This window comes from Orcinus orca, chromosome 20 (genome assembly GCF_937001465.1).
Source record: "Orcinus orca chromosome 20, mOrcOrc1.1, whole genome shotgun sequence".
NCBI lineage: Eukaryota > Metazoa > Chordata > Mammalia > Artiodactyla > Delphinidae > Orcinus > Orcinus orca.
This window is the reverse complement of record NC_064578.1, coordinates 35,166,241-35,288,133: the sequence shown is the minus strand read 5'-3', so window position 1 is coordinate 35,288,133 and position 121,893 is coordinate 35,166,241. Positions and strand designations below refer to the sequence as shown.

The 121,893-nt window shown below is 43.4% G+C and overlaps 1 protein-coding gene and 1 long non-coding RNA gene across 10 annotated transcripts; one reads left to right on the top strand and one right to left on the bottom strand.

Annotated features, from left to right (window-relative positions):
* Nucleotides 1-25,662: 25,662 nt before the first annotated feature.
* Nucleotides 25,663-73,764, bottom strand: N4BP1 (NEDD4 binding protein 1). 8 transcript variants are annotated; one of them, XR_004480659.2, is made up of 8 exons: nucleotides 73,304-73,764; nucleotides 45,373-47,066; nucleotides 37,985-38,115; nucleotides 36,320-36,416; nucleotides 34,085-34,192; nucleotides 32,308-32,415; nucleotides 31,161-31,290; nucleotides 30,352-30,484 (listed from the first exon to the last, which is right to left on the bottom strand). XR_004480659.2 is itself a non-coding variant. In XM_033418888.2 (7 exons), the coding sequence occupies exons 1-7, from the start codon at nucleotides 73,499-73,501 to the stop codon at nucleotides 30,127-30,129; spliced, it is 2,721 nt and encodes a 906-aa protein (XP_033274779.1). In that variant the 5' UTR covers nucleotides 73,502-73,763; the 3' UTR covers nucleotides 25,663-30,126. The 8 variants fall into 8 exon arrangements, 7 of the variants coding, with proteins under 7 accessions (XP_033274779.1, XP_004264926.1, XP_049559640.1 ...); XM_033418888.2 differs by lacking the exon at nucleotides 31,161-31,290 and having other exon boundaries at nucleotides 25,663-30,511; nucleotides 73,304-73,763; XM_004264878.4 differs by lacking the exon at nucleotides 31,161-31,290 and having other exon boundaries at nucleotides 25,663-30,484; nucleotides 73,304-73,763.
* Nucleotides 73,765-77,844: 4,080 nt separating this feature from the next.
* On the top strand, nucleotides 77,845-116,891 carry LOC117199432 (uncharacterized). 2 transcript variants are annotated; one of them, XR_004480660.2, is made up of 6 exons: nucleotides 77,845-83,054; nucleotides 86,124-86,262; nucleotides 86,994-87,134; nucleotides 92,795-94,383; nucleotides 111,902-111,962; nucleotides 116,384-116,891. It is a non-coding gene; the product is annotated as an uncharacterized LOC117199432 (long non-coding RNA). The 2 variants fall into 2 exon arrangements; XR_007474401.1 differs by having other exon boundaries at nucleotides 77,854-83,054; nucleotides 92,795-92,941.
* The last annotated feature ends 5,002 nt before the right edge of the window (nucleotides 116,892-121,893 follow it).

Genomic DNA, 121,893 nt, shown 5'->3' with positions numbered 1-121,893 from the left:
GATTGTCACCAGAATGGTAGTTATCTCAGGGAGGGTGGGAGTTCAGATATTTTTATTTTCTTCCTTATTCTTTTGGGTATTTTTTGGTATTTGTTATAATAAAATTTTAAAATTTAAAGAAAGAAAGGGAGGGAGGGAGGGAGGCAGAGAAGGAGAGAAAAAGAGAGAGAGAGGAAGGGAGGGAAGGAGGGAGGAAGGAAGGAAGGAAGGAAGGAAGGGAAGAAAGAAGGGAAGAATGAAATCTAAAGCAAATGGGGCAAGCAAACACCAGCCAGCTCAGACATCAGCTGTCTCGGGTGAGGTACAGGGAGGCCTGGGTCCCTTCCTGCCAAATGAGTCCTTCGGGTGAGGTGCAGGGAGGCCTGGGTCCCTTCCTGCCAAATGAGTCCTCAGAGGTGCAGAGTGCCTTAGCTATCCCCCGAGGCCTGGGCTCTTCTCACACCCCAGTGCAGGTTAGCTCAGGGGTCTGATGAGGCCTTGAGCTCCAGCGTCTCTATAGCAACTACAGCAGCATCTTGGACATCTCCTTCACCTTCCCTGGGAAAGCTGCAGCCCCCGTGCACGGGGGGCTGGGACCTGGCCAGCAGAGGTGGATGACTCAGGAGTGCTGAAGGAACAAAATATTCTATTGCCCTGGCCCCGGGGCTTTTCAAGTTTCCCTAAAGCCCTCTCCTGGCCACTGACTCCCCCCACCCACCACTGCCCTAGACAGGCAGCTCAGAGCTGTGTCACCGACTGTGTAGCGGAGGGGGCGTCTGGCCTCCGAGGTCCGGACAAGCTAGGCTCAAACCCACCCTGCTCTGGGGAGTCCAAAGTTCTTCCTGAGTTTTGGGCAGATTGCCAGAGGCCTCACTTTCTCGTGCTTGGTTTTGGCCTTGGCACTGTCTTCTGTGTCTGCTGTCTCTGTTCTGCACTTTGGGGACCCCGGAGAAGCCCTTTGTCAACCCCGGAGAAGTCCTTTGTGAGTTTCTATTCAAAAGGATAAAAAGCCATTCTTACCCAGGTTTCAGGAGTGAGAGCTTGTCCAAGGCACCAAGGGAGAGGGTCACACGTGAGATGCGCACCCAGCCCTTAAAGTGATCAAGGGCCTTACTGGTCCTCTCCCTGCTCCTCTCCTGCCCCACGTCCACGTTGGTCTTTTTCCTGCTCCGATGTCTTCCCCCTCACTCTGCTGGCCTGGGGGCCCTCCTGAGTCCCGGATCTCCTATTATTATCCAATCCTCTCAAAATATACTGCAGACAGCCTGGCTGCTGACGAGCAGGCACCCTGCTAGGCGCTTTACAGGTGTTGTGGTCAATATTGCTTTGAGGAGCTAGACTGCACTTGCCGTGGCTGGTGTGGTCTGACCCCTGCCTTGCCTCACACCATGCAGTCCCAGCTCTGCCCATGGCCTCCCTGGCCCTCTTCTATTGTCACGTTGTGCCACTGTCCCTCCTGCCACAAGGTGTCTCCTATACCCTGCAACCGTCTTCACTTCTCCACCTCCTGGAAAATCCTCTCAACCTTCAGATTGCTGCTTCCGTGTTGAGGAGGTCAAGGCCCTGTATTGTCCACCCTCACGACAACACATTTGTACTTTTCACTTCCGCATGTGCTTTTCTGATTGTCTCTCGCCTCCACCAGGCTGGAAGTTTCGGGAGGGAAGGGGCTGCCTGTGGTTCTGTTCTCTGTTTTATCCCCCGTGTAGAGTACAGGGCCTGGCACATGAATGGCTCTTGTGTCAACTAGGATTGGGTGTAGCAGTGAGTGACAGAAAACCAGGAATAATGGTGACTTAAAGAAATATACATTCATCTTTGTCTCATGTGAACAAAGGCCAGTGGTAAGGAGTCCCATTTCTTACCCCACAATTATGAAATGGGGACCCCATGATGATCAGGAACTCACGCACCTTCTACCTTGACTTCAGCGCCATGGTCCATGATGGCTGCTCTAGCCATCACTGCCGAATTCTAGCCAGCAAGGAGGAGGGAATACAAATCATGCTTCCTTGTCAGGCTTCTCAAAATTTCATACACCATTTCCACTGAACTTCCCAAGTCTCATCACCACACCTGCAAGGGAAATGGGGGCAATGTAATCTATTCCAGGTGGCTGTGTTCCCAGCTAACAGTGGGGGCTCTGTTTCCAAGAAGGGAAGATAACTGGCAGGGTCTGCCATAGCCCTCACTAAATATTTATTGAGTAGAGGAATGATCTCACTTAATACAACAATCCTCTAAGGTAGGTATTGTTATCCCCATTTTATAGATGAGTGCACTAAGGCTCAGAGGGGTTACAGCAACCTTCCGAAGATAGTAAGTGGGTGGCCCTGGAGCCCTGGGACATCAGCCCCAGGTTCAGATCACCTGTTACCCTCCTGTGGCGCCCTGGATATTATCTTACCCACTCTGGGCCTGTTTCTCCACCTGTGTAGTAAGCCTGTGGGTCTCTGACCTTCTGCATTGCCACAACAAATCTGAGGTCTCACACATGGGAAGAGCCAGAACCTTGCAGTTCACAGCATGAGGCTCTATCCGTGGGCTGGTGGAAGTCTAAGATTAGCTACATGAGAGCCTGGCCTCCATTCCTCCCACTGAGGGCTCTTGCCACCCAGGGAAGACCTGCTTCTGACATCAGCCTCCCTCACCAGTCCCCTTACCTTTGCCTTCCCTAAGGCCCTCATGAGCTTTCATCATCCTGTTAGTTTCCTACAGCCCACCAACTAGGATCCCAACCTCCCTGCCAGTGCAGAGCCACAGACCCTGGGTTTGGAGGGCCCATTTCTGTCCACCACCTAGAGGCTGCCCATCAGTTAGTATCTGCTGGGAACGCTGACTGGTTTCTGGGTGTCTGGTCCCAACAAACTCTCCTCCCAGACGGGCCTGCCTGCTCTCTCCCTGCCTGCCTTTGACATGAGCTGCTGACTGGGGCGAAACACTTCCTTTCCCCGCCACTCCAACACATCCACCGAAAAATGCTGTTGCAAATTCCACAAGGTATTTGGCCTCCAGGTGCAAGCTTGTCTTGCTGACAGTCTCCCCAGAACACCAGTGAGTTCATCCCAGAACAGTGCTTTCCCACCTTTGCCGCCACGTATGCGACATGGGCTCCCAAACACATTTAAAGCTCTCTGTTCAATGAGGGACTCAACTCACCTCTCATCATCCACACGTCCATCCATTCACAAAATATTTGCTGATTACCTAGTATATGCCACATTGTGTTAAAAGTAGGGAATTCCGTTATGAAAAACGAAATCCTCATGGCCTAAAGGGAAAGATGTACAGTATATATAATCATCTCAGTGAATGTTTGATTACAGCAGGAACCACGCACACTAACAGAAAGAAACACAGTGCTATGCACTCATTTCTGTCACAAAGATTTATTGAAGGCCTTCTACAAGTTAGGCTCTGTTCCATGACAGCATATCAGAAAATCCCAAACTAGATTGGAGTCAGGTTGCCTGAGTTATTCTGGAGGCTGAGTCAGAGCTAATTAGGAAAGTTAGGAGGGAGCCTGGGGTGGGTGGGTGGGGAGAGTGCTTTAGGCTGAGCATGTACAGGACCTAGAACTTAGGTGCCTCCCAGAGGAAGGTAGTGGGGCCCAAGGATGGAGAGTGGAGTGGAGTTGGGGGTGGTGCTGGTTCCCTGTACCACCTGCTGGTTCAGTTCCACTGGTCAAATGTAACCTCCCCAGCATATGCTCTTCTCTTCTGCACTTGGGGCCCCAGAGAGTCACTTGCATGGGCCTGTCCATAACTGGGGAGGAGCTGCTGGCGGGCAGGCATTAGATGGCAGAGGAAGGGACTTCCGGTTTCCAGTCTGGCATGTAGGGAGCTTGGAATTTGCCACTATGTCCTAACAACAAGTTTAAAAACTGAAAAACCAACAACTCTTCTTAAATCCATCAGAGAAGTGAGGTTGCAAAATTGGAGACACAGATAGGTTGGATACAGAGAATCACAACTTACTGGAGCAGAAACCTCTTTGAGAACCAGTGCCAGAGTAGGGAAACCAGAACTGTAAACAGTGAATTGCTGGAGACTCACTGTGAACAACTCTGAGAGTTTAAAACTCCAGGGGGACCCTGTCATGGCGGTCTCCCATGCTTTTGTGAGTTTTACCTCCAGGAGCTCTACCAGGTTCTCAAAGTGAACACTGAAGAAAAAAATCCCCTTGTGCTTCTGGCAGGGGGAAGGGAAAAGGGAAAAGGGATCATTTTGAAATATGCCACAGCCCTCTGTTCTTCTCAACAGGCCAGGAGAATCTATTTTGCCAGACCTTAAACTATTGGGATTTTATCAGAGCCTAACCAACCTGGGGGAAGGGAAATACCTAATTCCAGCCCACTCTAGTCTTCCATGTGGGGGAAGGGAAACACACAACTCCAGTCCCTTCCAGCCATCCTGCCCCACCTAAGGTGGGGAGCTGGGGACAAATGAGAAGCACTGATGAAATTCGCAGTTCAGGGGCACAGGGCCACTGAAACACTGAGACTTAATCACAGGACTATAGAATGCTTCCCCTCCTCCTACACCTCACCACTACATTACTAAAGGCCAATTTACCACAGTTCCTTTTACCCAATATATAATGTCTGCCTTTCAACAAAGAAATTACAAGACACACTAACAGGAAAGAACCACAGTTTGAAGAAACTGAACAACCATTAGAACCAGAGTCAGATATGGTACGAATGTTAGAATTACCAGACCAGGAATTTTTTTAAAAAATATGATTAATATGTAAAAAGTAGACAACATGCAAGAACAGGTGGAAAAAGTAAGCAGAAACATGTAGTTTCTAAGAAAAAACCTAAAAGAAATGGTAGAGCTTTAAAAAAAAAAAAGAAAAAAAACCCATAACAGAAATGAGGAATGCCTTTGATGGGCTCATTAGCTGAGGAAAGAATCTCTGAGCTTGAAAGTATGACAATGGAAACTTCCAAGTTAAAAAGCAAAGAGAAAAAAGACTCAAAAAACCCCTCACAGAACAAAATATCCAAGAATTGTGGAACAACTTAAAAAGTGTAATGGGAATAGCGGGAGAAGAAAGAGAGAAAGGAACAGAAGCAACATTTGAAACAATAGTGACTGAGAACTTTCCAAAATTAATGTTAGACACTGAACCACAGATCCAGAAAGCTCAGAAACAGCAAGCAGGATAAATGCCAAAACAATACAAAAAAACTACACCTAGGCATATCACATTTAATTTTCAGAAAATCAAAGATAGAGAAAAAAATCTTGAAAGATACCAGAGGAAAAAATCTTACTTATAGAGGAGCAATGAAAACAATTACATCTAACTTCTCTGCATGCAAGCAAGAAGAGAGTGGACTTAAATATTTAAAGTGTTGAGAGAAAAAAAATCACCAACCTAGAATTCTATGCCCTGCAAAGTTATCCTTCAAAAGTGAAAAAGAGATTAAGACATTCTCAGATAAATAAAAATTGAGGAAACTTGTTATCAGTAGAACTGTCTTGAAAGAAATGTTAAAAGAAGTTCTTCAGAAAGAAGGAAAGTGACATGGGTCAGAAGCTCTGACTCACATAAAGCAAAGCAACAATGCATTTGAATATATATATATATATATATATATATATATATATATATATATATATAAAACAGCAATGATATGACGGATGGGAGAGAGAAATTTAGAATATTATAAGGTACTTGCACTATAGTGAAGTGGTATAGTGTTATTTGAAAGTGGACTTGGATTAATTGTAAATATATGTTATAAACTCTAGGGCAACCATTTAAAAAAAGTGTGATATTCCAAGAAAGGAGAGAAAAAGGAATTATATAAAATGCTCACTTAAAACCAGAAAAAGATAGAAAAAGTGTAGAAGACAAAAATAGGAACAAAAAACAAGGGGAACAAATAGAAAACAAATACTATAGGTGTTAATCCAATTATATCAATAATCACCTTAAATATCAATGGTTTAAATACATCAATTAAGAGACAGAGATTATCAGAGTGGAGTAAAAAAAAAAAAACCAGCAAGACCCAACTATATGTTGTCTACAAGAAACCCACATTAAATATAAAAATACATGCAAATTATAAGTAAAGGAATGGAGAAAGTTATACCCTTCTAACACTAATCAAAAGAAAGAAAGAGTAACTCTATTAATTTCAGACAGAGCAGACTTCAGAGCAGGGAAAGTTATCATGGATAAACAGGGGCCTCACATACTGATAAAGAGGTCAGTTCTCCAAGAAGACACAACAATCTTTTTGTATATGCACCCAAAAACAGGGCATTGAAATATGTGAGGCAAAAACTGATAGAATTACAAGGAGAAATGGATCATCCACTCTTATAGTTGGAGACATTACCACCCTCTAATGGAAATGTGAAGATCCAGTAGGAAGAAAATCAGTAAGGACATAGTTGAACTCAACAGCACCATCAGTCAACTGGATACTATTGACATGTATAGACCACTTCATCCAACAACAGCAGATTTTACATTCTTTTCAAGGTCACATGGGACAATTCATCAAGATAGACCACATTCTGGGCCATAAAACACAACTTAACAAATTTAAAAGAATATAAATCATACAATGTCTGCTCTCAGACCATAATAGAATTAAACTAGAAATCAATAACAGAAAGATAGTTGGAAACTCCCAAAGTATTTGGAGATCAAACAACACATTTCTAAATAACACATGGGTGAAAAAAGAAATCTCAAGAGAAATTTCAAAATATTTTGGACTAAATGAAAATGAAAACACAACTTATCAAAATTTTTGGGATGCAGCAAAAGTGATACTTAAAGGAAAATTTATAGCATTGAATCCAGTTATTAGAAAAGACAAAAGATTTAAAATCAATAAGATAAGTTTCCTCCTTAGGAAATTAGAGAAAGAAGAGCAAATTCAATCCAAAATAAGCAGAGGAAAATAAATAATAAAAATTAGAGCAGAAATCAATGAAATTGAAGACAGGAATGAAATCAATAGAAAAAAGTCAATGAAACCAAAAGCTGTTTCTTTGAAAAGATCAATAAAATCAGTAAGCCTCTAGCCATTGATTTCTTCTAAGAAAAATAGGAGTCACAATTACTAATATCAGAAATGAAAGCAGGAACATCATTACAGATCCCCTGGATATTAAAACAATAACAAAGGAATGTTATTATGAACAACTCTATGACCACAAATTTGGTAACCTATTTGGAATGGACCAATTCTTTTAAAGAGACAATCTGCCAAAACTCACACAAGAAGAAATAGACACTCGAATAGGCCAATATCTATTAAAAGAAATTGAATCAATAATTAACAACCTTTCAAAACAGAAAACACCAGGCCCGGATGTGTTCACTGGTAAATTCTATCAAGTACTTAATGAAGAAATTATAACAATTCTCTACAATTTCTTCCAGAATATAGAAGCAGAGGGAATACTTTACAAGTCATTCTATGAGGCTAGCACTACCCTGATGTCAAAGTCAGAAAAAAATTACACACACATACACAAAACCCCCCCACTAAACAGTGTCTCTCATAACATAGATGCAAAAATCTTCAACAAAATATAGTAAACCAAATCCAACAATGTATAATAAGAAGTATACACCATGACCAAGTGAGATTTATTCCACATGTGCAAGAATGGTTCAACATTAGAATATCAATTAATGTAATCCATTACATCAATGGTCTAAAAGAAGAAAAATCAAATGATCATATCAACTGATACAGAAAAGCATTTGAAAACATCCAGCATTCATTCATGATAAAAACTCTCAGCAAATTAGGAGTAAAGGGGAGTTTCTTCTACCTGATAAAAAAAATCTACAAAAACCTACAGTTAACCTCATGCTTAATAATGAAAAACTCAAAGCTTTTTTGCTAAGATCAAGAATAAGGCCAAGATGTCCCCCACACCATTCATTTTCTTTCACTGGAAGGTCTAGCTAATGCAATAAGACAAGAAAAAAAGATATAAAAGGTATACAGATTGGGAAGGAAACTATAAAACTCTTTGCTCACAGATGACGTCAAGAACTATATAGAAAAATCTGAAAGAATTGCCAAAAACAATTCCTGAAATTAGTAAGTGATTATAACAAGCTGCAGGATACAAGGTTAATGCACAAAAGTTAATTGTTTTCCTATACGCCAGCAACGAACCAGTGAAATTTGAAAACAAATTGCCGTTTATATTAGCACCCTCCAAAGTAAAATACTTAGATATAAATCTGGCAAAATATTATATGTACAAGATCTATATGAGGAGCACTACAAAACTCTGAATAATGGAATCAAGGAAGAACTAAGTACATGGAGAGATACTCCATAGTCATGGAAAGAAAGGCTCAATATTGTCAAGATGACAATTTTGGAGAGACAAAAACTGAGAACAGCAACACCATGTTAAAGGGGAAGAAGAAAGTGGGATGATTGACACTACCCAACTTATTATTAAGCTATAGTAATCCAGACAGTGTGGTATGGTGAAAGAAAAGACAAATAGTTCAGTGAAACAGAATCAATGTCCCAGAAATGGACCCATATAAATATAGTCAACTGATCTTTGATAAAGGAGCAAAGGTTATACCATGGAGCAAATATTGTCTTTTCAACAAATGGTGCTAAAACAACTGGACATCTCCATGAAAAAAAAATTAGTAATCTAGACACAGACTTTATATCTTGCACAAAAATTAACTCAAAATGGATCAACTCCTAGAAGATAACCTATGAGAAAACCTAGATGACCTTGGGTATGGTGATGAGCTTTTAGATACAACACCAAAGGCACAATCCATGAAAGAAATAATTCATGATCTAGACTTCATTGAAATTAAAACTTCTGCTATGCAAAAGACACTGCCAAGAGAATGAGAAGACTAGCAACAGACTGGGAGAAAATATTTACAAAAGACATACCTGATTGATAAAGGATGGTTATCCAAAATATAGAAAGAACTCTTAAATTCAACAATAAAAGTGAACAATCCAATCAAAAAATGGGCTAAAGTTTGTAACAGACACCTCATCAAAAAAGATATACAGATGGCAAATAAGCATATGAAAAGGTACTGGACATCATAGTCATTAGGGAACAGCAAATTCAAACAATGAGACAAGCAATGAGATAACACTACACACCTATTAGAATGGCCAAAATCCAAAACACTGACAACACCAGATGCTTGGAGAAACAAGAATTCGCATTCATTGCTGGTGGGAATGCAAAATGGTACAGTCACTTTGGAAGACAGTTTGTCTTCCTACAAAATGAAACATGCTCTTACCATAAGATACAGGCATCACACTCCTTGTTATGTAACCAAATGAACTGAAAACTTATGTCCACACAAAAACCTGCACATGGATGTCTATAGCAGCTTTATTCTTAGGTGTCAATACTTGTAATCAACTAAGATGTCCTTCAGTAGGTGAGCGGATACATAAACTGTGGTGCATCCAGACAATGGAATATTATTCAGCTCTTAAAGAAATGAGCTATCAAGCAATGCAAAGACATGGAGGGGACTTAAAGGCCCACTACTATGTCAAAGAAGCCAAGCTGAAAATGATTCCAACTATCTGGAAAAATGGAGACAGTGAAAGGATCTGTGGTTGAGGAGAGGGAGGGATGAATAGACAGAGCACAGAGGATTTTTAGGGCAGTGAAACTATTCTGTGTGATACATGTCATTATACATTTATCCAAAGCCACAGAATGTCCAACACCAAGAAAGGACCCCAATGTAAACTGTGGACTTTGGGTGATGCTGTAGGTTCACTGATTGTAACGGAAGTGCCTCTCTGGTGGGGGTGTGGGTAGTAGGGAGATTGTATGTGTGTAGGAAAAAGGAGTATGTGGGAAATCTCTGTACTTCCTGCTCAATTTTGCTGTGAACCTAAGCTGCTCTAAGAAAGCTTATTAATAAAAGAAGAAGGAGGAAAAGAAGAAGGAGGGAGGGGGGAGAGGGAGAGGGAACAGGAGAAGAGAACAGGCAGTATTCCTCCCATCTCAGGGCACTAGCAGCAGCCACCCCGGCTCCCTGGACTACCTGGGGTCACCTCATTCATCCAACCAACCCTGAATGAGAGCGAAGTGCCCGCCCGGGGACAGAGATAAGTATGGATCAGCTCCAGTGCGGTGCAGCGGCTCTCAGTCCTACCTGTACACTCTAGTCGCATGAAGAGCTTTCAAGTTGCCGACGCCCACACTTCCGAACAATTGGGTCAGAATCTCTGGGGGTGGGACCCGAGCATCAGTATTTAAAGTTCCTCAGGTGTAATGATACAAATGAACTTATTTATAGAACAGAGACAGGATCACAGACTTGGAAAACAAACTTATGGTTACCAAATGGGAAATGTGGTGGGGAGGGATAAATTAGGTGTTTGGGATTAACATATACACACGACTATGTATAAAATAGATAATCAACAAGGACCTACTGTATAGCACAGGGAACTCTACTCAATATTCTGTAATAACCTATATAGGAAAAGAATCTGAAAAAGAATGGATACATGTATATGTATAACTGAATCGTTTTGCTGTACACCTGAAACTAACACAACATGGTAAATCAACTATATTCCAATACAAAATAAAAAATTAAATTTAAAAAAATAGAAAAAGAAGTAACGGGGGCCTGGACAGGAGACCAGTTTCCAGATCTGAGGAATGGAAGTCAGGAACAGAGCTTCATGATGTGCAGGGAATAAAGTGGGTCCTGTTTCCCCACTGCCAGCTCTCCCGAGGGGCAGGAGGGCAGGGCGCAGCATCAGAGGGAACCAGAGCACACGGTGGCTAAGTCACCGGAAAGCCAGCTGGACCTGGTGGCTGTGGATTGTCTCAGCTCTTCCCGGAGGCCTGTTCTGACCTATAGGGGGTGCTGCTTTCTCCAGAGGAGGCACCTGGCCACCACAGTAGCCCAGCTGGGGTGCAGAGGGCTATGACTCAGTTGAGGCTCAGGGGTGGGAGTGAAGTTAGGAAAGGGTGTGCAGTAGAGAGACTGCATGGCCGCTGGGGTTGGACAGGCCTGAGTTAAATCCCGACTGTGTGTTCCTGGGTGAAACACTTAATCCCCTGAGCCCGGGTTTCCTCCTTGGTGAAACGGGGATTCATAAGACATATGTGGTCATCACTTTGTTGATCATAAGACACATGGTAGGCACCTGATAAGTGGGGAGCTGTTATTTGGTCCCAGGAGAGAGTCTGAGTGTGCTGGCATTGCCCTGAAAACCAAGAGCACTTACAAGGTCCCCCAGTGGAAAGACCCCAGGGGCCCCAGGCAGCAGCAGTGGGTGGGGGGTGACTTTTGGTTGAGGGCGGAGTGGGAGTCACATAGAGGGGCAAGCAGTCCGCTAAGGAGGAGGTGACAAGGACGAATGAAAGGTCAAGAGGAGAGAGGATGCTCGGGCTCTAAATGTCGAGGCTGTTCTCAACCTCGGAGCATGCTCAGGGCCCCGGGAATCAGTCCTGGCACTTGAGGCTTGGCTAGGAGCCCAGAGCAGAGCTCCAGCTCAGGGCCTGCCGTGCTGAAGACAGACCCTGCCCTGGGAGGGAAGCCCCGGCTTCTGCCTCTAGACTGAGCTGCCCCCATCTTGGGCAGGGAAATGGGGCGGGCCCTGCTGCCAAACTTCACCCAACCTCAGTGATGCCATGTGCTGGCCAGACTCCCACCAGCTCGGAGCCCTGACAGCGACATGGAGCATCCCGCCCCAGCTCCCCACTCCAGAGCCGTCCTCGGCTCCCGGCTGGATTCAGGTCTGCTGGGATCCCTAAGGACGCCAGGGAAGGCAGCTTCATCTGGCATCCGTGCAGGTGATTCGCAGGGGCAGCCAGGCGGCTGGGAAGAGCATGTTGGGTTTTGGTTTGGATCGCATGCGGGAAGACAAGAAAAGGCAGCCTTTGTTTGGGAGGCGCGCTCTCCCTGGGCGGTGGCTATCTGCCGTTTTGGGAGCCTCTGGAGAGGCTGTCTGTCGGGTCCTGCCCAGCAGCCTGGGGAGGGGCGCCCTCTGATGCCATTGCTGATGCAACTGGCTCTCTTCACCCCAAATCTCAGACGAGCAGGGCTGGAGAGGCCGTCCAAGATCAGGTGGGCCAACCCTTCCCTCCACCGCTGGGGAAGATGAGGCCTCACCACGTGTCACCTGAGGGCAATGCAGCAGGATGATGTACTTAAACATGTAACCTGGGGTCTACCCTCCACTGCTGTCAACACTGCAGGATGTCCAAGCATCCCCAGAAGGCGGAGGTCAGGCGTGTGACTCACCTGAGGCCCAGGGGAGGAAATGAGTGGCCCGTCAGGTTTCCAAGCCTCAGAGAGGCTTTGTGGATGAACAGGGGGCTCGTTGGCAGGGCTGCGCTGGACGGCCGAGGTGGGGAGGGGATGGGCTGTGGGCTTTGAAGGAGGAAGAGGGAGGGGCCCAACCCTGGAAGCTGGACTCCCAGAAGATGGCATTTTCCCCATGGTGGAGACACAGCTCTGGGAAGCAGCTGGCCCTCGGGTGGCCGTGGTGTTGGGCCGTCCTGTCTCTGGCGGTCTCAACCACACCCCGCGGCAGACCTGGGTTTAGAGACATCTGTCTTCAGCTGGGCCTCACCATCCTAAGCCAGGGGCCCCAGCACGGGACACCTCAGCTGAGCAGTCAGACCTCGCCCCCGTGGATCCAGACGGCAACGTTCTGGAGTATTCGCACAGCTCCAGGCAGGGGAAGAAGCCCCAAGACGTGGTGGGTGTCGGGTCTCTGCAACCCTGGCCAATGGGGGCTCCAAAAGGATTTCACTTTATTTAGAAAGACCAAGAAATGTCATTGAGAATGCCTAGAAGTACAGCCTTCCTTTTACCTGGGGTGCCTCGGGCGGATCTGTACCTGTCATAGAGATTTTACAAGGTTCGTCACCAGGTCAAGGGGGTTCTCGGGGCAGCTCTTTGCTCACATTGCCTCGAGTCTCCTTCCGGGACACCTCTCCCTCTTTGCCTGGCACCTCCCTGTCAGTCCCACCCGCCTTCTCTGGGGCCTTTTTCATGCCCCTGAATGGGACGAGTCTTCGCTCCTCTGCCCCCAGGCAGGTGGTTCTCAGACCCAGGGGACACTGACGCTTCTCTCTCCATCCACTCTTACCCCATCCAACCCATCTCCACTCAGCAGAAGATGAAGTATTTAGAACATCTGTTTGGGACTTCCCTGGTGGCACAGTGGTTAAAACTCCGTGCTCCCAGTGCAGGGGGCCTGGGTTCGATCCCTGGCCAGGGAACTAGATCCCACATGTGTGCAGCAACTAAGACTTCGCATGCCACAATTAAGAGGAAACTGCCTGCCACAACTAAGACCTGGCTCAACCAAATAAATAAATATTAAAAAAAAAAAGAACATCTGTTTGATCAGGTCACTTCCAGCTTCACAGTGCCCTCAGGCTCAAAACCTAAACCCACACATGGCCCCAGAGCCCGGTGCTCTCTGGTCCCCCACCACCATTCCAGCCTCACTTTCTGTTCCCGCAAACCCTCATTCTAGGAACACAGGGCTTCTATTTAGTGCTCACACACACCCGACTCCTTCCCACCACAGAGGAGTCCCTATGATCTGCCCTCTGCCTGGAAGGCTCCTGGAGCCTGGCTAACTCCAGAACATCGTGCAAGGCTTGCTTCTGGGACCGTATTCACTATTTTCCAAAGATGGCTGCACCTATATATATTATGTATGTGTGTATATATATATATCCCTTCTCTCAGGCTCTTACAAGATGGCATTGATGCTCCTCTGCCAAGAGGGAGAGTCTCTGTTTCCTACACTTGGACCTGGCTCCATCCTTATAACTGCCTCGACCAATAGAAAACGTAGAAGTGACACCGTATGACTTCTGAAGCCCTTACAAAGCAACGTGGCTTCCTTCTGGCTCTTTCTCTCTTGGGCTGCTTACTCTTAGAACGTAGGTACCGTGTTGTGAGGAAGCCCGGGCCTCAGATGGAGGTCGCATGAGTGTCCTAACTGCCAAGACAGGCTCACATGGGAGTGAGTGAGCTTTCAGATGGTTCCAGTGCCCAGACTTCAAGTCCTCCAGCTGAGTCCCCAGGCATCATAGAGATGGGCCATCCGCACTGGGTCCTTTCTTTCTACAGTTCTGATCCACAGAAACTGTGAGAGACAGGGAAAGATTATTGTTGTTTAAGCCACTGCATTTGGGGGTAGTTTGTTATGTAGCAACAGATCCCTTGACCAGCCCCCTGCTCCTGTCCTCCCTCTTGCCTTATGCGCACAGCACCCTATACGTTTCTTCTTTGCATCTATCTCCACTGTCATTATGTCTATTTGCAAGTTTATGTGAGTACTGTTTCATTTCCCCACTGGATGTAAGCTCCATGAGGGCCAGAACTCTGTCTTGCTGTGTCTGTTTTGTCCCGGCAGTGAGCAGTGTGCCCAGTTCTGTGTTCAAAACACGAGGCTCAAACGAAGCTGGTGAGAGGCAGGGGCCAGCAACCTCCAGCAACCTCAGGGCTGAGGCTGCAGCAACCTCAGGGCAGAATTCCAATACTTCCAGGAATCCCTTGGGCACCAGCAGGTGACAGGGAGTGAGGAGGTGCACCGGGATGGCTGGGGACCTTGTGGGTGGCAGCAGATCCTGACGGCCACTGGAGCTGATGAACTTCAGACCCTGGTCCACTTGGCAGCTCCTCCCCCTGCCTGAGGATCCTTTGGTCTCTTCCCAGGCCATTGGACACAACTTGCTAATTCCTGCAGGGGCCTTGGTGGCCCCCACTACCCGGAGCGCTCTGTCCTGCTGCATGCTCCCAAGGTCCAGGGCGGTTAGAGCCTGTCAGACCCATTCCCACATGTGTCTCCTCCAGGAAGCCTCCCAGGATGGAGCCCTTTATATTTTGGATCACCCTTGTCACCTGACACAGGAAGGCTCCATTACCCAGTGGCCCTTGGTCAGCGCTAGGGGGAGGCTATGTAAAGTCCTCAGACCACCTCAAATGAATATAAGTTGACAAAGGCTCACGGGGTTCACAACAGAACAAGCAAACGCCCCCAGCATCTTCCCTTGAGACCTTTTTCCAATCTCCTCTGTTGGACCTTTCCTCTACCCATCACCATAGGTACCATGTTGGACCTTTCCTCTACCCATCACCATCAACCTGCATCTCATGACAAGCAACAGAGACATCGCAGGAGGCACGGGAGTCACAGGCCTTCGCCTCCACCCATCCTTGGAGGTTTTCGCCCTGTCTCTTACCTCTGAGGTCTTCTCCCCACATCGTGAACTGGTTGGATGCCTGCTTGGCACCTTGTTTGGGGTCAGGGAGAGCCCGCTGGGTGACCCCTTCTCCTGCATAGTCCCTGTTTTCTTTCTTCTACTTTTCTATCTTGATGAAGATGTTGGCGGCTTTACGAGCCCACAGGAAGAAACAAACCGCGATTTGTATTTTGTGATTCTTGAAACAGCTTTCGTGTCCTTGGGACACTCTAGGAGTCACGGTCCCCACCCCACCCTGCCGCCAGCCTGCCTGTCGGGAGGCCAGCTAACCCTTGTACTGTGTCCTGCCAAGACGGTGCTTATGCAGACATGACTGACCTCTACGGACCAGCCTGGGAGGGAGGACGGCGGAGAGCTCTGAGAACGCTGGGGGCTCTGGGCACGAATGAAACTACACGGCAGGGGGCTGTTGGGGGCACTGCATCAGGGACTGACTGGGGGTTAGTCAAGGCAGCGTAGAAGTCAGCCCCTCTTTCATCTGGGGCCCAGCGCCCTCCACCTAACTCTGCTTTTGTAGGACCCCTTTGCTCCTCCCTCCGCGGATGCTGACGCTTGCTTGGCTCACAAGCCACTCTGTTCAGCTACTTGAGAGTCTCCCTGTCTCCTGGTCTCTGGCACGCAGAAGTGCTGGTGAATTTGCTCTTCCTGGAGGCCCCTTGGTGCCCGTTGTTACTGGTGACTCAGGGCCGCGCTGCCTATTTCCCTGGAGGAGCATCTTCTTAGAAGGGGATGGGCGGGCACTTCCCAGGTAGCTTTCTGCACCAACCCCGCCCTGGCAACTTCTAACACCTGTCTTGGTGGAATGGCTTCCCAGCCTTCTCAGATGGGGCTTCCGGGCAGCTGCAGCTTGCCTGAGCTTGCAGCCCAGCAGCAGCGTGGGCGTGGGAGGCGCCAGAGGGCCACGGGATCCCTGACCTGCGGTGTGTCCCTCTCCAGGGAACCTCAGAACGTGGGCACAGAAGGGACTTAGCGCCTTGGTGGGCAGCAGAGGCGTCGAGGCACGGAGATGTGCCTTTCTGATGTGTCAGTCATGGCATCTGTATGATCCAGTGTCCCTCCTGTGGCCCCACTGGGAGGTGGCAGTGGCTGGCCGTGCTCAGGGGAGGAAACTGAACTAGGGTGGGCACTGAGCCAGGACTGTGCATCCATAGGTTGGTCAGCCAACGATGAAGGGGCCTGGGGCAAAGAACTCTGACCTGTTGGGGTGGCGTTAGCCAAACCAATCAGATTTGGACCAGATTAGAGAATACCGAAGGACTGGGCAGTTGAGAGCCAGAGGAGACCAGAGACGCCGCCAGGGAGATCCCAGGGTCGAAGCTGCTGCTGTTCCCATGCCACCTTGGGCAGCTCTGGACCTCGAGTCCTAATGGGTCACAACTGTGCTTTCCTCCAACACTGCCTCCGCCCTGCCCCATGGCTCCTACCTTGGCCACTGTCTGACCAAATACACCTGTGTTCAGTGTTTTTGTTTTTTTCTCTAAGTTTTATGGTTTCACACTGAGACCTATGGTCCACTTTGGGTTAACTTCTTTTGTATATGATGTGAGATATAGGTAGAGGTTTTAGTTTTTGGCGAATGGATTTTCTACGTTGCATCATAAATTATCACAACCTTAGCAGCTTAAAATGAAACACATTTATTATCTCACAGTTTCTGTGGGTCAGGAGTCTGAGCACAGCTTAGCTGGGTCATCTTAGGGTCTCACTGGGCTTCAATCAGCATGTTGGCTGGGCTCTCTTCTCATCTGGAGGCTTGACTGGAAAGAATCTGCTTCCACGCTCATCCAAATTGTTGGTGGAATTCATTTCTTTGCAGCTGGAGGACTGAGGGCCTTGGCTTCTTGCTGGTGACTTTCAGCTCCTAGAGGCCACCCAGTTCCTAGAGGTCTCCTGCAGTTCCTTGTCATGTGGGCTTTCTAAACACAGCTACTTGCTCCATCAAGCCAGCAGGGAGAGGCTGTGGAGCAAGTTGCCACAGGATGGAGTCTCATGCAACATAATGTAATCAGGGGAATGACATCCCTTGTCACTTTGCCATATTCCGTCGGTTAGAAGCAAGTCACAAGTCCCACCCACACTCAAGAGGATGGGTTTACACCAAGGTGTGAACAGCAGGAGGCAAGGGTCATGCGGGGCCACCTAAGAGTCCTTCTGTCACACGGACATACCAGTTAATGAAAAGAACATCATTTCTTCATCGACTTGTCTTTGCACTTTTGTGAAAAATCAATTGACTATATTTGTGTGATTCTATTTTTGGACACTCTTCTGTTCCATTGATCTATGTGTCTATCCTTTGCCAGAAACATAATGTCCTGATTCTGTAGCTTTCTACTAAATCTGGAAATCTGGTAGTACGATTCCTCCAACTTTGTTGCTCTTTTTCTAGATTGTTTTTGGATATTCTAGGTTCTTTAGCTTTTCAACATAGGTTTTAGAATCAGTTTGCAAATTTTTACCAAAAAATCCTGCTGGAATTTTGATTGGAACTGCTCTGAATCTATACAAGTGATTTAAAAATTTGAAGGTTTGAGGGCTTCCCTGGTGGCGCAGTGGCTGAGAGTCCGCCTGCCGATGCAGGGGACACGGGTTCGTGCCCCGGTCCAGGAAAATCCCACATGCCGCGGAGTGGCTGGGCCCGTGAGCCACAGCTACTGAGCCTGCGCGTCTGGAGCCTGTGCTCCTCAACAAGAGAGGCCGCGATAGTGAGAAGCCCACGCACCGCGATGAAGAGTGGCCCCGCTTGCCATGACTAGAGAAAGCCCTTGCACAGAAATGAAGACCCAACACAGCAAAAATAAATAAATTAATTAACTCCTACCCCCAACATCTTCTTTAAAAAAAAACAACAAAAAACAAGATATAAGACAAGTTCTATCGTCCCACATAGTTCCCTCTGGGCCTCCCCTTGCCACCACTTTCTGATTGCTGTTCCCATAGGGTAGTTTTGTCTGTGCTAGAACTTCCCATACACGATTCATGCAGCGTGTACTTTTCGTCTGGCTTTTCTCACTCCATGTAACGACTGTGGGATTCATCCATACTGTTGCGTGCATCACCTGTACAGCCAGAATAGTATTGTCTGAGTATCTGCTGAGTAATATTCCACCATATGGATGTTCCACAATTAGTTTGGACACTTGGGCTGCTTCCTGTTTCGGCGATTAGAATAAGACTGCTATAGATGTTCTTGTACAAGTCTTTGTGTGGACATATGTTTTCATTTTCTTCAGTAAATACCTAGGAAGAGAACTGCTAGGCCATAGGGTAGATACTCATCTAACTTTATAAGAAATTTCTGCTTGTTTTCTAAGGAAGCCTCAGTTTGTTCTTCCTGGTCTTGACCTCCTTTTCTCTGGATGAGAAAAAGAGATTCCAAGAATCAGCAAAGATTGGAGCTGTACAAGTCTTCAGAGGTCAGCCTCCGACCCCTCATCCTGAGATGGGGATCCAGGCCTGGGGAGGGGTGAAGTTTGTTCAAGGAACTCCTGTGAGACCTGGAAGAGCCAGAACTGGGACTGGTGGCTCCCGATAAACTTGCTCCTGGCTTCAGCCAGGTTGAGAGGGTGTCTGTTCTTGCAACCAAGTTTCTTGACAGAAACATATAAGAGAAGTGCAATCTCAGCCCCTGTGTACTACCCACATAGACTCACCCCAGAAGGAATGGGAGATGCCAGCTGGGTAAGGGACCCAGGCCACGGCTCCCTGAGGGCAGAGGCTACGCCACCTTGTTCACAGCTGTGTGCTCCCTGTGCCGCAAGTAGAAGCTGCTAAATGAATAGACGGTACAAGCTGCCAGAGGCTGATGTGCTGAGGGGCAGGGGGCCTTCCTGGGAGACTTCCTGGAGGAGTGGCCTTGGAGCTGATGCCTGGAGAACTATCCCTCCCAAATCTCTCAGTGCTCTTATGTCCATGGGTCTGTCTCACAGGGGGCCAGACCAGTAGCAGTGTGGGCACTCACTGGTTTTACATACTGGGACACTGACACCCCGACAGGGGAAGGAACGGGCCTGAGGGAGTTCACAGCAGAGCTGGGACCAGAAGTGGCGGGGGGCAGTCCTTGACCTGAGAGGAGATGGGCTTGGAGGCGGGAGAGATGGGGACTTCTGCCCTTACAGCCACCCAGATAGCAGCCTGCATGGGCCTGGAAGCGTGAGTTTCCGCTCTGGACAGCTGGTTGCAATTACCAAGTGCAGGAGGACAGGCAGGCAAGGGGGGTGCTGCCTCCAGAGAGGGGCTAGGGAAGGCAGGGCACTGAAAAAAGGCCCTGGAATGCAGGCCAGCTGGATGGCCCTTCCTTGAATGTTCCAGCTTAAAAAAAATGAAACTTCGCTACTTTTCTCTGGTCCACCAATTGGGCATGTGATTCTGAAGACCTCATACAATTTTTAAAGATAAGAAAAAAGTGTTCTTTTTCTTGGAAAGTGATGGACAAGTGCTCCTCTGTAGATTTGCTCTCCGGAGGTGTCTCCTGGGTTCCCCTGGGCAGGGCTGGCTGGTAAAGCCCCGGGGCACACAGGGTCCCACCCAGCTCCAGGGCTCAGGTGTGCACAGGAGTCCTGGAAGCCGGCCCTTCTGATCTCTTTCTCTCCCCCACCCCCTTTTTTTTTTTTGCGGTGCGCGGGCTTCTCACTGCTGTAGCCTCTTCCGTTGCGGAGCACAGGCTCCGGACGCGCAGGCTCAGCGGCCATGGCTCACTGGCCCAGCCGCTCCGCGGCATGTGGGATCTTCCCAGACTGAGGCACGACCCCGTGTCCCCTGCACCGGCAGGCGGACTGTCAACCACTGCGCCACCAGGGAAGCCCATCCCCCACCCCCTTTTTTGAAGGGTCCTGGTCTGCTCTGTACAGAAGGAGGAGGGTGAAGCCTTCTTAAAGCCCATGGGAAGTCAAGGTCGTGGTTACCTTGGTGGGTTGGGTGGGGGCACAGGGGGCTCCCGGAAGCTCACGGGCTCCGTTCCTTTGTCTGGGGGCTGGTGACATGGTATGATGGGTTTGGGAACACTCAGTGAGCCGTCTGTTTATGATGTGTGTGCTCTTCCCAAAAAGTTGAAAAAAGGACAAAGGAACTAAGCCCGCTTAATTAATAAGGGGCAGACAGCAGGCATTATCTTGCCAAACGGGGGTGACCGAGTGTATGATAGGGGAAACTGAGGCGCAGAGGAGTTAAGGAGTTCATACGCTGTCATGATTAGGAACGAATCTCTGCCCCTAGAAAAGCCACCTCACCCCTTTCCCAAAGAGGAGCCAGTGGGTCTCCCTGATACCAGGGAAAGCCCTGGAACTCTGCGGTCACAGGCGGCAGGACGGAATCACTCCTTGGTCCTGGCTCTTCAGGGAGGAGACAAATGGAGGGCCAGAGGTGTTGCCGCAGAGGAGACCCAGCTCAGTCTTGGGGAAGATCTAGTCGTGACCATTTGGTGACAGACCACCACATGCTGCTGACTGGTGGGCCTCCCAGGAGACACCCTGGGGAGCCCAGCAGGGATTCCTCAGGCAGTGCCCTCCCTCCGCCACTCCCTTTACCCACTGCAGGAATGGAGCTGGGTTAGCCAGAAACTTAGGCCACGTTCCCGTTCCAAGAGCCAGGGAGGGCTGGAGCGAGGGTTGTCTGCAAGGTGCAGGAACAGGCTTGGAAAGGGCTTTTCCAAAAAGCAGAGCGTGCACCCCGGCTGGCCCCCCGCGGGCCCCCAGTTCAGGGAAAGAAGGCAGAACACATCCCTTAGGACGCAGCAAACCCTCTTCCCTGACCTCTCCAGCCTCCGCTGTGGCCTTCCTCTCCATGTGCTGTTCCTCTGCCAGGAACGCTCTTCCATTCACAGCCCCACCCTCTCTTCGTGGCTGATCCCATTCACCCCATTCGCACTTCTGTCTCTGGTCTCCTCGCCCAAATAGGCTGTCGGTCCCCCACCGTTGCCCATCCCAGCAGAAATGCAGTACTCAGAAGGGACTAGAGGTTGACATCAATGAATGCATGCATGGACACCCAGCTGTGGCTTCCTGAGTCATTCAGTGGAGGGACGGAGTGTGGACACCTGGGTTCAAGTCTTGGCTCTGCAGGTCACAGGACGGGCCTGCCTCAGCTTCCACATCTGTAGAGTGGGGGAATCATTCTTGCCTGTCCCACTGGGCAGCTGCAGAGACTCATCCAAGGAGGAAGATGGTGGGGCGCTGTGACTGGGACTGTGACGGACGCCTGGAAAGACCAAACAGATGAGGTCTGGGTTCAGTCTGGAGGGGGCTGTGGAGAAGGGAAGGGGTCGAGGCTCGTGTTGTCAAGTCACTTCCTGTTGCGAGGGTTCTCAGGGCCAGCCCCAGGCCGCAGACTTTCCTGGGGCTCACCACGACCCTGACGGGGGCTGCAGAGCCCCAGGGGTGGTTTAGGCTGGGACGATCATTCCGCTAAGCCTCAGATGGCAGCGGCAGATGGCCCCAAGCTGGTGGCAGGGGGCGGGGGGGTCGGGACGTCTGAGGTAGGCAGCCCCTCTGCGGCCGCCGGCTCTGTGGCAGACGAGGGCCTCCTCCCACCAGCTGTGCCAGCAGTCACCCCCCAGTGTCCCCACTCAGCACGACCTCCATCTGCGCGCGATGCTCAGGCTGGTCCTCAATGCCCACGTTCCTGGTTGGGGGCGAGAAAGCTGGAGGTGTCAGACGGCTGGAAACACTCTGAGAGGAGACCCCGCATCTCCCAGGGAGGCAGTGTATGAGACCTGGACGCAAGGCTTGCCTCACCCAATGGCTGATGGTCGCCGGAGCCCAAGCCTGCCGGCCTCTGCCCTGTGAAACGGGAGGTCTCCGCGTGGCGGACTCTTCCAGTCCTCAACGGCGTGCGCCGATCCTGCTGGGCTCCCAGGGCCCACCAGTGCCATGCAGGGCAGTGACTGGGGTCTGCGGGGCAAGCGACGGGCTGCGGGAAGACCCTGGTTTGGTGGAAAGAGGCCCGTGTGCCTGGTGGGCGGCGGGCGCTCCCTTCCCTCTGTCCTTGTTCAGAAGTGTCCCAGGTAATTAGAGCCAGCTTCTGCCCGGCAGTGAGGACGCACAGCTGGGCTGGGGGTGGGGAGACCAAGCCAGTCCCAGCCGCTTGTCCCAGGAGGGAGGGGCCCTCTGGCTGCCCAGCTCTGCACTCTTCAGCCTCTGTGGGGCTTGGGATTTGGAAAACACTGAAGGTCAGATGAAGCCTGGAGGACGAGCCCTTCCTGGAGCCACCTGTGGGACTGAAGGGGGGTGTCAGGAAAGGGAGGGACTCGCAGGTGCCAGGCCCTTGTCTTAGGATTTTATCCCGGTGGCAACAACTCTTCATAGGGTGTCGGTGTGTTGAGGGCACCCCGGGATCCCCGGGGGTTCCAGACGCTGATCTCCCTAGTCTGGGGTGCGGCCTGGGCACGAGCATGTTTACAGCCCTTCCTCCAGATGACTCTGATGTGCCTCAGGATTGAAAGCCGCCAGCTGTGAGGGCAACATCCTCACTTCATTCACAGATGAGGGGACCAGCCTCATCTGAGAGGTTGCGTAACTTCCTCAAGGTCACACAGCAGGAAGTGCCAGAGAAGGGCCCACGCCCTCATTGCCAGGGCGGGAGGAGCATGGGCGCTTTGCAAAGGCCCCTTAGGGCTGTTTCTCACCTCCCCCAGCACTGTCCCAGGCACACAGCGGCGGCTTAGGGACAGGGGAGAGGGAGGCATCACAGAGGGGCTGGCAAGAGAGCACGCAGAGGATGCGGGTACTGGGGCTCCAGCTCTACCCCCGCCACTCACCACTGGGCCTCAGGTTCCTCAGCCTTAAAATGGGAAGAAGCGCCAGTGCCCTGCCCACCTTGGTGGGGAGGGGCACGTGTTGTACCCTCAGGAGGGGCTGGTAAGGGGAGAGGGACCCGCTGTCGTTGAGAGACCCTCTAGTCTGGGGAGGTCATGTGAGCAAAGCAGCTTCTGCAGCTCCTCGAGGCCAGCTGCGGGAGGCCCTCTCCTTCCTGCAGCCTTTTTTGGTGGCTGAAACCCTAGACTGATCCCGGAGCCAGACAGGCGGGCAGACAAGCGCATTCTTTTCAGGGGAGGCCCCCTCCTCCTCTCTCTGGAAGCCGGGAGCGGGGAGGGCAGGCCTGCCCAGGCCTGACCCCAGACTGGGTTTCAGACTGTGGGGCGAGTAGGGCTCCCTGGGGACTTGTGGGGCAAGCGGTGGGAGGGAAAGGCCCAAAGGCCCTAGTCTGTGGCTGGGAGTCATGTGGGAGGAGGTGGCAGGGGGCTGATTCCAGGAGCCCTGGGGCTCCTGGGCTGCAGCTCCAGCACTGGCTGTGGGCACTGATGCCCAGTTTCTGAGCAAATTCCTGCGTGCCCAGCCTCAGTTTCTCCGATGACTGTCACCAGCCCTGGAACTACAGATGTCACAAGACTGGAACCTGAGCTGTAAAAAAGGCTGCTTTCGGTTTTCAAAACCCATCAAAGGTCACTTTACTGCTGTGCGTCCCCCTAAATGAAGAGGAAGGCGGGTATGACGTGCACACAGGCATACTCTGGACGGCGCTTCTGCAGTGCTGGTCAACTTAAAAAAAATAACGTGTTCCTGGCGTCCTCCCACAGGAACAGGGCTGGACACGGGCCCCACTACTCAGGAAGGTGGGAGGTGGGAGGCAGCTTCCTTCCACAGCCTCCCTCTGCCCAGCAGGCTGACAACCTTGACCCGGGTCACGAGCCTCCATTCTGCTCCCTGGGTGGGGGAGGGGGTCCATCTCGGGCGCCATTCTGGCTGCTAAGTCGCCCTGGCACAGCCTGCCTCTCGGGGAGGTGGAATGGCTGCGGGAATTCAAACCCTGCCTCCTGGACACACGGGCTTTGAGCAGTGCGCGTCTCAGCATCGCCGGGCCTGGTCTCTTCTCCTGCAATATGGAGACCTCAAAGCAGCGGCGTAAGGAGCAGATGAGGCAAGACCCGGCCTGGCGGGTGCTGTGTCAGCCAGGGATCAGCTTTCCTGCGCATCTTGTGGCCAAGCAGCGGCTCCGCTGGTGTCCCTCTGGTTCCCTCTCTGCTGCGACACCAACGGGCTCTCCAGGGAGCCGAGCCTGTTAAGGGGAGCGATGTCCTCTCCAGGTCACAGCAGGACCTCTCTGCAGCCCTGCCGAGGCTCTGAGGAGGGTCTGGACCACACTCTGGGTGAGCCAGCAGGGACAGAGAAGAACATTCAGAATGCAGAAGACGAGATCGCTGAGCTTTTGGAGACACAAGATCTCTACCTTTGGGATGATCTGTAAGGGTGTGAACAGTTCCGTAAGTGCCCACAGCGCTGTTGGGCAGAGCCAGTCACCACAGTCACTGAGCGGGCTCTGTGTCAGGCAGTTCCTGGCCCATTTCTTCCTCACAACAGCCCTGGGCTAGGAAAGAGGATCCCATCACCGATCTCTTACCGGTGAGCACGCGGAAGGGTACGGAAGGTCTAACTCTGACGAAGCAGGCCTGGTCTCTGCCCAGCTAGGCAACGGAGCAAGGAAATTCACATCAGGGCATTTGTTAAGGCACAACCTCAAGAGGACGGAGGATGGGCTTCCCTGGTGGCGCAGTGGTTGAGAGTCCGCCTGCCGATGCAGGGGACACGGGTTTGTGCCCCGGTCCGGGAGGGTCCCACACGCAGCGGAGCTTTTGGGCCGCTGAGCCTGCGCGTCCGCAACGGGAGAGGCCCCAATAGTGAGAGGCCCGTGTACTGCAAAAAAAAAAAAAAAAAAAGAGGATGGAGGATTCCAGGGAGGAGCCACCCTGCGTGAGGGTGTGGGTGGAGCCTCCTGAGGCTACTTGGAAACTGACTGGGGGGACACTCCTGCAGTGCTGATGCTCTGGTCTTTGGGATCTTCCTAACGATACAATGAGCTTCCCTCATTTGATCTGCCAAGTGTAAGGACAGTGATATGTATTTCACTCAAGACTCTTGGTAAACCCAACTTAAGGAAAAAGTGAAGTGTGTCAGGATAACAGGCACCTCGACATCTGAGGAAAGGCATGAGAGCCCTCAGGTTTCCATGACAACAGGAACCTGGAACTCATGCCACCAGGAATCATGCTGTCATGCTTCTGCTTCTCTCCCACTATAGACCAGCTCCTCCCCTGACCCAGGGCAGGAAGCAGCCTCCAACAGACCTGGGTGTGACACTCTGTAGCCTCCCCCACCACTACCAGAGGGGACAATTCCAAGGAGTGGTCCTGAGACTGGCCTTAGCTTGGCCAGGTGTCTGTCCCGGCCACCTGTGGGCAGGACGTCAGAGCACACTGCTTGGCTCAGCCTGGGGCAGGTGCCCATCCCTGGACCAGGTGGTGTTAGAGCCTTGACGTGAAGGGAGAATGGAGAGTAGTGAGTTCCAGGAGTAACTGCTGAGAATCTGATTTCCGAAGGCCTTGCTGGCTGCTAGATGCCGCTGTCAAGAAGGCACCATCCTCCAGTTCAATTGAGCAGACTTTATTCAGCACCTATTAAGTGCAAGGCACTGTGCTAGGTACTGTGGGAAATACAGAGAGTGAACACAGACAGCCCTGCCCACGAGGAGCTCACAGTCTAGAAAAGGAGGTAAGACACGGTACACAATCAGCTGCGGTGACACCAGCCAGAGTGGCAAGTGCCGAAAGCAAGACACAAATGCTATGGGGTCACAGAACACCATGAGGCTGCTTCTGTCGGAAGCTTTAGGCGAGGGTACAGAGGACGCAGGGCTGGGCCTTTGAGCGGGGAAGCCATTTGGGAGGAAGGGCATTTCTAGCAGAGAAGAGATGCACTCAGAGGTGGGAGCTCACAGGTAACAGAGGAGATTGGGTGGCTGCAGTGAGTGGGCAGGTGGGCTATACAAAGTGGGCAGTCAGGTACAACTGGGAGGTGGACAGCCAAGGATACTAAGCTCAGGGAGGTCTGAACTTGACGCTCTGGTCAAGAGAGCCACTGATCACTGAACAAGAAGAGGGGTGTGCAGAAATGTGTTCTTAGAAGATAAATCTAGCGGTTGTGGAGTCTGGGAGGGAGAGGGGGAAAGCTGAGAGGCGGGCTGACTGGTCAGAGGCTGACGCCCACACGGAGGCCATGAGAGCGTGACTGGGGGGCAGTGGTCAAAAAGGGACAAGGGTGGGCAAGGAGATCTTGTGGCGGGGGGGCGGGAAAGGAGAGCAAGGAACAGACGCAGGCCCAGTGTCTGGGGGACAGTGGGTCTGAAGATGTCCCAGGGCTTCTAGGTAGAGCTAGAAATGAACTCGTGAAGGGCAGGGCTGGAGCTGGGACTGGAAGCCATTGCAAAGAGGGGCGGTGGGAGTCAGGGAAGTGTGCTGGCCCCTAAGGGTGAGGGCTTCTCAAAATGTGGTCCCTGGGCCACCCGCATGGGAACCATCCAGGGAGCTTGCTGAAGTTGCAGACTCCCAGGCTTTACTCCAGAGCTACTGCATAAACATCTCTGGGGGTAGTGCCCAGCAATCTGCATTTTTACTAATAGCTGCCCTCCCTGCTGTGAGTCCCATAGCTGGTCCAAGGTTTGAGAACCACCTGTTGAACTGGCCTTTAGGTAAAAGAAGGAAGAGGAATGAAGACTGTTTAGGAGTGAGGGAAATCTCAGAAAATAGGGAAATAAGGTCAACGATGTCATGCTACGGTCACTGAATGTGGACACGGAGATTAAGGATTGGGAAAAGGCCTCTGAATTTGGCAACTGGGCGGTCTCCGATGACTTTCCTAGACTATTCCCACGTGGTGGGGTGGAGGCCAAGTTTGCAGACAGGGGAGTGAAGAGTGGCAAGCGTGTGGGGGGGAAGTAGCGACAAACAGAGTTCCTTTCAGGTTATTTTAATCTCAAGGATCTGGAGGACATGGGGAATAATGGAGAGGTAGATAATGCAGAAATGGAGTCTGAGTAACTAACCTAACAAACTACCGTTGGGAGATGAGAGGAGATGGGCCCAGGGATGGATGGACGGACGGACGGAAGGAAGGAAGGACAGGTGGGGACGTGGAAGGGCTGGTGGGGAGGCAGAACTGGGGAGGGACCTCCAAAGGACGCGGTGTCTCAGAGGTGTGTGGGAGGCAGGCTGGGCCTGAGAGGGGGTGGTGCCCGGGCCCAGGGCCTGGGGGGAGAGGCACGGACCTGGCGGTGGCGGGGTGCGCTCAGAGCCTCAGGGGCTTCTATGCGTGGATCATATTCCCCACGTGCCACAATAAGCCCGGGCAATAAAGCAAAACCACCCCTCCTCTCACGGACACCAAAAGCTGCAACAGGCCCCCAGAGTCCCTGGAGACACAGCCATGGCCCGCTACGCCTGCCAGAACAATGCTGACCCTTCATCCAGGATGGCTGAGAGGCCTTCTTACTGTTCTTCCAGCTGGCAGCCTACAGGGTCTCAAACACCGGCTACTTGACAGAAAGGTCAAACCAGTCTTTCTTCTCCCAGAGGCGGCAGCCTGGGGCCTGGGGAAGAATGCAGGCCCAGGAATCACTCCGCATCACCACCTACTTATTCTTTAACCCTGGACAACCTCTCTGAGCAGCAGACACCAGTCTGCTGAATGAGGGTGGCATCCTCTGCCCTGCCACCTACTTCACTCATTCCATGGAATGCCATGGAATACGGGATGCAGAGCCACCGCACACGACAGCCCCCTGCAGCCCCAAGGAGTTACAGGAAGCACTGCTGCTGACACTCCCAAGGTGGTTTAGAACTCTTCCATGGGAGGCAGACCATCAAGAAATATTTTACAGCATCAACACTGAGCCTAGTATTAAGAGGAGCCTGGGAACAAGTAACGGACTTCTTTTAATAATCGTTTGAAAATTGAATTGTAAAATATTAAATTTAACTAAATTTGATAGATTTAAGAACGAACCATGAATTGTTTCATTTACCAAGGTAAGTAAGTAATGCTTTTCTGACACTCCTCCCACTTGGTCTTCTATGTTCTTCCTTCCTGCAGCCGAGAAAGTGGAAAGGGGCAGGTAGAGCTCTCAGAAACAATACTAAGACCACAGAGGCTTACACAATTCATAGGTCAAAGGTCAAGTCACTTCTAGAGCCCAGAAAACTCCTGACCTCTAGGCCTAGCCAGCTCTACCTGGCATCAGTGGAGGCTCAGCCCCCTTCCAGGAAGACCTGTGGCTAAGTCCTGGCAATCAAGGTATGCCCTCTAGGTCCTTCTCTGAAACAGGAGAAGTGCTGGATTGGCAAGGCTGCTGGACAAAACCCTGACCCCAAAGGTCAGAGTCACTGCAAGACCCAACCCTCACACCTCTGCTGTTATTTTTAAAAACCACCAGTTGTGAAGCTGAGGCACAGGGGCTGGGACTAATGTCGCCTTCCGGCCTGCCTCGAGTCTTCCACCTCCACGTGCATAGCTGGGTGACTCGGGCAACCTGCCCCCTGGCTGACAAGCAGCTCCACAGTAGGATGCATCTTAAAGGCATCCAAGAGAAAACATGATTGAAGTACGACTTTGGCCACCTGGAGGACTCTGGACTCACCCTTCGAGGGATGCGGGGGTCAGACACGCCTGGAGGGAGCACTGGGGGGAGACACCTAGGTGTGCTCATGGCCAGCTAAGTTCCTTCACCGTGAAGAACGAACCAGCACCGAGTCCTCGGCAGCTGTTTCTGGGGACCGGGAGAGATGTGATCTACAAGGCAGACGTGAGACTGACCACGAGCAGCCTACGGAGAGAACAGGTATAAAATACGAAGCCCTTTGAAGGTCCAGAGAACAATAAAGATGTTAGGAATTAATTAGCCAGAAAAAGTATTTCACTGACACAGAATTTAGGCAACACTGAAAACACAATACTAAGATATCAGTTCTGAGAAAGACTCACAGACAGGAAGGGCAGCTTAGGAGGACACTAGAGAGACAAACACAGGAAAAATAAATATGGGGCTCTGGGTCCCCACAGAAGCTACTAATGCTGTTTACTGGCTTGGGTCATTCTTGAGAATAGAAAACCATTTTTTTGGCAAAGCTGCACAAACTTCACATGGCGGGTGGTCTCCCAAGGCTGTGGACACAAAATTACTCTAATGATGGGGCTCTTCACTAAACTTTCTCACATCCCACTAGTATCCTCAGAAGCTAATATGTGACTTCTAGAGTCAGTCAGGGACTGGCTGGTGAGTGTGTCTGAGCCCAGGACGAGGAATCCGGTCCACGGCTGCGGACTTGGGCGCGTCCAGACAGAGGGCACTCTGAGCCTCAGTTCCCTCTTCTGCAGGGTGGGAGGGGAGGAAGGGCTAGACTAAGTGAGCTCTCAAGTTTCTTCGGCTTGGATGTTCTGTGCGTCTAACTTTGCCCTGGTCATTAACAGCGGCTAGGCACAAGGTGCCATCTAGCGGCGCCACTTTTCACTCTCACAAATGGCTCCAATGAAAGACTCCAGAGGAGCAAAATTAACTCCTCGGGACTCTTAATGCCAGGGCTGAGGGCAGAGGAGCTGGGAGGGGTGAGCACACTTCATGCTAGCGGATGTGACATAGTCATCTCAAGAAAATATAAGAGGTCTTGCCTTCCCTAAGAAAGCAACTCTTTTTTTATTTAGAAAGGCTAATCATATCCATTTGTCAATATTTTCAGTGTTAAGGAAAATAGTTTAAAAAACATAAAAATGTAAGTACACTCAAGAGTAACTGCTATTAAACAGTTCTGAACAGGCAGAAAATGTAGACTTTCCTTTTACAGAAAATGTTAAATCTGTAATAGCAGCATAATTTATATATAGAAAAAAGCTGGTTTTGAAAACCCAGATTTTTTTATACACAAAACATGTTTTTTTTCTATACACTACAACAGCATTTCCACTGGGAAATTGGTTTCTTCACATTTTGTCACTTCCTGCTGCCATGTGCAGATACTAGATTGAGTGCATCTTCAGCCCGGAGCCCCAGTTCCCGACGGCCTTCAGTCCAACACCATGGCGGAAAGCGCGTTCAGGTCTTTCATGTACGGATGAGCTGCCAAGATCTGGTCGATTTTCAGTCTTTGCTCTGAGTCAGGGAAGATCTTCAGAAGGGCTTCCCTTAGCTCGTTGGTTTCCGCAGAAGATCTCTGTGCTGGCATGGGCAGATTCTGCTGGATGTTGGGAAGGTTTGGCAAAAGTGGGAAGCGGGGCTGCTGAGGAAGCCAGTGGCTGGGTGGGGTGCCCTGAATCCGGGCTGGAGGCTGGTGGCCGGTGCTGGCTGCCTGGGTGCCAGGGACTCTGAAGTTGGGGTCAAACATGCCCACAGTTGGCAGGGCATTGAGTAGGGGCTGCATATCTCTGTGAACGGAAGCAAGTCCTGGTGAGCTGGGTTATGAGATAAACAAGAAATCTGTCTAAACATCTGCTGCTGACACCAAGGCTCAAGGAGCTGCTTGCTCTCTGGCCTCTGAAGGCAAGATAGAAGACTGCAGCCAAGGCAGGGATGGCAGCTGTCCACAGTGGGGCCCGTGAGGATGCCAATGACACCAATTCCCCATCAGTCATGACAGGGAATGCTAGCTCTTCATGAGCGACTCCACCTCCCTGGCCTGCTGCTGTGAGGACTAACCAGCTGCTTGGCTCTAAACCAGGGTGTACCAGAATCACCTGGAAGCTTTCAAAAGAACTGGAAACAGGGCCCTCCTCTCCTGCAGATTCTGATTCTCTGTGGAGCCTGGTTGACAGGGCTGAGAAAAAGGAAACCACTTTGGGCAGAGAGGCTGCCTCCCCAGCCCCCCAAGTCTGAGTGAGACATTGGTGCCCACAACTTGAATGCACGTGAGTGTGTATACAGCGTCCGTACTGTGAAAAAGCCTCCCACTTGACTCTGCCTTGCAGCTGAGAAATGGGGCTGCCTGAACACTTCTCCCAACTTCAAAAGCTCAGTCCCTCTGTGGGGGGAGCTATTACTAACTTCTTATTCAATTAGTTAACACTTTTGTGAAGAGCCATTAGGTGAGCAGGCAGGACTGACCCTGCTGCCAGGCTGCTGAGGCTGTAGAAGGAGCCGGAACTCTCCTTCCATTGTTTGACCCATGGGCCTTGATGCTTGCACACAGGCCTCAGGTCTTAAAGCCTAGCAGAGGATTTCCAAGTTCAGACTTCTGAAAGAAAATGAGACATGTGGACATTCAACAGGTGTTAAAAACGGCTGCCGTTCTCTTGGTGTCGGTAGAGAAGCAGGACCTTTGGGAACTAAGTCCTCATCTGTGTAATGAAACCCAAAGGCTCAAAAGAGAAATGATTCACAAGACCTGGGAGCTGAAATCATGCTGGTCTTGTGTGCAGAAGACAGCTCTGTGTGAACCACCCGTCCCCCCAAAGGATCCTGTTATAAATGGAAAGGATCAGCTATAGTCTCACTGCCTTAAAAAGCTGGGGGAGCTGTGCGTCTGATTCCTTTCAGTTTAGACCTCCATAGCATCCCTGTGCAAACATCTGCTGAGAAATACACAGAAATGTAGCCTGTTTTACTTTAAAAAAGGGAAAAGGTCTATCACTGGGGAATATGATCTGCCTGCCACTCAGGCACACAGGACACTTTAGTTAACAGCGTCCATTACTTGAGAATTCTGAAAACAGAAACAACCACTAGCAACGTGTCTTTAAACACAAACAAACAAAAAACCCAAATCCACAACAAAGAAAACCTAAGCTATCAAATCAATTTCGGATAAATAGAGAATACTGGCTTCTCTATTAAGTGAGGTAGAAAGTAACACTTCCCCAGGCAGTGATTCCTGAAGAGTAAATAAATTAATATAAGCATAAAATATTCAAAGCAAATGACTTGGGAAAATGAACTTAAAAAAGATATTCAGACACACACCATGAACCCAAGCAGCATTCACTAATAAGTGACCACTAGCAAAATCTGCTTTGTCTTCTTAGACCTACAGAAAATCTGGCTCCCCATCCTCTCCTGGGATTAAAACCAAAAGGACCACAAATGAAGATTTGGTCTTTGGGAGACATTCCACATATATTTCACCAGCACTAAATCTAAGGCTATTTTAAAAAATAAAACACCATTTTTAATCTTTAGAGAGAGAGTACTCACCCTGAAGCACAAAGAACTGAAACAAACTTGTAAATGCAAGACAATCTGGAAAAGGAAATACCTAAGGAAGACTTCCTTCCGAAGAAATTCTTCTAATCGAGGTCCACTTCTTCCCAGAGGATCATCAGGGACCATAAATATGTCCCCCACAAAGGTATACTGGAGCAATCTACAACATGGAGAACAATTACAGTGCTGGAGGAAAAAAATTAAAGGCTGCTTAACTGCCTAAAGCAAAAAACAAATACACCCCAGTTAAACCATTTTAATTTCTCTTTTGGATACAAATATTGGTCAATACAATAGAGTAAGAAACTTTTACCCTATTGGCTCTCACATTTCTTAGCAAGACTTTCAGATTTTTATCTGGGCCTGGGAAGCAGTTCCTTCTCCTGACTTTCAATGTAACTTTGAAAAATAAGACTGAAAGACTGTCTTAGGATACAACAGGTGCTTAGGATACAACAGGTGCTCAACCAAGGTTTAATTTTTGAATAAATGAGTCCATAAGCAAACCCACTGATGTTCTTTTAAAAAAGGGAAACAGTGTATGAAGAAAGAATATCGAAGGTCAGTTGAGCATGATTTATCAAGTCTACAAAAATGTTTAAAAAAGAAAAAGTCCAAATGGCTGGTTTGCTGCTTGGACTTTGGTTTCTGCCTTGTTTTATGAATTCTGAAGGCAATGGGTTGGTGTGTGACTGAGTCTTGACTCATTTAAACCTTCCATGCATACACAGATGAGTGTCCAATACTGACAATGAGCCCAGGGCACAGATCCAACAGAAGCACATACTGCACCCAGGTCAAAGGCCAATTCTGAGTTCAGCTATCAACAACAGTTTTTTCAGTCAAAATGCACATAGTAATTAACTTTCACCTGGGCATCATTTTCTAGAATGATGAACCAAAGAATCATTTTCTAAAATCCTCCAATGATTCAACAAAATATAAATATCAGACAAGTGGCAACTGTGAAACCCCTAAAGAGGTAAGTAGGTAGTTACACTAGTTATAGAATAGTAATACTAGATATACACAGCCTTGAGGTATGTTTTTTAGATTTGTGGCATTTATGACTCATCCCTGGCACTACCATAAGAATATTGCTTTTTGTTAAGTAACTTGTCAGACGATGCTTGCTAATGGAAAGTCCTGGAAGCTTGTGTTCACTGATCTTAATGCAGCTGAACACATTCAGAGTGTCATTACAAACAAAAAACTTACAGTAGTGACTGCAAACTCCTGACTTTGTTATTTTGGATGATATTCAACATGTTTTCAATACAGATGACTAAACTTGGTAAAATGATGGTAAAATGCTCAAGAAAAGCATCAGATAGTAAAAAGTAGAAACACTCTCTCCTCTCCCAAAAGTGAAAGCCCAATCAGTATATTGATTTTGGTCCTACCCTCTTGATGAACTCATAGTTGTCACTGAACCCCAACCTTCATATTTCATAACTGAGTAAAGTCAGGAGGCCCAATGACTTGCTCAAGTATCCCTCGGCATCAGGGCAAGGTGAAGTCAGGTGGCCATTTCTGCTCCATCACAGTTAACAGAGAGTTAACTGTGCCACAGAGATGTGCCTCTTGCCTCCTGCCAGGGAAAACTGATCTACAGAAGACACCTGTAGGCACAGAGCATGCTCACACATCACCTGCTGGAGCTACTGCTTTGTGTTGCGTCCTCCCACTTACGGAGAAGGGCCAGCCATCCTGTGGACTGGGAGCATAGTCTTATACTTTAGGCCCCCGACACTGCTTCCAAGGTGGACGCAAAACAAATAATAAACAACAAAAGACATCTCTTACCAAAGACAAAGAAGAAATATTACCTTTTTGTAATTATTTCTCTCCAAGAGGCTGACTCAGTCACAAATTCTCTGAAGTTATCATTTGTTACAATTATGCCACCAGTTTTGTCCGCTAAGTGTAGTAGAAACCTATGGTAATATAAAAGTGGTTAAAACGGGCAAGGAGGCAGGCATCCCTGGCTCAGAGAAGCTGTGTTATAAGAAAACAAAAGGATTTCCTCTTCACAGGAAAATCACCAAAGAATTTAACCAAGGCTGGGAAGCAGAAAGTTAAGCCCTTGTCAACTGAAGATCAATCTGAAATACTGAACATCTGAAAGTACTAGAATAATTATAAATGAAGATCTGGTTTTCATACAATCTAACTCTTTTTCAAAATAATCTCAACCATAATTTATACATCTTTCTAGAGAAGTTGTATTATCAATAAAGGGTGGTAATAAGATAATGCATGAGGACTAGAGCAGAGAATGAATAAGGGTTGACAAGCCTGTGAAATCACTGTTAGGGTTTTAGTTGATAAGCTACGGTACTTTGGTTCTAAGAGTAGCTGCTTGACACAGTTGGCCTCGCAATGTTTTTTTCAATGCCTAAATTCACATTTTCTGCTCTGACTTAAGAAGAGATGTCCAGAACTGCCATTCAGTTTAGTCCAAGTTATAGATCCACTCAAATGCAAATTATGAAAAGATACATGGTAATCAAAAAGTTTAAGAATTAAATATTAAGGAGAATTCTATTTCATTGTTGGAGATTATTCATGTTCAAGCCCTCTTAATGAGAGATTTGTGAGGATAATATGAGTTTTATCTCCTAATCAGGATAACCGCATTTGCCTGAGGCAATGGAGACAAAGATAATGAAACAATAAAGTAAGAGAATCACTACTAGAATTAAAGGTGCAAACAACTGCTTTTATTAATAGTAGTGAGTACTTAAAAGAAGATTAAAAAACAAGCCTCATTAGTTTCAGAAATCTTAGGAAACCTTGGTAAGTAAATATGATTTAGCATTTTGGATTTACTAATAAGTATCTTAAATTATTTCTAACTGGCATGAACTGTAAGTGGTAATATCTGCCCAGACGTATTAACAAAAATAGGTAGTAAGGGCTTCCGTGCATGTACTGTGAATCAGGACTCATATTCACATCTGCTAAAAACCCAGAGAGCCATATAAATTAAGCAAAGGCCTAGCCTACACACTTGCGTATGCATTCAATTTCTGCTGGTGTGAGAATGAAGCTGCAGCGTTAGAGCATCTGAAGGTTCTTCACGAGCCTGGCGGTCAGACCTGCCTTTTCACCTGAGCACTCCACGGTCCCTACCCAGTATCTTAGAGCTGGAGCAAAGGTGGGCCCTCCAGCCCACTCTCCCAGTAACTTCTCACCTACGCCCCGGCCCAAAGGTGCCCCCTCCCACACTCTTCTTCATGCCACCCCTGACTCTCCCCATCAGATCTGGTCTCTCATACCAGCCTGGTGAAGGGTAAGGGGCTGTCAGTGAGAAGGCCCTTTGGACGTTCTGCTGAATGTCCGCTGTCACCCCAAGTCCCCTTCCCTTGCTACGCCCCTCTTTTCAGCTCTCACCCATCTGACCATCACTCACTACCTTGGGTTACAAGCTAAGCCCTGTCTTCAATGTGGGGGAGCACTGTGGTAGAACGCTGAGGCTAAACCACTAGGGGGCTTAAGTGCTAGAGGCCAGAGAGAAAGAAAGAGGGTGAGGGCAGGAGAGGAAAGAACAGGCAGCCACTGTTTAGGTTCCCAGACACTTGTCATCTCAGCACCTGTTCTCTGAGCAATGTAACAACCTAAGAAATGCAGCTTATTCCTATAACATGAGGGGCAGCTGAGACCATGTTCTATGATGTGGAAGAAATACTGAGGGCTCAGGCATCACAATGACAGACTAAGTCACTGGCCAAGTATAACCAGCAGGAGACAGGAATGTTTGAAAACCACTCTTGAGGCTGCCACACTAGGACAAGACAAACATTACTTTTAGGAAGTATCAAAAACTCAATATCTGCTTTTACTTATAGATTCTCAGTCATGTTTTATTAAAAATTCTAACTCAGCAGCTTCTTTGGTAATCTCCTAAACCGTACAGCAAAGACCACTGAATGTATAACCTTAATGACCATAAATGTTAAAATTCTCAAACCCGAGCCAAGCGTGTCCACCGTCCGGTGGAGGAGGTGGTTGGCCCCTCACCACCCCACACCCACTTTAGAAAGGAAACCAGCCTTTCATACCTGTCATCATGAGAAGCAATTCTTTCTCCAAAGACCATCCGTGCAGGAGTTAAAGATAATATTCCGAGCTCCTGGAGCTGGGTTAAGAAGTGCTGTTCTGTTCATGGAATAAGTTAAATACACATTCAGAAAAAGGCTATCTTCCCAGATATTTAAATAAATGAAAGCACTCCCAAATGTTTCACCTGAAGAGTTGTGGGAAACCCTTTTTCTATTGACTCAAGAAGACTCAATGTTACTAACTTACTGGGACGGAAGGGAAAAGAAAAATCAAGCAAGACATATACTAAGACAAATATAACATAAAAACTGACTTTAGCTATTTTTTAAACTTAAAACTGTTCAACTCATTTGCTTCTTAAATTAAGAAGAGTAAACCATAAACTTATATTTAATGGATCTTACCATTAAGAACCTTTTCACAGCCACATTACAAGCAGTAGAGGACAAAGAGAATAAGGGCAAGAGTCCCTGGGAGGGAGGGCAGGGGTGGGAACAGGAAGAATGATGGCAGTAGAAGCAGACAAACTGCTCTGTCCCGATCCCAGGAAAGGCAGGCTTGGTCTCTATGCCAAGAGTTTGTCAAATCTCCCTCTGGTTGGCATCCTATCTAATCTCTCTCTGTTATCTGTACAAATATTTACTGATTTTCATGGGAGTGGGTTGTGACAGAAGATAAAGGAGGGCCAAGGCCACAAACGAGTAATGGGCAAAAATGAAGCTAAAAGCTCAGAATCTAAGATCCCCACACCTACATTCCCTACAATGGTACTCACCACTGACTTAAGCTGAAGAGCCCAAACATGGTGTCTTTATGATTCTAGAAATGCACAGCACATAAGGCTTACAAGACTCTTACAGGGATCTTACTGCAAAAATAACTGAAATGAGTGGATCTGCCTCATTTCTCAAGTACCTTCTGTTAGGACCAATACATTCCCCTGAGTGAGGCAAACTGGGATACTTGGGAAATGTGGTTTTACCATTTCCACCTCAACAGTGACTAAGTTTTACTTCCTGCTGTAAATGTGTTGGGTGAGTCCTGTTCTCACGCTTCCTCCTCCCAATCTACCTTTTATTTCCAGGTAATCTGATGTGTTAAGCTGCCTGGCATAGCCCTTTCACTGGTTTTCCTATTACGACCCAAGAAACAAAAAACTTCAAGCTTCTCTGGAATATTTAAGGATTTATAGTAAGTTCAAATCTTTTGTGTGTGGCCTGCAGGTCAGCCACGCAGTACCATACAATTAACATAAATGACTCATATTAAGCTATTAAACAGGCTGTTAAAAAGGCATTCTCTTTGAGGGTTCCAAATTTATCAAATGGGCATTTTAAAAAATACTGTTTAAAGAGTAAGAAACCCAGGCTACTAGAAAGACATATTTAATCAACTTTTTAGAAAGTCAAAGAAAATTTTTGTGATATATAATGAAGTCTAATATAACTTTCTATATAAACAGCTATTTAACTTTCCATCCTTCCCCCAAGTATTTCTTATGCTGTAATACTCTTCAACTGATTTTTTTTTACTGGGTGCAAAGAATTTACAGTTTTGTTTTTAAAGTTGCTGCACATGACTCTATTCTAAGTAGTGTGTGTTGCAATTACAAGCCAACTCATTAAATACCTAATTAGTAATCTGGAAAAATCAGTTTGCCTCACCTGTGACATTAGGATCACGCCTTGTTCTCCACTGCGGGACAAATACAGTGATGTTTCTGTTGCCAAGCTTCCAAAAATATTCAACCGCAATCGCAATTCCACGACAAGAAAAGAACTTTTTCAGACCATGGCTATATGAGAAAAAGTAAAATTTATTTCAGTTTAAAGCATGTTTAAAGTATGTTAAGTTTCACCATGATAACTTTAATAATTAATTATTTAATTTAATAATTTCCTTTAATAGTCTGCTGCTCTGCAAAGCCAAGAGAGGACCCATGATAGGAGGTAGGATTCTTAATAGCTCTGTGATTTCTGTTGTATTTTATTCAGCTGATTTAATTGAGTGCCCTTTTGTGGTAGAAGGCAGTTTTAGCTTTAGGGCAATACTTGTTTATTACACCTTTTTTTTTTTTTTTTTCTGCAGTAAAAAACACAGGCTCCGGACGCACAGGCTCAGTGGCCATGGCTCACGGGCCCAGCCACTCTGCCGCATGTGGGATCTTCCTGGACCAGGGCACGAACCCGTGTCCCCTGCATCGGCAGGCGGACTCTCAACCACTGCGCCACCAGGGAAGCCCTTATGACACCTTTTATTTTTGTTTTCAGATAAAGAGACCTAGTCCACGGGCCTCTAAGAATGTTCTATGAATTTTATGAAGGAATTTGTTGCTGAAGCAGAAGCAGCTGCGATCAGAACTATTCCATGACACGGTCCTCACCACCACAACTTCCAAAGGCTTCGCGAATGCCTGTGGCTCCAGGAGGGCTGCATCCCCTTTTCTGGAGAACTGTGAAAGTGACTCAGTTTACAGCTTCCAGGAAACAAGTTGAGGGCAAGGCTCAAATGAAACTACCTGGGGGCCATGGCTGTGATTTTGTTGAACGAAGCAGAAAGCAGGCAGAAAATAAACACGGGACAGTACTGAACATGATTGAGTACACTTTTTCTGCAAAAGGCCAGGCACTGTCTGCTGCGCCACGGTTGAACTGTCAACCGTAAGTAAAGGGGTGTAGCTAAATTCCATGTTTATAAAAACAGGTGGTGGCCAGATTTGGCCCCTAACTTGTAACCCCTGGTATAGAGGATTAAAAGCTGTTCCCCACCCCAAAACCTGGTAACAAATTTCAAAAGAAAAGAAGAAAAATATTTAAAATTTATTCTCCAGCAGTTAAGTAAAAGTAAAGGTTTTATTTAAAAAGTGTTTTTAAAAGTTTGAAATTTTGCAGGTAGTAATCCATTTGTCTACTCATGAGTATTAGAAAAAGGGAGAAATCCCTGTGATGTTACAGTTGAGATTAGCATAATCTGTCCTCACTGCTTCAGTGATCGCCTATGAGGCAATGACAGTAAATTCTGCATCTTCAGTCCTGTCTTCTCACATCTCAAAACCACTTGGCAGGTACTTCCTTCATTTGGAGCTCTGCCTCCTCAGGCACAAAGTGTCCCAAGTCACCCCCAGGCTCTGCTAATTCTAACCCACCTGCACTGACTCCAGTCAGACTGACCCTGAAATGCAGCCATGCAGTCTCTGATTCTGCTCAGGGCCTTCTACAGCATCATTCTTCTACACAAATCCAGTGCCTGGCTTCCAGGGCGCCTCCACACCTGACTAGTCAGATGGGATCTGGCCAAAGCATACCTTCTGCTTCCTGGATTTTGGCCCAGGTGGTCTTGCCATCACACTCTGGATTTTGGCCCAGGTGGTCTTGCCATTTGACTCTTCCTGGATTCTGAGCTTTTTCTTATCTCTTAAACCTCCTCCCCAAATGTCCTCAGGACCCAAGGCCAGTCACTCTTCTTCTATGAAGCTGTCTCTAGACACAGGCCCACAACCATCCCTCTTCTTTTCTCTGACTTGCTATCTTGTACTGTGCACCAGAACCACAGAACTTAGGAATGCATTTAAAGTCACATTAGAGATAAAAAGAATGAAACACCTCTCGAGAGACAGAGCCACTTGCCCAGCTTGCCCTGTCAGATGGTGGATGAGCTGGGATTAGACTGACATTTCCTCACTCCTGGGCCAGTGCCCTTTCAACTACCCCCACAGCGGTACTGTCCCCAACTAAATCTACATTCTCATGGAGCAGGAATGGGCTGGACCTGTAAGAAACATCTAAAGTCCAGAAGAGTGGCTCAGAAATGCCTCCTTTTAGAGGCTAAAGCCCACTCTCTTCTCAGTGAACCATAAATAAGAGACTGCACAGGCATCAGCTATACCCCAGAAAACGTATGCAAGTAAACAAACCCATTCGTGATGAAATAACTTAGCAGTGGTTTATTTATAAAAAAGCATTTAAATATGGCAAGAATGTAGCAATATGACATTTATTACTGGGGCGGGGGGGTAGTTTTTGTACAGGGGGTCTTACCCTTGAGATAAATGCACTAAAAAAGCTTATAAAGTGCCTTCTTAGTTTATTCATCAGACACAAATGTGTATGAACTCTTTTTCTCCTCCTTTCCTTAAATGCTTCTGTTGATGGAAACAGTAGAAACTGGGTGGAAATAAAGTCCCCAGTCCATTACCTTGGGTCACTAAGGAAAAGGAGGGAAATGACAGTAGATAAAATTCTGCTGCCCTGGACCCCTCACAAGCTTAGAGGGGGAAAGTGGAGTTTCTAGAATCATTAGCACTAAAACAAATTTCCAAAGGGTTAGTTATCCTCAGTGATAAGATCAAATCATTTTTAATACCCTGAAAAATCTCTAGCGCTGTTTTAGGAATAAATAGCAGTTCAAAATTCTGGTAGAGAACAAATGGACTCATCCATAAAACAACAGAAACAAAATCAAGTGGAGCCAAATTACTGACCTTAAAATAATACGAAGTGTCCTTGACCTTGCCTACTTTTACTCTCACACCCTGACCAGGCAAAAAACGTGCTGTCTCCTAGCCTCCCTGCAATCAAACCAGAGCAACTTGCTGACAGGTAAACTCAGACCAGTGGTCTTTTCGGACTCAGAGACAAAGGGTATACATACAATAACACCTCTCTGCGTCTGTGAAGGCCAAAGCTCTGGGGTTCGCAGATCCAAACATAGAATTAACAGATATTAAGCCTGAGAAGCCAGATGTGCAGGCTCTCAAGGGAGATTTAAACTCCTGTTTCCATAAACTTGGGAACAACTTATAATATCTGGTTGCTTTCCATATTGTAGCAGACAGTCAACTAGAAAGAGGGCCCAAAGCAGAGAGGAGGTGGGTGATAAATACCTGATAAACACTCATGGCCATCACAGAACCAAGACAGGGCAGTGTGGGAAAAGAGTGAGAAAACTTTTGAGTTACCCAGGAAAGAATAATCCCTTTCTATAGCTTCCACTTAATAAAAATAGCCATGGAACCCTGATATAGAAAGACTAGCATGAAAAATGGTTAAAATGTAGGGGCAAGTGAAGGGACAAACCTCATCTACATGGAAAATTATCTACACAGGTAAGTCAGGTGCTCTTATGCTGAAGTTTCAAACTGACAGAGGCCGAGTGTTATCTGGCCTCCGTGGTGATGCCTAGCCACACACAAACAATTTCCATTTACTCATCGTTTGACTCACTCGTGGTGACAAATGGGAAAAACCAAGTAGAGATATGCATAATCAGCAGCATTAAGTAGGGTATTTTGGAATTTCTCACGGTGTGTTATAAACTGCAGACACCACACTGGACAGACAAATAAACAAGGCTTTGCAGAAACCCAGGGATGGGTGGGCCTGAATGGCTCTAAGGTGGGGTTCAAACCTATTGCTTAAGAACTCAAATTTCCTTTTTAACTACTTCCTCAACTAGCTGGGTCAAATTAGCGAGGTTTACTCAGCAGTGCCTGAGAAACTCAAGACTTAGGTATCCAATGTTGCCAAGGCCTAAAAGTTCAACCTCAGCTTCTGTGGGAAGAAGCAGGGTGTGTCATGGCTCTGGAGAGTAATATCATGGGCCCAAATCTCATATCTGCATAATCTTGGACAAGATTTTTAGGCCATATCATATTATATACATTACAGATTAATTTTTACTTCACAAAACTGGTGTGAAGATGATATTTTAAAAGATAAAGTTGAGCACCTGACACATAACAAGTGTTTGTTTTAAGATTCCAAATATTTGGGGGCTTCCCTGGTGGCGCAGTGGATAAGAATCCGCCTGCCAATGCAGGGGACACGGGTTCGAACCCTGATTCAGGAAGATCCCACATGCCGCGGAGCAACTAAGCCCATGCGCCACAACTACTGAGCCTGCACTCTAGAGCCCGCAAGCCACAACTACTGAGCCCGCATGCTGCAACTACTGAAGCCCGTGTGCCTGGAACCCATGCTCCGTAAGAAGAGAAGCCACCGTGATGAGAAGCCAGCGCAATGCAACTAAGAGTAGCCCCGGCTCGCCGCAACTAGAGAAAGCCTGAGCGCAGCAACAAAGACCCAATGCAGCCAAAAATAAATAAAAATAAAATAAATAAATTTATTTAAAAAAACAGACTCCAAGTATTTGTTCAAATGTAATCCAAATTGATTAGTAGAATAGCAGTTGGAATAGCAATATAAATGGGTGGTGAAAAATCATTTAAACAATCCTAATCTTTCTTAGTCTTTAATTCATTGATTCATTCAAGCCATCGTCACCAATTGGCTACTATGTGCCAGGCACCATGGACCTTGGGGGTAGTTCAGGGAACAGAACAGACACGCATCGCTTCTTTTATGGAAGTTATAGTCTATAATTCACATATAATATTGAAGCAGTTGATTTAGAATAATAATTTTTTCTGACTTAAAAAAATTAAGGTGAAATTCACATAACATAAAATAATCATTTTAAAGTGAACAATTCAGTGGCATTTAGTACATTCACAATGTTGTGCAACCACCATTTATATCTTATTCCAAAACATTTCCATCACTCCAAAATAAAACCCTGTACCCATTAAAGAGTTTCTTCCCAGAATAAGAGTTAATTTTAATTACTGATGTTTTCAGATCAATCTACATCAAATTAAGTATAAGTCTGTCTTCTTAGGATAATACATCCTTTGTAAAAGAGTTGCTTTTGAGACACCTGTGAATTCAAAGAAAATCGAAATCCTCTCTCAAATAATCAGCTTATGGTTTCCCTTAGTGCACTAATTCAGCGGTTTTCAAAAGAAATGGTACTGTACTGAAGGGTGTTAGGAAATATGTGACACTGTTTTGGGGTGTCACAATGGCCGGAGGGCAGTACGGGCAAAGTAGGAGGGACTAGATATGCAAAACACCCTGTCCTGGATAGCCAGTGCCACTCTAAATTCCAATAGTGACCCCTTTGAGAAATATACTAGTTACCACAAAAAGGTTTTTTAAAAGTGTCATTATCACTGCTCATTCTACCTTAATTTGCATTTCTTAGTCTTTGAACACCAATTTGGGAAATCTCTCCATACACAGAAAAATGAGAAAGGATTAATATTACTCATAATCGTGACCTAAATTTTATATCATCATTTGGCTCAAGAAATTGTAACAAGGAGGAACTACTGTGGGGCTTGGACTGTGAGTGATTGAAATTGCACTTTACATTTTTACTTAGATAATGCTATGCAGCTGTGGGTCATTTGCTGGGTTTCCCCCAAAAGAACTGCCAAAAAACAAAGTGAAATGACAATAAACAGTATTATTTGGAAATGAAGACAAGTATATTACACATTTTTACCTTCTATATTCAAACTTTAACCTATGAAATGTTGGCATTTTCTTCTTTTTTTGACAGCAAAGTACAGCACCATTCAAAAAAATAAAAATCAAAAGAATCCCTGCATTTTAAAAAATAGATACTAAAATATTTATAGATGGAAATGAAATATCTGAGAATTCCTTCAAAATGGGTGAAAGGCAGCAGGTGGGGGTATAGGTGAAACAATGTTTGAAATGATGAAACAAGATGGGCCATGTATGTGATGGACACATGCGAATCCCAAATGAAACCAACATGGAATTCATCCTATTATCTTCTTGTGAATTTCTTTGAAAATTCTAACAACAAAAAAAAATCAACAAAACAAAAAATAACGAATACATAATAAATGTGTATTTTAAGAATAAAATTCACTTTATTTTTCAATTTTATCAAGTATTCCTGAAAAATCAGGGGATTAACTGATCTTTTAGAACTCCTAGGAAAGAGGTCACATAAACATTCAGCAATTCAGAAAAGTACAGCTGACCCTTGAACAACACAAGGTCTGAACTTCAAGGTCCACTTAAACGTGGATTATTTTTTCCAGTAGTAAATACTACAGTACTGTATGATCCGAGGACTCAGAACAGCTTTATGGAGGGCCGAATGGTAAAGTTATTTTGCCTGGGCAGAGGGTCGGTGCCCCCTAACCTCACATCGTTAAAGGGCCAGTTGTATTTCAACGACTTCATTCCATGTCCAATGTCCATCGTTAAAGGGCCAATTGTATTTCAACGACTTCATTCCATGTCAGAAGTTCCTGCCAACCTTCCATGCCCCATTTCTTAAACTGCAGCTACTTAAATGCTACACCTTGAAGACTTCTTCAAAATCAGTGGAGTAACTGGTTTTGAAAACCGGAGGGAGACTACCTAGCAGTTGTTGAAATGGCGTGATAAAGATGTCCTTTAGGACGGGGCAAAAGGCTGTAGCAAGTGAAACTCAGGAGGCCGAAACCTGCCTGATGTCAAACAGCTGGTCCACAGTGAGGTGGACTCTCTGACCCCCAAACTCTCCTTAGTCACTATATCAAACCGCCCCTTAGAGAACAAATCCAATCCCACACTGGAAGTATAAAATCAGAATCCTAAGAGGGTTCCAAGACAGGCTAAATGGAAATGATCATTTAACTCCTTTTACTAAAAACAAATATACAAACTTTTAGTAGGAGCAGAGGCCCATAAAGCAGCCCAAACTGAAGAATTTCCTTAGAAAGGAAATTGCTATCACTCTATCAACAAAAGTATAACAGAAGTACATCACACCTATTATCCCTGCACATACATGGCTAAAGACCTGGCATGCTGTACATAAAAAGAAAAAATCTCTTTTTTGTCTTAAGCTTCATCCTCGTATTCAAAACCTAATGGTGTTCATGGCATTAAGAACCTAAGGATTTAAAAGTCTCTTTACTGCTTATCACTGGGAAACGCAATGTGAAAAGGCAAGTTTTCTATCATTCCTTGCTCTCAGAAATACAGGTTCAGCAGAGTGAAGAAAGAGTTTATACGACGCCAGAGGGTGGAATAACAAAACTTTCCCAATCAGCTGTTTTCTTCTTTCTGTCAGGTAAGGCTATAGGTCAACTACACAGACACACAGGATAGTTCCTACAAACACATGCAATTCTGAGACATGGCTAAGAGGCCTACTGAAAACGATAATTTGAAGAGAGTGGACTTACGTAATTGCAACATTGCTCCCATCTATAACAATGTGCTTCAAATCCGTCCTCCCTGGTTCATTTTTTAATTCCAGCTTGTAGGGCACTTTCAGAGTATCTCGAAATCTTTGAACCCCAGTAACTGAGGAATCGATGTGCTCAGAAGGTCCTGCCAACCTTGCATCAGTAACTGAAGGCAACAGTTGGGGCAGCGGCATTGGTGGAGAAAGGGGTGGACAATTTGGCTTAGACTGAGGAGAGGCACAACACCTCGAGCGGTTTTCACAGGCAGACTTCATATTATTTGGAAGCAAGGGTTCTGCTTGCTGCTGCACACCATTTTCAGGAAAAACTGGAATTCTGGGCTGGTGACTTGAAGCTCCTCTTGAAACAAAATTGACAATTTCTTTGGGACTTGAAGGGGCTAGAGAGGGTAAAAGGCCATCAGTTTCAAGGTCCATATTACAAAGGTAGCTCTGATTTGAACTCCAGATTTCTTGTTTCTGTTCTATTGGCACTGTTCTGAAAGTATTAATTTTGCAATTTGAGGTACATGGTTTCGATTCTACTTTGAATGGTAACTGAGAAAAATTTTCTACCATATTTTGCTGTGTGTGAGTCTGTGTTTTCTTTGGAGTGGAATCTGCTGTAAGCTCATTTATGCTGCTACAAACACCTTTATTTTTGGTTCTCTTGGTCTCTGGATACACAGTACCAGGTGGAAATTCTCTGTCTTCTTGGAATCTTTTATTTTCCTTTTCAATTTCCTCCAAGAGTAATAATGGTTCAGTAGATGGCCCATACTCCCTAATGACCTTTTCTACAATTTCTTGGGAATAGCCCATGGTTTTAAAAAAGTTTACAAGGATGTTGTATTCCATTTCCTCAGTAGTGTCTTTTACATCTGGACTTAAATTTTCGGCATCAGTAGAAGAATCAGATAGGTCAATGATTACACTTCCAGCTAATGTCTTACCATCATGTAAAAGCTCTCCCTCTTGAACATTTTCCAAAGAAAACTGTTTCTTGGTATGCCTTTCTTCAGAATCAGAAAACCTCCTTTTGTGACACACTCTGTCTTTGGAAAGCGCCTCTTCATCTGGCGTTACACCATTTATTGGAACAAAAAGTACATCCTGTGAACTAGAAAAGACTGTGTCCATTTGTTTTGTAAGCTCAGAAACAGGAGTCCCAGCTTTATTTCTTGCCTCTTCCTGCAAAACAATTTCACCTCTGGAAATATTCAGCCCTGTGGCAGCATTCTGTGTAAACTCTGTTTGTTTAGAATCTCTAATTTCAATTACATCATCATCTCCTGTTTCAAATAGATTCTCCTCACCTTGGGTGAGTGCCAAAAGTTCTTTTTTCAAGGAAGTGGGTAAAATCAACAAGTCCATTGTGTAACTGTCTGCACGAGCTTCAACAAATTGTTTAAATTCCCTTTTTACCTCTGATTCTTTTTGGCTGTTGGGTAGGTTCTCATTATTCTCGAAGAGTTTTACAAACTGCTGAATGTGACTCCTAGCCATGACCACAGCTTCGGCACTTCCTCTGATGCCAAGAAGACCGATGTCGAGAATGCAGAGATCGGCACAGGTGTCCTGAATCAAGCTCTTCAGAAACAGGCTCTGTGCCCCAACAAAAATGCAGTGCATGGCCTTGGGGTAACATTCTCTTTCTTCTAGTTCGGGTTCACAGATTCCTTTAATATATTCCTGTAAAGAGAAAATAAGAAATTAGATCAATTTACAAAAGCTCCTTACAGCACATTACTATGTTACACATGAAATTACCAATATCAAGCTGCACAAAAGTCAAAAGCATGCTAACATCCTTGGAAAAAATACCACGTTTTAACTGAAATATTTAAAATAACAGATATAAGTCACTTAATTGTTTTCAGCGAACTGAAAACTTTGCATCTAAGTCTAAAAGGTAGGTATGTATAACATTTTCAATAGTGTATCTTGCAATGTGATCTTAGGAGTTTGCCCAGCTGCACAGTGGACAATGACAAGACTGGATTTATTTATGTCTATAAAGAATAAACATCTTTGCTTGTTACCAGTCATTTATTACTACTATGACATAATTAAGAGAGAAGATAATCAAATCAAATGATTTACTCCAGAACAAACCTTGACTTTTGTTTTGCTACTATTGTTTCCAGATGAAACAGACTGATTTTTTTGAAGGCATTTAATAACAAGATCAGTTTAACAAAAAAATTCTTCTAGCTGGCTGGAACAATGTATATACCCTATATACTTTTACATCTGTTTTCCAAGAAAGACCAGACTATTTAAATGTAGATCTAAATATAAAGAACCACAGAATGCTGAATAGTACTGCCTTTCTCAGATATAAAGCTATGGTTTCCAGTGAAATTTGATATTGAAAGAGGCCTGAACGAGGTAAAAAAGGGAACTGGGTTCTTAAGCAATTAGGCTGCCACTGGAGGCTGAAGTGTGAATCAAGTAAACGTGCAAAAAGCACTCACACAATGGAGCATACTTGTTAATAACCTGGGCACTGGAGCCAGTTCCTAGGCTCAAATTCCAGCCATGCAACTGGTGACCTTGCTCAAGTTACCTAACCCTTCTGAGCCCAGTTTCTGCAACAGTGAAAGAGAGAGAGGCTAGTGCAATCTCAGGTGTTTTGAGGAAATTCAAAGAAATAATAAATGTAAAGTTCTGACAATAGTGTCTCACACGTGCTTACTAAATAATAAACACTGTTACTTCAAATTATCAGTGAGAGCTTTCTGGACAGACATCTGTAAGAAATGAGCCTGGCGATATCTGATCTATACTTTACACTAAAATCAGAATGGCGTTATCCAAAATGGTGCTATTTTAAAAAGTTCAACCTGTGCAACCGGTTACAATGAGGCTTTACAAACTTGCACGTACTATGTACACTTGCTCTTATAATGGCCACATGTCCTCCACTAGAATTTATATACAAATGTGTACATATTCCTTGTTTACACGCGAACTACAAGATTCCTACAAGGAGATGGAACACCAGAAATACAAGGAAAACATCAAGGGGAAAAGCTCAACCCACGCACTATAATAATGTTCAGTCATGAATTCTTTACTCTCTTATGTTCTTTTGGATAAACGTGGAATATCTATGGGCTTGGTGGTATGAATGAATCCTTTGTCAAGTAAGTGGCTTGCAAATATTTTCCCCTTATCTATAGTTTGTCTTTTCATCCTCTTTTGTGACAGAAAAAGTTTTTGATTTTAAGGAAGCCCATTTATTGGTTTTTTCTTCATCAAGACTTAGGTCCCAAAGATTTCTCGTGTGTTAGCATCTAAAAGTTTTACATTTAAATCTATAATCCATTTTGAGTTCATTTTTGTTATCAAATGTGAGGCTTTGTTCGAGGTTCATTTTTTGCTTATGGATATCTAGTTGCTCTAGCATCATTTCCTGAAAAGACTATCTTTTCTCTATTGAATTGCTTTTGCCTGTTTGTCAAAAATCAGTTGGCCAAACTTGTGTGGGTCTATATCTGGGTTTCCTATTCTGTCCCATCAACTTATGAATTTATCCCTTCACCAATACCAGTCTTGACTATTATAATTATCTAATGTCTTAAAATTGGACAATGACTGCTCCCACTTTATTCTTCTTTTAAAAATTATTTTTAGCTATTCTAGTTTCTTTGCCTTTCCAAATCAAGTTTTAGCATAATCTTATTTAGCAATTATGTTAAACTTGCACATTGATTTGAGGACAAGTGACATCTGCTGACTCTTCTGATGCATGAACATGGTATGTCTCTCCAGTTCTCCAGATCTTTGCTTTCTTTCATCACTGTTTTATAGTTTTGAGTCCTATACACGTTTTATGAGGTTTACGCCCAAGTATTTCATTTTTTTGAGCAACTGAACATGGCACTGCATTTTAATTTTGGTTCCTATGTGTTCATTGCTAATAAATAGAAATACAATTGATTTTTGTATATTGGTCATATATCCTGTGACCCTGCTGATCATATTTCTAATTCTAGGATTTTTTTCTTCTAGATACCCTGGGATTTTCTATGCAGACAATTATGTCATTTCCTTTTGTTTTTTTTTTTCTGATCTATATGCCTTTTACTTTCTTGCCTTATTGTACTGGTAGAACTTCCAGCACTGTGCTGAAAAGCAGTGGTGAGAGCTGACATGCTTGCTTTCGTTCAGTCTTTGGAGAAAACATTCAATCTTTCACCATTAAGTTAAACTTTTTGTAGATATTCTTCATCAAATTAAGGAAGTTACCCTATATTCCTACTTTTCTAGGAGCATGAACATGAAACATGAGTGTTGAAACTTGTTAAATGCCTTACTAAATCAACTGATGTAATCATGTTATGATTTCACTTCTTCAGCCTGTTCGTATGATAGATTACATTAACTGATTTTTCAATATTTAACCAGCCTTCTATCCCTGGAATAATCACCGCTTGGTCATGATGTATAATTTTTTAATACATTGATGGATTCTATTTGCTATATTTTGTACTGCCTTGTCTGGTTTTAGCATCGGGAAAATACTGATTACGAATGAATATAGGAGTGTTCTCTGCCCTTGTATTTTCTAGAAGAGATTGTGCAGAATTGGTGTTAACTCTTTTAAACACTTTGTAGACTTCTCCAGTGAAACAGCTTGGCTCAGCAATTTCTTTCATGAGAATTTTTTTTTTAGTATTTATTTATTTGGCTGTGCCGAGTCTCAGTTGCAGCACATAGGGTCTTTATTGTTGCACGCAGGAGCTTCATTGCAGCATGCGGAATCTAGTTTCCTCGACCAGGGATCGAACCCGGGCCCCCTGCATTGGGAGCGCCAAGTCTTAACCACTGGATGACCAGGGAAGTCCCTTTTATGAGAATTTTATTTTATTTTTTTTTAACATCTTTATTGGAGTATAACTGCTTTACAATGTTGTGTTAGTTTCTGCTGTATAACAAAGTGAACCAGCTATATGTATACATATATCCCCATATCCCTCCCCTCTTGCGTCTCCCTCCCACCCTCCCTATCCCCCACCGCCATCTAGGTGGTCACAAAACATTGAGCTGATCTCCCTGTGCTATGAGGCTGCTTCCCACTAGCCATCTATTTTACATTTGGTAGTGTATATATCTCAAAGCTACTCTCTCACTTTGTCCCAGCTTACCCTTCCCCCTCCCCGTGTCCTCAAGTCCATTCCCTGCATCTGCGTCTCTATTCCTGTCCTGCCCCTAGGTTCTTCAGAACCATTTTTTAAAAAAGATTCCATATATATGTGTTAGCATACAGTATTTGTTGTTCTCTTTCTGACTTACTTCACTCTGTATGACAGTCGCTCGGTCCATCCACCTCACTACAAATAACTCAATTTCATTTCTTTTTATGGCTGAGTAATATTCCATTGTATATATGTGCCACATCTTCTTTATCTATTCATCTGTCAATGGACACTTAGGTTGCTTCCATGTCCTGGCTATTCTAAATAGTGCTGCAATGATCATTGTGGTACACGACTCTTTTTGAATTATGGTTTTCTTAGGGTATATGCCCAGTAGTGGCACTGCTGGGTCATATGGTAGTTCTATTTTTACTTTTTTAAGGAACCTCCATACTGTTCTCCAAAGTGGCTGTATCAATCTACATTACCCTCTCCAGCATTTATTGTTTGTAGATTTTTTGATGATGGCCATTCTGACCGGTGTGAGATGATACCTCATTGTAGTTTTGATTTGCCTTTCTCTACTGATTAGTGATGCTGAGCATCCTTTCATGTGTTTGTTGGCAGTCTGTATGTCTTCTTTGAAGAAATGTCTATTTAGGTCTTCCGCCCATTTTTGGATTGAGTTGTTTGTTTTTTTGATATTGAGGTGCATGAGCTGCTTGTATATTTTGGAGATTAATCCTTTGTCAGTTGCTTCGTTTGCAAACATTTTCTCCCACTCTGAGGGTTGCCTTTTTGTCTTGTTTATGGTTTCCTTTGCTGTGCAAAAGCTTTTAAGTTTCGTTAGGTCCCATTTGTTTATTTTTGTTTTTATTTCAATTTCTCTAGGAGGTGAGTCAAAAAGGATCTTGCTGTGATTTGAGAATTTTAAAATTATTAATTCAATTTCCCTAACAGCTGTAGGTCTTATTCAAATTATCTATTTCATATTGGGTAAGTTATGGTAGTCTCCACTTTTTGAGGAATTGGCTAATTTCATCTAAGTTGTCAAATTTACGTGTGTAAAGTTGTAGGATTTCCTTATCTTTTTGATGTCTGCAGGGTCTGTAGCTGATATCCTGATTATTAGTAATTTATGTCTTCTTCAGTGTTGCTGAAGTTTGTCAATTTCACTGACTTTTTTTCCTAAAGAACAAGCTTGTTGTTTCATCGAGTTTATTATTTCTGTATTTTCAACTTCACTGACCTCTGCTCTTTATTTCCTTCCCCTTGCTTACTTTGAGTTTATTTTACTCATCTTTTTCTAGTTCCTAGAGGTGAAAGCTTAGATTATTGATTTGAGACTTTTCTTCTTTTTTAATGTAATATGTGTTATAAATTTCTCTTTCAGGGGACTTCCCTGGTGGTGCAGTGGTTAGGAATCTACCTGCCAATGCAGGGGACAGGGGTTCAATCCCTGGTCCGGAAAGATCCCACATGCCACGGAGCAACTTAGCCCGTTCGCCACAACTACTGAGCCTGCGCTTTAGAGCCCGCAAGCCACAACCACTGAGCCCGTGTGCCACAACTACTGAAGCCCATGTGCCTAGAGCCCGTGCTCCGCAACAAAGAGAAGCCACTGCAATAAGAAGCCCACACACCAAAACGAAAAGTAGCCCCTGCTCACTGCAACTAGAGAAAAGCCCATGCGCAGCAACGAAGACCCAATGCAGCCAAAAATAAATAAATAAATATATTTTTTAAATTTAAAAATATTTCTCTTTCATCACTGCTTTAGCTACATCTCACAAATTTTAATATATATTATTTTCATTTTCCTTCAGCTCAATGTATTTTAAAATTTCTCTTCAAATTATCTAATATTCAGAGGTCTGTTGTTGAGTTTCCAAGTATTTGGATATTTTCTTGTTATCTTTCTGTTACTGATTTCTAGTTTGATTCCTTTGTGGTCAGACAACATACTCTATATGATTTCAGTTCTTTTGAATTTGTTGAGATTCGTTTTATGCCCAGGTTATAATCTATCATGATATACATTCCATGGGCATTGAAAAGAATGTGTATTCTGCTGTTGCTGGGCAGAGTGTTCTATAAACATCAATTAGAACCTGGTTGGTTGGCGGTGTTGAGTTCTCTTATATCCTTGCGGATTTTCTGTCTCATGGTTCTATCAACTGTTGAGAGAAACATGTTGAAGCCTCCAACTATTACTGTAGGTATGTCAATTTCTCCTTTCAGTTCTACCAGTTTTTGTTTTAACTATTTTGTAGCTCTATTATTAGGAATATACACATTTAGCAATGTTATGTCTTTTCAGTAAATTGACCCTCTCTTTGCTCTGAAGGCTGTTTTGTCTGACAGTAATATTGCCACTCCAAGCTTCCTTTTGGTTAATGTTTACACAGTATATTTTCCCCTCCTTTTAATTTTAACTTACCTGTATCATTATATTTGAAATAAGTCTCTTGAAGACAACACACAGTTTGGTTGTTTTTTAAATCCATTCTGATAATCTCTTTTAAATTGGTGTGTTTAGACTGTTTAATTTCAATGAAAGTATCAGTAAGTTTGGATTTAAGTCTACCATTTGTTTGTTTTCTGCCTGTTCCCTATTTTTAATTCCTTTTTTCCCTATCTGGCCTTCTTGTGCATTATGCAAACATTTTTTAGTATTACAATGTAATTTATTGCATTTTTTACTGTATCTCTTTATGTAGTTTTTAAAGTAGTCATGCGATCAATTACATATTTAATTTTCACAGTCCACTTAAAATCAGTAGTCTATCACTTCAATAGGAATGTATAAACCTTACCACCCATACTATTCGTGTTTTTTATTTTCTATATCTTATGATGCTTTGACATCTTGGGAGGCCTTTCAGACCTGGGGAGAGACTCACCCGCCCAGCTAGCTAATTCCTAGGAGTTGTGGCCAGCCTGCTTACAGCATGCCTTTCGAGTACAGTGCTGTGCCCCCACCCCTTCTCCTTATCTAATTCACAAATCAAGTCCTGTATCAAGCCAGGACCAGGTACCAAACAACTAAGGGCATCCCCTATGCCCCAAAGCTGACAGGGATTATCCAAACTAGCCAATCCTAAACTGTTTACCCTGCTATGCCTTTCCCCTTACTCCTGCTTCTGCCTCCTGCCAAAAACCTGATGGCCCTGCAAGGTGAGGCATGCCCTCTTGTCTTGGGAAATGTTAAGTAATCAAACTCTTCTTTCAATGGCATTGACTTCTCCGTGCAATCACTCAGTCACCTCCATAATTTAAACTCCTGTGGGTATAAATTTTAGAACACCACCATCATATGGGTTCCTTTACCCTCAGTCTCTACCCTCCCTGCTCTCTCTTGTATGTTACAGCTATCTCATCAATTCCACATACATACATTTGAAATCCTATCAGATGATGTCATAAATTCTACTTTCAACCATTAACTCACTTTAAAGAACTCAACAGGAGAAAGTAATCTATTGTATTTACCCAGATATAGTATATCATTTCTGTCTGAAGAACTTCCTTCAGCAATTCTTTTCCAGCAGGCTACTGGCAATGATTTTAGTGTTTTCTTCAACCGAGAATGCTTTATCATGCTTTATTTCACTTGACAGAAAATTCTTGGTTAAAAGTCCTTTTCTTTCACCACTTAAATAATATTGTGTCACTTCTCTGGTCTCCATGGTTTCTGATGAGAAATCTGTACTCACTGTAGTTGCTGTTCCCTGAGCTGTGTTTTTGTCTTGATACTTTCATGATTTTTAATGTGTCTTCAGTTTTCAGCAGTGTGGTTATGACATGCTTGGTATGGAATTCTTTGAGTTTATTATGCTTGAGTTCACAGTTTCTTGAATCATTATGTTTACATCTTCTGCCAAACTTGGGAAGTCTTCAGCTATTATTTCTCCAAATATTTTGTTTAGCACCACACTTTCTCCTCTACTCACCTTGTTCAGATTAGATAACTTCCATTGTTCTATCTTCAAGTTTACTGACTACTCCGTCATCTCCATTTAAAAACTGAGTTCAGGGACTTCCCTGGTGGTCCAGTGGTAAACAATCTGCCTTCCAGTGCAGCGGATTCGGGTTCAAGCCCTCATCAGGGAACTAAGATCCCACGTGCCACAGGGCAACTAAGCCCTTGCGCCACAACTACTAAGCTCGCACGCCTTAACTACAGAGCCTGCATGTTGCAAACTACAGAGCCCACGCACCACAAATACAGAGCCCACACACTCTAGAGCCTGCACGCCACAACTAGAGAAGAGAAAACCTGCACTCCACAACTAGAGAGAAGCCCGTGTGCCACAAGGAAGAGCCCTCACGCTGCAATGAAAGATCCTGTGTGCTGCAACTAAGACCTCACGCAGCCAAAAATTAATTAATTAATCTTTAAAAAAATAAAAACTGAGTTCATCCAGAGAGGTGTTATTTAGGTTACTGTAGTTTTCAGTTCTAACCTTTCCATTTGGTTCTTCTTTATGTCTTCTATTTCTTTGCTGAAACTTTCTCTTTTACTATTAGCTTTAAGAGTACTTGTGATTGCTTGTTGGAGCATTTTTATAATACATGTCTTAAATTCTTTGTTAAATAATTCCAACACCTGTGTCATCCTGGCACTGGTATCCACTGTTTTTTCTCATGAGATTTGGTATTTTCCTCGTTCTTCATATGCCAAGTAATTTTGTATTGTATCCATTTTGAATATTATGAGTTCTGTGTCTTGTTTAAACCCATGATGAATGTCAACATTTCTGTTCTAGCAGGTAACTGACCTAGTTAGATTCAGGTTGCAAGCTGTACCCAGTCTTCTGTGAGCTGTGGTTCCAATATCAGTTCAGTTTTTAAAGCCTCTGCAGTGCTATTTGTATCTGTCCCACATGTGCGATACCCAGTGGCCAATCTGGGACCTGGATGGTGGTTTTCCTATTGTTCTCAAAAGTCTTTGTTTTGCTGATAAGGAGTAGATCCATGCATGTGTGTAGCTTGGGGATGAACCTAGGAGATCACACACAACTTTTATGGAGTCATTTTCCTGAGCTCCTCCCTCTCTGCCATCTTTCTAGTGTTTTCTGATTCCCTGCGCTCTTCTTTTCAGTCCTCCAGTCAGAAAGATGGGGCTTTGGTTACCCCACTTTGCCTTACATTTCTGCAACTGTGCCTGGTCCATCCAAAGGACAGAGAGGGAGAGAAAGCAATGAGACTGGCCCCATCCTCCTGGAACCACAACCCCACCAATCAGAGAGGAAGGTTCTCCTCCTTCAGAATTTTGAGTCCTGCAAGCTCCCACTGCCACCATCATAGGACTGTCTGGAAACTGGTGTGCAATGGGATGAAGAAAAACAAAAACGGATTTTTGCACAGTACTACATGCTCCATTTTCTGCCCCTTGAGTTAAACTAGAGGGCTTCTCCAGGTGCTCCTTTTGTGCCCTAGTGCCCATTTCCACTTCCAGATTAGGCTGTATTGAGTTCAGGCTGAGAGATAACAATGGAAAAAATGGTAAACTCACCACTGGTTTGGTGGTACTGTGAATTCTGGTCTTCTTTCCCAATCTGCCTGCTACTGTTTACTTTTCAGAGTCCTTAAATACCTGTTCCATGCATTCTGTCCAGGTTTTATCACTATAGTCACAGGACTGGCAGGGTAGAGTCCATCTTACTCAGAACTGGAGCTGCTCCCTGCTGCCTGCTAATATGTAAATGAGGCTGCCTGTTTAGCTTAAGTAAGTATGGTTGAATTCACAGGAGTCAAATACTGCTGACTACTATGCAGCCACTGGATAAGAAAAAGTGGATTACATCCACTCAGTGGAATGCCAGCAACAGTGAGCCAGCCTGGGAAGAAGAGCTTTCTTCTCCAGATAACAGACTTCCAAAAAAAAATATCCTCTCAAACAACGGCTAATTCTCTAATTGATCCAAGGTAAAGGCCACTTATCAACAGCTCCTGCCCAGACACAAGGTTTCCAACTGGCTTTTCAGATTTAGTATGAAACATTAAAAAAAAAAACCATGTCAGAAGAAAGTCTGGCAAATATGAAGACAGAAACCAATAAAGCAGAACGCAAAATAGAGAAAAACTGGAGGAAAGTAGGTAATGCAGGGTAGAAAAGAAAACTTAAACAAAATTTTAATTACTGCTTTCAAACAGATATAAGATGATAATGAATTCATAAAACAGATATCAAAATGCTAAGAAAAAAATAATTAGAATAAGAGCACTAGCAAATTACGAACATGATGGCCAAAACAGAGTCAATAGAAGAACCAAAAGACAAAGTGGAAGAAATCCCTCCAAAAGTATCAGAAAAAGAAAGAAATGAAAGAAAAGAAACTTTAAACGTCCATCTAGGATATCCTAAGTCCAAATAACTGGCATTCCAAAAAGACAGAATGGCACTTAAGAAATAACACAAATCATTTCCTGGAACTAAAATGCATAAGACCCCATGCATTAGTGAAAAAAGTTACATTAAATCTTGTTTGGGAGCCAGTGCACCCAGATCCCACCTTGAAAGGGTCCACAGAATATCCAAGCATGATTACTTTTTAAAGGCCCACTAGAGAAAAATCCTGTGGGCGGGGTGGGAATAGGGCACACATAAAGGAATGATAATCAGAATGTCAAATTCTCAGTAGCAAGTCTGGATAGTCAGGGAAAACAGGGTAGCAATGCATTCAAAATGCTAAGGGAAAATGATCTTCAATCTATAATTCTATAACATCCACATTACATACCAAATATAAAGCAGAATAAAGACATTTCTAGCATGCCAAAGGCTGAGAAAATTACTCCCATGGATTCTTTTCTTGAGAAACTATTTTAAGATGAAGGCCACCAAAAACATGAGAGATAAAGTAATTACTAAATTCCATCCAAGAGTGGCAAATAGAAGTCCACAGATTTTAGCCATGCGGCAGATAAGCTGAGCAACCAGCTGACTGGAGGAGGGAAGAGGACTCCAGGGGTGTTCTCCCAGAAAAAGAGGCTTAAAGAATAGTTAAGATATAAAGGAATATTTATATCTTAAGATGAAAAGAATATTTGTAAAATATTAGGGATGTTTAAAGCAAATTTCATAAGTAGGTAAGAAAAGGGCAGATAAAAATCCCGGGAAAAATTAAAAGCTATACCAGAAAGAGAACATAATGTAATATAATAAAGTACTTGGCCTTGCAACAACTAGTATTTATATGTCATAATTATATAAACCTGTTTCTTGCTTTAACTAAAAAAACCAAAAACCAAACAAACAAAAAACTATGTTGGTGTCTTAGTCTGTTTGGGCTACTGTAACAAAATGCCATACTGAGTGGCTTATAAACAACAGATATTTCTTTCAGCTCTGGAGGCTCGAAGTCCAAAATCAGAGTGACAGCACGGTCGGGTGAGGGCCCTCTTCCAGACTGCGGACTTCTTGTTGTGTCCTCACGTGGTGGAAGGGGCAATGGAGCTCTCTCAAGCCTTTCTTCTAAGGGTATTAATCTCATCCATGGGGGTTCTGTCCTCATGACCTAATCACCCCCCAAAGGCCCCATTCTCCTAATACCATCACATTGGGCATGAGGATTTCAACATTCATTAATTTTGAGGAGACACAAATATCCAGACCATAGCAATTGAGAAAATGGGCCTAGTTTTTGCCTCATCATTTATCGTAAAGAAAGTGCATAATGCCTAATATTGATAAGAAATAGCAGTATATTATTTATAATTATTTAGGTAAACATCAGAACAAACAGCTAAAAACAATGCGAAGTAGTTACCTTCAGGAAGCTAGGGTGTTTGGTAGAAGCAAAGGGACTGCTATTCTTAATAAAAACTCTAGTACTTGATTTGTTTTAACCATGTGCATATATTATTTTATTACATTCCCTACTTCCTAATTTTAATAAAAAAGTTTAAAAGTGGATGCATAACATGCTGTGATGCTGTATGACAAGATTACAGAGGGCCTCAGGAGAGCTCCTATTGTGTAAGCACTAGGAAGACTGGCAGAGAAGTGCCCAATACAAGCACAGCTGTCTGACATTACCCCCAAGTAACCAAAACTATTAATGCAAGATTAACTGCATAGATTTGAGGAAGAGCTGTGCTAGGAGCTTGTTATAGCTTCACATACCCAAAACTCCTTTTTGTGTGTCCCCTAAGAGGAATGAGTAATTATCCCTTGAGATTCAGATTCAGTTTTTTCATTAACAATTTACTCTTGGGAAATTACTAATAGCAACAATTGATTTCTATACTCCAGTTCAGGAGTGAGCAATAAAGTGTACAGGCATACAGTGTTACAAAAATGTCTGGCCATCAGTTGTATTGGTAAGAAAGATTCTGTGGATCTAAGTAGTCATCATTTGCATTTGGCTGGATATGGTACCTGAACATTTGAATGTTAGTCAAAATTGTTTCCCCTCCATCCTGCAGCATTCATATATTGTTTTACTTTACTCAGGATTTTAAGAAAAAAGGGGGGGAGCATATGATATACACAACAGTAACTTCCCTTTCGTATGGCAAAATGAATTTCTGTTATTCTACTTTCTACAAATTCAGTTCTTCTCAACTATATAACAATTCACGAATCAGAGAGAAGCTCCTGGCAACCCCTGCCATTCAGAACATAGCTAAAACCAGAAAGGATCAAAGTGGCTATTCAAGAGTCTGCAGGTTTGACCTGGGGAAAGGGTTCTTGGCACCACTCTTCACTATCTACCACCTCTTATTTATGGGCACACACTTCAGGGACTTTATCAGATTGTCTCCCAGATTGCACATGGTTTGAAGCAGCTGAATGAAAATATAAAAGGAACAGCATAGGGTGCTACCTGCAGAGCACGCAACAGCAAATGATAATTGACAGCACAGGTGCAAAAATAAGGAAGACATAATGGTTAAAAAACATAGCAACTTGAGATCATCTATCATGAGTGTAGAACTGACACGCTCTGGCAGCTGCCAGGAGCATAACTGCACCCTGGCACAAATATAACCGAAGATACTCAAGTCCACCACAAATCAAGGAGGAGGGAGAAACTACAAAGGCAAGGAGGCTCCTAATACATTACAGATAGATTTCTAAAACTGTTCGGACCAGTAGTTCTCTGCTTTGGCTGCACACTTCAGGATTCTAAAGATTTCTTATAACTTAAGATACTCTCGCATAAATGGTGATATATGTTATCTCTAAGAGAAAAGAAAGTAGGAGGATTAATATGATTTTTAGACTTTGACATATGAGTCCTACAGAACGTACATAAATTAGAAGCACCATAGTGCCTTAGGTAAAACAAACTTTTAATATCATTACCTACATATCTGTAACAGGTCCATTTTAACCTGTTAAGATAACATGTCTCTATCTGGTCACCTACATTAATAATATCACTATAAAATAAAAATAACCATTTTAGTCATTTTTCCAATGCATTTCCAACATTTGCTTTCTGTTCCATCTTCCTCCTCAATCTTATTTCCAAAATGCCGACCGAGTTCTTCCCCAGGAGGAGCACCTTAACTGCCCCACAGGGACTTCCCTGCATGCTCACTCTGAGTCTACTTCTGGAGACACACCAGGGGCCACACTCTACCCTAGACCTCATCCCCATTACATCTGTAAATCTCTGAAATTCTACAGCTTCCAAAACTTTCAGCTCTCCTGAGCAACTTATCTTCACTCTTACCCAAATAATGTCTTCAGGTCCCCAACCTCATTTCTGTCAATTTTCTCATTTTTCGTAAAAGATGTGATTTTACCAGAGCCTGGAGGCCAACAGATATGAATTCCTTTGACTGCCTCTCTGTTTTCATCTAAAAATTCTACCTTTCACAAATTCTTCTCCTTGCTTCTGCTTCAAAGCCATGCCATTTTCCCAGACCTTGATTCATCCCTCCTCCTTTAGCCACCTACCCCGCCCCTCTGTCTACAAACATGCGTGAGCCTTCCTGATCCCCCAGAACACTTCCCTCAGCCCGACTGCCTATGCATGCAACCACTCGGTCTTTTCATCTTCACACTTTCTGAAAAAGTAGCCTAAAGCCCTTTCCCTGTCAACCCCTTGAAATCTGGATTCTGCCCCCATTCAAGCTGAAACCACTTTCCTGAATGACAACTAATGCCAAACCCAAAGGCCCTTTTCTCTGTACTCTCCTACTTGGGCTCTCTACTTACTTGGTAGGTAGCACGATATCTACCGTTGACCAACTTCTTGACAAGTTCTCGCCCTTCCACACTTCTGAGATACCACTAGCTGTCCTTACTTCCTATCTTTCTGACTATCCTCCCAAATCCTTTGCTGCCTTTTCCTACTGTACATTAAATGTAGATATTCCGTGAGGTTCTGTCTTGGTCCTCTCCCTCAATTATACTCTAATAGGCTTTTCAAGTTCCAACCGTAACTTTTATTTCTCTGATGGTAACTCCAAATGTCCACCTCTAGCCTTTAATACTGTTAGGCTGCAGACTATCCCCTGGGTATTTCTACCTATCCCACAAGTGCCTCAAACTTTACAGGTCTGAATCAGAGCTCTCAGCTCTCCTCCACTCCATCTTTGGTCCAAGTTCCTTTCTATGAAACGTAGATGCCTAGATTCAAAGCTTTCTTTCCTCTTCCTTCACTTGCAATCCTTCACAAACCTAGTTGCATGTGAACACTACAACCAACACTAACCTCTTCTTTCTGTTGCCAGTCTTGTCCCACTCCACTGCCTTGTAACAGTATAAAAGCTATGCCTGAAAACACACCCTTCACCTCCTTACTCAAATACTTTCTAAAGCTCCTCACTGCGAAGGATTAATGTTCAAGATCCTCAGAATTATACTCAAAGCCTTTGTTGGTTTGGACTTCAGCATGGTTTCTTATTTTTGGAGCCTAATTTAACCCTTCCTTCAAGAATTGGCAAAAATGGGGTGGGAGGATGTTAATCTGTTTTCTACACACAACAGTATCTTATTATTTAAACAACAGCATTTATCATAACTCTACTAGACAGTGCGGGTACTGGCCTTGGTTTTAACCAGAGGTGTTTCTGCTCTTCCTGGGGGAACTAGCAATGTCAGGACACAATTCTGGTTGTCACAACTGAAGAGGTGCTCCTGGCACCTTGGGGGTAGAGGCCAGAGATGCTGCTAAACATCCTGCAGCGTACATTACAACCCCCTACAACCAAAGTATTAGCTGACCAAAATGTCAATAGTGCCACTGTTGAGAAAACCTGAAATCAATCAATAAATGTCTAACAAATACATGTCAAAACAGGAATTAGGAAGTTTGGGAACACAGGCTGACATCCAGCCTAGTAGTATCAATGATGTGTGTAACATTGTTGAAGAGAGAGTGTGGCCAAATGACGAAAAAGTGGGGGAGGGTGTTCATTTTAATAGATTGCATAACATTAAGAAAAATTATCAAACACTTCTAAATATGGCAAAAGGATGCCCTCTCAATCACAACGGAGCACTCTCTTTCGCCCACCCAAAGATGATTTACTTCTCTGGGAAATGTACCTTTGTCTTACACACCATTTATTATTGATTAGGGCCCGGACTGTGATGCTACATGTCAAAATGTAGATTTCTGTCCAGCAGAGATGCCAATTATCTCCATCTGGTAGAAATAGTTATAACTTCACTGCTTTGTAAGATATTAGCCAGTTTATATCTACAAGCAATTTTATTCCATCATTTCTTTTTTTTTTGGTGCAGATACTCAGAGCCTCAAGTAATCAGATCCTCAAAAGCTCTTTGAAACACCTTTCCGTTCCTGTTGGTTCCCTCATTTATGAGATACCTGACTGTCTGAAAGTCATGTTTATAACTTTTAAAATAAATTTTCACTTTGGCAGTCTTGTAGGACCAATGGAGATGTCCAAGTGAGCTCACCTGCTTGGAGCTATTAAACTGAGTGGCCCAAGAAGGGTACCTCATTGGCTCTGGGAGCCCAGGTTTACCTAATTTTGGCTCCTAGAGTGAATCCCAAGCAGGAAGTGAATTTTACTAATGCTGTTACCCTGTTCTTTTCCCTTCTGATTTTGTGTTTTCACTTTATGGTTCTTCGCCACATGTCCGTTTCCACACTGCCTCAGGGACCAAGTGGCTACAGACTACCAGGTCAGTCTCACACATGAATCTAGTCTGCAGGAATCTGAGTTTTAGGTGTCTGACCATGTGGCGATCTGTCACCAGATAACAGGGATCCACTTTCTGTGGCATGAGAGACTACAGGAAAATCTGGTTTTAGTCTTTTCTGTTCTTCTGTTTGTGCAAGAACATGTCTCAGGACTACTAACAGAAGAACAGCCCTTATGAAATCTGGGCCAGTTTTGTGTTTTTGGATTACTTTCGACCTGTGGCTACAATTAGGGAACCAAAGCTGAAAGCTCTCTGTGTGTCTGTCTCTATAAATGAGAAAAAGCCTTTACTTCTTCATGGTGTGAATGTGAAATATATTCCTATCTCCAGGGGTTATTAATGAAGTAGATAATAAAGTTTCTTAAAGAATTTCTCTTCGGGGCTTCCCTGGTGGCGCAGTGGTTGAGAGTCCACCTGCAGATGCAGGGGACATGGGTTCGTGCCTCGGTCCGGGAAGATCCCACATGCCACGGAGTGGCTGGGCCCATGAGCCATGGCCGCTGAGCCTGCGCGTCTGGAGCCTGTGCTCCGCAACGGGAGAGGCCACAACAGTGAGAGGCCCACGTACCGCAAAAAAAAAAAAAAAAAAAAAAAAGAATTTCTGTTCGAACTGGTTTATAGAGAACAAGCTTTTACATAAATCTATATATCTAGAACTCTTAGAAAATAAAGAAACTAAACATCCAAACTTATAATGTGTTAGCTTTTTAAGGACAAAAGAGAAACAATGCAAAATGCACAGAAGCTGAAAATTCAAAGGCATCTGTATTTAGAATCCAAATTCATGTAATAAAAATAATCCTTAGGGAATTCCCTGGCAGTCCAGTGGTTAGGAAGCAGTGCATTCACTGCTGTGGCCCAGGTTCAATCCCTGGTCCCCTGGTTGGGGAACTAAGATCCTGCAGGCCGCAAGACATGGCCACAAAAAAAAAAAAAAAAAAAAAAAAATCCTTGGACAAATCAATCTGACTTGATAATTTTAATACTAATTTAAAAATAGATGGCCTTTCTCTGATTTTATCAGTGCAGAGTACAATGCATCATAAAATTTTTTTAACTTAAAAGTTTTCTTTCATGAAGAGACTGATTATGAAAAATAAAAATTTATACATTAAACTAAATTGAATTATAACACTGCTACATTTTTTGACATCAGAAGTTATGTTGCTCAGTAGTTGTCAGCTTAAGCATAATTTCCAACATCCTTAGTTAACTTTAAGACCTTGGTTGGACCAACAGTAAATGGTTAACTAATGGACACTCTTTGGATACATGGCTAATTTCCAAGTGAGAGTCGCCAAGCATAAACACACACATTACACGTTTTCTTTTTAGTATAACCACAATGTCATTACTGCACCCAAGAAAATGAACAGTAATTCCTTAGTATCATCTAATACCCAGTCTGTATTTAATGTGTCTTTCCAGTTGCTCTGTTCTAATTATTCTGATTTTTTTCCCCACCATAATTACACAATTCTTGTCTTGCTTAGTATGTCACATATAGAATTAGTATTCACTCTTTTTGTGTATGGCTTTTTTCACTTGGCATACTATTTTTGAGATTCATCCACATTACTGCATGTCTCAGTAATTTGCTCTTTTCTATTGCTATGTAGTATACCACTCTGAATGTCTTTTACACCTAAACTATCTTCGATGTTTCGCAAAGGTCCCCAGGCAATCAATCACAAAGATTTGTCTTTCACCTTATAAGGATGCTAAAACTATTAATTTCATTGGGTTACTCTGAATTTCTTAAATCACAAACACTTATTAACTGTGTCAAATCAAAAGGGAAGCTTGGTCTACTTCTACTGAGTCTCTTTACTTTTCATGGCAATGTAGTTACTTGCACAGGATCATTAAGAATCTGTCCTCCCTTTTACTAGGACAAAATCAGACAAATTCATTGTGCAACACAGACCATAATTAGAATGTCATATTTAAGAATAAACCTCACTTAATCAGGTATGGCAAGGTTACTATTAAAAAACAAGGATTGTAGTTCATCTATGGAACCTACTCAGGATACTGCTCTGGTACCTACTCTGTGGCATGCAGTATAAAGTAAGTCCCTTCCTGGCAGGCAAGAAATTTTAGCATATTTTGGGAATCTTGAGGAGAGAAGCATTCATCCAAATGTATAAATGCTACAGGTGAAATATGTAGAGATGATTTTCTTGATTTTTTTTGGAGATTTGCTTCCTAGCTTTAAAATAGAAGAGACAAAAGAGACAACTAAAACCAAAAACAAATGAAAACCACCCAGCTACTGAAAAGGTAACCTAAGGTTCCTTATGAAATTTCCAGAGAGGATAATTCTCTAGTGTCAGTAATTGCTAATACCTCCTGCCATACTCTATATACAATCAGGCTAGTCTACATGCATATGTGTGTGTGTGTGTGTGTGTGTGATCAAGAGTAATCTTTGAAGCTATTTATAACTACAAGGGCACAATTAACACAAATTACAGAAACTCTGGAAGTAAGGTAAAAGAATAGCTGCATGCTCTCTCAGTGTCATACTAGAGAACTGTCTAGCAGGCCCGACCAAGGATTATTTCATAGCTAGGGCAGCACTGTCCAATAGAACTTTCTGTAACGACATATGTTCTGTATCTGCACTGTACAAATTGGTATCCAATAGCTACATTATGGCCACTGAGCACGTGAAATACAACTGAGGAAATGAATATTTAATTTCACTGAATTTTAATTAAACAGTCACATGTGGTAGTGGCAATACACTGGACAGTGTAAATCCAGCCTTCAAACTATTTTTGTACGGGCCCTAAGAATTGTTTTTACCTTTTAAAGGGTTGTAAAAAGCAAAAACAAAGAAGAATATGAGACAGAGACCCTGTATGGTTCATAAAGTCTGAAACTATTTATCGCCTGGCCCTTTACAGAAAAAGCTCGCCCATGTTTGTATGCTCTAGTGGAATGTGTTTTTTGTTTGACATACTATTTATATTGAAAAAGGCCCAGAATCTGTGAAATTACACATTTAACTTGCATATTTTTGTCCAGTAAAGACACAGATGATTTCTGTGACAACCCCCAAATTACTGTTTCATTATCCTGTAGGACATGAACAAGTTTTGTATCCAATCTAGCAGTCTTATTTCAACATTCTTTTTCAGTACCTATATTCATTCCCTGTACTGTTCCTTGAACCAGTTTTCCTATCCATCTAGTTCCCTCAAAAATGAGTTATAAATAAATGCTTGGCATGTGCTCACCTTGCATCTTTAGGAATTACATTTTAATTAAAAACAAAAAACAACCAAAAATAAAGTGCTCATTTAAAAAATTCCTATTTACAAAAACAAAACTAAAAAAATGGTGAGGATTCAAGGCATATTTTGAGAAGTAGATAATATGATGTGGCAGTCGTTCCTATTGTCTACCAATATCCACGTTCTGCTTCTTTAACAAACAGAACCCAGATTTTGTTCAGGGCAGCAACGTGTCTAGTTAAAACTGAACATTTCCTAGCTCTCTTTCCTGCAAGTATTGGCCATATGACATAGTTCTGTCCAGAAAGAGATAAGGAAAAGTCTGCTGGGGTGTTGTAGAAAGGTGTTGTGGCTTCTTCCTTCCTTCTTGAAATAGAGACTTGATGGCTGGAGCTGCAGTAGCTATTCTGTGATCATGAGGGAAAGGCCAAAAGAACTGCAGAGACCTTCACCCTGACAGCTCCTAACCACTGCTCAGCCTTGGACTGTTGTTTATCTTAAGATTTTTTATTGAGTGAAAGAAAACTAAACCATTTTGTATAATTTCTATCACTGCAGCCAAATCCTGATCTATCCATCAGTCTAACTGTTAGAGATATATCATCTGCATTAACCTATTATAACAAAGTAATGACTTTATTATCTTAATTTAAAAAATACCAGGGTTAATAATGAAACATACAGTGAACTAAACACGTAGGTTCAAGAATGGATAAAGATCCCAGATGACTGGTAGATAGGGATTTTTGATGAAAAGGTGTCATAATCACAACTGACTTTTACATAGAAAATTCAGATGTGAATCCACACAGTTCTTATTCATCAATTAAAGTAAGTAATTCTGTAAGCACTAAGACTGAACAAAACTTTCTCTAAGTTCAAAGGAACCTCTTAAATTAACAATTAAAAGAAATAATTCAGTTTCTTTAAACAAAAGGATTTTCCTATGTTGTTTCCATATGACATAACTTATTTTTATAAAAAACAGTTCTTTAATTAATTACTGTAAGGATTTCCCCCCTATAATTCTGTTTCTGAAATGCAAGCCTTCTAACTTCATACAATTATATTAATTTAGTAAAAAGTCAACATAGAACAAGATGTTGTCCCTGATTTAATTAAAACCCTGTAATACTAGCTGGTAAACAAATAGGGAAGAGGAAGCTACAGTCATGAGCAATCACTTTGACCCTAGTACAATCAGCGTGAGTATCCCTTATTTCAACATTCTGGTATAACCCCAAAATATTAACCATAAAAGAGACTGAACAAACCTCTGTTTCTTGAGAAGATGATTTACAACCATGGTGAGTTAAAAACTATCATTCTAGAAAAAGCAAAAAGGCCTCCAACCTCCTTTCTGGTAAAATCAAAACAAAAAACTCTGTCACTACCCAGTATTACATCTATAAATTATTTCCTCCATGAACAAATCTACTGTTCAAGAATTCATTCATGAAACCAGGTACCAAGTTCTCCCAACGGAAAAGGAAATAAAACAATATAGGGTCCATCTTAACCCTCTGAAGTCAATGAAGTAACAGGCCACTTCTACTGGAATTGCATTTTCTTTACCCTTATCTTTCTCCTCTCTTACTCCACAAATATGCAAGCAAAAACTCAGGTAAAGGATAATCATCAACTCTTCATAAGACCCTCTCTTCTTTTCCTCTCAAATAAAAAGCAGACTGGATGTTAGCCTACCTTACCACAGTTTCTCAGGTGCATTGTAATTTCAATGTTTAAGACTGATGAGTCCTCCAAATTACTCTCCTTATAAGTCCTCCAGATTGGTGTTCTTGGTAGGTCACTGGCTATGCTTCACAGTGGCTATTCACTGCCATGAAGTAATGCCTGAAATAACACCACCTGATGGGCAGCTGAAGGTAGCAAATTCAGTACCCTAAAGGTTCAGGGAGAAACCATACAACAAGTAGCCATGCTGTTTACTTCCAATTACTCCTCTTTTGTTTGTTAACCTCCAGGACAGGCTCCTAGCTTACCAACTAACTTTAGCACCCAATTCCCTGCTATGGACCTCCATGATCTCAGCACTGCATTATCTCCAGATGGCTCACACGTCCATCCTTTAGCCTCTCACTTCTCTAAGTTAAAAGGAACGCTTCCACTTCACCCATGACCACTGAGGTACCACCCCTTGGTTCTCAGAATTCCTCCAGATCCAAGATTCTGATCTATGAAATGCTTCTTTAACTACCACCTCTAGAATTCTCCAACACTTACTGAAACTGTCCTCTGCCTGCATGATTCCCTGAGTCTAGGAGGGGACACGGTCTAAGGTCCTGTCCCTCCCTTTATTCTTACAGTTCATTATGCCCTTCTGCCTTCACCTGCCTCCTCTCCAGTCTGAACCTCTCAAGCTATTAGTTCACTAACAGTAGAAGGTAAGTCTTGCATATTTTTGGACTGTCCTAGCTCAAATAAGGCTGACCATTCAGAAACAGTTCCTGGGCCCCGTTTTGCCTTGCTCAATTGCACTTCAGATTCCTTTAGTCTTTATGTGCTGGCTTCACCAACATCCTGAGTGGGGGAAATCATCACCTACTTGAGAATTTCTGGATCAAGTGATACTATAAATTCAAACCACCTAACCTTCCCTGGCCCTCACTTCAAGTCCACAGTCCTTTTTTGTTTTTTTCTAATGCACTTCCAACAGTTCCACTGTATCTGTGTTGACATACTGCACTGTCTTCAAGGTCTCACCCTCCCTCTCTGGGCATAAACTGCCATCCCACTTTACTAAGACAGTACTATAGGCCATTAAGGCCTTCAATTACCCACTTCACCAAATAGGAAAAAAAATGTGTATCCTCACTTATCTTGTCTCCTACTACCTAAAGCAGAGGTCCTAAAAAGGCAGTCCAAAAGCTGAATCTGGTCTACTGCCATGTTTTGTTTAGCATATGTGGTTGCTTCCTATATTTCTTTTTTTAGAATATGTACTTTAAAAAGAATGTATTAGTGCAAAACTTTTACTGAGATGTAATTCATAGCATACATGGCTTTTAAAACATAAATTAGCTGCCTCTTAAAACAAAACAGATTTCCCATTACAAAATGCAGACTACTGGCTTCCCTTGGGTGAGAAGATCAGACATCACTAGGCCCATATGTGTAACCAGCTGATACTGAGCATGAGCGACTGCCCTCTCCCACAGGGCATGAGCATCTCGGTTCACCCGTTCCTTCCGACCAGCCAGCCACTTCCCTATGCAGTCCCCCACCTAGTCCCAGGGGCTCTTTGATCTAAGGGAAGGATCTAACTCGTTGCACTCCCCAGGACAGAGATCTCTTCAGCCTCATCTCTCCTCACCCAGGCCAGACTCCAAGATCCCACCCCTGCTTTGAATCTTCGATTTCTTTGTGAATGAGGCAGCTCGGTCAGTGCCTCCACTTCTTCTCTGACGTTCAATCCTCAACTTCCTTTGTTTCCATGACGTCTGCCACCTTGGACTTCAGTCCCCTCCCACTGGGCCCCTATGGACAATGCCCGCTTTTGGTTTCCCTCTCACTTTCAGACATTGCTTCTCTAGCCCTTGTAGTAATGTCACATTGCTATAAAAGTTCTAAACACTTATCCCCAATTTCTATACTTATATCATCAGTAGCCAACAATGGACCTGATGATGGAGGCATTGAAATGTAAATCTGACAGCATCACTGGTGTTCTTACAACCTTCCATTACTCTCCGCTGCCTCCCTGCTTGGTAAAATCCATGTTCTTTAGCAGGTCGCACGTGCTTTGTGAGCTGGCACCTTCCCCCATTCCTGTCCTTCACTTGAGGAATCCATGAAAAAACGGGACTACTTCATATCCCTGTGATTTTGCACATGCTCTTCCTTCTGGAAAACTCTCATTCATCCTCCAGCATCCCACTGGGCAAAACAACCCTTCCTCTCCTATATTACTTGTACATACTTCAACTCTTAAATGTTGTTTCCAACTTTCTCCCCTACTAGGCTGTGGGTTCCTTGAGGTCCAGAGGCAACAGCTAGTGTATTTCCTGGCACAGAAGTTTTCTTTAAGTATCGGCTACCCGGTCCCACCAACCTACAGGTCAAACAACGTATCCACCATCCTTCCTGACACCAGGGCTTCAAACCTCTCCCTCAATCCCTGCCTCCACTCAGTTGCCAAGTCCCAGTGAAAACCGTGTCACCCCACCCATGTCCAGTTCTAAACTGGAACAAAGTTCCTTCCACAGTTGGGTCTGCCTGTCTTCAAATACAGAGTTTCAAGCAAATCCTTCCTCTCCCAAATCCTCACTGACTCCCTACTGATAAGGCCCAGTGGCCTTAGCACAGCATTTGGGTCCCTGGAGGCTTCATCTCTCACAGGGCAGCATGACTCTTCCTACCCAGACACTCCATGTTGTTCTGGCTTCGAGGCCCTTGCTTGCAACCACCTCTACCTGGGAATCTTCCCAGATCTTCAAAGCCCAGCTCAAGTACTGCTTCCTCCAACAAATTTCCCCTTTGACAAAAGTGGTCATTCAAGAGCATGTGCCTTTTTTAAAAAAACAAAAACTTCCCAGGACATTATCACTTTCTACCAGTAGCCCCATCTCACCTCTCTCCAGTGAATGGAGCCCTAACTAACTAAAGCTCCACATTCTCCTCTACTCAAGCATTTTCTAAAGGGTAGTGAATTAACATTTTTAAAGGAGGAAAACGACACGAACCACTTGATGGGACCCACAAAGCTGCTTGGAGACTCTACCAGCTAGTTTAAAAAAGTCCTTACTCTAAATCCTCCTTCCCCCAAACCTTCTCCTCCTCCACAGCTTAACTTAAAATATTGTATACGCTGAAGATTGTTCTCCTGTTCTTAATTTTTTTAGCCACACTACAGGACATGCGGGATCTTAGTTCCCCGACCAGGGATCGAAGCCGTGCCCCCTGCAGTGGAAGCACAGAGTCCTAACCGCCGGACCGCCAGGGAATTCCCTTCTGTTTTTTTTTTTCAATTAATTAATTTAATTAATTTATTTTTTTTGTCTCTGTTGGGTCTTCGTTGCTGCGTGTGGGCTTTCTCTAGTTGCGGCGAGCGGGGGCTACTCTTTGGTGTGGTGTGCGGGCTTCTCATTGCGGTGGCTTCTCTTGTTGCAGAGAACGGGCTCTAGGCGCACGGGCTTCGGTAGTTGTGGCTTGTGGGCTCTAGAGCGCAGGTTCAGTAGTTGTGGTTAGTTGCTTAGTTGCTGCGGGCTTAGTTGCTGCGAGGCATGTGGGATCTTCCCGGACCAGGGCTCGAACCCGTGTCCCCTGCATTGGCAGGCGGATTCTTAACCCCTGCACCACCTGGGAAGCCCTTTCCCTCTGTTCTTAATTTTTAAAAATCAAGTTAATGGTTTTCTCTTCCTTAAAGGAATGTAAAACACACTCCAAAATGAATTAACAAGAACAAAAACCCCTTGAGTATGGCATTCAACTTTTCCCCATAAATCTCAAAGGGAAAAAAAGGATTTCTTATAAGTGGGAGAGTTAGATTATGAGTAGCACACATCAAAAAGATAAATGGGCAGGTGACACATACTACCAATATACTGTAAGACACACCTTTTCCAATTAGCTTATGCTGAACTGCATGGCAGGGACAAGCAAGGCAACTGGAGTTGGGAGGGTCCAGCAGGGTTTTCCTGTAGAGCAAAAGCAGCACTTTCCATGCTTGCAGTGAGCCTTGAGTAAAGCTGAACTGGGATCAGGCAGAGTACACAATAAAAGCAGTGAGACTAGTCAGACTACAGTGGAGATTTAAGCTGAGAGCTGCTAAGGCAGAGAATTAGGAAAACAAAGTGGGGTTGAATAAATAAGTGTTTTGTAAATCAGAAAAGTTTAGAGTGAATGAGATAGGCAACAGGAGGCTCTACTAGATCCCAGGGCAGGAGAATGACTTTTTGTGGGAGGATTAGTCTAAGGCAAGTTGTACTGGGGAGGGAGGGAAGGCAATGAAATAAGGGAGAGGGCACATACCAAGAAAGAAGGTCTTAACTGCTGCAAAAATAATGGAAAAGGAAGGAATGAATGCACGTAAGAGACTTTCAGAAGCCATAATAGGACTTAGTCATGTCAAACTTTTTAGCCCTGGGGAGTGGGAAGAAATTGGGTAGCTGGGGAGAAAACAAGGAGGGGACTGGGAAGGAGTTAGACCAGACAACTGGTTCAAAAAAATCAAGAACAGGAAAGCAAACTTGATTCAACATCTGCAGTGCTTTAAGTTAAGCTGTGGAGAAGAATCATACAGTTAAGTGTCCTACCTCCTCTAAGCATGTTAAAAGCAAGCATACAGGCTTCTTTTTTAATCTAAGAAAGTCAAGAGTCACAGCTAATCAGATTCTTCAAGGGCACTGTGAAATTTCTTAAGTACGACGCCAAAAATGGATCCCCACCCCCAGTGCTCAGCATCTGGAAGGTAGGTATCAAGAGCAAGGTCTCTGGAATCAAACTCCCTCAGTCTGAATCCTGGCTCTCCCACTTACTCGATGGGAAAACCTGGAGAAACTTGGCTCCCCGGGAGGGGGAGGATGTACTCTTGCAGTATTTGGGCTTGGGGAGGGAAGGGAGCAGCTGAAGGTGCCCGAAGTAAGTCTAAGTGTGAAATGCTGATTTAGAGAGAAGGTGAGTCACCTCTTCGAAAGTTTCAGTTTCCCCAGCTGTTAAAAACAGGAAGATAATAAAATCTACCTCACTGGATTTTTTAAGGACTGAATTCGATAATCCTTCCGAAGTATTGAACATAACGTCTGATGTGCTACAACCGTTCGATAAATGCTAGTGGTACACAAAATCAATACATGGAATAATGCTATTTTTAATACTATTATTAATCATCCCTATCTCTTCTTGATATTCTCTGAGTACTGTACTACTGTGATGGTTTTGTCAGATTCTCAGAGGGGTCTTGACATCCCCAAGAGGTTCAGAATCCCTGTAGCGGAGACCTGGGAAGAGATAAGTGGCTGAGGTGGCAGGCCAGGAGGCTGCGGGCCCAGCCATCAGGCCCTGCGCACCAGCCCGCGGGCTGGGGGGAAAGATAACAACAGGCAACACTCTCAACGCGTTCACTCCATGCCTGCCAGCCACTGCGCTCTGCGCTCTACGCACATCACCTACTCCAATCCTCGCGACGGCCTTCCGAGTCAGCTGCTTTCGTCAGCGCCACTTTACAAATGGGGAAACTGAGGCGCCCGGGACGAAACCGCTAGCCCAAGGTCACATGGCTCTAGAGCGGAGGCTCGGGAGACCGCGCTCTCACCACCGCGCCTGGCTCGGTCAGCGCAGGAAGGGCAGGGAAGAAGGGGGTGGGGACGCCCAGGGACCCCGATCGACAGAAGGCCGCGGGGGCCGGGCTGGGGAAGGCGATCGCGCGGGGTCGGCGGCCGGACTCACCTTAGCGCTGTGCACCGCCTCTTGCGCCCCGCGGAGCTGCAGCCAGATGCGCGCAGGGAGCGGTTCCTCAGCCCCGAGCGCGCCAAGCACGGCCAGGCTCACGCCGAACAGGCCCTCGATGCGGCCGCGTCTCCGTTCCAGCAGCGCCGCCTTCTCGGCGGGCGCCGTGAACTCGTCCAGTACCGCCCGGGCCGCCATGGCGGGCGCGGCCTCCCGCGGCGGCGCCGGGGGCCGGCGGCGGCGACGCCCCCTCAGCGTGCTGCCCCTGTACCCGAGCTCGTCAGGCGGCGTCGGCCCTCCAGGCCGCCTTGGCCCGGCCCGCGCCCTGCCGCCTGGCCGGACGCCCAGCTACACCATCCCGCAGCGGCAGCCGCAGCTGGGCAACTGCGGGTAAAAAGCCCCTTCGCCGCCGCCGCCACCCCCGCCGCCGCCGCGGGCCGGGCCCCGCCGCCGCGCATGCGCCCCGCCCGCCGCCGTCATTGAGTGTCGCCACCCCCTGGGGGGGGCGCGGAGGCGACGAAAGTGTACGTCACGCACAGTCGCCATGTTTGTTGAGGGCCCAACGATGGCTGTGGAGGGGGGCCTGGGTGGCCTTTGGTTAGGCCACGACGCTTTTGCGTGGCCTGGTGGATGATGAATTTATGGTTTTACAGATGGGGAAATTGAGGCTCCGAGCCAGTAGGCGGGACTGACCCAGTGTCACACAAGGGATTTGGCTTGCTTTCAGACAGCTTGAAGCCCAATATAGCACTCTAGCAAACTGAGTTATCCAGCTTCTCATTTATTGATAGATGTTTTTTTCTCTTCCTCCCTCGATCCCTCCCCCACCTCTCTCTATCTCTCTGTCTCTGTCTCTCTTTCTCTCCCTTTCCTTTGCTTTCCGTTGTTTTTTCAGTAAAAATGGTAACAGGAAGAGAAGAAAATGGGAATAATGTGTATGGAGAATTGAAAAGCAAAGAAATGATTAAGGAAAGGTCAAGAGAGTGTTTTCTTCTGGGAAGGGAGGAGGAGAATGTGTTATAGAAGAGGTACAAGAAGTGTGGGACTAGGGGCTTCTCCGTGATTTTAGTGGGGTACTTGGGCAAGTACACCCTAAGCCCTCTCCAGGTCTGTTTTCCCATCTGTAAATTCAAGGGTTGCTCTAGTTATCTCCAGTTCTTTTCCAGATATTATGTTCTCTGTGTCCATGAAAACAGATTGTGGAAGATAGTGGTTTCCTTTCTCTGGGCTAAATATTGTGGGTATAGTAGATAGTTAGGGACCATGGGCGTATTACTTAACTTGTCTAAGTCGTAATTTCTCATCTGGAAATGTGGGTAACAATAGTACTTCCTACTGTGAAAATTAAGATAGTACCTGGACACAGTAAATGATCATTAAATACTAGCTATTATTATCGTTAAATTAGCAATATAGTTAAGGCTCCATTTTCACAGAAAAGCTTTGTGTGGATTATGCAACCATACTGAAATTAATGGGCCTGGGAGCCCCCTCCCGCTGTATAGATTCCCCCTTGAGGAGAAAGAAGGGGAACTAAAGATGTTGCTGTTGGAAAGGCCAAGTGGGAATGGTCTTGGTAAGAGGGATTACCCAAGGTAAAACCTCTCAAGGATCCGGGCTCCTGGGGTTTTCCATATGCCTCAGAAATTCAGACAGGTGTGGTCCCCTGGTGCCCCACCAAAGGATGACTCAGCACAGGGAAGAGAGCCACTAGGCTCACGGACTGACAACTTCCTGCTCCCCTGGGCTTTTCCCTGGGTGTCCACACAGCCAGCAGCCTTCCTCCATGAGGTAGATGACCTGAGACTGGCTGAGGCAGGTCAGGTGGAGAGTGTGGCCTTGCAGATAGACTGCACCCAGAGCAGGAGTCAGCACAACGTGTTATTTCCTGTCTTCCTGGTGCACTCACCTTAAATGGAATTGCTGTTGTTCAGTGATTGGACAGGGCTTTCCCCAGGGCGGTTCCTGTTTTGCTCCCAGCAACTTCCCTGCTGGTGAGTCTTAATTGCTTAATTATTAGGGCTGAGAAGAGGCTGCTTTGAAAAACACACTACAGCTCCTTCCCCTTCCCCCCAAGAAACCTGCCCTAAAACAACACTAGTAGTTCATACACACTACCACAGAAGAAAATTGGGCCTTTAGACTGTGTTCAGAAGTCACTGGGTTGGTGTATCGCCAGAGACACAGCTTTGGGATTTTTTCCCTCTGTTTAGAACACTTGCCAGTTCATATCTGGTCAGCATTTCCCTTTAGGGAACTCTCAAGGTTTCCTGAGTGTAGGGAACAAGGAGAGAGAGGGAGAGAGAGAAATCCCCTTTTAGGAAACTCCCTTGCTTCCTGTAGTTTCTGAACCACAACTTCCGTCACTTGGCCAGTCTTGCCTACCTGGCTGGCCTCACCACCCAGGACAGTTAGCACCAGGGATAAGACCTTCACGGAGTCTATATTCCAGATACTGTAGCTGTTTGTTTTCTCTAATCTCCATAACAACCCATGAGAGGGTGTTGAGGGAATCACTTATTTCCCCTTCTCATATTTTCATTGTGAGGGCAGGCGGTGGATTCCTACCCTTTTCTCCAGCAGGGCTGACTGTGGAAGAACACATGCAGTGCCCCTCGCCCAGTCTCCCCCAGGGCAGGAGAAGAACTTCTCTGACCCCACTGACGGCTGACTTTCTGAGAAGGATCAGTGCTGGGTTGGGCCGCCCTGCCCCCAGAGAGGGTGTGTTATTATCTGCTGTCTGCGGTTGCCCACCGTGTCAGTGACTGTGTGAAGTATTTTCACTCAACCACATCCTCCAGTCCAGCTTTGTCAGTAATAAAGATGACACTTTGATCTCTAACTGTCTGACACCTGCTTTTATTTCTCAGTCCTGAATGCAGGAGGGTCAGGAAGAGTGTTTACTGGCTTCCTAAAACTCCAGCAGTGGTTGATATTTTTATCATTCCTATTTTAAAGATGAGGAAAGAGAAGCATAGAGAGGTTCTGGAACATTCCACAGAGCTGGTAAGTGAAGTGCTAGGAATAGGCATTTGAATCCTGGCAGTTTGACTCTGTACTGGGTGTTATATACGCAACTGGCTCCCTTTTCTGCCCTTGTACAAAAGCAAGAGGAAATAATATGTTCTCATGACTAACCCCTTAATGTTTGGACCCTCCTTGCCTTGGGATGCTCTCAAAACCAGACAGACTTGAACCTGTCATATTGCTTGGCTCACCAACCAGTCTAATAAACAGACTCAAGATGGAGTGTTTTCCTGGGTTCTTTGTTTTTGGTGTAATAACACCTAGGGCTTAGAGTAAGGAACAGGAATACAACTGTGCTTCGGCCTCACAGAAATTTTAATACATTGGCAAACTGTTCAATGTCTCTTATCTCCCTTGTCACTAGTCCAAGTTACCGTCATCTCTCCCTTTGACAGCTGTGGGGTCTCTCCCACATTCTTCCTGGCCTCTCTCTAAATTTCAGGAGCTACAACTGCTGGAAGGTTGGGAGAAATTACTCTGTGGCCAGAGTAATCTTCTCAAGTTACAAATTTCATCAGTTAATCTCTTGCTTAAGACCTTACAAGAGCTTCGCAGTATGCTCAGAATAAAATTCAAACTCTAACTTGGCTTGCAGCACTTGCAAGACCCACCCCCTGCTTTCTTCTCCTCCCTCCACCTGGCCCAGGTTATACTGCCCAAGGGTATTTGCACAAGCTGTTGCTTCCTCTAGCTTTCTTTTCACTGACTTAACTCCTGCTCAGCCATCAGATCTCAGTTCTGGGAGTGACTTGTTCAAGAATTCATTCACTGGTCTCTCTGATGAGTCAAGTCCCCTGGTCCCAGGCTCATGGGGCACTGTGGCCCTCTCACTCACAGCACTAGGGCCAGTTTTACAGGCATTTGTGTGATATGACTGGTGCATGTCCATCTCCAGATGTCATCAGAACTTCAGCTCCAGGGGGCCAGTGATCTGAGCCTGGATCGAGCTAGAAGTATTCCAGGAATGGAGAGCAGCCCTTCATGGCTGGAATGTGCTGAGGCAGGGGGGCACCCACAGGTAAAATAGGGTTGGATCCTCCAGAACCTGGTGGGCCAACTACTTTTGGCTGCGTTGGGTCTTTGTTGCTGCTTGTGGGCTTTCTCTAGTTGCGGCGAGCGAGGGCTACTCTTCCTTGCGGTGTGCAGGCTTCTCATTGCGGTGGCTTCTCTTGTTGCGGAGCACGGGCTCTAGGCACGTGGGCTTCAGACGTTGCAGTATGCGGGCTCAGTAGTTGTGGCTCACGGGCTCTAGAGCACAGGCTCAGTAGTTGTGGCGTATGGGCTTAGTTGCTCCACAGCATGTGGGATCTTCCTGGACCAGGGCTCGAACCTGTGTCCCCTGCATTGGCAGGCAGATTCTTAACCACTGCGCCACCAGGGAAGTCCTTTCCCATGTTTTTAAACAGCAAGTGCACCATTTATTTTATGTTCCAAGATCTTTCTCCTTTCCCTGGGGGAGGAAGCCTGGGGGAGGGGGAAGGGGGCGGGGTGAACCTGGGAAGAGCACTTAGGGGATATTGGTCTGGGAGGGAGATGATGGTGGCTTGGACTAGGGACTTTGGAGTGGAGACAGAGAGGGGGAATTTGAGAGGGATTTTGGTGGTAGAATCTTGACATTAAAGTGCAAGGGACTTGTTTTTCCTTCGCTGCAGAAAAACCTTGCTGCTTCTGCTGCTTCTCATCATGTATTTTTCTCCCCTTATAATTCCTTTGCATTTTTATTATCCATGCTGTTGAAACTCCCCTAACAGTAATTCAACCTGCTACTACTACTACAGCATTGAGGGGAGTTATTTATAAAATTCAGTCATCTTAAGTGGGACGCAATTTCTGGACCAAATTCTACTACAAAGATTGCCTGCCTGCCAGCTCCCTGATGCTCCTAATTCTCAGTATTTTCCCATCACCCTTTACAGCAGGGGTTCTCAACAATGGCGCAGTCAACATTTGGGGCAGATAATTCTTTGTTGTGGGGGCCTGTCCTGTGAATTATACGATGTTTGGCAGCATCCCTGGCCTCACTCACTGGATGCCATTAGTGCCCTCCCACCCCAATTGTGCCCACAACAAAAATGTCTCCAGGTATTGTCTAATATCCCCTAGGGAAGTGGGGAGAGACTAACCCCCACCATTACCCCCAGTGAGAACCACTGGTCTCTACAAGTTCAGGGAAAGCCCTGTCCCTGGGGCTGAGCTAATGGGAATTCAGATTCCATCTCCTCCTCCCTTCTGCATACTCCTTGTGGGACACACACACACACACACACACACACACACACACACAGACAGACACATACACGTCTAGTATAATGAAAGCTCTCTGAGTTCCCTTTGACTTGTTGTCCTGTCTGTGTTGAATGTGGAACAACATGGCTTAAGAGAGTCCTGGTCAGTCGTGTGTCCACCAGGCAAGTGACTGAACAACTCAACTCCCATCACTACTTACCCATCACTGCTTCTCCTCAGCCTATCTGCAGAACATGTTCTTGCCAGGACTAGCTGTCTTTAAAGCCAAGCTTAAGTCTCACTTCTTCCATGAATCCTTGTTGGCCTGTTCAACTTCCTGTGGCTGGTAGGGGCAGTTGAATGACTGTTTAATTCATTCATTCAACAAATATTTACTGAGCCCCTACTATGTGTCGGGCATTGTTCTGAGTCCTGGAAATACAGCAATCAACAAATCAGAGTGTCTACTCTCATGAACTTACTAGAAGGGAAGAGACAATGAATGAATGAATGAATGAATGATGTAGTGTGGGGGCATAAATGTAGGGGTTTGGACGGATCAATAGTCTATCCCCCATGTGTGGTAGGTAGTTTCCAAAGAAGGCCCTTCCCTCCCTGTATGTGCAGACTGCTCTTTACATCAAGATGCTGGGATGGCTCTGTGACTGCATCAACCAATAGGATTCAGTAGGAGTGATATTCCAGGGCTTCTATGACCAAGAAGAAGACTTAAGAAGACTGTTGGCTCCTACTTCCTTCCTCTTGGAACACTTGCTTTTGGAACAGTCCCACTTGGAACCTAGTTGCCATGCCAGGAGGAAGCCCAAGCCCAAGCAGCTATGTGGAGGAGAGCCAAGCCCCGCCCACCCCCCCCACCCCCCCAGCAGACAGCCCCAGATGAGCTCCCAGCTAGTGGCCAGCACCAAACACCAGCCATGTGAGTGAGGCCATTTGGGACCTTCCAGCCGGTCCAGCATTCCAGCTGACAACCTGGGAAGCAAAAGAACTATCTGGTCAACCCACAGACTCTTGAGAAATAGTAAATTGTTAACTTAAGCTACCGAGTTTGGGACGAATTGTTATGCAGTGATAGATAAAAGAGACACATCTAAATCCATAACCACTGACAGGCCAGCATAAGAGCCCAACAGATATTTAAACTTATAATTGGTAACGCTGACTGGAGGATATAGCTAGTTAATGCTTTACTCATGAACTAGACAGAGTCCAGTGACTGGCACAGCTGGATACCCTCAGGCCTTCTCTTCTTCCCCCTCCCTCCTGGGCAGGTGGGGAGGCCCCTTCTGTGAGACAGAGAGCAGACGAGAACTTGCTCTCTGCAGAAAGGCTGGCTCCCCGGAGAAGGCGGCCAAGCTGAGCATGCTCAGTGTCTTCCCCCAGACTCATCCGTCAGACAACTCAGTCCTCCCACAGAGAACAGGGAGTGATGGGTAGGGAGACAGGCCAACAGAGATGGTCTGACTGGTCTTCCTCCATGTGGAAATATGACGAATATGAGAAAAAGAGTGTCCCAGCAGTGACAAGGGCTCTGCCAAGGAGAAGCTGTGTTTGTGCTACTCAACACAGGCTGGACAGGGAAGACCTCTTTGAGGGGTTGACATTTGAGCAGTGATCTGGATGGGGGGCCGTGGGGACATCTGGAGAAGAGCTTCTAGGCAGAGACAGTGGTTAGGGTGTTTGCAGAGCAGCAGGGAGGCCCGTGTGCCTGAAGCTGGGGGCGGGGCATGAGACGAGGAGAAGGGATTGAGGTTTAGAGGTGGGCAGAGGCCAGAGCATGGGGGCCAAGTGCACCTGGGAAGGATGTCAGACTTTATTTTACATGTGATGGGAAGTCACCAGAAGGTGATCAATGTTCCTTGATAAGTGGGGTCTCCAGGTCACAAAGGCAAGGGCTTCAGTGTCCTGGTAGTTAGGTTTCCTGTTTGTTGGAGGTGTGGCTGAGCCAGGAAGAAGGGGCTGCAGGGCTCCTGTGTGTTGGTGAGGCCACCAAGCTGGAGGGGTGGAGACTCCAGGTGCTCAGTCACGTGCACTGCGATCGGGTCCAACACCTGGCTGGTTACAGACACTTTCAGAACAAAATGGCCAAACAAAAGGTGTTTGCTTTGCAAGACTTCTGGTCTGAGCCACATGGGCAGTGGAATTTCAGACAACAAACTTCACGTGAGTGCCTATGTAATGTTCAGGGCATTCTACAGACACTGGGTGGGACGGAGGGGCAGCGATGACTACAGTGGGCTCTGCTTGTCTTCCTGGAGAAGGAGAAGGAAGGTGATGTCTCCATAATGAAAGGGAGAATGCTGTCACCACCACAGGGAGTGCTGAGGGCCCTCAGAAGATGCAGAGACCACATACGAGAAGGGGATTGGCTGAAGTTGCTGTGGCATGGAAGATATGCTATACAAACTTACGAGTATATTATATACACTGCTTTTCCAAATACTCCTTGCAGGCTTAACCCTACGTGAGGAACTGGGCTATGCACCCAGCACTTACAACAGTAGGCGTTCTGCAAATTATTGATTGGCTGACTCTACACAGATCATCCTATTTAGCGCCTACAAACAACTCTATGAAGTAGGCATCATGCCCATTTTACAGATGAAGAAACTGAGACTTACGGGGGTTAAGGAACTTGTCTGAAGTCCCCGCCACCAGGAAGTGATAGAGGCAGGACTGGCACAGCAGTTCTTCAGTATTGAAGACTTCTCCGCAGAAGCAGAAAGGGTAGAGGCCTACCTCGGTTCCCCTCCAACTCTCTGGCTGGTCAACATCTAAGGGCCTCCTCACCCTGAGATGCTGTCTTTCTTTCCATAGAAAGGGTGGGGCAGGCTCACAGGAAGCTGGGTCACCACCCTTTGCCTCCGGCTTCCCAGAGTAAAAAATAACTTGCTGTTCCCGGAAGTACGTGCATACTGCAGGAAGGACATGGAATATTAGTCAAGGCTCCCTTTGTTCTGCAACTGCGGTAAAAAATGTAGCTGCCTCTCTCTCCAGCTCCGCTCCCTTCTCTCCCATCACCACCTCTTGTCTCCTCTCATTCAGAATAACTGGGAGAGCTTGTACTGGAATTCCAGTTTTTCCTAAAGTGTGGAAAACTCGTCCCTGCTGGTATGGCAAATGATCTTCACTGGGAAACAGCCAGACTTCTAAGGAATCGTAATTGTTATGTATGTCTTTCTACAGTCCTGTTTTTGGCAGGACATACCGGGCTTCCAGTTATTACAACAATCAAATATTTCCCTCATAATTATATTTAAATTTAAAACGTGAGTTGATTTTAAGAAAATTTTAACCGGTTAACAACTCCGGTGGTGTGGAGATACGGCCAGAATCACGAACAAGGATGTAAAGGGCTCGAGCGTGGGAAATACTCATCTTAGTTCAGAGCCCAGTACACCATCTCTTAAGAAGGGCTGTGCGAATACCGGCAAATTTTTTGGAAGAGCCCCGTCGGTGAGTCTAAGGGCTGGCTCTAGGCCGGCCCAGGAGCTGGAAGGACAGGAGTCTTGGCTGTGCCATTCCCCCTGGGGGCCTGCGTGAGCCTCCTGGCTCTAGGCCGAGTTCCCCTTTTCTGCAATTGAGGAGGTTGCTGCCCTTCCAGCCGGCGCCTTCTCCTTCTTTCACCCTCCTGCCAGCTCTGGAGCTTAGACCAGGAGACAGTGTAAGGGGAAACGATTTCATGTTTCACCTGCACACTCGCTTCCTTATCAAATACTCCTTGTGCCCCTCTGTGCACCGGGCACCTCTGCTCTCTCTAGGAAAGTCGTTACTTAAGGCCGTCTTGTCTCGGCCACCAAAGCCCAGGGCGCCACCTGCTGTCCCCATGGAGCCAGTGCAGCCTCCGATTTCGAGCCCCCTTCACCCGGAGGGAGAGGATGAGAATCCCCGGGAAATCCGGGGACGCAGGTCTTTTGCGAGCAGTTGGCAAGGCCGAAAGGGGATGCAAAGTAAATGGATGTGGGCAATTGGAAGAAAAGCCTCCCACGGATGGAAGGGCCCGGAGAGAACCGAAGGGAAGTGGGCAGCCGCCGCCGCCGCGTCTCGCCGTGCTTTTCTCTGGGATAAACGCTTACGACTGGCACCTCCAGGCGACCAAGGGGCACTGGGTCTGCTCCCCACCGCATCCCCGGGTGTGGAGAGAGCAGCTGGGGAGCTGCATCAGAATCTCAATAAATGGATGATGAATGAATTTAATTGGGACAGTGCATTCTTTTTTGCTGCTTTAAGTGGAGAGGAAGGCGATGCAAGATTCAAGGTACAGAAAAGGCACCTCCTCCCCCCGCCGCCCCGCAACACACACGGAAATTGCTCCCCAAAGCTCTCTTTCTCAGCAGTCTCAGCGAGGAGGCGGGAACTCCTCTGAGTCCAGAATGACATCTCCATGTCCGTCCGCCTGGGCCTGCCACCTCCCGCCCCCACCGCCAGTGCCCGCCCTCCTTCGCCTGGTGGACGCTTGAGCAAACAGCTCAAAGTCCAGGTAGGTTTTGCAGCTGGAGGCCGGGGTGCAACCAGGAGCACAGGCTCTCCACCTTAGGTGTTCTCTCGCTTTGGTCTGAGTTGGTGGTGGGGAGGGGGGGGTGTTAGAATCGGAGTACTCTGGTCTCACCAGTAGATTCTGGGGCAGTAGGTTTGGAGTGGAGTCCTGGGAGGCAGTCTCCCCCGCCCCTCCCCCCCGCGATTCTTGTCCTTCAAAGGTTGCACACCACTGCACTGGCCTGAAAGGCACTCCTTTGTCCAGGCTTCTTCCAGGCGCAGTGAAAAAATAATTGATTGTGGATGGGGAACTTACTTCCTGCGAGGTACTGCACCTGGGCTTCATGAGAATTCTCATTTAATGCTCAGCACTGCCCTTTGAGGGGGCACCGTCTTTCTGTACATTTTAAAGAAAGGCGAGACTAAGGCTTAGAGGATTACTTGGCTTGCCCCAGTCCAGTGAATGGCAGGGACAGGACTGGGATTCAATTCGTTCTCATTTCAAAGCACTTTCCCCTAACTTCTCCCAGTACAACAATTCTCTTTTTTCACATTACTTGGGTGTAACGATTTTAGAGCTAATTTCTAAAATAGGCAATACAGGTATGTGGTTCAAAATTGTCAAAGTACTAAAACATATTCAGTACCATTGCAAAGCAATGTGAATACACTTAACATTCCTGACAGCTGCGCTTGAAAATTTAAAGATGGTGACTTTTATGTTATGTGTTTTTTTTTTTAACCACAATTTTTAAAAAGAGGCGTTCAGTAGGAGGATTGTCTCTTGCCTTTGTCCCCTGTCTGTCTGGTGACCCCTCACCATGGGTAACCATCGCTATTAGTTTTATATGGATCTTTCCTTTTTGAAGTACACACGAATACATACAAATACATCCCCCCCCTTCCTTTTTTGCACAAAGAGTAACAAACTGTCCATACCAACCTGCATCTTGTTATTGTCATAGGACACTATATCTTGGAGATCTTTCTATATCAGAACTTCAAGAGCCCCTCATTCCTTTTTAAAATTAATTAATAATTAAAAATTTTAAATTGAGGTATAATCAACGTAACATTATATTAGTTTCAGGTGTACAACCTAATGATTCAACATCTGTATACCTTAACTACAATAAGTCTAGTTAACAGAAACTTTTTCTTGTGATGATGACTTTTAATATCTATTAGCAACTTTCAAATATTCAGTACAGTATTATTAACTAGAGTCGCCATGCTGTACATTACATCCCCATGACATCTCTTTTCTAACTGGAAGTTTGTACCTTTTAACCCCCTTCGCCCATATTCTCCATCCTCCCACCCCCTCCTCTGTAGCTATGGGTGTGGTTTTCGTTTGCTTGTTTTTTACATCTCACATATAAGTGAGATCATATGGTATTTGTCTTTCTCTGACTTGCTTCGCCTAGCATAATACCCTCAAGGTCCACCCATGTTGTTGCACATGGCAGGATTTCCTTCTTTTTTATTTTTAATGATTGAATGGTATTCCATTGTGTATATACATATACATCACATCTCCTTTATCCATTCACCTATGGATACTTAAGTTGTTTCCACATCTCGGCTATTGTAAATAATGCCGCACCTCATTGCTCCTGTTAGCTGCTAGAGTAGCTCATTGTACAGAGACCATAGTTTCTGCTCACCACTCCCCTGCTGATGGGCCTTAAGATATTTTCCAGTCTCTTGAAGACATATTGGTAACTAGCACCCAAAGGAGCCCGTTCAACTTACCTAGAGTTTAAACCATGACCTCAAAATAAAATGTATGGCTTAGACTCACCCTTGAAAACCGACAGCCCCATGTTCAAGACTCGGCCCCTTGCCTCAGTAAATCCCAGGCTGTTTTTCCTCCAGTGCTGGAATGGATAACGTGCCATATGGAGTAGCAGGTGTGCATTTAGGGGCCTTGGGGTCCAAATCAAGTGTCTTTACACACTGCAGTCACCCACGTTGTGGTCAGCTCACACCGTAAGAGGCTTTTGGCATACAGGGCCCAGCAGATTCACAGCCCCCATCTCATGCCCTCTCTGGGCTTGTTGGGTGGAGTGGTGGGTGGAGTCACTCAAGATATTAAACTTCTTTTGGGGGGTAGGTGGGAAGATGCATACAAATGAATTAATGTAAGTTGCACACGAGGGTGCTGGGGTGCCACCTCTTGCTGTGCTGCATGGTAGTGGTCACTCTCCATGGGTGCTCTGATGGCTCTTCCATTAGCACTTTCTCCCACTGTCCCTCATTAAACCGTGAGCTCCTGAAAACCCAAAGTGGAGACATCGTTGTTCCTTGCCATTCTCACAGCCTTGAAAGTATGACTGGGGCACAGGCAACGCTGGGTGTTGACCATGTGCCAGGGGCCTGCTCAGCACCTTATTCAATTGCCTCACTTAATCCTGGTAACAACTCCCTGAAGTAGGTGCTATTGTTATTCTCAGTTTTGAGATGAAGAAAATGAGGCACAGAGAGGTCAGGCCACCTGTCAAAGTCACACAGCTCCTAAGTGGCAGAGTTGAGATTGTGTGTCTGGGAGGTTTGGCTCCAGAATCTGTCCTCTTCACTGCTCTGCTGCCTCCGTGACCTTCCCTCTTTGTCCTGGAAAGTGAGGGAGGAAAGCTGGATCGTGTTTACTTTAATACTTGCTTTAGCAAAAGTGTATTGTGAGCCTCGGCTCTGCTACTAATTAGCTGTTTTGACCTTGAGACAGTTAGTTAATGTTTTTGTTTCTCATCCATAAAGCAGGGACAATAGTACTGAGTGCATGTGGCTATCGTGAGGGTTCAGTGAATTAGGACATATGAGGAGCTTACACAGAGTAAGCATTCAAAGAGTGTATGCTGCTAGGCAATGGGCCAGGTCCTTTAGGCTCTTGGTACTCAAGGCAGCATGGGCATCACCTGAGAGCTTGTTAGAAACGCAGAATCCCAGGCCCCTCCCCAGACCAGCTGAATCAGAATCTGCATTTTAGCAAGGTCCCTAGGTGATTTGCAAGTGCATTAAAGTCTGAGAGAGCTCTGCTCTGTAGCAATGAATTTCAATCCCCCTTCTCCCTCAGAATCCCAGGCCTGACTCCTGAAACCCTGCATGGCGTGCGGGGGTGAGGCTGGACCATCCAGTTTTATCAGCTCCTTCAGCCTCTTCCGAAGGTTGGGGACCAGCCAGGCTTGGGAACCCAGCTCTAAGAGCCAGCAGAGGTGAGTGAATGAAGCAGTTTCTGCACTTTTTTTTCTTTTCTTTTTTTTTTTTGTGGTACGTGGGCCTCTCATTGTTGTGGCCTCTCCCGTTGCGGAGCACAGGCTCCGGACGCGCAGGCCCAGCAGCCATGGCTCACGGGCCCAGCCGCTCCGAGGCATGTGGGATCCTCCCGGACTGGGGCACGAACCCGTGTCCCCTGCATCGGCAGGTGGACTCTCAACCACTGCACCACAAGGGAAGCCCAGTTTCTGCACTTTTGATGTGACAGGGTAGACACTCTTTTGGCTGTAGTGCCCAAACTTTTTAATCTTTTTCTGGGTCTGTCTTTCATCCTTGCCCAACCTGGAATTTTGAGAAATGAAGCTTTAGTGACTCACGCAAGAAAGGAGGTCAGAGACAAGAGTGCCACCCTGTGGCAAGAGCCTGGCATTACCATCCAGAAAGCCGCTGGTGAGGATAAGAACTGAGTGACTTCTGTCTGTGGTAACAGGATGTTGATAGCTACATCCTACTGAGCCTTTCTTATATGTCAGGCACTGTGCCAAGTCTTCCTCATGGATTAGTTTATTTGAAGCAGGTACTATTGTTACCCCCATGTTGCAGAGGTAGAGAGGGATGAGGTGATTTGATCAGGCTCCCTCAGAGGTGAAGGCTGGAGCTGGGAGGGAACTCAGGGCAGCCTGGCTCTAGAGCAAACAATTATAACAGTTTTGATATATTTCCTCTGTAGCAAAAGAAGGAGGCCTTTCTGGTGTGGACCCCCAAATTTTCGACTATTTTTAGACCTGTGCTATTTTGTTTACTGGAGCCGGGCAGTCAGAGACCTGGGTTCTGGCATGAGCGCCCCTCTCTTCTACCCAGGGAGTTGCAGGTAAGTCATTCACCTAATCTTTCTGAGTTTGTAGAAGAGGGGGTAATACTATTTGAGCTGTTTACATTATAGCATCTCTGCATGCTCTGCAAGAAGGCAGCATCTACAAGCCAAGGAGAGAGACCTCAGGAGAAATCAACGCTGCCAACAACTTGATCTCAGACTTACAGACTCCAGAACTGTGAGGAAATACATTTCTGTTGTTTAAGCCTTCCAGTCTGTGGTAATTTGTTGTGGCAGCCCTAGCAGACTAATATAAGCCCCCAAAAGCAATAACCTCAATCCAGACAGAGCATATACAGTGGAAGCTCTGTTTAAAAAATGGGGTCTCCCTATGGAGAACAGTATGGAGGTTCCTTAAAAAACTAAAAATAGAACTACCATATGATCTAGCAATCCCACTCTGGGCATACATACAGAGAAAACTATGATTTGAAAAGATGCATGCACCCCAATGTTCATTGAAGCACTATTTACAACAACCAAGACATGGAAGCAACCCAAGTGTCCATCAACAGATGAATGGTTAAAGAAGATGTAGTATATATGTGCCATGGAATATTACTCAGCCATAAAAAAGAATGAAATAATGTTATTTTGCAGGAACATGGATGGACCTAGAGATTATCATACTAAGTGAAGTAAACCAGACAGAGAAAGATAAATATCATATGATATAGCTTATATGTGAAATCTAAAAAAAGTGATACAGATGAACTTACTTACAAAACAGAAATAGACTTACAGACATAGAAGACAAACTTATGGTTACCAAAGGGGAAAAGGCAGGAAGGGATAAATTAGGAGTTTGGGATTAACATATACACACTACTATATGTAAAATAGATAACCAACAAGGACCTACTGTATACTGAATATTTTGTAATAACCTATAAGGGAAAAGAATCTGAAAAAAAATGATATATATGTGTGTATAACTGAATCATTTTGCTGTACAATTGAAACTAACACAACATTGTAAATCAACTATACTTCAATAAAAAAATTAAAATTAAAAATAAAAAGGGGGTTTGGGTTGACTAGTGTTACTATCATGTTGAGGCCTGGTCTTGGGTCACAGTGGTGACTTCAGGTGGTGTTTCCCAGAGTGTGGTATGTGGAACATGGTGGTACATGAAATGATGTTAGAGGTTATATTGATGAATGTAATTCTATATATATAATTTTTTAAATTAGGAAAATATTAACATATCATACTCATGACTTCATGGTTATTATTGTTTAGAGTGAGCTAAGTTAAAAAATAATAAACTGAGGCTTCCCTGGTGGTGCAGTGGTTGAGAGTCCGCCTGTCGATGCAGGGGACATGGGTTCGTGCCCCAGTCCGGGAAGATCCCACACGCCGTGGAGCGGCTGGGCCCGTGAGCCATGGCCGCTGAGCCTGTGCGTCCGGAGCCTGTGCTTCGCAATGGGAGAGGCCACAGCAGTTAGAGGCCCGTGTACCACAAAAACAAAAAAAAAAAAACCAAAAAAACAAACAAAAAAAAACTGATTTGAAGTTGATTTAAAGAAAATTAGATTAGTTGGGTGATAAGTGAATATAACAATGTTGGCAGAATAATGAAGGTATATTCACATGACTGCCATTGGGGGAAATGCTGAGCTGAGGACTGACTGTATTTCTGGGAAGATGGCTGTGTGTTGTGAAAGGCTGCTGCCGTGTGCATTCCCCCACAAAGTGCTACACCTCTGTTTATGGATCTGAATGAGCTTGAATTTTAAAATGATTCAGTACAACATAGCTGCTCCAAACTGCTAAGTCCACCATAGATTGAATTACACAGAAAAGAGGGAACGGAGCTGGGGAAAAGGACTTGGACTGTAAGAAAGGGAATTCCGACTTCCCTGGTGGTGCAGTGGTTAAGAATCCACCTGCCAGCTAACACATATCCTTCTCAAACTCTTCCAAAATATAGCAGAGGGAGGAACACTCCCAAACTCATTCTACAAGGCCACCATCACCCTGATACCAAAACCAGACAAAGATGTCACAAAGAAAGAAAATTACAGACCAGTATCATTGATGAACATAGATGCAAAATTCCTCAACAAAATACTAGCAAACAGAATCCAACAGCACATTAAAAGGATCATACACCATGATCAAGTGGGGTTTATTGCAGGAATGCAAGGATTCTTCAATATATGCAAATCAATCAATGTGATAAACCATGTTAACAAATTGAAGGAGAAAAACCATATGATCATTTCAATAGATGCAGAAAAAGCTTTCAACACAATTCAACACCCATTTATGATAGAAACTCTCCAGAAAGTAGGCATAAAGGGAAATTTCCTCAACATAATAAAGGCCATATATGACAAACCCACAGCCAACATCATTCTCAATGGTGAAAAACTGAAACCATTTCCACTAAGATCAGGAATAAGACAAGGTTGCCCACTCTCATCACTCTTATTCAACATAGTTTTGGAAGTTTTAGCCACAGCAATCAGAGAAGAAAAAGAAATAAAAGGAATCCAAATCAGAAAAGAAGTAAAACTGTCACTATTTGCAGATGACATGATACTATACATAGAGAGTCTCAAAGATGCTACCAGAAAACTACTAGAGTGAATCAATGAATTTGGTAAAGCAGCAGGATATAAAGTTAATGCACAGAAATCTCTTGCATACACTAATAATGAAAAACCTGAAAGTGAAATTAAGGAAACACTCCCATTTACCATTGCAACAAAAAGAATAAAATACCTAGGAATAAACCTACCTAAGGAGACAAAAGACCCGTATGCAGAAAACTATAAGGCACTGATGAAAGAAAGTAAAGATGATAACAAACAGATGGAGGGAAATACCATGTTTTTGGATTGGAAGAATCAACATTGTGAAAATGACTATACTACCCAAAGCAATCTACAGATTCAATGCAACCCCTATCAAACTACCAATGACATTTTTCACAGAACTATAACAAGAAATTTCACAATTTGTATGGAAACATAAAAGACCCTGATGAGCCAAAGCAATCTTTAGAAAGAAAAATGGAGCTGGAGGAATCAGTCTTCCAGACTTCAGACTATACTACAAAGCTACAGTAATCAAGACAGTATGGTACTGGCACAAAAACAGAAACATAGATCTATGGAACAGGATAGAAAGCCCGGAGATAAACCCATGCACATATGGTCACCTTATCTTTGATAAAGGAGGCAAGAATATACAGTGGAGAAAAGACAGCCTCTTTAATAAGTGGTGCTGGGAAAACTGGACAGCTACATGTAAAAGAATGAAATTAGAACACTCCCTAACACCATACACAAAAATAAACTCAAAATGGATTAAAGACCTAAATGTAAGAAATGGAAATAAAAACAAAAATAAACAGATGGGACCTAGTGAAACTTAAAAGCTTTTGCACAGAAAAGCAAACCATAAACAAGAGGAAAAGACAACCCTCAGAATGGGAGAAAATATTTGCAAATGGAGCAACTGACAAAGGATTAATCTCCAAAATACACAGGGAGCTCATGCAGCTCAATATCAAAAAAGAATAAACAACCCAATCCAAAAATGGGCAGAAGATCTAAATAGACATTTCTCCAAAGAAGATATACAGATTGCCAACAAACACATGAAAGGATGCTCAATATCACTAATCATTAGAGAAATGCAAATGAAAACTACAATGAGGTATCACCTCACACCAGTCAGAGTGGCCATCATCAAAAAATCTACAGACAATAAATGCTGGAGAGGGTGTGGAGAAAAGGGGACCCTGTTGCACTGTTGGTGGGAATGTGAATTGATACAGCCACTATGGAGGTTCCTTAAAAAACTAAAAATAGAACTACCATAAGACCCAGCAATCCCACTACTGGGCATATACCCTGAGAAAACCATAATTCAAAAGAGTCATGTACCACAATGTTTTTGCAGCTCTATTTACAGTAGCCAGGACATGGAAGCAACCTAAGTGTCTATAGACAGATGAATGGATAAAGAAGATGTGGCACATATATACAATGGAATATTACTCAGCCATAAAAAGAAACGAAATTGAGTTATTTGTAGTGAAGTGGATGGACCTAGAGACTCATACAGAGTGAAATAAGTCAGAAAGAGAAAAACAAATACCATATGCTAACATATGTATATAGAATCTAAAAAAAAAGAAAAGAAAAAAAAAAGGTTCTGAAGAGCCTAGGGGCAGGAAAGGAACAAAGATGCAGAGGTAGAGAATGGACTTGAGGACACGGGGAGGGGGAAGTGTAAGCTGGGACGAAGTGAGAGAGTGGCATGGACATATATACACTACCAAATGTAAACTAGACAGCTAGTGGGAAGCAGCTGCATAGCACAGGGAGATCAGCTATGTGCTTTGTGATCACCTAGAGGGGTGGGATAGGGAGGGTTGGGGGGAGACGCAAGAGGGAGGAGATATGGGGATATATGTATATGCATAGCTGATTCACTTTGTTATACAGCAGAAACTAACACACCATTGTAAAGCAATTATACTCCAATAAAGATGTTTAAAAAATAAAAAAATAAAAATAAACCTTAAAAAGAAAAAAGGAATCTGCCTGCCAATGCAGAGGACATGGGTTCGATCCCTTAGCCCAGGAAGATCCTACATGCTGCGGAGCAGCTAAGCCCGTGTGCCTTAACTACTGATCCTGTGCTCTATAGCCCATGAGCCTCAACTACTGAAGCCCATATGCTTAGAGCCCATGCTGTACAACAGGAGAAGCCACTGCAATGAGAAGTTTGTGCACCGCAAGGAAGAGTAGTCCTGGCTCGCCACAACTAGAGAAAGCCCATGCACTGCAACGAAGACCCAACGCAGCCAAAGATATAAATAAACAAACAAACAAACAAATAAATAAATAAATAAAAGGGAATTCCTATGGAATAAGGTGCCTGCTCCATGTTCAGCACACACATCGAGAGAAGGGAAAACTGTCCTGTCAAGATCCGTTGAGGAAATGAGAGAAGAGAGAAAATGCAGGAGGAGTGGGACAAAATGCCAGTCGCTTACAATTGCTTAGCCCTTAGCAATTGGCAAAGGGCTTACAGGCCTGTTTTCTTGACTGGATTCAATGATATTCTGTAGTCAAGCTGGGTGGGACATGGGGAACTCTTAAACACTGTGTTCTCCTGCACCTCCCTTCCCAGTCCCCTTGGCCTGGCTCCTGCTTCATCACTCCAGCAAGCAGACCCCTCAAAGTCACCAGGGCTCTTGATGATCACCCCAGTTTTGCAGACAAGGAGCCAAGGGCCACCAAAGTGAAGCCACTTCCTTGACTAAGGCTGTCCAGCTGGTGGGGGGCAAAGCTGAGGAGCTTTTTGTTCCTCACTCTAGGGCTTGTTACGACCTAGTATTTCCCTTTCTTTAACTGTTTGCAGGACTGTTGTATGGATGTGACACTACTCTGTCTGGGCAGCTTAAGAGTAAATCTGGGCCTCAGTGGGAGAAGATGTCAGCAGAGGGTGGAGCTGGTAGGAGAGGGTAAGGCCAGAGGCAAGTTTCAGCTCTGTTATCTCACCAAGAAAATTCTCCTGACTTCCTTGTTTCAGTGGTGTCATGCTTAAAGTCTCCAGGCCTGAGATTTTTAAAAAACAACTTTACTGAGGTATAATATACGTACAATAACATGCATCCCCTTTTTGTGTGCAGTTCCACGAGTGTTGATAAATGTTTGCACCCAGGTGTCCACTGCCACCACATTCAAATATAGAACAGTGCTGTCACTCCACGTTTCCTTGTACCCACGGACCTCTGTTCTGCCACGAAAGATTAGATTTGCCATTTCTAGAGCTTCCTGTAAATAGAAACATGCAGTAAGTATTCTTTCATGTCCGGCTCTCTCAGCATGTTTTCAGACTCATCCAAGTCACGTGTATTAATTTTTTTTTCTGACTAGTTTCCATTGTATGTATATACCCTAATTTTTTCATTCATTTATCTCTTGGTGGACATTTGAGTTGTTTCCAGTTTTTGTCTAATATGAGTGAAGCTGCCAAGAACATTCCTTAAGATTTTGTGTGGAGGTATACTTCCATTTCTCTTAGGTAGATACCTAGGAGTGGGATTGCTGAGTCATACTATAATGGGTAGCCTTTAAAAGGAAAATGCCAAATTATTTTTCAAAGCGATTTTGCCATTTTACATTCCCTTTAGCAATGTATAAGTGTCTTGGGTTGGGTTGCTCCGTGTCTATACCAATGCTTGATAATATCGGTCTTTTGATTTTTTTTTTAAACCTGACTGTTTTCTTATTTTTAGCACTGTGGGTTTTTTGTTGTTGTTTTGGTTTGGTTTTGTTGTTTTTTTAAAAATATTTATTTATTTATTTTTATTTTTGGCTGCATCAGGTCTTAGTTGCAGCACGCAGGATCTTTTGTTGCGGTTTTCGGGCTTCTCTCTAGTTGTGGTGTGTGGGCTCCAGGGCATGTGGGCTCCGTAGTTGTAGCACATGGGCTCCAGAGTACATGGGCTCTGTAGTTGCAGCACTCAGGCTCTCTAGTTGTGGCATGTGGGCTCAGTAGTTGTGGTGTGCGGACTTAGTTGCCCCACGGCCTGTGGGATCTTAATTCCCCACCTAGGGTTTGAACCCGTGTCCCCTGTATTGGAAGGTGGATTCTTAACCACTGGACCACCAGGGAAGTCCCAATGTTGGTCTTTTTAATATTAGCTATTTCATCGAGTGTGCAGTGGCATCTCTTCATTTTGATTTTAACTTGGACTTTCTTGATGACTAATGATGTTGAGTATCTTTTCATGGACTTATTGGCCATTTATGTAAGTCTTCTTTTGCTAAGTGTCTACTCACATTTTTTGCTCATTTTTTATTGGGCATTGTCTTATTATTGAGTTGTAAGAGTTGTTTTTTAAAAAATTTATCTGGACACCAATCCTTTTTCAACTATATGTGTTATATTTTCTCCCCCTCTGTGGCTTGCTCTTTCATCTTTTAAAATGATATCTTTAGGAGAGCAGGAGTTAAATTTAGTTTTTCTTCTGCCAAGTGGATTTTCAAGATTTAATTTTCAAAATTTATTTTGGTGCTGAGAAGTGGGAAGGCTATTTATTTGTTCACATAACATGCCTTAGTCCCCAGTGTTCCTCTGGCCAAGCACACTGCATGGGAGGAATCCATCTGTCTCCCTGACTTGCTCCCAGTCAGTAATGCCAGCTAGGAAGTGCCTTGGCCCTGACATCTCAGCTGGAGGCTGCCAAGCAGAGGGGCCAGAGCTAAATCCCAGGTAAGCCGGGTAGGCTTCTGTCCTTGCTGGGGCCCTACCTTTGCAACATCTGACACTGTGAATCTAAATACAAATATCCTCTTTTTTTCTCTGTAGCACTTATGTTGGCTTGTAATCTTATCTTGGTGGGTTCATTTATCTGTCTTTCCCACTTGACTGTCTCTGAGGACAGGGACCTTGTCTGTTTTTATGTCCAAGAATTTGCAGAATATTAGTGGCTTTCAGAGCCCTACTTGCCCAGCACTGTGGGAAGAAGGCAGACAGTTCCCATTCTCAGGGTCCACAAGGAGTTCTAACTTGTGGCTGAGAAGTGTCCCTCATGGTTCTCCATCCCTAGACCAGGGCAAAAGTGCTTGTGGTCTATGGGCAGGAGGCTGGGAGAATCCCACCTCTCAGCCATGTGCCTGGGGTCCTCACCTTAGGAAACACTTGTTTTCAGCTTTACCCTCTTCCCCCTGTGGATCCCCTACTGGTCTGTTAGGTGATGAAGGGTCTCATCACACTATTTGCTCCTTCCTCCTGTCTTCTGTCCCCTCTCTTCTTTCCATCTTTCTTCTGGGGTCCTTTCCTGCCCCCTCCTCCTCCCCACTTCCCTCTTTCCGGCTGTAAGATGTGAGGAAGACCTCAAAGACTCACCAGGAGACAAATTCAACTGTAAGGACAATAAACGTAAACATGGATAACTATACAAATTCCAAAAGTATCTTTATTGTTTTCAAAGCAACCTATTAAATAGCAGTTCTTGCGTGCATTATAAACTTCCTTAAAATTCATTGTCATCTATTACAGTGCATGTGTCAGCTTCAAATTTCACCTCAAATGCCCAGGGCTGAGACTTAGGCTTTCTGGGTGGGTTAACCTCCAGTAACCCCAAAGAGCTTAAGGTATGGGAAGTGAAGGCACATCTAAGGAGTTTTTACATAATCCTGGAGGAGTTTTTAATTTTGATGAAATCCAACTTTATCATATTTTTTCTTTTATGATTTGTGCTTTTTGTATCCTATTGGAAAAAATTTTGCCTACTCTTACTTCAAAATAGTCTATGATTTCTTTGAGAGCTAACGATTACATTTAGGCCTATGATTCATTTCAGGTTAATCTTTGTGAATGCCATGAGGTTGCCTTTTCATTTTGCTGATTTATTCTTTTGCTTACAGAGGCTTTTTAGTTTGATGTAGTCTCACTTGTTTATTTTTGCTTTTGTTGGCTGTGCTTTTGGTGCCATACCCAAGAAATCATTGACAAGACCAATACCAAGGAGATTTTCCCCTGTATTCTTCTGGGAGTTTTATGGTTTCAGGTCTTACAGTTAAGTCTTTAAACTATTTTGAGTTAATTTTTATGTATGGTATAATATAAGGGTCCAATTTCATTCTTTTGAATGTGGATATCTAGTTTCTTAACACCATTTATTGCATAGACTATCTTTTCCCCATTGTTAATTTTGGCTCCTTTGTCATAAATTAGTTGACCATATATGCATGCGTTTATTTCTGGACTCTCTATTCCACTGATTTATGTGTCTGTTTTTATGCTAGTACCATCCTCTTTTGATTAGTATAGCTTTGTAATATAGTTTGAAAGCAGGAAATTGGATACCCCCAGCTTTGTTCTTCTTTCTCTAGATGGCTTTGGCTATTCAGGGTCTTCTGTGGTTTCATTTCAATTTTAGGATTTTTTTTCTGTGAAAAATACCCTTGGAATTTTGATAGGGATTGCATTGAATCTGTAGATTGCTTTGGGTAGTATGGACATTTTAACAACATTTTAATTCTTCCAATTCATGAGCATGGAATATTTTTCTATTTATTGTGTCTTCAGTTTCTTTCATTAATGTCCTATACTTTTCAGTGTACAAGTCTTTTTTTTTTTTTTTTTTTTTTTCCGATATGTGGCCCTCTCACTGCTGTGGCCTCTCCCGTTGTGGAGCACAGGCTCCGGACGCACAGGCTCAACGGCCATTGCTCACAGGCCCAGCCGCTCCGCGGCATGTGGGATCCTCCTGGACTAGGGCATGAACCCGCGTCCCCTGCATTGGCAGGCAGACTCTCAACCGCTGCACCACCAGGGAAGCCCAGTGTACAAGTCTTTCACCTCCTTGATTAAATTTATTCCTATAAATTTATTCTTTTGATGAAATTATAAATGAGATTGTTTTCTTAATTTATCTTTCTAATAGTTTGTAGTTAGTATATAGAAATACAACTGATTTTTTTTTGTGGTACGCGGGCCTCTCACTGTTGTGGCCTCTCCCATTGTGGAGCACAGGCTCTGGACACGCAGGCTCAGTGGCCATGGCTCACGGGCCCAGCCGCTCCGCGACATGTGGGATCTTCCCGGACCGGGGCACGAACCCGTGTCCCCTGCATCGGCAGGCGGACTCTCAACCACTGTGCCAGCAGGGAAGCCCACAACTGAGTTTTGTATATTGATTTTGTATCCTGCAACTTTACTGAATTCTTTTATTAGTTCTAACAAATTTTTTGGTGGAGTCATTAGGGTTTTCTATGTCATATCATCTGCAAATAGAGACAGTTTTATTTCCTCCTTTTTGATTTTAATGACTTTTATTTCTTTTTCTAGCCTAACTGTTCTGGCTAGGACTTCCAGTACTATGTTGAATAAAAGTGGTGAGAGTGGACATCTCCATCTTGTTCTTGATTTTAGAGGTAACAATTTCAACATTGATTTGCCCTTTGATCTTACCTCTCTTATGGATCCAAAAAGAGTTGTTAATTTTTCAGTCTATTCAGCTCCTTTCTTATGGAATTGGACACTGGAAATCTCCTTTCCCCAATTTTTAATGGGATATTTTGTTGTTGAGTTGTAGTTCTTTATATGTTCTGGATACTAACCACTTATAAGGTATATGATTTGCAAATATTTTCTCTCATTCCATGAGTTGCTTTTTCACTCTGTTGATAGTGCCCTTTGAGGCACAAAATTTTTAATTTTGATGAAGTCCAACTTATCTATTTTTTCTTTTATTGTCAGTACTTTTGGTGTCATATCCATAAATCACTGCCAAATGTCATGAAGTTTTACCCTTATGTTTTCTAAGAAGGGTTTTATGATTTTAGCTCTTATGTTTAGGTTTGATCCACTTTGAGTTCATTTTTATCTATGGTATAAAGTAAGGGTCAATTTTTGTTCACTTGCATGTGGATGTTCATATTTCCCAGGACTGTTTGTTGAAGAGACTGTTCATTCCCCATTGTGTAGTCCTGGCTCCCTTTTTGACTCATTTGACCACATAAGTGAGGGTTTATTTCTGGGCTCTCTATTATATTCCATTGGTCTGCCATTATGCTGGTAATACAGTTTTGATTACTGTAGCTGTAATATATTTTGAAATCAGGAAGTATAAGACCTCTAAGTTTGTTCTTTTTTCAAAGATTGTTTTGACTACTTGGGGTTCCTTGAAACTTTGGATGGACTTTTCTATTTTTGCAAAAAGGTTGTTAGGATTTTGATAGAGATTGCATTGAATCTCTAGATTTCTTTGGGTAGTATGGATATTTGAAAAGTATTAAGTTTTCCAGTCTATGAATATGCATTTTCATTTGTTTGTATATTCTTTAATTTCTTACCACAGTGTTCTGTAGTTTTCAGTGTACAAGTCTTCACCTTCTTGGTTAAGTTTATTTCTAAGTATTTTATTCTTTTTGGTGCTGTTGTAAATGGGACTGTTTTCTTAATTTTCCTTTTATATTGTCCACTGTTAGTGTATAAAGATGCAACTAATTTTGTGTATTGATTTTGTAACCTGCAACTTTGCTGAATTTGTGTATAAGTTCAAACAGTTTTTTTGTGTGGAATTTTTAGGGTTTTCCACGTATAAGGTTATATCATCTGTGAACAGAGATAATTTTACTTCTTCCTTCCTAATTTGGATACCTTGCATTTCTTTTCCTTATGTGATTGCTCTGGCTAGAATTTCCAACACTATGTTAAATAGAAGTTATGAAAGTTATCTTTGTTTTGTTTCTGATCTTAGAAGAAAAGCTTTTCAACTTTAACCATTGAATATGATGTTAGCTGTAGTTTTTTCATATATGATTTTTCTGATGTTGAGGTAGTTTCCTTCTATTCTGAGTTTATTGAATTCATTTTTTTTTATCATGAAAGGGTATGGATTTGCCAAATGCTTTATCTGTCTCTATTTAGGGGATCATGTGATTTTTTTCTCACTTCATTCTCTTAATGTAGTGTATCATATTGTTTTTCATATGTTGAACCATCCTAGCGTTCAAGGAATAAATCCCACTTGGTCATGTTTTGTAATCATTTTAACATGCTGATGAATTTGGTTTGCTAGTATTTTGTTGAGGATTTTTATACCAATATTTATAAACAATACTGGTCTGTGTGTGTGTGTGTATATATATATATATATATATATATATATATATATATATACACACACATATATGGTAGTATCTTTGTGTGGCTTTGGTATCATGGTAATGCTGAGCTTGTAGAATGATTGAGGAAGTGTTCCCTTCTCTTCAATTTTTTGGAAGAATTTGAGAAGGATTGGTGTTAGTTCTTTAAATGTTTCATAGAATTAAAGCCATTTGGTTCACAGCTTTTCTTTGTTGAGAAGTTTTAACTTACAGAATTAAACTTCCTTAGTAAGTGTAGATCTGTTCAGATTTTCTACTTCTCTATTACTCAGTTTTGGTAGGGTGTGTGTTTCTAGGAATTTGTCCATTACATTTAGGTTATCCAATTATTTTGGTATACAATTTTTCATACTACTCTTTTATGGTCCTTTTATTTCTGTAGAATTGATAATAATGTTCCCATTTTAAACTTATGATTTTAGTAATTTGAGACCTCTCTGTTTCTTTTTAATCTAGCTAAAGGTTTGTCAATTTTGTTGTCATTTTAGAAGAACCAACTTTTGGTATCATTGATTTTCTTTATTGTTTTTCTATTCTCTATTTTATTTATCTCTGCTCTAATCTTTATTATTTCCTTTCTTCTGCTAATTTTGGTTATAGTTTATTTATTTATTTGTTCCTCAAGGTATAAACTTAGATTGTTGATTTGGGATCCTTTTCTCTTTTGTACAGCTATAAATATTCCCCTTAGTACTGCTTTCATTGCATCCTATGTTTTGGTATGTTGTGTTATCATGTTCGTTTCTGTCAAGATATTTTCTAATTTGCCTTTTGATTTCCTTTTTAGACAATTGGTTGTTTAAGAATGTGTCATTTAATTTCTGCATATTTGTGAATTTTCCAGTTTTCCTTCTGCTATTGATTTCTAGATTCATTCCATTGTGATCGGTAAAGATACTTGGTATCATTTCAATCTTTTAAATTTTATTAAAAATTTTTGGCATAATACATGATCTCTTCTGGAGAATGTTCCATGTATACTTGAGAAAAATATGTATTCTTCTATTATTGGGTGGAGTGTCCTGTATATGACTGTTAGGTCCAATTGGTTTATAATGTTGTTTAAGTCCTCTATTTCTTCATTTTCTGTCAGCTGTTATATCTGTTATTGAGAGTGGGAGTATTGAAATCTCTTACTATTACTGTAAAACTGTATATTTCTCTCTTCAATTCTGTTAATGTTTGCTTCATATATTTTTGAGCTCTAATATTTGGTAATTGTTATATCTTCTTGAATAATTGACCCCTTTATCAATAAAGAATGCTCTTCATTGATTCTTGCAACGTTTCTTTTTAACTTAAGGTCTATTTTGTCTGATATTAGTGTGGCCATCCCTGCTCTCTTTTAGTTATTAGTCGTATGAATTATCTTTTTATATCTTTTTACTTTCAATCTATGTATTTCTTAGGTCTAAAATGAACCTCTTGTAGATGTCATATAGTTGGAACTTTTTTTTTTCAATTATTCACTCTATGCCTTTTAAAAAATTTTTTTAAATATAATTTTTTTATACAACAGGTTCTTATTAGTCATCAATTTTATACACATCAGTGTATACATGTCAATCCAAATTGCCCAATTCATCAAACCACTATCCCCACCCCCACCCCCTGCGGCTTTCCCCCCTTTGTGTCCATACATTTGTTCTCTACAACTGTGTCTCAACTTCTGCCCTGCAAACCAGTTCATCTGTACCATTTTTCTAGGTTCCACAAGCATGTGTTAATATACGATATTTCTTTTTCTCTTTCTGACTTACTTCACTCTGTATGACGGTCTCTAGATCCATCCACGTCTCAACAAATGACCCAATTTTGTTCCTTTTTAAGGCTGAGTAATATTCCATTGTATATATATACCACATCTTCTTTATAAATTCGTCTGTCGATGGGCATTTAGGTTGCTTCCATGACCTGGCTATTGTAAATAGTGCTGCAATGAACATTGGGGTATATGTGTCTTTTTGAATTATGGTTTTCCCTGAGTACATGACCAGTAGTGGGATTGCTGGATCATATGATAATTCTATTTTTAGTTTCTTAAGGAACCTCCATACTGTTCTCCATAGTGGCTCTATCAATTTACACTCCCACCAACAGTACAAGAGGGTTCCCTTTTCTCCACACCCTCTCCAGCATTTGTTGTTTGCAGATTTTCGGATGATGCCCATTCTAACTGGTGTGAGGTGATACCTCATTGTAGTTTTGATTTGCATTTCTCTAATAATTAGTGATGTTGAGCAGCTTATCATGTGCTTCTTGGCCATCTGTATGTCTTCTTTGGAGAAATGTCTATTTAGATCTTCTGCCCATTTTTGGATTGGGTTGTTTGTTTCTTTAATATTGAGCTGCATGAGCTGTTTATATATTTTGGAGATTAATGCTTTGTCCGTTGACTCATTTGCAAATATTTTCTCCCATTCTGAGGGTTGTCTTTTTGTCTTGTTTATGGTTTCCTTTACTGTGCAAAAGCTTTTAAGTTTCATTAGGCCCTATTTGTTAATTTTTGTTTTTATTTCTATTACTCTAGGAGGTGGATCAAAAAAGATCTTGCTGTGATTTATGTCAAAGAGTGTTCTTCCTATCTTTTCCTCTAAGAGTTTTATAGTGTCCAGTCTTACATTTAGGTCTCAAATCCATTTTGAGTTCATTTTTGTGTATGGTGTTAAGGAGTGTTGTAATTTCATTCTTTCACATGTAGCTGTCCAGTTTTCCCAGCACCACTTATTGAAGAGACTGTCTTTTCTCCATTGTATATCCTTGCCTCTTTTGTGATAGATTAGTTGACCATAGGTATGTGGGTTTATCTCTGGGCTTTCTATCTTGTCCCATTGATCTATGTTGCTGTTTTTGTGCCAGTACCACACTGTCTTGATTACTGTAGCTTTGTAGTATAGTCTGAAGTCAGAGAGTCTGATTCCTTCCACTCCGTTTTTTCCCCTCAAGACTGCTTTGACTATTTGGGGTCTTTTTTGTCTCCATACAAATTTTAAGAATTTTTGTTCCAGTTCTTTAAAAATGCCATTGGTAATTTGATACGGATTGCATTGAATCTGTAGATTGCTTTGGGTAGTATAGTCATTTTCATAATATTGATTCTTCCAATCCAAGAACATGGTATGTCCATCTGTTGGTATCATCTTTAATTTTTTTCATCAGTGTCTTATAGTTTTCTGCATACAGGTCTTTTGTCTCCTTAGGTAGGTTTATTCCTAGGTATTTTATTCTTTTTGTTGCAATGGTAAATGGGAGTGTTTCCTTAATTTCACTTTCAGGTTTTTCATCATTAATGTATAGGAATGCATGAGATTTCTGTGCATTAATTTTGTATCCTGCAACTTTACCAAATTCATTGATTAGCTCTAGTAGTTTTCTGATGGCATATTTAGGATTTTCTATGTATAGTATCATGTCATCTGCAAACAGTGACAGTTTTACTTCTTCTTTTCCAATTTGTATTCCTTTTATTTCTTTTTCTTCTCTGATTGCTGTGACTACTACTTCCAAAACTATGTTGAATAAAAGTGGTGAGAGTGGATACCCTTGTCTTGTTACTGATATTAGAGGAAATGTTTTCAGTTTTTCACCATTGAGAATGATGTTGGCTGTGGGTTTGTCATACATGGCCTTTATTATGTTGAGGTAGGTTCCCTCTATACCCACTTTCTGGAGAGTTTTTATCATAAATGAGTGTTGAATTTTGTCAAAAGTTTTTTCTGCCTCTATTGAGATGATCATATGGTTTTTATTCTTCAGTTTGTTAATATGGTGTATCACATTGATTGATTTGTGTATATTGAAGAATCCTTGCATCCCTGGGATAAATCCCACTTGATCATGGTGTATGATCCTTTTAATGTGTTGTTGGATTCTGTTTGCTAGTATTTTGTTGAGGATTTTTGCATCTATATTCATCAGTGATATTGGTCTGTAATTTTCTTTTTTTGTAATATCTTTGTCTGGTTTTGGTATCAGGGTGATGGTTGCCTCATAGAATGAGTTTAGGAGTATTCCTTCCTCTGCAATTTTTTGGAAGAGTTTGAAAAGGATGGGTGTTAGCTCTTCTATAAATGTTTGATAGAATTCACCTCTGAAGCCATCTGGTCCTGGACTTTTGTTGCTTGGAAGATTTTTAATCACAGTTTCAATTTCATTCCTTGTGATTGGTCTGTTCAGACTTTCTATTTTTTCCTGGTTCAGCCTTGGAAGGTTATACCTTTCTAAGAATTTGTCCATTTCTTCCAGGTTGTCCATTTTTTTCGCATAGAGTTGCTTGTAGTACTCTCTTAGGATGCTTTGTATTTCTGCGGTGTCTGTTGTAACTTCTTTTTCATTTATAATTTTATTGATTTGAGTCCTCTCTCTCTTTTCTTGGTGAGTCTGGCTAATGGTTTATCAATTTTATCTTCTCAAAGAAACAGCTTTTAGTTTTATTGATCTTTGCTATTGTTTTGTTTCTATTTCATTTATTTCTGCTCTGATCTTTATGATTTCTTTCATTGTACTAACTTTGGGTTTTGTTTGTTCTTCTTTCTGTAGTTCCTTTACGTGTAAGGTCAAATTGTTTATTTGAGATTTTTCTTGTTTCTTTAGGTAGGCTTGTATGGCTATAAACTTCCCTCTTAGAACTGCATTTGCTGCATCCCATGGTTTTTTTTTTTTTTAAGTGGCTCATTTTACTTAGTTCTTTTTTTTTGATATTAGAATCTTTATATTTTTTATCATATATTCTACACAATTTAAAAAATTAACATTACAATGAGGATTTTTCCTATTTTCTATTGCTTTAAATATCACATATTTATAAAAGTAAATTGTATTTTGTATAAATTTGAATATATGTTAAGATATTAAATGAACAGTTTCTAATGGTGTTTTTTCTTTTTTCATTAACATCTTTATTGGAGTGTAATTGCTTTACAATGGTGTGTTAGTTTCTGCTTTATGATAAAGTGAATTAGTTATACATACACATATGTTCCCATATCTCTTCCCTCTTGCGTCTCCCTCCCTCCCACGCTCCCTATCCCACCCATCTAGGTGGTAACAATGCACTGAGCTGATCTCCCTGTGCTATGTGGCTGCTTCCCACTAGCTATCTATTTCACGTTTGGTAGTGTATATATGTCCATGCCACTCTCTCACTTTGTCACAGCTTACCCTTCACCCTCCCCACATCCTCAAGTCCATGCTCTAGTAGGTCTGTGTCTTTATTCCCGTCTTACCCCTAGGCATTTCATGACCTTTTTTTTTTCTTTTTCTTAGATTCCATATATATTTGTTAGCATACGGTATTTTTTCTCTTTCTGACTTACTTTACTCTGTATGACAGACTCGAGGTCTATCCACCTCACTACAAATAACTCAATGTCGTTTCTTTTTATGGCTGAGTAATATTCCATTGTATATATGTACCACATCTTCTTTTTCCATTCATCTGTTGATGGACAATTAGGTTGCTTCCATCTCCTGGCTATTGTAAATACAGCTGCAATGAACATTTTGGTACATGACTCTTTTTGAATTATGGTTTTCTCAGGGTATATGCCCAGTAGTGGGATTGCTGGGTCATATGGTAGCTCGATTTGTAGTTTTTTAAGGAACCTCCATACTGTTCTCCATAGGAGCTGTATCAATTCACATTCCCACCAACAGTGCAAGAGTGTTCCCTTTTCTCCACACCCTCTCCCGCATTTATTGTTTCTAGATTTTTTGAAGATGGCCATTCTGACCGGGTTGAGATGATATCTCATTGTAGTTTTGATTTGCACTTCTCTAATGATTAATGATGTTGAGCATTCTTTCATGTGTTTATTGGCAATCTGTATATCTTCTTTGGAGAAATGTCTGTTTAGGACTTCTGCCCATTTTTGGATTGGGTTGTTTGTTATTGAGCTACGTGAGCTGCTTATAAATTTTGGAGATTAATCCTTTGTCAGTTGCTTCATTTGCAAATATTTTCTCCCATTCTGAGGGCTGTCTTTTGGTCTTGTTTATGGTTTCCTTTGCTGTGTAAAAGCTTTGAAATTTCATTAGGTCCTATTTGTTTATTTTTGTTTTTATTTCCATTTCTCTAGGAGGTGGGTCAAAAAGAATCTTGCTGTGATTTATGTCATAGAGTGTTCTGCCTATGTTTTCCTCTAAGAGTTTGATAGTGTCTGGCCTTACATTTAGGTCTTTAATCCATTTTGAGTTTATTTTTGTGTATGGTGTTAGGGAGTGTTCTAATTTCATACTTTCCCAGCACCACTTATTGAAGAGGCTATCTTTTCTCCACTGTATATTCTTGCCTCCTTATCAAAGATAAGGTGACCATATGTGTGTGTGTTTATCTCTGGGCTTTCTATCCTGTTCCATTGATCTATATTTCTGTTTTTGTGCCAGTACCACACTTCTTGATTACTGTAGCTTTGTAGTATAGTCTGAAGTCAGGGTGCCTGATTCCTCCAGTTCCATTTTTCGTTCTCAAGATTGCTTTGGCTATTCGGGGTCTTTTGTATTTCCATACAAATTGTGAAATTTTTAGTTCTAGTTCTGTGAAAAGTGCCAGTGGTAGTTTGATAGGGATTGCATTGAATCTGTAGATTGCTTTGGGTAGTAGAGTCATTTTCACTATGTTGAATCCTCCAATCCAAGAACATGGTATATCTCTCCATCTATTTGTATCATTTTAATTTCTTTCATCAGTGTCTTGTAATTTTCTGCATACTGGTCTTTTGTCTCCTTAGGTAGGTTTATTCCTAGATATTTTATTCTTTTTGTTGCAATGGTAAATGGGAGTGTTTCCTTAATTTCACTTTCAGGTTTTTCATCATTAGTGTATAAGAATGCCAGAGATTTCTGTGCATTCATTTTGTATCTTTCTACTTTACCAAATTCATTGATTAGCTGTAGTAGTTTTCTGGTGGCATATTTAGGATTCTCTATGTATAGTATCATGTCATCTGCAAACAATGACAGCTTTATTCTTCTTTTCCGATTTGTGTTCCTTTTATTTCTTTTTCTTCTCTGATTGCTGTGGCTACTACTTCCAAAACTATGTTGAATAAGAGTGGTGAGAGTGGGCAACCTTGTCTTCTTCCTGATCTTAGTGGAAATGGTTTCAGTTTTTCACCATTGAGGACGATGTTGGCTGTGGGTTTATTATATATGGCCTTTATTATGTTGAGGTAGGTTCCCTCTATGCCCACTTTCTGGAGAGTTTTTATCATAAATGGGTGTTGAATTTTGTCAAAAGCTTTTTCTGCCTCTATTGAGATGATCATATGGCTTTTATTCTTCAGTTTGTTAATATGGTGTATCACATTGATTGATTTGCGTATATTGAAGAATCCTTGCATCCCTGGCATAAAGCCCACTTGATTATGGTGTATGATCCTTTTAATGTGTTGTTGGATTCTGTTTGCTAGTATTTTGTTGAGGATTTTTGCATCTATATTCATCAGTGATATTGGTCTGTAATTTTCTTTTTTTGTAATATCTTTGTCTGGTTTTGGTATCAGGGTGATGGTTGCCTCATAGAATGAGTTTAGGAGTGTTCCTTCCTCTGCAATTTTTGGGAAGAGTTCGAGAAGGATGGGTGTTAGCTGTTCTCTAAATGTTTGATAGAATTCTCCTCTGAAGCCATCTGGTCCTGGACTTTTGTTGCTTTGAATATGTTTAATCACAGTTTCAATTTCATTCCTTGTGACTGGTCTGTTCAGACTTTCTATTTCTTCCAGGTTCAGTCTTGGAAGGTTATACCTTTATAAGAATTTGTGCATGTATTTCTGTGGTATCTGTTGTAACTTCTCCTTTTTCATTTCTAATTTTATTGATTTGAGTCCTCTCCCTCTTTTTTTTTTTTTTTTTTTTGGTGGTACACGGGCCTGTCACTGCTGTGGCCTCTCCCGCTGTGGAGCACAGGCTCTGGACGCGCAGGCCCAGCAGCCATGGCTCACTGGCCCAGCCTCTTCCCAGGATCTTCCTGGACCGGGGCATGAACCCGTGTCCCCTGCATCGGCAGGCAGACTCCCAACCACTGCACCACCAGGGAAGCCCCTCCCTCTTTTTCTTGATGAGTCTTGCTAATGGTTTATCAATTTTGTTTATCTTCTCAAAGAACCAACTTTTAGTTTTATTGATCTTTGCTACTGTTTTCTTTGTTTCTATTTCATTTATTTCTGCTCTGATCTTTATAATTTCTTTCCTTCTGCTAACTTTGGGCTTATTTTGTCTTCTTTCTCTAGTTCCTTTAGGTGTGAGGTTAGATTGTTTATTTGAGATTTTTCTTGTTTCTTGAGGTAGGCTTGTATGGCTATAAGCTTCCCTCTTAGAACAGCTTTTGCTGCATCCCATAGGTTTTGGATCATTGTGTTTTCATTGTCATTTGTCTCTAGGTATTTTTTGATTTCCTCTTTGATTTCTTCAGTGATATTGTGGTTATTTAGTAGCATTTTGTTTAGCCTCCATGTGTTTGTGTTTTTTACATTTTTTTCCCTGTAATTCATTTCTAATCTCATAACGTTGTGGTCAGAAAAGATGCTTGATATGATTTCTATTTTCTTAGATTTACTGAGGCTTGATTTGTGACCCAAGATGTGATCTATCCTGGTAAATGTTCCATGCGCACTTGAGAAGAAAGTGTAATCTACTGTTTTTGGATGGAATGTCCTATAAATATCAATTAAATCTATCTGGTATATTCTGTCATTTAAAGCTTCGCTTTCCTTATTTATTTCCATTTTGGATGATCTGTCCATTGGTGTAAGTGAGGTGTTAAAGTCCCCCACTGTTATTGTGTTACTGTTGATTTCCTCTTTTACAGCTGTTAGCAGTTGCCTTATATATTGAGGTGCTCCCCCTTCTTGGGTGCATATATATTTATAATTGTTATATCTTCTTCTTGGATTGATCCCTTGATCATTATGTAGTGTCTTTCCTTGTCTCTTGTAACATTTTTTATTTTAAAGTCTATTTTATCTGATGAGTATTGCTACTCCAGCTTTCTTTTGATTTCCATTTGCATGGAATATATTTTTCCATCCCCTCAATTTCAGTCTGTATGTGTCCCTAGGTCTGAAGTGGGTCTCTTGTAGACAGCATATATATGGGTCTTGTTTTTGTATCCATTCAGCAAGCCTGTGTCTTTTGGTTGGAGCATTTAATCCACTCACGTTTAAGGTAATTATCAATATGTATGTTCCTATGACAATTTTCTTAATTGTTTTGGGTTTGTTTTTGTAGGTCCTTTTCTTCTCTTGTGTTTCCCACTTAGAGAAGTTCCTTTAGCATTTGTTGTAGAGCTCGTTTGGTTGTGCTGAATTCTGTTAGCTTTTGCTTGTCTGTAAAGGTTTTGATTTCTCCATTAAATCTGAATGAGATCCTTGCCATGTAGAGTAATCTTGGTTGTAGGTTCTTCCCTTTCATCACTTTAAGTATATTATGCCACTCCCTTCTGGCTTGTAGAGTTTCTGCTGAGAAATCAGCTGTTAACCTTATGGGAGTTCCCTTCTATATTATTTGTCATTTTCCCCTTCCTGCTTTCAATAATTTTTCTTTGTCTTTAATTTTTGCCAATTTGATTACTATGTGTCTCAGCATGTTTCTCTTTGGGTTTATCCTGTATGGGACTCGCTGCGCTTCCTGGACTTGGGTGGCTATTTCCTTTCCCATGTTAGGGAACTTCTCGACTATAATCTCTTCAAATATTTCTCCGGTCCTTTCTCTCTCTTTTCTCTTCCTGGGACCCCTATAATGCGAATTTTGTTGCACTTAATGTTGTCCCAGAGGTCTCTTAGGCTGTCTTCCTTTCTTTTCACTCTTTTTTCTTTATTCTGTTCCACAGCTGTGAATTCCACCATTCTGTCTTCCAGGTCACTTATCCATTCTTCTGCCTCAGTTATTCTGCTATTGATTCCTTCTAGTATAGTTTTCATTTCAGTTACTGTATTGTTCAACTCTGTTCATTTGTTCTTTAATTCTTCTAGGTCTTTTTTAAAGATTTCTTGCATCTTCTCAATCTTTGCCTCCATTCTTTCTCTGAGGTCCTGGATTATCTTCACTATCATTATTCTGAATTCTTTTTCTGGAAGGTTGCCTATCTCCACTTCATTTAGTTGTTTTTCTGGGGTTTTATCTTGTTCCTTCATCTGGTACATAGCCCTCTGCCTTTTCATCTTGTCTGTCTTTCTGTGAATGTGGTTTTTGTTCCACAGGCTACAGGATTTTACTTCTTCTTGCTTCTGCTGTCTGCCCTCTGGTCCACTTTATGCCTTTTGACTAAAGAGTTTAATTCATCTATATCTAAAGTAATTGCTGATAGGAAAGGACTTACTTTTGCCATTTTGTTATGCTTTCTGTATGTCTTGTGACTTTTAATCCCTCATTTCTTCCATTACTGCCTTCTTTTGTGTTTATTTTATTTTTTTTTTGGTAATGAAACATTTGATTTTCTTCTCATTTCCTTTGTGTATATTCTATAGATATGTTCTTTGGATTATTGTGGATATTATATATAACATCCTAAATTTATAACAATCTATTTTAAATTGGTACCAATTTAATACCAGTTGTATACAAAGACTCTACTCCTTTACACTTGTGCTTGCTACTTTATATTATTGATGTCACAAATTATATCTTTATATATTGTGTACCAATCACATAGATTTATAATTTTTTTAATGCATTTGTCTTTTAAGTCCTGTAGCAAATAAGAAGTGGAGTTCCAGATTCTTAAGGTGGAACCTTAGATCATTAATTTTAAAGCATTTGAAACCATAAATTTCCTTCTCAGCACTGTTTTAGCTGTACTCCCCACATTTTCACATGTTGTGGCTTCATTTTCATTAGGTCCAAAATTTTCTTATTACTATTGTGATTTCTTCTTTTACTTATATGTTATTTAGAAATGTGTTCTTTAATTTTTAAATATTTTGGGAATTTTCCACATATTGTTATTGATTTCTTATTTAATTCCATTGTGGTTAAAGACCATATTTTGTATAATTTCAATCCATTTACATTTATTGGGACTTGTTTTGTGGTCTAGTATATAGTTTGTCTGTTGAAAGTTCCATATGCCCTTGAAAAGAATGTGTATTCCACAGTCGGGTGGAGTAGTCTATACATGTCAACTATGTCAAGTTGATTGAAAGTGTTAAGTGTTCTGTACCTCTATTGATGTACTGTCTACTGTTCTATTAATTATTGAGAGAAGAGTGTTGAAATATCCAACTGTAATTGTAGATTATTCTATTTTGTTTTTCAATTCTATTAGTTATTGCTACACATATTTTGAAGCTCTATTATCATTTGTACTAAAATTTAGTATTGTTACATATTCTTGCTAGATTGACTCTTTATCATTATGAAAAATTCCTTTTAATCCCTGGCAATAGACCTTGTTCTGACGTTTACTCTGTTTGATATTAACATAGCCATTCCAACTTTATTATTATTATTATTTGCATCATGTATCTTTTTCTATACTTTTACACTTGTTTGTATTTTAATATTTAAATTGAGTTTCTTGGATTCAGCATATAGGTGGATCATGTTTTTTTTGTTTTGTTTTTTAAATCCATTTTGGCAATCTGCCTTTTAATTGAAATGTTTAGACCACTTAAATTTAATATAATAATTTAAAAAGTTGGATTTCAGTCTATCAGCTTGATATTCGCTTTCTATTTGTCTCATCTGATCTTTATTCCCTCTCCCCTTCTTTCTTGCCTTCTTTTGGGTTGAGTGTCTTCTGGTATTCCATTTTATTTCCACTATTGGCTAATTAGTTAAACACCTTTTAAATATTTTTCTAAATGGTTGCTCTAGGATTTAAAATATACATAATTAACATTGCAGACTACCTTCAAATAATATTATGCCACTTCATGTACAATATAAGAATCTTACAATAATATACTTCCATATCCCCCTCCCATACTTTGCACATATATAATACCTCTATATATGTCATAAATCCCCAAATATATTACTTTTTCTTCAAACCATTATCTTTAAAGAAATTTAAAAATTAGAAAAAAGACTTTTATATTCACCATTTCTGTCTCTTCAGTCTTTTGTTTATATGTAAGCTTCTAGTTGGCATAATTTTCCTTTTGCCTGAAGTACTTTCTTTAACATTTCTTACAGTGCAGATATGCTAGTGATGAATTATTTCAGTTTTTTCCTGAAAATATCTTTATTTGCCTTCATTTTTGAGATATAGTTTTACCGTGTATAAAATTCTAAGTTGATAATTTTTTTCTTTCAGCATTTTCATTTAGCATTGTTTTCTGGGTTTCTGAGGAGAGGTCTGAAATTATTTTCCTCTTTGTTCCTCAGTATGTAATGTGTCTTTTTCCTCTGGTTCTCAGGAATCTGATTAAAACGTGTCTTGGTATACTTTGCTTTATGTTTATCCTGTTTGAGTCTTGTTGAGCTTCTTGGATCTGTCAGTTTGCAATTTTCATCGAGTTTATCATTTTAAAATTTACTTATTTATTTATTGGATAAAGTTGACATGTAACACTGTATAAATTTAAGGTGTACGTCATGTTATTTTGATACATTTCTATATTGTAATATGGTTGCAGTTGTAATGATATTGATCACATTACATACTTGTAGTACAATAAACTGTACATTAAATATCTATTGCTATTTTAGAACTTGTTACAAGTTTGTACCCTTAAACACCATCAATCCACCCCCCATCTCCTAGTAACCACTGTTTAACTCTGTTTTGTTTTTTTTATTTTTTACATTATTTATTTTTTAAAATATTTATTTATTTGGCTGTGCTAGGTCTTAGTTGCAGCATGTGGGATCTTCATTGCCACATGTGGGATCTTTGTTGTGGCATGTGGGATCTTTAGTTGTGACATGCAGGGTCTTTAGTTGCAGTATGCAGGGTCTTTAGTTGTGGCATGAGAACTCTTAGTTGCGGCATGTGGGATCTAGTTCCTGACCAGGGATTGAACCCAGGCCCCCTGCACTGGGAGCGTGGAGTCTTAGCCACTGGACCAACAGGGAAGTCCCTATTTTGTTTTTTTAAAACGTTGTTGTTGTTTTAGATTCCAAATATATGTGATTTACAGTACTTGTCTTTCTCTGTCGCTTATATCACTTAGTATAATGTACTGAAGGTCCATCCATGTTGTTGCAAGTGGCAGGATATCCTCCTTTCTCAAGGTGAGTTATATTCCATTGTGTATATATACTACATCTTTTTTATCCATTCATTTGTTGATGGTCATTTGGGTTGTTCCAACATCAGATATTTTTTCGTTGTTGTTGTGATTTTCTCAGACATTTTTTCTTTGCTCCTTTATCTCTCCTCTTCCCTGGGACTTTAATTTTACATACATTAAAATGTTTGGGGCTTCCCTGGTGGCGCAGTGGTTGGGAGTCCGCCTGCCGACGCAGGGGACGTGGGTTCGTGCCCCGGTCCGGGAGGATCCCACGTGTCACGGAGCAGCTGGGCCCATGAGCCATGGCCGCTGGGCCTGCGCATCCGGAGCCTGTGCTCCACAACAGGAGAGGCCACGGCAGTGAGAGGCCCGCATACCGCAAAAAAAAAAAAAAAAAAAATTTGATGTTGTTCCATAGGTTACTGAGGCTCTGTTCATTTTTTCAATCTTCTTTTGTTGTTCTGTGCCTTATTTTGTATAGTTTCTGTTGTTATGTCTTCAATTTTATAGTTTTTTTCTTTGGCAGTGTCTACTATGTAGTTATTCCTATCCAGTGAAGTTTTTTCTTGAAATATTGTATTTTTTCATCTTTGGTAGTTCCATTTGATTCTTTTTTATGACCTCCACTTCTGTCCTTATTATGTTAATGCTTTCCTTTCACTAGTTAAGCATTTTGAATGTATTTGTAAGAGATGTTTTAGGACCCTTGTTAATTACATAGTTTTTGTCATTTCTACCTCTGTTCCTATTGATTTTTAAAATTCTTATGGATCACATTTTCATGCTTCTACAGATGTCTAGTAATTTTTTATTGAAGTTGGACATTGTATATTTTGCATCATTGAGTGTTGCATTGATCGCTTCAAGGTAGCTTGTTTCTTTTGAGACTCGTTTTTAAGCTCTTTAAGGGTGACTTTAGAGTAATTTTCCCCTGGGATTAGTTTAGCTTCTCTACTAAGACACTGGGTTTTTTTTGCCTTTTACTAAAGACTGTGTGATTCAGTAAGGTCTCTCCATTATTGCTGGTGGGAACTTGAATGATTCCAGGTCCAGGGTGAACTCTGGGAATTATCTAGTCTACAGCTCTTTGGTAATTGTTCTTTCTCCAGAGTTTGTCCTTTGCCCAGCTTTATGTAGTTTCACCATACAGAGCTTGTTATTTGAACAAAGAATAAAGGCAGTCCCTGTGCAGGTATTTGGAACTCATTTTATAAAAGCTCTCTCCTTCTTGACATTCTGCCCCACAAATTTTAGCTAACTCAGCTCCCTAAAACTCTTGATCTCTGACTCCTCAATTCAACAATACCCACTGTGCTCTATTCAGGTTCCCCTTCTCTTTGCCACAATCTGGAAATTGACTCCAGGCAGAAATTTGGGGTGATCATGGAATTCACTTTGTTTATTTCTCTTCTCTCAGGGATCACAGTCTTTTGTTGCCTGTTGCCCAATATCTGGAAATATATTTTGTACAGTTTCCCAATTCCCTAGAGGGGTTAGTCTAGACACTGTTATTCCCTCATGGCTGGAAGTAGACATGCGGCTGGCATTTTTGACCCTTCTTTTCTTTTGTTGTGTATTACCATTCCTCAGGTTAAGCCCTTCATTACTCCCTTCCTGATTATTCTAAAAGCTGCCTCCTTTTACCCACCAACCCATCTGCCCAGGGCATTCATGTTTTTATATTTTTTTTAATTTTGAAAATTTTTGGCTGTGTTGGGTCTTCACTGCTGCACGTGGGCTTTCTCTAGTTGTGGCAAGCAGGGGCTACTCTTTGCTGCAATGTGTGGCTTCTCATTGTGGTGGCTTCTCTTGTTGCAGAGCATGGGCTATAGGCATGTGGGCTTCAGTAGGTGCAGCACGTGGGCTCAGTAGTTGCGGGACGTGGACCCTAGAGTATGCAGGCTTCAGTAGTTGTGGCACGTGGGCTCAGTAGTTGTGGTACATGGACTTAGTTGCTCCGTGGCATGTGGCTTGAAGACCAGGGCTTGAACCTGTGTCCCCTGCACTGGCAGGCGGATTCTTAACCACTGCACCACCAGGGAAGTCCCCATGTTTATTTTTATTTTGTTTCTTTCTTGTTTCATTTTGTTACTCCCTTGCTCAAAAATATTTAGTGACTCCTGGAGTGAATATACAATGTTTTTCCTGCTCTTTTGTCCTTTCCTTTGGGAGCCATCCTTCCCCCATTACATTCTAATGGAAATGTCAATCTCCATCCCTTGCCCCAATCCTGTACACCCCACCCTGCCTAGTCAATCTTGGTACCTCATTTCATAGCAATAGTGATTGTTCCAGGGGTAGATAGTGTCAATCGTGGTCTTCTCTGGGACTGATATAGGGACATTGAGACAAAGGGATGCTCTTTTGGCTGAGTGTGTTAGGCTGGGAGAATGTAAATTTGGGACTGTCAAGGACCATCTCCCTTTGCCTAATAGAGAAAGATTTACTGCTATAGAAGAGAATGAGATCAACACACTGGGTGAAGGGCAAAGAGACAGAGATAAAGATAGAGAATATATGACAGAGAACAACATTTAGTGCCTTGATTCATATGTGCATGAAGATAGCAAATCCGCATACTTCCCAGTTCTTTGAACTAATTAAATTTTTCCTTGTTTAATCTAGTTTGAGTGGAGATTCTTTTACATCTGAAAGAATTCTGTTTAAGACAGTTCCCTTTGTTTATATAATAAAATGTAGCTTTAGGAAAGCTACTCACTTTTGGTACCTTTCCTTGCTTTTGGTACTTTGTGCTGACATCAGGTGTGCCATTCTTTGCTTATCAAAATGCTAGTCAGAGCAGCTCTGTGGCAACTCTGGAAAGCTTAGGTTTCAGAGTCAGAGAGATCTTGGTTGGGGCTTTTTTGCTGCCTACTAGCTGTGATATGAAAGGTCAGTGCATATATTTTACTTCCTTCTCCAATAAAGAATGGAGGAAGTAGGAAGCCCCATGGTACTAGTAAGAATTAGATTTAACCATGTATAACTGAAAAGCCAAGATAAGAATATTTTGAACAGGTAGAAATTTCTTTCTTATGTAAATTAAATCTGAAGGTAAACATGCAGGCTTCACAAAGTCATGAGGGAACCACTCCTTACCCCCTTTTCCTCCACCATCCTAACAAATGGCTTCAATTCTAAAAGTCCTCTTCTCTTTATTGAAGTTAGCTAGACCTATTATGCAGACTCAATATATTATTCCCACCCGGGTACAAGGAGAAATGGGAGAATGGACAGGTATTTTTCTATGTTGGAAATTTTCTCCTCAGAAGGAAGCTTTCCTTTGCTACTATTGTTCACCTCTGTTAGCAGAATCTGCCACAACAGAAAGTTGAAAGCTCTCGGAATCTCCAATAAAGAAAAGGAGATATGATCCAAGACCATGTGGATAGTAGCAGCTATGATGAGTTGCAAATTTGTTTTATCAGCTGAGGAAGATGGTGCTTTGCCTAAAATGATTAGGCTTGGTCATGTTTGTGGGGATGGCAAGGAAAGGGCAGATACAGAGAAGCTAAATGATTTGGGGACTCTAGGAGTATGGGCAAAGGAAGGATCAAAGTTCACATGGCTGCCTGGAGTCTCCAGGCCCCTCTTCCCACCATCTTCCATGATTCTCATGGTTCCTCTAGCATCATTTTATGGCCTCTTTTTTCCTGTATCTTTATCATTCCTAGCTGAATTTGTTCTATACCCCTCTAGTCCCTACCTCCACCGATATATCTTCGTATCAGAACAAGGGGGTCTTCCAAGAATGTAATTTTCATTATGTTGCTTTTCTGGTGACTTTCATTATGTTGCTGTTTTGGTGACTTTTTTTTTTCCCCCTCCTGGCTGCTTTGTATTGATTACTAGGACCTGTCTCTTCACCGTGGCCCCTAGGATCCTGGAACAATATAATTTAAGAAATTAAGACAGACTAGACAGATTCTCAGGAGATTTTATTGATACTCAACCTGCAGCATGTCTTTGAAATTAAGCCATGCTGCAGTTCACACCTAAACCACAGCGTCAGGATGGTCTAAGTTATGCTGTGTTAACAAACAGCCCTGAGCCATGTGGGCTGGCAAGGGGCTCTTCTCCACATAGACACTCAGGGAACCAGAGTCACCATCTTCTTGTAGCAGCATCACCTGGACCCCATGGTCCTCTCAGTCTCTAAGGGAAAAGAGAGCACTGGAGAGTGTTGTAGAAGCCAGCTCTGCTCCCGTAATCAGAGCATAAGTTTCCTGAGGTAGGGACTGTGATAAATAAATGCATATTCATCTATTTGTTCATTCTGTGAGACATCCTAGTGAGAGATAGTGTGAAGGTGAAGTTTGGCCAAGAATTGAGGAAAACCAAATTCTGCCTGTTTTTTCCCACCAGAACCCTGAGGGAAATGAGCAGTGGTAAATTGGAATTGGCCCTTGTCTCCCAATGCAGAACACTCTGGCAAGCTGACCTGGGCAACGTGGACCAACCCTTTTACACAGACTACTATGGAAATGGAGTGGAGTATGAGTCCTGCTTTGCCTATGTGGTCCCTCAGTGTGAAGACTGAAGGCTGAGTTCTTATCGTCGAGAAGGAAGGCTGATTCATTCCATCCCTCCAGAGCCAGAAGACTTACAAGAAGAGCTGGTGTAGAAAGACAGTGCCTGGTACCAGGCTGGCTTAGTCCTGTGCCAGGGCTGGTGCCATATGGGAGAGGAGGCAGGAGGTGAGGAGAGGGGCTGGATCTCAGCTCCAGTCTCCTTACCCCTCTCACCTCCTACTACAGGGTGTCTCTACCCTTCAGCCCAATAGTGTTCACAGATCTGACAGTCCATGGAGATTCCTTCTTCCTGGGCAAGTGAGGAAGAAGGTGGCATGGGGAGAGGGACCTTGAATATTAATTAATTAATTCAAGGCAACATATTAATTAATTAAATTAAAAATTGCAATGAACATCTCCCATGGGTCAAACATTCCTCACAGTTGCCATATCAGAACTGGGGGCAAATAGGAAATACTAATGACATAACAGGCCACGCTTTTTATTTTCCTAATAAAATCTGCATATTTTCAAAATTAAATCTGCTTGGCTGTCACCCACTGGAGTTCAGAGGTAACAACAACGATGATGACAGGACAGCAGTTGGGTGTTGCTTATTCAGTGTTTACTGTGTGTCAGTCACAGTGCTAAGTGCAGCACATCACTGAATTCTCATAGCAAACCAAAAGACGTGGATGTTACTGCACTCCATTCTGTAGGTAGGATGACTGGAGTTCAGAGAGGTGAAGCGGCTCACCTAACTCACAGTTATAGCAATTATGTGTATAAATAAATAAGGCTGCATGTGTGTGTATTTAATAATTATGTACAAGGCCTGAAATGCTGAAGTGGCAGGATAAAGAGGCAGATTTCATGGTGGGCTTTGAGAATTCACCTTACATCTGTAGTTTGCTTCCCATGGCTACACACATGAATGGAAGCTCCATAAGGCAGAAATCCTTTTCTCTGTTGTTCTCTAATATTTCTGAACTCCTGGCACCGTGCTTGTCTTGTGGAGGGTACTCAGTGGCTCAGTGTCTCTTCGGTCGTTCCTTTATCTAGGTATATGGTAGTTATATGGTGACGTGGGAAAGAGCACTGGGTTGGCAGGTAGAACTGGATTTGAGCTTTGCCCTGACTTACCTTACTAGTTGCATGAACTTGGTCAATTCCTTCAATCTCTGTGAGCCTTAGTCTCCTCATTTGTGGGATGGAGCCGTCACTGTTCTGCCTCCCTCTCTGAGCTGCTGTGAGGATTTGATGCCAGTGGGCTGTAAGAGAGCTGTGTAAACCCTAAGATGTTTTATTTGATTAAAAGCCCTGGCTTATCTGGTTGCTTTGGTGTAAGGAAGAGTACCTTACAAAGATGACTGCAGCAATGAGGTTTTAATAAGAAGAAACATGGCAAAAAAGAGACAAGGCTTGGGCTTGTCCTGGGAGTTGTCAGAGAGTCAGAGTGAGGCATAGTTCAGGGACTGAAAGGGTCCGAGGCCTTTCTACCAACAAGATTCTTTTGGCCCCTCCACTGGAATTTGTAGATATGCTACCTTCAAGTAATGTAACATCTCATAATATTTGCTTTTACTATTCCTGCTGTTACTGACATCCTTCTTCCCTGTCCTCTGAGTCTCTGTGTACCCTCTACCCTCCAAATATTTTTCTCCTCTGGATGGCTTTCACTTCTGCATAAATTGAGTTCATTTATAGACCCTGCTGCTTCAGAGCACCCCTCCAGTGTGTACCCTTAGGAATTAGGCTCTGACCACCAAATATTCCTGATCAAATTCCTGAAGGATAGGATCTGACAGGTTCCCATTTTTTTTCTCTCTCTCTCTCTCTTTTTAAGCAGAGCTTTTCCCTCCAGGACACCTCCAGGGTCAGTGTCCAACCCTGGCTAGGGGATGGGGCTGTGTCTTCTTTGTACTCTGTCATGCATCACTCACTTTTGGGAAACCCAGCCACCATATTGTGAGGACACTCAAGCAGCCCTGTGGAGAGGTCCGTGTGAAAAGGAACTGAGGCCTCCTGCTGACAGCCAGCACCAACCTTCCAGCCATAAGAGCACACCAGTCCACAGTCAAGCCGTCCCTTGATTTACCCACAGCTGACATGTTGCAACTTCATAAGAGACCCTGAGCCAGAATTGTCCAGCTAAGCTGCTGCTTGAACTTCTGACTCACAGTAACTGTGAAAGGAAATAATTATAGGTGATAATGTGACTAATCATGGTGTCACTGCTCACTAGAGGTTACTAGTACTAATACCCCATTCTCAAGGACCACAGCACTGTTTTCAACAGACCAAGGACAAGATGACCCAACCAATCCCAGAATCCCATCTTTGAGGATCAGCTTCCTAAGACCACTTTTGGTATCAAATATTGGATTAGTCAGAGTCAAGTCAGTAGAAAAAAAACCTCACTAGCTTTCTCTATTTTAAATTCTCTCTTTTAAAGGGACTTGAAGGGCAAAAAGGGAATACTGAGGTATCAAAAGGTAGTAACTGCAGAAAGCATGGATTATTCTTAAGGCTTGAGAAACAAAGTTAAGAACATGGGGCTATTGGAACCTAGGTTCTTGGAGGAGGGGCCCTATGGAACTGGGACTCAGAACACTGAGAAGGAAGTGCTACCAGCTGGGGCTGGTGTATCTGAGTGGGTAGGGAGGATGCCATGAGTTTATATCTGGGAGGGCCGGAAGGAGCTTGGAAATGGGACCCACTGTTGTTGCTGAGGGGAAGGGCCATCACTTGGTTGATGCCAACAGGAAACAGCAAAACAGGAAAGAGCAAGTCCTTTTTTACTCCTCCAGCTTTTCAGTCTCCCTTTAGTGCCCTCCATCAGTGGCACTTAACAGGAAGCCAGCTGGCAAAGGAGAAGTGATTTGCAAAGTCTTAGCCCCACACCACAGAGGAGAGTGTAGAAGGGTGGGTTTACTGCTCAGAGCAATAGCTTAATAACCTGAGTACTGGCTCCTGGAGGCCATGGCATCTGTAAGCCCTGAATGAGATGCTTAAGGATAATCCATGACTAAGGGAATTTTACTTAAGACCAGGGCTCCCCTAAAACATTGCCTGGAACCCAAAGACGAGATGATAGGAGAGACTTCCCGCTATTTTCTTTCCTTCCTCCTTCCGCAGGTGGCCTTCTTCACCTCCCTCCTGCTCCCAGCACTGGTGAGAACTCAGCTAAATGGAGGACCACTGGGCTGTGGCTACTTTCTACACACACTGGACCACTGTGCATCCTAATTAGAGCTCTGAAGAGTGCACTGCATGGGAATGTTTTTATGCCATTAAGTAGTATTAGCAAGCTTCCTTTCTTTTTTTAACACTTAAACTACCTTTTCTCATTAGCACAGTCTTCTGGAGGGAGAGGAAGGGGCAGAAGAGCTAATTAGTGAACTTGGGTGACTGTCTCCTACCTCTAACCTTTCCTAAACATCTTGCCCCTTGCTAGAGGAAGCCAGAGCCTACTCTGTCTTTTGAGAAACTATCAGAAAACATTTGCAAATAACTGTGATTGCCTTACAGTGGAGGAAGGAAGCACATTTTCCAATTACAGCCTGGGTGATTGCTCCGGCTTGTTTAATTAATGGAGTGGGCATCTGTTTGCTGAGGTCCTTTTGAATGCATTTTCTGGAGTTTCTTAATTAGCTACAAAAAGCTGCAGGTGTACTGGCAGGGGAGCATGGTAGAGCTGGGATGTCTTCCAGAAGAGAGAATCTTTTTTAATGTAAATATTTAGTTGTATGATGATGCGGTCCATTTTAAAGTTCTCTTCCTATTTGCTCTGTGTGCAGTGGTGTTGGAAGATATATTCAGGTTCCATTTGGATTGTTGACAAAATGAATTGAAATGGAAGAGACCAATTTTCATTATGACAGACACTTGTATGCAGTTAGACCATTACCAGGATGACAAGTTATTCTCGTGCTGTCGCGATGAGACTGCTGTCTGGTTTTTCAGGCAAAAATGCTTGCGAGGGGAGAGGAGCTGTCACATACTAATTCTGTGCATTGAATTACGCATGCTATATGGAGAGACCCACGGGGGGAGTGAGAGGGGCTTTCGGCTTCCTGGTAAGAGAAGATCGTCTCAGCAACAGGGGTGTGTCCGAAAGGTTTACCATCCTCTGACACGGCTCTCTGCCTGTTACTGTTTATGAGAATCAAAGGATGTTGTCTCTTATGGCAGTAATTACCACCTCTGGATCTGAGAGATGATGTTACCTCGAAAACATTCGAGGCTGAGTTAGAGAGTCTGTGATGATACAGCGGATGGGTATCGGGGGGGGCACACTGATCAACCACAACAAACCATGGCCATGGGCCAGATTTGGGCCACTGTTTCTTAGCGTTTTATTGGACCACACCCACACCCATTAGTTTACGTTTATGGCTGCCTTTACCAAATGGGCAGAGTTGAGTAGTTGTGACTGTATGGTCTTCACAGCCTTAAATATTTACCATCTGGCTCTTTATTGAAAACTTTGCTGACCTCTGAACTGTAGGGATTCTGTGGTCTATTGGATGAAGCTCGGGGAGAAAGACCGCTACTTCTGTGGTCTCCTTTCCAGGCCTCAGTTTGCCGATCTCTGTGATGGGGCTAAACCTTCCTACCCTTTGTGTCTTATTAGACTGCTGTGTGAGGTATGACAGTTGAAACACTGTCTGATGAATTTTTGTATTTTCTCACTAAGAAACACACACTCAGTAATTGAGAAAATGCAACATATGCTTTCATTCTTTCCTTGATGTCCTGTATCTTGTGAACCAAGACTAAGACCAGCGAGGCACTGAAACCAAACTTGTCTTGGATTAGCCCCTCTGTCCTTCATTACTGCTCCCCTCCCACATCTTTTGTAGCATGTGTGGGACGAAGGTTCTTTTTATTCTGGGAGAAAAGGTGCCCATGTCTGACTGTCCGAATAGCGGTTCATCGCTTCTCTCATGCATGCACCTCCCATTCTGCCTCAAGGGTCCTTGTTATTTTATTCCAGGAACCACAAGTGGAGGCAGCTCTATACTGTAGATCTTAATTTTTTAATGTTGAAAACATCTCACAACATTGCCCTTAAGGTTTCAGGTTTGCACTTCTGGACCAGGGTTAAATTCTGATTTAGGCAAACTGATTTCAGCAAAGCATCTTGTGAGCGTTTTGGCACAGCTCGGTGAGCGGAAGTGATGCCCCTCTTTGACTCAACTCCAGCCACATCCTGGTGTCCATGGAAATAATGCAATTGAGCAGCCAAGGTAGAGAGGCTTGTAGAAGCTGCTATTAACTAGCTAGGTGACCTTCCACAACTCACTTGCCTCTGCTGGGTTTCATCTGCCAACATCTGATAGATATTCTCTAACATCCCAGTCTGTTTAAAAAATTCAGTACGTGGAGACCAGTTTCTATTATCTGGGTAGTGGAACA

Bases quoted from the DNA above. Each gene is read 5' to 3' on its own strand.
- N4BP1 (XM_033418888.2), bottom strand. From the start codon at position 73,501: ATGGCGGCCCGGGCGGTACTGGACGAGTTCACGGCGCCCGCCGAGAAG. The intron at 47,067-73,303 runs GTGAGTCCGGCC...TTCTCTTTACAG, and splicing joins AGGCGGTGCACAGCGCTAAG to GAATATATTAAAGGAATCTG. The intron at 32,416-34,084 runs GTAATATTTCTT...TCCATGTTGTAG, and splicing joins AGAGAAATAATTACAAAAAG to ATTGCTCCAGTATACCTTTG.